Genomic DNA, 131,951 nt, shown 5'->3' on the forward strand with positions numbered 1-131,951 from the left:
CTCGGCTCACTAAAAGGAACTGGCTCTTTCGGGTCCTAAACGGCTCTTCGGGTTGTTTTTGCTTCTTTAATCCCAACATGACCAAATATTATGTAAAATAATGCACAAAATGACTTAAAGGAGGGGGGAATAAAACAAAAAAGAAAAAAATACCAAAATGAAAAAAGTAGTGAAAAGCTGAGAAAAAAAGAAACAAAAGGAAGAGAAAAAAAGAAGGAAAAAAAGAGAATAAAGCCAGAAAAAAAGAAAAGAAAGAAATGTAGGAAAAAAAGTAAATCGAGAACAAAAAGAAAAAAGTAACAGCTCGGAAAAAATAAACACAATGGGAGTTTTTTTTTTTAAAGTAGAAAAAAAACACGGAAAAAAAGAAGAAAAAGTTTGTGTTGCATTCAAATAATTTCCAATGATATCAAGTGAATCCTGTTGCAAACATTGCACTTCCACTAAAAAATGTGATTAAGTACAGTCCTGTATCTTACAACCAACTAAATAAGCCCCCAAAAATGTTAATATTATGCGACAAAATATATCAGGAAAAAAAAGAAATGGATATCTTGTGAAAGAATTGTAAGAAAAAAACGACGTTTGTAGGCCGTACAACCTTTGCAATCGTACATGAGTCAATTCATTCAAAAGAGAAAAATCATTTTCCATTGCCGGAAACTCAGCAAAATGTAACTTGATGTCAAGTTTTGGACATGTTTGATAATGGATTAGTTGCCACACTTGGGATTGCTGTTGCTCACTGTAGTTTCAAGCGTTGCTCACCGACTTTGTGTGAACGCTCAGACCGGTGGAAAATTACAGGGAACATTGGTGGCATGTAGACTAGACTCACATGCTTTAGTTTAGATCGAGGCAAATTCAAATTGTATTTGAGCGTCATAGAACTGAATATTCATGTGGAATGCGTCAACGCCGATCTCGCTTCTCGTGTAAAAAGTAAACAATTTCTTCCGCGCGTCTCGGGTTCCTCCGGTGGGATCCCACTTCCAATTGCTTGAGAGTAGAACATTTGCATAAAGGTTATATGATTGTCGAGAAGAAATGAAGTCATTTCCAGACAGTGTTGGAGTTGAACAGTTTAACCTCGACGATGTGATTGGACACTGGTGACCTTGATAAGACCGCTTTGGTTTGCCTGCTCAAGGTCGTTTAAGTCTGTCAACAAATAAGTATTCACGCATTTTTAAAATATAGTTTACACTCTTATTCAATTACCCGAATTCAGGTGCACCCTGAAGGTTTTCAGACAAGACGATCAAATACCGAAAGGTTGATTTCTTTAGGATCTCCTTGCCTCTGTTCCAAGAGGGATCAGAGGCCCGCTTGCCGTGCCTGCTCAAGGTATTACGAGAGGCCGGTGAAGGTCTCCTGCATCTGGTTTTAATTTCTTGATGAGGGAAGGGGCAGTGATTGACTTTGTTGGGGCTATGAAAGAAGAGAAGCATCAGCAGATAATCAAAAAGATTGGATTGATTCATTTTTATGAATGGATGGATCAGTTAGCTTTATCAATGTATCCTGTTGACAGCAAGTCAACTAGCTAATAGATTCATGGCTATCTGGCTGGTTAGCTATCTGATTAGTGAATGGATGGGTAGATAGAGAGGTGAATGGCATCTCAGGAAGCTTCATTGATGAATAATGGTAATTGCAAAACAGCTAGCAAAAATAAATGGATAGCTGGCTAATTTATCAGCTAATTAAGTAGTGGATAGATGGATAGATGCAGGAATGGCAGTTAAAGTGATGCATGGATGGATGAGCAGATTGGTGGATTGATGAACAAGATAGATGGATCTATAGCCTGATGGACGGGTGGACAGGTGGACAGATGGGTGGATGGATGGATGGATGGATGGATGGACTGATGGATGGACAAACAGAAAGATGGATGGATCAAAGGGTGGATGGAGGGGGCAGGTGGGCGGGTGGACAGGTGGACAGATGGACAGGTGGACGGATGGACAGGTGGACGGATGGATGGATGGACAAACAGATGGATGGATGGATGGACAAACAGATGGATGGATGGATGGTCAAACAGATAGATGGATGGATGGATGGATGGATGGATGGATGGACAAAGAGATGGCTAGAGGAATGGCTGGATGGATGGCTGGATGGATGGCTGGATGGAGGGATGGATGGATGGATGGATGGATGGATGGATGGATGGATGGCTGGCTGACTGGCTGGCTGGACAAACAGAAGGATGGATGGATGGACAGAAGGATGGATGGACAGATGGACTGATGGATGGATGGATGGATAGATCGAATGACTGTCTAAGCCATAGAGGAATGGATTGGCAGATGAATGGATGAAATAATGCGTTGATACATAGGTACACACATGGGTGGATGGATGGATGGATGGATGGATGCGGGGATGGATGGATGGATGGATGGATGGATGGATGGATGGATGGATGGAATAACAGCCAGAGGGATGGAAGCATTCATGTAAAGATGGGCAGAGTGACAGTCTGAAGGATAAAAGGACGCGAATGGAGACAAGCATGGATGGACAGATGAATGACAGAGGACAGATAGGTCACAGAACACACCTTGGATCGCACTCAAAAACTGGACCCAGACCAACCTAAACATGTTTTCGAGTTTTTAGCTGGTATCAGGAAGCAATCCAAGAGGACAGCCTTTACTTGAACTGCAAAGTCGAATTCTAAGACGCGAAAAGGTGTTGTGAGGCCTAGAGGTAAGACTTGGCCTAAAAAAAAAAAAGGGAGCCGTAGCTCGACCAATTAACTTGATTTGAGAGACCAAGCCCGAAAAAAATTCAAATTGTCATAGTTTATTTATGAGGACCTGGCTAGGCTTCTCTCTCGCTTAGTTTCTCTATTTGAAATTATCCACCCGTCATTGTTCCTTGTTTTTTTTTGTGTGTCGCGTGGAGGAGCGTCGAGTGCAGCAAAGCTGCACAAGAGTGGCACTGAATCCCTCGTGCGACACAAAGAAAAAGAAACAAAGAACAATGGTGGGTGAATTTTTGGGGAAAAAGGAAAAGTCAGCGAGCCCGGCCCGAACCCGATCATCGACATTTTAAGCACAACATGACCCAAATATCCGGTCGGGCTTAAGATCTTACTTCTAGTGGGGCCTAGTCCTAAAGCGCATGAGGCTTTGCTAAGATCATACCTTGATTGCAGGCCAGAAGTCGCCACTCAGATCAAATGCAAATTGGGAGTATGGTTAAGTGCTCTCGTTACCATTCGCCATCCATCAAACGCCTTCTCCTCCTCCTTTACCTATAAAGTTTTTTCCGCAGTTCCTCCTCAAAGAGGTTTTCAGTGTCGCTTTTCACATTCTTTTGTTTTTTTCTTCTTTTTGACCGGCAAACAACCTCCTCAGGGATACCGCTTCGGAAGACAGACGAGAGCTAGCTCGGTGGCTCATCCCGCCAATGTTTGCAGACTTTGAGTCTGGATCCTGGGCCCAGGATCCCGGCTTCTGGTAAATTCCGGGGCCTGCCGTTAAAGACCAGACCTTCTCTTAGCGGGTAGAACTTGAGCCCGCCCCAGGGCGTCGCTCAAAGCTCTTAATGCCCCTCCGACCTGCTTCAATTGCGGTTTTCCCAGGATATAGTCTGTCCATCAAAACCATATCACCTTGGTGGTTAAAGGATGAAGCTAACATCTAAACACTGTATATTCTATATTCTATTTGACTTTTAAATAAAGATCAGTTTCACAAAATGTTCTTTTATCTTAACATTTAGATTTTTCTAGATGCCTTGCATGGCTTTCACCATTTTCAGTCCCTGAGTGTGTGTGTGAATAGGTAAGTGTATAGCACATTGTAAAGGACTTTGGAAGATCTTTAGTGACTTCAAAACCGCTATATTGATGAAGACCATTTACAGTTCATTGGGGAATCTTTGTTGTCCTGATCCAACTAATAAAGTTTTTATGATTTTTCATTTTTCACAATTCGTTTTGCCAGTCCTTTCGTGCACCCTTTAATCCATATATTACCAATATGTCGCGGGACCCGACCAGGAGGCAGGAGGCAGGAAAGGTGAACTCATTCGCGTTAACGATCAGTTGCTTTTATTAAGGAAATAAAAGTCGTCCAACACTCGGGGACAAAAACAAAAACAGGCTTACAGGCAAACAGGAACTCAGACTAGGAATACTCACCAAACAGGCTTTTACTCAGAACGGGCAAGTACAGGTTTCCTCAAATCAAACAGAACAGAATAATGCAAAGTAATTCAATGAACCCGCAACCGGCAATCCCCAAAACCCGCCCTTAAGAAGCACACACGCAAATTAGAAAATCTGCTACAGCCGGTGCCAAGGGGGCGGGGCCAGCCGGTCGCCACGGCACCATGCTGGACATGTCACAATAATATGTAACATTATACACCAAATGAATTGATTTTTTTTTATATAAAACATCTACTATACTACTAAATCATAGTAGCTTTTTTTCACTATACCACAAGATGTCGCTGTGTTGTGTAACTCATTTAAACTTTTTTTATAGTACGCAACTTTAATGTCAATTTCAAGAAACTCAGAATCTCAGGAAGACACATGATCTAATGTTCCATGAAAAATGGACTATTTAGTGCAGAAAACAAATGAACGTAATACAAAAATAAACGTTGTTAAGTAAAACACATTAACTGGAAAACGCATGAAAAATAAATTGAAAAATTAACAGATAAACAAAAAATAAATTGAACACAAAATCATTTTAACCTTTTTACAATCAACAAATGTAAGCTAATTGAGCCGGTATCTATCTATCTATCTATCTATCTATCTATCTATCTATCTATCCATGTCATGATTGCTAATTCAGGGCACCTGTGACTGCCCAATTGGCTCCAACAGCCCTGAGTGCTGATTGGTTCAAAGACTCTTTTTAAACCTCTGGTTTCCAAGAGGAAGCTGTCAGATCATTTGCGAACCTGTGCTCCAAGCTAGGCTAACTTCGTACCTTCCCGTCGTGATTGCCTAAGTGAAGTCACCTGGGGCAATCGTTTGGCACGCTGGAGAGCACTTCCTGATTGGCTGACATTCTCCACTTATGCGGTCTGCGTCCAGAGATGGACGTTCGAGTGTACTCTTCGTATTCTTGAGTGTTTCTCCAGACTACAAGGTACCCACGACTTCTCTTGCCTGATTCATGCCTGCCTCCCGTTTTTGACCTGTTTCTGTTCCACGTTTTGCGTCCTACTCTCCCTTCCCGGCCATCGACTTACCCGCTAAGCTGCACCTTTCGTCTATCCGTCACGGAGCTGCCATTCCGCCCGAAGAGGCTGACGACCAACGAGTGCCGACGTCCCAAGCCAGCTCCAACAACTCTTTCAAATAAAAACTCTGAAACTAACGCTATTGGATCCGAGAGTCTGTTCTGGTCCCTGACACCTTCCGACATTTTCCTGCCCTGTTTTCTCCTGCCTGATACCTGTTGCTGACCTGTTTCTGGACCCGTTTCTGCCCTGCTCTTCCATCTCGAACATCGACCTGTTTCCTGCCTGATTCCTGTTGCCGACCTCTTTTCTGGACTCGATACCGCCCTTGCTCTCCCGTCCCGGCTAGCGACCAGTATCCCTGCTGCCTACAAGTATCCTCGCTCGACACAAAAGTGCCACTTTTGCGTTCCTGCCACCTGCTACCCGTGTCCGTCGATCATCGGATCGTGGAAGCAAGCACTGCTCTCTCTCTTTATCAATAAAACTGAGTAAACAAACGCTACTGGGTCCTGTCTCCGTTTCTGGCTTGTGAAAATCTATCTATCTATCTATCTATCTATCTATTTATTTGTATCTATGTATCTTATGTATCTATCTTATCTATCTATCTATCCATCTCTCTGTATCTATTTATTTGTATCTATGTATCTATCTATCTATCTCCCAAAAGGTTTTGTGACTCTTCCTATGTTCTTTTCTCTAGCCGTTATGGACAACATCTTTGGAGCGTTGCTCAGGGGCCCGGGATTCCCTTCTTTCTCCTGACGTCTCCTCTCTCGGGAACCGCTCCGCCTCTGTACGTTTTTCAGCAGCTTTGGAAGCAAAACTCCAGTTCCGAGCAATCTGTAATAACAAAGAAAAAAACATAAATAAGCGCAAAATAATATTGTGTTCTGTCATTTCTAACAGATATTTCGCGCGTCCTCCGCTCGACTGGCCCGATTTCAGTTCAATGGGGTTTTTTTTTTTCGGTCCGGCTCGGCTGCTTCGGACTTGATCAAAGTATGGTTGAGGAGGATGAAGATATTTCACTCAGCTATGCGTCGTGATGCCAACTTCAAAGGCGCCGACTGGAAGATTCATAACCGCCGGCTTTGGACGGCAACTTAGGAAGATGATTAGAGACACGGAGGAGAAATTTGCGGCTATAATGCAAAGGTTGCCTTGTTTTCATAATTTAAGGGGAAAAGGTGTTAAGGTTGCTGGAAAGAAGTTAAAAGTACGTGGAATAAGCAGCATGATGGACAGGGGGCGCTTATAGAAAAGGGATCAATTTAAGTATTTGTTTAACATATAAGTCTTGAAAATATCAGACTTATGTAGTTTTATCCTATTTTTTTTATGTTTCAAAACTATTTTATTCCTGAAGTCAATCATCATGTAACCAGGGTTGGGTAGGGTTACTTTAACTGGATTACTTTCAATTACTTTTGGATTACTCCAATACCAAATATGCTAATGAAAGACAAAAGAAACTAAATATGAATAAAATGATGACTCACAACACGTGGTAAGATTTCTCTCCTGGCTTTGATCTCTTTGATTTCCGGGCAAAACTATTATACTACAGAAACAAAATGAAAATAAATCCAAACAGCTTGCCAACATCATTTTTGCCGTTCCACGTGTTCCGTTACTCCCCAAACCTGCACAAAATTTAGTCATTGTATACATATTTAGTTTCTTTTGTCTTCTCATCTCATCTCATTAGCTACACCGCTTATCCTCAGTAGGGTCGCGGGGGTGCTGGAGCCCATCCCAGCTATCTCCGGGCAGTGGGCAGGGGACACCCTGAACTGGTTGCCAGCCAATCGCAGGGCACACGGGGACAGACAACTCACTCGCTCATTCACACCTAGGGACAATTTGGACCGGCAAATTCACCTGAAATGCATGTTTTTGGAATGTGGGAGGAAACCGGAGTGCCCGGAGGAAACCCACGCAAGCACGGGGAGAACATACAAACTCCGCATAGGAAGTCTGGAGCTGGATTTGAACCCACGCAGGAGGTTCCCAAGATATGAACTGTGCCGCACATGCGCTAACCACTGCGCTGCCGTGCTGCCCTTCTTTTGTCTTTTATTAGCATATTTGGTATTAGAGTAATCCAAAAGTAATTGAAAGTAATCAAGTTAAAGTAACCCTACCCAACCCTGCATGTAACATACAATTGTTTTAGCTACTTTAACTCATTCTCTGACACGGACGGTTATCGACATCAAAGATCCGGTTTACTTAGGTGACATTGACAGCTCTAGGCTTAAAAGATCCGGTTTGGTTCGGCTGCCATTCACAACTATAGATTTGAAATATCCATTTTATGTCACGTACCAGGAACGGAGACGGGACCCAATTGCGTTCGTTATTTCAGTTTATTTAGAAGGAGGCAAGGACCGGGGATCGTCGGTCACGGGTAGCAGATCGCTGGGAACGCGGAAGTGGCAATTCCCTGTCGAGCGCAGGCAATGTCGAGAGCGAGGAAAAACAGGTCGATGCCCGGGACGGAGGAGCAAAAACATAAACGGGCCCAGAAAAAAGGTCGGCAACAGGGAAGTATAGAGTCAGGAGTCACAAAAGTTTGCCTAGCGTGTAGCGTAGGTTCACAAACGATCCGACGAGTGTTATCAGGAAGGCGGGGGTTTAAAAAAGAGGGAGGAACCAATCAGCGTCCGTGGCTGTTGGCACCAACGGAGCAGACTCAGGTGCCCCACATCAGTAATCATGACATTTTAGCTAGCATGCTATAGTTGGCTATAAATATCAAAGATGGTAGTTAGTGATACTGCCTTTAACTGCCATTGAGGTTAGAAATCCATTCTATCTAAGCTGCAATTAATGGCTATGGACCTAAAAGATCTGTGCTATTGATAGCTATAGACATGAAAAGATCAATTTTAGTTGGGCAGCTATAGATGTCTAGAGACATCAAAGATCCATTTTAGTTGAGGCTGCCGTTGACATCTATAGAGGTTAAAAACCCATTCTGTCTAAACTGCCATTGACGGCTATAGACCTGAAAGATCCATTTTAGCTATGCTGCTATAGATAGCTATATACATCAAAGATCAATTTTAGCCAGGATGCTATAGATAGCTATACTGTATACATCAAAAATCTATTTTAGCTAGGCTTCTAAAGACGGTTTTTGAGGTTAAAAATATGTTCTAGCTAGGCTGCCATTAGTGGCTATTGATATGGAAGATTTCATTTATTTTCTATTGCAGAAAAATCCCCCAAATGCTACATTTTGGCATAAAATCGTGAAGTGGTTGGGGATAGAGAGGTTCCGGTTTTGCTGCTTAGGCTGCTACCCCCTCGGCTCGACCCCGGATAAGCTGAAGAAAATGGATGGATCATGTATGCCGACCAAATTATAAAACTACGTATAAATTTCACTCCGTGCACCCTCTAGTGGTGAGAATAAGTAACAACGGTAACATTTGTCTGGAAAAACAGCTTTTTTGGTTTATGTCTTTCAAGGGCCTTATCAGAACTCCTGATGACCCCTGTTGAAATTTATTTTCATCAGTAGGGGTAAAATCCAATGTCATAAACCCCAAATTTGCACTTATTAAGGTCGCCTTTTGATATAGGAATACAAAATACATGTAACGGAAAATAAGCTATACAGTTTGTCGTGATTACCTAACTGGAGCCACCTGAGGTAATCAGCTGGTGTGCTGGAACGCGATTTCCTGATTGGTGGAAGCTTTCTACATAAGCTGTCAGCGTCCAGAGATGGACGTTCGAGTGTACTCCTCGTTTCCCTGAGTGAGCCTCCAACATTTAAGTTTACGATCTACTCTTCCGTCCCGGCCACCGACTTACCTGCTACGTTACTCGTCACGCGTTTTCACCACGGAGTTGCCATATCGTCCAAAGAGGCTTTCTGCTTCCAAGAGCCGACGTCCCAAGCCTGCTCCACCGAACCTTGTCCAAATAAATCCTTTAACTGACGCTATTGGATCCGAGTGCTTGTTCTGGTCCATGACAGAACACTCGAACCAAAAAATGGATCCAGCGTCATTTTTTCCCACCTCCGAGAAATGCGGAAATGCCGAGCAGGAATCCGCGCTACAGCGCCTACTACATACCGAAGGCGCAGTACAACAGATCGCCCATGACGTATCCACACTGGTCCGGCAAGTACAACGTCACCAACAATTTTTTGAGCAACAGTGCGAAGCTTCCCCGGCAACACGACCACAAGATCCGGTTCCGCCTCTTTCTGATCAGGTCGGCAGTGTTGAACCACGAGTAGGTTCGCCAGAGAGATTCAGTGGAGAGCCCGCCCAGATCCGCCCCTTTCTCATAAATTGCCGATTAATTTTTGATCTACAACCGCGAGCGTTTGTGAACGAAAAGACGAAGGTGGCCTATGTAATAAATCATTTGACTGGCAGAGCCCGCCTTTGGGGAACGGCAGAATACGAACGAGGGGCGACAGCATGCACCTCTTTTAGTTTGCTAAGCCAGGAAATGATTAAAGTATTTGATTCTGGTTCCTCATCAGTCGATGCTGCTCGTTCCATCTTGAACATCCGCCAGGGGAGACGCTCCATTGCCGACTATGCCATTGACTTCCGCACTCTAGCAGCCCAGAGTCACTGGAACGAAGAGGCGCTGGTCGACGCCTACCTCCATAGCTTGTCCGGTTATCTCAAAGACGAATTGGTATCCCACGCTCCTCCGGTAACTCTTGACAACGCTATCGAACTGACCGCCCGGATCGACCGTAGGGTCCAGGCAAGACGCCGAGAGAGAGAAGATCCCAGCCAATCCATCACCAGGCAAAGTCAAGACATGAGTAAGATACCGAACCCCCCAACCACTTCAACCGCACTTCATGAGATGATGGAGGTGGACCGCACCTTTCTCTCCGTCGAAGAGCGCCAGCGAAGGCGTTCCGAACGGTTATGTTTTTACTGCGGCGGCCAGGGACATAGGGTGGTCAATTGCCCGTTAAAAGCCAACGCTCGTCGGATATAGGGGACGTCCGATTGAGCTCGGCTTTAGTATCGTCCCCCAAGACTGATAGACCTGTTCTCCGGGCAAATCTCATTATTTCCGGTTCATCTCAGCCCTTCCATGCCCTGATCGATTCTGGCGCCGAAACAAATATCCTGGATTTGTCACTCGCACACAAGATGGGGATACCTGTTAAAACCCTTCCTAACCCGGTATCAGCTCGGGCTTTGGATGGTCACCTATTAGGCACCGTATCCCAAATAACTGAACCCATAGAACTACAGTTGTCTGGAAATCACAGAGAGAAGATCCGATTTCATTTACTCCACTCCCCTAACCAACCCCTTGTTCTGGGTCATCCTTGGTTGGTGCAACACAACCCCCATTTCGACTGGCGCACTGGGTCGATACTTGAATGGGGCATGGACTGTCACCAAACCTGTCTGCGAGCCGCTCCTTACCCAAATCATCCTGTTTCCACGAGGGCCCCACCCAATCTGTCCAAGGTCCCAGCCTGTTACCACCACCTACGGGAGGTCTTCAGTAAAGCTAAGGCCTCTTCCTTGCCCCCTCATAGACCTTATGACTGCGCGATTGATCTCCTGCCAGGGTCCGCTCCTCCTCGGGGCCGCCTCTACTCCCTGTCCATTCCCGAGAGGAAGGCCATGGAGGAGTACATTTCCGATGCCTTGGCGGCTGGTATCATTCGACCCTCCTCTTCTCCTGCAGGGGCGGGGTTCTTTTTTGTGGGAAAGAAGGACGGGTCACTCCGGCCCTGTATAGATTATCGGGGCCTTAATGAGATCACGGTTAAAAATCGCTATCCCTTGCCTCTGCTTGCCTCTGCATTTGAGCTTCTACAGGGGGCCACGATCTTCACTAAACTTGATCTGCGCAACGCCTACCACTTAGTCCGTATCCGGGAGGGTGATGAGTGGAAGACAGCATTCAACACACCCACCGGTCACTACGAGTACCTGGTAATGCCGTTCGGATTAACCAATGCTCCAGCCGTTTTCCAATCCTTGATAAATGACATTTTACGAGATGTGCTTAATCGTTTTGTTTTTGTGTATCTGGACGATATCTTAATTTTCTCAAAGTCCCTCGATGAACACCGAAAACATGTCCAGCTGGTTCTCCGTCGTCTCCTAGAGAACTCTTTATTTGTTAAAGCAGAGAAGTGCGAGTTTCACGCCAAGACAGTCTCGTTCCTGGGCTACATCGTGGCGGAGGGGAACCTTCAGATGGATCCTGCGAAGGTATCAGCAGTCACCTCTTGGCCTGTCCCTGAGTCTCGGAAAAAACTCCAACAATTCCTTGGTTTTGCCAATTTCTACCGGAGGTTCATCAGGAACTACAGTTCGGTGGCAGCTCCTCTCACGCTTCTTACCAGCCCTAAAGAGCCATTTCGGTGGTCTTCCGAGGCTAATGCAGCTTTCAACCGTCTAAAAACTCATTTCTCTACGGCCCCCATACTCCAGGTGCCTGATCCTGCGCGCCAACTGGTGGTGGAGGTGGACGCCTCAGATGTGGGAGTGGGTGCTGTCCTGTCCCAGCGGTCTGACAAGGACCAGAAGATGCACCCGTGCGCCTTCTTTTCCCGGCGGTTGTCCCAGGCCGAACGCAACTACGACGTGGGGGATCGTGAGTTGTTGGCCGTCAAGCTAGCCCTGGAGGAATGGCGACATTGGTTGGAGGGGGTAACGGTGCCGTTCATAGTTTGGACTGACCACAAGAACTTAGAATATATTAGATCGGCCAAGCGGCTCAACCCTCGCCAGTCACGTTGGGCCCTGTTTTTCACCCGCTTTAACTTTACTCTGTCCTACAGACCCGGATCTCGTAATGTGAAGCCCGACGCGCTCTCCCGGCAATTCCCGAATTCCAATGAAACACCTCAGGATCCCGCAACGGTCCTTCCAGCTTCCCGTATGGCAGCAGTTTCCTGGGATATCGAGTCCCGAGTCAGAGAGGCGTTACCCGATCAGGCGGGCCCCAGCTCCTGTCCCGAGGGTCGACTATTCGTCTCCGAACCCTTACGGTCCGAGGTCCTCCAATGGGGGCACAATTCTCACTTTTCTTGCCATCCGGGGTCGGCTCGGACTCACAGTTTCTTGTCCCGACGCTTCTGGTGGCCTACCATGGCCAAGGACGTTAGGGAATATGTCTCCGCCTGTCAAGTGTGCGCCCAGAACAAAGCATCCCACCAACGTCCGGCCGGTCTGTTACATCCACTTCCGGTTCCCCGCCGCCCATGGTCCCACATCTCCTTGGACTTTGTGACGGGGTTGCCAGTATCCGAGGGGATGACGACTGTACTAACTATCGTGGACCGGTTCAGTAAGATGGTCCATTTCGTGGCACTACCAAAGCTCCCCTCCGCCAAGGAAACTGCATTGATAGTCCAGCAACATGTGTTCCGCCTCCATGGCATCCCTCTGGACATTGTTTCTGACCGGGGTCCCCAATTCTCATCCGCGTTTTGGAAGGAGTTCTGTCGTCTGTTGGGTGCCTCAGTCAGCCTCTCATCGGGGTTCCACCCTCAATCCAATGGTCAGTCTGAGCGAGTGAACCAAGATTTGGAAACGGCACTTCGCTGTATGGTCTCTAGTGAACCGTTGTCTTGGGCTCGGCAATTGGCATGGGTGGAGTATGCTCACAATTCCTTGGTTAGCTCCTCCACTGGAATGTCCCCCTTCCAGTGCGTATATGGGTACCAACCCCCTATGTTCCCTAGTCAAGAAGAGGAAGTAAACTGCCCGTCAGCTACGGCGAACGCACGCCGTTGTCGGCGAACTTGGGCTCGTGCTCGGGCCACACTCCTTCGGGCAAGCAAGGCTCATTCCGTCGGGGCTAATCGACGGAGGAGTCCTGCTCCGAATTACCAGGTGGGCCAGAAGGTGTGGCTTGCATCAGCTGATCTTCCACTGAAGGCTGAGTCGAGGAAACTGGCTCCTCGGTATCTTGGTCCGTTTCCTATAGTAAGAATTATCAACTCCTCAGCAGTCCGTCTCCGTCTACCAAGATCTATGAGAGTGCACCCCACGTTTCATGTCTCCCGAATCAAACCCGTCTGCCAGAGCCCGTTGGCACCCATTCCACCTCCTCCCCCGGCTCCACGCTCCTTGGACGGGGAGCCTATCTATACAGTGCGCCGCCTGCTCCGCTCCCGATGCAGGGGTCGGGGCTTCCAGTACTTGGTCGATTGGGAGGGATATGGTCCGGAGGAGAGATCATGGATTCCCAGCAGGCAGATCCTGGACCGATCTCTTGTGGCAGAATTCCATCGACTGCATCCTGACCAACCAGCGCCACGCCGTGGTCGTCGTCGTAAGTCCGGTGCTGCTACCCTTCCACCGGCGGACCCACCCGCTACCGCCCCTTCAGATGCTCACGAAGGGGTGTCTATTCACTCGGAAGAATTCTGAGGTACTGTGCTGTTTGTTCTCAGTTTACCTGTGGATTTTTTTTGTTTGTTTTGTGCACTGCAAACGGATTTATTATCAGTCCCCGGGGATCGCTGGTGTGATGGTGACCTTCTGGGGTTCATCGGACGACCTCTGGGCCCTCCATTTTGGATTATTGGTGATGTATTTTGGGTTTTGGGGGATTATTCGTAACTGGCCTGTGACTTTTGTTCCTTGGATTACCGGTGTTTCCATGTGACGTGTTTGGATTATTTTTTTTTCCCTGGGGGACTTCTGGAGCCGTCCCTTGAGGGGGGGGTTCTGTCGTGATTACCTAACTGGAGCCACCTGAGGTAATCAGCTGGTGTGCTGGAACGCGATTTCCTGATTGGTGGAAGCTTTCTACATAAGCTGTCAGCGTCCAGAGATGGACGTTCGAGTGTACTCCTCGTTTCCCTGAGTGAGCCTCCAACATTTAAGTTTACGATCTACTCTTCCGTCCCGGCCACCGACTTACCTGCTACGTTACTCGTCACGCGTTTTCACCACGGAGTTGCCATATCGTCCAAAGAGGCTTTCTGCTTCCAAGAGCCGACGTCCCAAGCCTGCTCCACCGAACCTTGTCCAAATAAATCCTTTAACTGACGCTATTGGATCCGAGTGCTTGTTCTGGTCCATGACACAGTTATCCCTTGGTTTTTGCGGTTAATGGGGACCAAGACCACCCGCGAAAACTGAAAATCCGCAAAGTAGCGGCGCCCCTTCAAAAATGCTTAAAAAAACGTATACAGGTATACAGTATACCCCCCTGTATACAGTACACCATATAGAATACGGGTAGAGAGAGAGAGAGAGTGAAATTCATGTTATAACCAAAAAAAAAAAAAACTAAAATATGTTGTATGTACACGGAATAGGACTGCAGCGAAACCATTACGAACCATTCAGTATGATTGTATTAACCACTCTCAACCACATGCAGCAATCACAGTTTATTTGGCTTGTTAACACTACCGGTTACATATTGAAAATAAAAACAGTGAAAATCAGATATTTGATGAGTGTTTGTGAAGCGTTTTGGGAAACAACAGTTAAAAAAATGGTCTGTGTTCATCTTAATGAAAGAGAAAGAGCTACCTTCTGCCAATAACAACATACGTTAGCTAGCGGCATCGAACGGCTTTTACAACAAACACACGAAACCACACACAATTAGCCGTGTTTAGGTAGTACAGACAACCACTCGCTTTTGGTATAATAAAGTCAAACTTGAGATGAAATGTGACAGAAGAGAATATACTTACGTCACGTCACCGAGTTCCCTCCTTGATAAACTGAGCGCCACATAAGAAGGGGGTGAGGCGGGAGGAGTTGAAGGAGGGGGGTGAGCAAAGCAGCAATGACTAAGCATTGTGTCAGGGCCTCCCCCTCCCCTTCACATTAAGAGTGTCCACACCGTGTCCTCAGTTGACATAAGCTCGCGCTCAATGGCGTCAAGTCAATAAATGCTTTTATTGAGAAGGTAAGGTATATTATTTAGACCCGCGAAGCTCTGTACCCGCAAAAGTGGAACCGCGAACTAGCGAGGTTCCACTGAATTAAATATTTTAAAATGAAAACTAAATGTATATCAAAACGACACACTAGCCATGTGTTTTTATGGTCTGTTTGGAAGTGTTCTGCGTTGTTATTACTGGAAGCATTGTGTTGACCAAACGTTCCTCTGAATTATCATTTGGTATGAACTGTGAAGTCATAGTTACATTGCTGAAATGTTTTCCCTTTCAGCATCAAAAGCTTGAGACATTTCCAAGACTACGAATAAAAATGTCATCAAAGACGCCGCTTACTGGTTTTTAGGTCAGCCAACCAGCGAAAACAGTAAGGGAAACAGAACGAGAGAGGCGGAGCTAACCTTACGAATGGCTGCTGATTGTCGATTAAGATGACACCGTAGATCAGTGGTGTCAAACAGGCGGCCCGCGGGCCGGATCAGGCCCGCTAAGGGATTGAATCCGGCCCGCGAGACAACGGTGAGGGAAGCGCAAGAGAAAAACAAGCTGGGGGTTGAAATATATCCACTTGATGTTGCCAAAGCCAGGTCCCTGTCACAAATGCTGTACTTGTATTCCTCTCTCTCTCTCTCTCTCTCTCTCTCTCTCTCTCTCTCTCTCTCTCTCTCTCTCTCTCTCTCTCTCTCTCTCTCTCTCTCTCACTTTTCACTCTCTCTCACCTTCTCTCTCTCTCTCACTTTGCACTTTCTCTCGGTCTTTCTCTCTCGCTCGCTTTTTGCTTTCTCTTTCTCTCGCTCTTGTTTTTTTCTCTCGCTCTCATTCCTATCTCCCTCTCTCGTTTTACTCTCTCTTGCTTTCCTCTCTCTCTCTCTCTCCTTCACTTTTCTCTCTCTTGCTTTTCTTTCCCTCTCTTTTTCGCTCTCGTTTTCTCTCTCTCTCGCTTTACTCTCTCTTGCTCTCCTCTCTCTCGCTCTATATTTATCTCTCTCTCTCTCCTTCACTTTTCTCTCTCTTGCTTTTCTCTCCCTCTCTTTCTCGTTCTTGCTTTGCTCTCTCTCGCTCTCACTTTGCGCTCTCTCCCTCTCTCTCTGTTTTGATTTTCACCCTCTCTCTCTCTCTCTCTCTCTCTCTCTCTCTCTCTCTCTCACTTTTCACTCTCTCTCACCTTCTCTCTCTCTCTCACTTTGCACTTTCTCTCGGTCTTTCTCTCTCGCTCGCTTTTTGCTTTCTCTTTCTCTCGCTCTTGTTTTTTTCTCTCGCTCTCATTCCTATCTCCCTCTCTCGTTTTACTCTCTCTTGCTTTCCTCTCTCTCTCTCTCTCCTTCACTTTTCTCTCTCTTGCTTTTCTTTCCCTCTCTTTTTCGCTCTCGTTTTCTCTCTCTCTCGCTTTACTCTCTCTTGCTCTCCTCTCTCTCTCTATATATTTATCTCTCTCTCTCTCCTTCACTTTTCTCTCTCTTGCTTTTTTCTCCCTCTCTTTCTCGTTCTTGCTTTGCTCTCTCTCGCTCTCACTTTGCGCTCTCTCCCTCTCTCTCTGTTTTGATTTTCACCCTCTCTCTCTCTCTCCCTCTCTCTCTCTCTCTCTCTCTCACTTTGCTCTTCTCTCTTTCTCTCTAAACTACTAGTCCGGCCCCTGAGAGAATGTATGTTCTATATTGTGGCCCCCGACTTAAAATGAGTTTGACACCCCTGCCGTAGATGTTTAGCGTTGTGATCCTCAGGATTCTGGATCAACAGAAGAAGGTGGTGGTTTACATCCCGGGAGCGTCGGCTAATTAGAAACAACTGCTTGGAAGTTGACCAGTGGTTACAAGCTTGCTAGACGGGCCGGAACATCTCGAGGCGACGATTTTACGGATGACTGAAATAATGACCACTTCCTAGCAGGTGACTCTAGAGATCCTTAATGGTCTTCAAACAACCAAGCTCGCCAGGTCGAATCTGTTTTCAATCGACAGAGTGCCGACCCAGGCCCGATGACGTGGTTATACCTGGTCCACCGTCGGTGCTTTCATCCCTCGCCCCGTTGGACCTGAGTCAGTTAGCATTAGCAGTGACATCACCTAATGGACCGTGCTCCAGAGAAATACGAGCAGTTTTGTTTTTTGGGGGGATGTTTTTAAGGGTCTGATCCAGATTGCTGTTTCCAATGTGTGAACTTCACTGCAACGTAATTAGAGGGTGGCGGTTTTGGCACACCTAAACAGCTTTTTCCAAATTTTCAAATCAATCTGACATTCCTGAATTCTCAGTCGGGTTATCGTTTACCCCCGGACAAACCCCGACCCGAACCGTCCCGACCAGCTTTGGTATCAATATTTCTCAGAATCGAGACTAAATAATCACAAGGTGGTATAGACCTCGTTCGGATGATGTTACGAGTGCAAAAGAAGCTTCGGGTTCCAACGTGAGCGATTCATTAATAGCGTCTGAAGAAATAAATTCAGCACGAGATTGACGGGAATTGAGATGCGGAGAAATTGCTGCAAACGTGTGCTCGAAAAAGAGCGTATGCAGTACGGTCAAAGGTGCGCATAGCACAGAGAGTCTGTCGACAGGCACGCTAGACGTTCGAGGTTTATTTGAGACGAGTAAGAAAATAAACGAAGCCTCGGATTCAAACAAACTCAATTTCGGGATGGTCGAACCGCGTTGACGGGTATTTGACGTTGGTTTTGAAGACTGCTGTTGTGGGGGAAATTTTGTTCTTAGTGTGCCTTTTATACTATGTTATATTCTCATCTCATCTCATCTCATTAGCCGTACCGCTTATCCTCATTAGGGTCGCGGGGGGGCTGGAGCCCATCCCAGCCATCTGCGGGCAGTGGGCAGGGGACACCCCGAACTGGTTGCCAGCCAATCGCAGGACACACGGGGACAGACAACTCACTCGCTCATTCACACCTAGGGACAATTTGGACCGGCCAATTCACCTGAAATGCATGTTTTTGGAATGTGGGAGGAAACCGGAGTGCCGGAGGAAACCCACGCAAGCACGGGGAAAACATACAAACTCCGCACAGGAAGTCTGGAGCTGGATTTGAACCGACGCAGGAGGTTCCCATGACATGAACTGTGCCGCACAAGCGCTAACCACTGCGCCGCCGTGCAGCTCTTATGTTATATTCTACTCTTCTTATATCTTTATACGTTTATATTTCTATAGTGGGGCAGCACGGCGGCGCAGTGGTTAGCGCGTGTGCGGCACAGTTCAAGTCATGGGAACCTCTTGCGTGGGTTCAAATCCAGCTACCGGACTTCCTGTGCGGAGTTTGTATGTTCTCCCCGTGGTTGCGTGGGTTTCTTCCGGGCACTCCGGTTTCCTCCCACATTCCAAAAACATGCATTTCAGGTGAATTGGCCGGTCCAAATTGTCCCTAGGTGTGACTGAGCGAGTGAGTTGGCTGGCAACCAGTCCAGGGTGTCCCCTGCCCACTGCCCGATGATTGCCGGGATTGGCTCCAGCACCCCCGCGACCCTACTGAGGATAAGCGGTGCAGCTGATGAAATGAGATGATGAGATTTCTATAGTGTACCCAAAACCAGTTACGTTTTCAAGTTGTTTTAAGGGGCAAGTAACTTCATAGTCAAGACAATACATTTCCCAAGCCAAAATAATTTGTCTCATATTAAAAGACACAATTTAGAAGCCACTGGTAGACTCCTATTTGTTATAAAACAGGTGCACGGAACTCCTTTTGCTAACCCATCTACAACTTGAAGGCCACTGGGGCGGCATTAGCTCAGGAGGTAGAGAGCTCGTCTTGGGATCAAGGAATCCCAGTTCGAATCCCGGCTCCGCCGTGTTACATGTCGAAGTGTCCTTGGGTAAGACACTGAACCCCTAATACCCCCAATAAGCACGTTAGCGCCTTACATGGCTGCAAGGCCGCTATTGGGAAATGTGGAGCACATTGTAAAGCGCTTTGGGAAGTCATTGACTTAAAAAGCGCTATATAAATGCAGATCATTTTATTTCATTTCATTTCACTGGCAATTTTCTCAAGACCCCTATCTATTTTCCAAAAATGAAGTGCTGTAATGTATCACATGAATCATTCAAAGCAATTTCTTCAAAAATGACAGAGAGGAAAGCCGCGATTGACGTGGATGGATGGTGTTATGAGTGCACTGCAGGAAGGAGGTCTACATATAATGTAGGCTAGAGCTCTTGTTGGTGATCGGAATGAGTGGAGAGGTGTTGTGAAAGGATAGTGGGATGTTTCGACGTGTTCTAAGGGATGGGCAGGGCACCTGTATGATGCGGCAGGGGTAAACCAGTGAAAGCTGTCGGGCCCTGCTGTTGAACAGAAGAGTATGTTGTGTCACCCTGACCCGAGTGACATGGCCGCTTTCTTGTGTCCCGTTTCATCTGGGGGGACGAAAGCATGAACTTGGGTGCCGAGGTGCTTAACTTGTTTGGGTTGGCCATGCTCGCAAAAAAATTTTGTGTGTGTTTTTTACTACTTTTTCCCTTTTATTATTTTCTTTGTTATGTGTTTGTCTTGCTGAGAGGGTCACCCTCTTGAGGGATATGACCAGGGTGGGTAGGTAGGTGGGTAGGTAGGTGGGTAGGTAGGTGGGTAGGTAGGTAGGTAGGTAGGTAGGTGGGTAGGTAGGTAGGTAGGTAGGTAGGTAGGTAGGTAGGTAGGTAGGTAGGTAGGTGGGTGTGTAGGTAGGTAGGTAGGTGGGTAGGTAGGTAGGTAGGTGGGTAGGTGGGTAGGTAGGTAGGTAGGTAGGCAGGCAGGCAGGCAAGGAGGCAGGCAGGCAGGCAGGCAGGCAGACAGACAGACAGACAGACAGACAGACAGACAGACAGACAGACAGACAGACAGACAGACAGACAGACAGACAGACAGACAGACAGACAGACAGACAGACAGACAGATATGTAGGTAAGTAGATAGGTAGGTAGGTAGGTAGATGACATTTGTCCTCTTATCCTTCCCTCTATTGCTGTTGTTCTTTGTACCTAAGTTCAAAAGGAACGCAAAAGCACAAACCAGAAAAAATATTACTTTGAAAATGACGTACCCCTTCACTCATGGACGGTCCTTATAGAACTGGTGCTAGAGCTAGGCTAACTCGCACCGCCGAGTGCATCTCGGCTCCACTCGTTACACGCCAAATCTCATTCGATTCGACTAATTTCGGCTATTTTGACTCGATTATTTTTGGGGTATGGAAACGAATTCCGTGTCGAGCATCAAAACTTTTTTTGCGTAAATATTTTGGTCGAACACCGATTTGGTTGAGCATTGAAGCAGTTGTGGACCGGGATACCACTGTAGTCTTGGTTTTTATTTTCAAAAGTCTTCTTGGCTCTTCTTGGCTCTTGGGATCACTAGTAGACCAGCACTTTCAGAGCGAAGGCTCCCGACCGGAATATAGGTGGACATTAAATCTGAAAGATATGAGAGACCAAAACCTTGCATGATTTTGTATACTACCAACAGAACCTTAAAATCTCATCTTAAGCTAACAGGGAACCGATGCAGGTTAGCTAAAATCGGGGTAATGTGATCAAACTATCATTATTTTTCTGTCTGTACTTGCAAAATTCTTGGTTTTGTCCCTGCATCCTCTGAAAGCTTGTTTATATTTTAATGATCTCAACCATTCTTTCATTCGCTTGTCTTATTCTTGGGCTTTTTTGCGACCTTCAAAAAGCTTGTTCTTGTCCAACTCTCGACTTTCAAATGGTATGCTATTAATGTCATGGGTTTGTGTTGTTCTCGTCATTATGTGGGATAAAACCTCCAAAATGCTCGGTCTTGTCAAACTACCGACTACCAAATGTTTTATTCTTTGTTAAATCTCGCACATTCTCGGCGCACAAGAAAATCTAGCCAGCGCACAAAAATGAGGGCTCAAAATTACTTATTAAGAAGCGACTTAAGTCAAAGTTACAGTGCATGAAGGTAAAAATGCACGGGTTTCCCTGACGTTGTGTCCTAAATGCGGTATTTTGCAGTCGAACGAAGTTGAGTGAAGTTAGTAGAGTATGTCGAGAACCGGCTTCTTCGGCTCGGCTCACAAAAAAGGGTCCTAAACGGCTCTTCAGGTTGTTTTTGCTTCTTTAATCCCAACATGACCAAATATTAAGTAAAATTATGCACAAAATGACTTAAAGGAAGGGTGGAATAGAACAAAAAAGAAAAAAATACTAAAATGAAAAAGTAGTGAAAAGCTGAGAAAAAAAGAAACAAAAGGAAGAGAAAAAAAAGAAGGAAAAATTTAGGAAAAAGCCAGAAAAAAAGAAGAGAAAGAAATTTAGGAAAAAAGTAAATAGAGAACAAAAAGAAAAAAGTAACAGTTCGGAAAAAATAAACACAATAAGATTTTTTTTTTTTAAAGGAATTTAAAAAAAAAAGTTGAAAAAAAACACCGAAAAAAGAATAAAAAGTTTGTGTTGCATTCAAATGATTTCCAATTATATCAAGTGAATCGTGTTGCCAACATTGTACTTCCACTAAAAAATGTGTTTAAGTACAGTTGTGTATCTTACAACCGACTAAATAAGCCCCCAAAAATGTTGATATTATGCGACAAAATATATCAGGAAATAAAAAGAAATGGATATCTTGTGAAAGAATTGTAAGAACAAACGACGTTTGTAGGCCGTACAACCTTTGCAATAGTACATTCGTCAATTCATTCAAAAGAGAAAAATCATTTTGCATTACCGGAAACTCAGCAAAATGTAACTTGATGTCAAGTTTTGGACATGTTTGATAATGAATTATCTTGCCACACTTGGGATTATGGTTGCTCACTGTTGTTTCAAGCATTGCTCACCGACTTTGTGTGAACGCTCAGACCCGAAGAAAATTAGAGGGAACATTGCCTGCAACAGGTAACTGCTGCTGGTGTGTTGGTTGGGTTTGGGCAAAGGGTGAAGTTTAACACCTCAAACTCACTGCCCAGGACAATTTAAACCGACATCCAGGGTTGTTGTCTCACTTATGCCAGCACACAGCTGTGCAAACAACTTCAATGAGTCCTGAAAGGGGCCAGGTAGAGAAAACGTACTCCAAAACTCATTCCTGACTAGATGGTACAACGTTACATGTTTTGAAGCGACGTATGGAAAATGTTCCCTTTCTAGTCCCTCCTTCGTCTAAGAGAGGGGGATGAAAAACAAGACATTCTCTCCCCATTGCAAGCATTCTGCCCCCGCCTCACCCCCAAGCCCTGGAGAGAGTGCACCAGTGGCTTCCAACAGAAACAGCAAACAGAAATAGAGCTGCTATTTCAGTCTGAAGCCACTGTTATTTTTAGACGTGACTTGCTCGCCGGTAAATGACTGCATCATTAGGTCACCCCTGGTTCCTCGCTCCTCCTCTTTGGCCTACCCGGCCTATGACTCACCGCGAGGTATGCAATGACGCAAAGCGCTGTACTGTCCACCTTCGTGTCCAGATGCTAAATTCGATACTCGTTTACCTGATTCCGTCAAAAGGGATTACGCAGCGCTAGATCAAGATCAGATGATCGTATCGTTTCTTTTCATGGCGGTGAACTCCGGCATCCGACCCTCACGAGATCGGTTGGCGGCGGCGGGACTGAAATGCGAATGCAGGACGGAGTATTACACTTGTAGGAGTGCCAGGCCCTCCAAAAACTTTTAATAAAACAAGCGGACGACACGTGCTTCCAATTTGGTACCACTTTGGGTACGTTTGCCAGCGAGCTCAATCAAAAAGGCAGGTTAAAAGTGAAAACCTGGACGGGACATCACCGCGTATCGAAAATGAAAAGCAGAAACGCTTTGAAAGGTAAATTCGGTTTATACGAGCACGGAATCGTACGAGCAAGAAGCAGAGGGGGGATCGAAATTCGATGAATGGCATACTGATGAATGTGATTGAAAAATAACGTTAGTTCAAAAATACAGTTAGTGTAACATTTAGATCATAAACCAAAGCGCAAAGGCCATTTACGGTCCGGCCCCCTGTCATGGTTGCCACGGCGCCCAATTGGCCCCGCCCACTGACACCAGCTGAAACGCGCTGACAGAATGCTGCCGGACTACTTAAACGCGGTCTTGCGAGTTGCCTGGTGTCAGAGCGTCTGCAAAACTCCTGCTAGACTCCGTGTGATATGCCAAGTCCTGCGAATTTGCCTGTGTTTTGATCCTGTTTTGTTTTCGGCCTGATCTGTTTGATTTTGACCACTCCTTAGTTCTGATCTCGATCTACTTCCGCGACGATTGATCCCCGGATCGAGTGTGCACGCATCCCTCCTCTTCCCAATGAATTGTGAGTAACGTTACGTGATCTCATTCCTGTTTCCTGTCCTGGTTCGTGACACCCCCGTTTTTTGTGATCTGTAGCCCATTATCAATATAACCTTTGATTCAGCATTAATTGGATTTTTCATATTGGTTTTCTTTTGGATATTTTTGATGTGCTAGAGCCAAAAGTCTTATTGGTCTTTCAATCCACTCTGAATTAAAATGTTTTGTGTCACGGATCAAACAGATGAGGACCACAATTGCCTCACGTTAAGAAAGTTTATTTAGGAATGGGGCAAACGGGAAAGAGGGTCTTGGAGTGAAGAGAAATCTTGAAATGGAGATGTGTGACTACCTTTAAGGAAGATGGCTTGAAAGATGAAACGAAGAGGAAACCGAGCAACAAGGTTGATGAGCGCAGACAAACAGGTTCCGGGTGTAGGCTTTGTAGACGAACTGACAAAGGTAGGCTGTAAGGCAGGGTTTTAAATGAATAGCTTGATTGGCAGGGAGTTCAGAACAGCTGGTGGTAAACGAGATCAAACAGGTGGAACAGATCAGGGTGCAGTGACAGAGCAGGGAGGTGATTGGTGCTGGTTACCATAGAGAGAGAGCTCATGACAGTTTTGCGTGTCATGTCCAGGTCGAGCATTTTTTTTGTTCTAATTCAGCATGGCATTTCTGTCCTTCAGGATCTTCTTGTAAATGCCAAAAATCATTATCCTTCAACCACAGCAAGTTGTCCTGGTCCCGAGGCATCAAAGCAGCCCCAGACCATCATACTGCCACCAACATGCTTTACTATTGGCATCATGTTCTATTTGTTAAATGCTGTGCCCTTTCTAGGCCTTATATAACAGTCTGTACCCCTTCCAAAAGTTCAAATTTTTACTTTAAGTCTACAAAATGTTTCTCCAAAAGTCTTGAGGATAATGAAGATGCATTTTGGCAAAATTGAGACGACTTTTTTTGCTTTTGTAATAGGACTGATTTTCGCCTGGGACCTCTTCCACGGATACCATTTTTGGCCTCTGTGTTTTTCATAGGACCTTAACTGAGGCCATCAAGGCCTGCAGTTTCTCAGATGTTTTAGAGCATCTTTTGTAACCCCCTGATTTGTTGTACTCTTGGAGAAATTTCAGTTGATAGACCACTTCTGGGAAGGTTTGGCACTGTTCCCTGTTTTCTCTATTTGTGCATAATGGCTCTGACAGTGGTTCACTGAAGCACTACATCCTTGGAAATGGCTTTGTGACCTTTTCTGGCAGATTTCAATCATTTTTTTGCTACTTCGATCTGGAATTTATTTGTATTAACCTCTGTCAATTGTGTTCTTGAGGTTCTGTAGCCGACTTCACCTTGGCTAACAGATGTAATTTAAGTGCCGTATTTTCCGCACTATAAGGCGCACCTAAAAGCCTTTATTTTTTTCAAAAGCTGACCATGCGCCTTATAATACAGTGCGCCTTATATATGGATCAATATTAAGTCGCATAGTCTTGCAACGAAGGCAAGCAGCCGCCGACTAGATTTTCCCCCGGAGGCAAAGTCGTCCGCGGTGTATGCTGGGATTTATATACCGGCGTTTCATTTCCTGACGTATGTCAATCATCATTCGAATCAGTCACTATTGGCTAAAATTATTCGGAGGTAAAGGGGGCGGATCCTTTTTATCATTTACATGCTCGCATAGGCTAAAGGGGCGAAACAAAGCCTGCAATTGGCCGAAAAAGATGAATGTGAATCACACGTCGTGTTGCACTACGGCATAGAGAAAACATGTTTTACTATTCTGTATTTGTAAATATTTTACTCTCCTGGATTTTCTACACTCACGGTTGTAAGAAGACCATGGTTACGTATCATTATTGAACGTGATGGCTGCAAGAGAACTTAGGTGAGCTATGCGGCTTTATACAGGCATTTTCCCGGTATCTTGTTTTACAACCATCTTGATGTTTCTGTGATGAGTCTATTTTGAAACTAAATTCAATTCAAAGTGTTTATTGTCATATGCACAGTAAAGAACCCCGTTTCACTGCACAATAAAATTCTTACTTTGCTGTCCACACAGTTGCCAGCAAAATATAAAATGGAAACTAAGAAATGTTTGTTTGGTGACATCGTACGGACACCGCATCCGCACGTGTCTACGACACGTATTTGCTTCTTTGCAAGCTTTGCGAATGTTAAGGGGGTAATAAGTTTGACTGAACTATCTGACTGTTTTGTCGACGTTCCCGTTGTAGCGCCTTATAATCCGGTGCGCCTTATGTATGGAAAATATAGGACCAAAAACCATTTTTGGGGGGTGCGCCCTATAACCCGGTGCGCCTTATAGAGCGGAAAATACAGTAATATTTTGATTAAATTTTAGGTATGGCCTGTGGAATTGACAAGGGGGCAATTACCTTTTCATATAGGGCTGGATAGGTTTTTATTTTTATATGCCTAAAAAATGAAATCAATATTTAAAAAGTGCATTTTCTATTTCCTTGGGTTGTCCCTGAGTGATATTAAAATTGGTTTAATGATAAGTGAAAATGTGCAAAAATAGAATTCAAGAAGCGGACCAATACTTTTTTCACGACACTGTGCGTCTTATAATCAGGTGTGCCTTAGAGTCCGGAAAATACGGTACCTTTCATTGCGCAATATTTTGAAAAATAAACCAAGAAGGGAAAGAAAAATTGGATACATTTGAATATCACAATGTATGTATAATCATCCGACACACAGGCAGCATTATTATCTCATCTCATCTCATTAGCCGTACCGCTTATCCTCATTAGGGTCGCGGGGGTGCTGGAGCCCATCCCAGCTATCTTCGGGCAGTGGACAGGGGACACCCTGAACTGGTTGCCTACCAATCACAGGGCACACAGGGACAGACAACTCATTCGCTCATTCACACCTAGGGACAATTTGGACCGGCCAATTAACCTAAAATGCATGTTTTTGGAACGTGGGAGGAAACCGGAGTGCCCGGAGGAAACCCACGCAAGCACGGGGAGAACATACAAACTCCGCACAGGAAGTCTGGAGCTGGATTTGAACCCACGACAGGTTCGCATGACATGAACTGTGCCGCACAAGCGCTAACCACTGCCCCGCCGTGCTGCCCAGCATTATTATAGTTCTACTTAAAATGGGAAAGAGAATATTGGTCTTAAGACAATAGTATCGATCCTGTACAAATACTCACTTAGTATCATTAATATCAATATTTGGATCGATCCGCCCACCCTCAAGTTGTGGCAACTCCGAGCCACCGGAGGGGGCCGTGCTCGCCCTCTCCACTTAAAACAAGATAAGTCTGAAAAACACTGCAAGTGTTTGCTTTCGGTCGTGCGCGAGACTTCTTATCTGTGTATTTATTTACACGCGTGGAATCAATTTATCTATAATGCGACCGGCGGTCGTGTTCTGGATAAGCTTTCCTTTCCAAACATTTGGATTTAATTATCACGGGGATACAATATCCAAACAATCCGCTTTCCTCCATTAATAACAAGATTGTGGCATGGCGTCCTGTCATATATTTTCCGAGATTTGGTAACCGTGTACTCTCTGTTATAGGCACAAGGCAAGTAATACAGGATAAGTCTTTATTACATGTTTACCCTGGAATGCTAAGTGCTATGTCATTGCATACAAAGTTTCACAACCGGTACAAGCAGGGGACCCAAATGCGTAACGTTTCACACAATGCTTTGTTAAGGGATCGGGGAAGTCAGGGCGAGAGGAAAAAGATAGCAATCTGGTGCTCGCTGGGCAGGAGAAGCGGGAAGCCCTTGCAAACGAAGCATGGTGGGAGATCGGAACAAGTCGGGTAGCCGGACGAGCGGGAAGTCAGGGATCGGGGATTGATACAGGAATCAGATACGGGCAGGTACGGGTAGCCGGGTCAGGAGAACAAAGCTTGGATCGGGGATCGATACAGGAAACAGAATCAGGATACGGGTAGCCGGGACAGGAGAACGGAGCTTGAATCGGGGATCGATACAGGAAACAGAATCAGGCAGGATACGGGTAGCCAGGACAGGACAACAGAGCTTGAATCGGGGATCGAAACAGGAATCCGAATTGGGCAGGATACAGGTAGCTGGGACAAGAGAACGGAGCTTGGTTCGGGGAACGATACAGGAAACAGAATCAGGATACGGGTAGCCGAGACAGGAGAACGGAGCTTGGATCGGGGATCGATACAGGAAACAGAATCAGGCAGGATACGGGTAGCCAGGACAGGACAACAGAGCTTGAATCGGGGATCGAAACAGGAATCCGAATTGGGCAGGATACAGGTAGCTGGGACAAGAGAACGGAGCTTGGTTCGGGGAACGATACAGGAAACAGAATCAGGATACGGGTAGCCGAGACAGGAGAACGGAGCTTGGATCGGGGATCGATACAGGAAACAGAATCAGGATGCGGGTAACCAGGACAGGAGAATAAAGCTTGGATCGGGGATCGAGACAGGAAACAGAATCAGGATACGGGTAGTCGGGACAGGAGAACAGAGCTTGAATTGGGGATCGATACAGGAAACGGGATCAGGATACGGGTAGGTGGGACAGGAGAACAAAGCTTGGATCGGGGTTCGATACAGGAAACAAGATCAGGATACAGGTAGCCGGGACAGAAAAAGGAGCTTGAATCGGGGAGCGAAAAAGGAAACAGAATCAGGATACAGGTTGCCGGGACAGGAGAACAGAGCTTGGATCGGGGATCAATACAGGAAACAGGTCGGGATCAAAACGGAAGCCAGAGTCAAAAGTGCTTGCCTTGCATGCGCTGAGGTTTGTAAACGGACTGCAAAAGAGTGAATGAGAACGACGTGTTTAAATATGACAGGAATCAATCAGGAAACGAGCGGCAACTGGGGCTAAACGAGTGAGTGCAGGTGAGAGCAATGGGCAAATCATGACACAACGTTGGTATCGATGACAATAAAGACAATTCAATTCAATTAAAAATACAGTGGAACCTCGGTTTTCGAACGCCTCTCAGAACAAATCGGAGTCCGACCCAAAATTTCGAGGAATTCTTGCTTCGCTGTTCGGTCAAAAAATCGGAGTTCGAATGCCGGTAATGCGTGAGTGCGTACGCTAGGGTGCGATGCTGAGCGGCGTACGGGTGTTTTAGCCCCTTATTATGCCTGCGGAGAAAGTCAGTGCAAGCAGCAAAGTTGCTACAGGTGAAAAAAGAAAAGTAGTGCGTACAACTATTGCATTTAAGAAAGAAATAATAGCAAAATATGAAGGTGTGCGATTGTCTGATCTTGCTAGGGAATACCCCACCGTCCACCTGCGCCTTCTGCTGACCACCACAAAGGTAAGAAATCCTATTCATAATTCTTTTCTTTATTCTTTTTTTTTTATTTTTACACGTTCATGTTAGCGTAATCTTTCGTACGGAAGATTACGATAACGCGAACGTACGATTAGCCTGGGTTAGCTTCATGTTCACGTTAAACATTCCAGGTAAACATTCAGGGTGTTGGAACGGAGCCCAACATTCAAGATGTTGGAACGCAGCCCCCTTTCCAATGAAGTCAAGTCAAGTCAAGTCAAATTTATTTATATAGCCCTTAATCACAAAAATGTCTCAAAGGACTGCACTCGCAAAGTAAAGTTTACGTGCAATGAACAGCTCACCACTTGTTGTGGAGACCCGGGTGCTAAATGACTTGTAAACGACCTGATTTTTTTATTTTTACACGTTCATGTTAGCGTAATCTTTCGTACTGAAGATTACGATAACGCGAACGTACGATTAGCCTGGGTTAGCTTTATGTTTACGTTAAACATTCAAGGTAAACATTCAGGGTGTTGGACCGGATTAAAACGATTTACATTATTTTTAACGGGAGAAACGATTTCGGTGATCGAACAAATCGGTTCTGGAACGGATTATGGTCGAGAACCGAGGTTCCACTGTACTGCAAAAAATAATAAAAGCTCCTCCTGTATTTTCCCTGTAAGTGTGCAAACGCAATAACAATAAGAATGAATAGGTCGATTTTTGTGTAATAACATTGTAATAAGATGATAATTACACAAAAGGAGTCTGCAAACGACATGAGGAAGGGCAAACAACACAAAGGCTTTGCAGCACTGATAACTTTAAAGTGAGGGAAATGAACTCCACGACACTTGAACGCAGCTAAAGAGATAAAAACATGCATGAGCTTCTATTAATAGGACGGTGGATATGATGCAAAATTTGAGTTTTTCTTCCTTGAGGAAAACTGCAAAATTGTTGCATTAGCTAAGCAGGTTTTGAGAAAATACATGCATTCTGCAGTACATTATGAGCGTTTTTATTCATGTTTTTGCCTGAATACACCACTAGCTAACCGTTGAGGCAAGGTAAGCTGGTAGCACACATGTTCCCAGTTTAGCGTCTCTCGTCAGCTGAAGAATTATGAGTCCAACACGTAGCGCCACATGCGTCCAATTAGAGTCCCAGTTAACCTTACTGGAACACCGATTCCAAATTATTGGCGATGCTGAAACCACGCAGACTGCTTGTGATGTCTAATTACGTGGTAAGACATGAGTAATTGTAATAATAACTTTTGTGTTTTTCTGTTGTGAAGAAATCCCGCCAGATGGAAAACATCTGCTTTGGTACTGGTATTATTTTTTTTATTTTATACCAGGCATGCATTCATATTTTCTATGTGAACTAAGCTAGGCTACGACAAATGTTAGCATCGTTAGGGAGTCAATTTCTCAGTATTTTTCCCTGGCGTTGACCTCAAAGTGTGATTTTGATTCTGCAACATAGGCCACCATTTTGAAAAGAATGGGAGGAGCTTCTTCGACAAGTAAATGTAAATGGTCTGCATTTATATAGACGGAGACCTCCCAAAGCACTTTACAATGTGCTTCACACTTACCCATTCACACACTCACACACTGATAGCAGTGTCAATTACCTCGGGGGCATTAGGGATCCCGTGTCATGTCCAGCATGGTCGCCGTGGCGACCGGCTAGCCCCGTCCCCTTGGCACCGGCTGTAGCAGATTTTCTAATTTGCGTGTGTGCTTCTTAAGGGCGGGTTTTGGGGATTGCCGGTTGCGGGTTCATTGCATTACTTTGCATTAATCTGTTCTGTTTGACTTGAGGAAACCTGTACTTGCCCGTTCTGAGTAAAAGCCTGTTTTGTGAGTATTCCTAGTCGGAGTTCCTGTTTGCCTGTAAGCCTGTTTTTGTTTTTGTCCCTGAGTGTTGGACGACTTTTATTTCCTTAATAAAAGTAACTGATCGTTAACGCGAATGAGTTCACCCTTCCTGCCTCCTGCCTCCGAACTGGTCCGGTCTCATGACATTCCGTGTCCTGCCCAAGGACAATTTGTCATATAACAGGAATCGAACCTGCGACCTCTTGATCCCAGGACGACCGCTTTACCTCCCACAGCGGCGCAAATAAGACATAAAGGTGTGAATTCTAAGATATTTTTTACTACAGTGAATCATAGTTACGTTCGAAATCTGTGAAATACAAACCTTTATTTTTATGATACAAATATAAGGAAATTGTGTATTGTTAACACTTTCTAGTGATAAGAAAGGTTTTTATTAATATTGATTTTAAAAATATGCAAAAAAATACATGGGATTGTCACTGTTATGCACTTTTCCTTCCCCTTATCACTGTCTTTCTTGGGAACCATTATCACAGGCAGAACAAGGAAATAAAACCAAGAAAATCACACTAAAACGAGATGTTGTCCCTCTTAAACATACTGACGGACTGAACAGAAGTAACGTTTTTTTTAAGTACTTTTATGTCAATAAATATTTATTTTACACAAGGTTAATGGCCTTGTGTTGACAGGCGTTATACTTGGGCGCGGTTGTTGGGGCATTACTTTGTTGAAAAAACAAGTACGAGTACGAAAGAGCCACACGGCCACATTTAGCTCCAGAGCCGCTTGTACACGAAAGCAGATGTTTATAGATTTTATTGGTATTTTTTTGGGACTGCCTTGACACAAAACCTAGCTCAAGACACTCGCTGAGGCCTCAAGTATAATATGTGTACTTTTTCACGAAAATCTGTTCAGCTCTTTCAGAGCCTATACGCCACATACAAACACACACACACACACACAAATCGGGATTTATAAACTACTTTAGATTTAGAAGATTAAATAACATGAGGCTCACCTAGACAGAGCTGTTATAGTATGAGTGTCTGCCATTGAAGCTGTTAGGGTCTGACATACTTCCTATCACCAGAGGGCCCCATACGGGGTTTGAACTTAGCATGTAGTGATCACGATCTACTGTTAAACTTAACAGTGCTGCTGGAAGGTACGATGAAGGGTTTGTAAATTGTATATTTTTTTTTGTGTGTTTTACCAGATTGGTTGATTGGTTGGTTGGTTGGATCCCTCAACCACTACTGTCGTAGGGGCACCATTTCCTCTGGTGGGTCTTGGGCAAGTACAGCGTGGTGGCACCCATCCCTCTCCAGGCCCACATATACACTGTGCACAGTAAATGATGTGATGATAGGTATACTGCGGGGTGGTTAGTGTGCAGCCCCATGGGGAAGAGGTTCGGGGTTCGAGTTCAGCTACCACAGCCTCCACATGCGGAGTTTGCATGTTCTTCCTGTGCCTGCGTGGATTTCCACCGGGTACTCTGTTTTTTTCTCCCACATTCCAAAAACATGCATGTCAGGTTAATTGTCTAGTCCAAATTGTCCCTAGGTGAGAATGAGCGAGTGACCAAACACTCCAGTTCCAACTGGAGGCAATGGGTACCGATATTCTAAGTCTTAGGCATAACTCGTCTGGAGTTCAAACCGGGGCCGGGCGCCTTACCCCAAGGCCACCAAACTGGTACGTGATTTCGTGTTTTTTTTGTATGTAGTTATTTTAAAGCAGTTTCAGGGGGTTGCTTATATGCAATGTAGGGCTTTATGCCAGTATACACTGTACTTGGTTTTGCTGGTGATTTTCTGTTTTGAAAAAAGGTAAATATGTTTTACTATTTCAACTTTGAAATTCACAATCCTTACATCTGCGAGCTGTAATTTCTTCATTGATTTGGGTCGTAACTAGTCATGAAGGTGGGTCCTGAAGTCGGAGCAGTTGAGAATCAGTGATTCAGATAATGAATAGGATGTCACAAGCTAGGGACGGGGACAAAACCCAATAGTGTCCATTTACTCAGTTTTATTGAAAACGAGAGCTTTGCTTGCTTCCACGATCCGATGATCGCCAGACACGGGTAGCTGATGGCAGGAACGCGGAAGTGGCACTTTCGTGTCGAGCGGAAATAGTCGTGGGTGGCAGGAAAGCTGGTCGGTAGCCGGGGCAGGGGAGCAAGGGCGGTAATCGAGTCCAGAAAAAAGGTCGGCAACAATTATCGGGCAGGAAACAGGGCAAAACAGGTCGATGACTGGGACGGAAGAGCAGGGCAGAAACGGGTTCAGAAACAGGTCGGCAACAGGTCACAGGCTTGAGAAAACAGAGCAGGAGATTGTCAGAGGGTGCTTGCCTAGCAAAAGCATAGGTTTGCAGGACGGTCTGACAGCTTCCTCTTGGAAGCCGGGGGTTTGAAAGGAGTCCATGAACCAATCAGCGCGCAGGGCTGTTGTCGCCAACGGGATATTCGCAGGTGCCCCGAATCAGTAATCAGGACATAGGACAAAATCAGGTTCAATAAACTCAGGTTCAGAATACCAGACGACGAGGTCCTTGCATGCGTGCAATTCTATACATATAGCAATAGCATGGCAACGAAACAAAGCCTTTCTGTCCGATATTACCCGAGGTAGAGATGAGCTGCTGACGATCTTTCCTCATTCCGCTTCCGAAAATTGTCAAGTTTGTTGACTCTGCCTGATTAGACGTTCAGCGGTGCAACGCAACCAAAGAAATGAGCTCATAAAGAAAACCTACGCTACTCCAGTCTTTTTCATCAGAGAAGACGTTAGCGCTAGTGGTTACCTGTTTATTCCACGCAACAAAGTCGTACTTGCTGAGTTTACACACGAGGTTCTTGGCGTGCTAGCATACCGTACACATTTGCGACCACACACCAACAGGCAAACAGAAAACGGGCCAGTAAACAATTATGTATGTGCTTGTCCGCCATGTCAACAGTCGTGGAAGGAAAACAGTTTTTTTTTCGTTTGCGTCTGACTCGGCTCGCCAGGAATGAGCCATGCGAAGCTTCAGACTGTCATTCGTCTAGCTAGCATTTGTATAAGGTGGAAATGTCATCGACTTCATGGAAGCTATTGGGGTTATGTTTCTGGAAAATGTGTTTTATATGTCTGGAAGCTATGCTTGAAATGTTTTTGTTATAATATGAACTAATAGCATACACCGGGAGTCATCTTTTTGAAATTGAGAGACTTTTTATGACTTTTTAGCACGAAGGGCTACCTGTTTGATTTACATTTCTAAAATGTATTATGTTATATGTTATGATCATGTTTTTACAGGATTATCATTAGAAATAGGGTTAAGTAGACTGAATCAACCACTAATCCACCTGCCTTGTATAAGGCAAATGAATGATTTGCATTTATAAAGGTAATGAAAAAAGAACAGAAGAACTTACATTCAATATGAACGATTATTTATTTTTGTATTATTGTCAGAACCAGAACAGGAGGAGGACCCAGATGTTTTCACACAAGCTTTATTTTACGGGAATGTGTGTGAACAAAAATGTCAGTGATTCGGCGATCGCTGGGCGGAAGAAGTAAGACAGAAAACCGGCGTGGAAAAACAGGAAGCCAGAGGCCTTCGAGATCGATACCAGATACACGAGCAGATACCGGACAGACGGGGTCAAAACCGGACAGAAGGGGACAGACAGGATCGATACCAGATACACAAGCAGATACCGGACAGACGGGGCCATACCCGACAGGACGGGCCAGCCAGGATCGATGCCAGATACAAGAGCAGATACCGGACAGACGGGATCGATACCGGACAGGATGGGACAGACAGGATCGATACCAGATACTTGAGACCAGAGTCGGATATCAGACAGGACGAGACAGACAAGATCGATATTGCCGGCACCGGATTTTGGACAGGATGAGACAGGCGGGATTGATACCGGATAGTAGGGACTGGCGCAGGATATCGGACAGGATGAAAGAGGCGGAATCGATACCGGATACCGGAGACTGTAGCAAGATATCCGACAGGACGAGACAGACAGGATCAATACCAGACACTGGAGACTGTCGTCAGATATCAAACAGGACGGGATAGACGAGATCGATACCAGATACTGGGGACTGGAGTCAGATATCAAACAAGACGAGATAGACGGGATCGATACCGGACAGGATTCACAAGAAGGATACCGGACAGAGTCAAAACGCACGTCTTGCGGGTGCAGAGGTTCGTTGACGTACTGACCAGGAGTGAGTGAGAGTACTGAGCTTTAATAGGAGGGAAGCCAATCAGGCAACAAGCAGCAGATGGCACCAAGTGGGCGAGCCAAGTGAGGGCAATGGGCAACCATGACAATTATCGTTTTGTTGTTTTAATAAAGTCATAAGTATTTTGATTATTCAAATATAAAAAATGCATTATCATGTTGTGCATTTATTTTATGAATATTAATTCATTAATAATAAGTGTAAATCCCCTCTTTAAAGTAGTAATTCTTGTTTTATATACATATTGAAGTCTGTTTGAATATCATCTTGACTTTGACATACTACCCCCCCAAAAATCGCTCTGTTTTTGTATTGAAATTGACAAGCTAGTTTAATAAACGTGTAATAGAAGCGTGATAAAAGTAAAATCCGAACGCTGCTTCGGTCCTCGGTGAGCCAGCCGACCTCTGGGATTAAGATTTTGTTTTGGCAACATGAGAGCTGACGGGTAATTGGCCGTGGTGATATTTCCTGCCCGTCGCTACCAAAGTTCTTTTGTGGTCACCTCCGCGGTTGGCCGGTCGCGGCGCGGCTCAAGCTGGTAATTGAGCGCGACTTTTGTCTCACGGGCTGCCAACCGTGCCGGGCTTTTCATTTACAGTACGCAGCAGTATACAAAATGACTTTTTCCTCCAATGATTAGAAAAAATCGAGTGACAAAAGAAACCGGATCTGCTGCAGGAGGGATGGATCATCTGCATCTCCCTAAAAAAATCCACATCTGGAGAATTATATATGTTATTATGAGCATGACTACTATAATGCATTTTTGGGGTCGTAGAGAAGAAGCAGGAGTAGTTGGAGAAGGATATCAAGAACAATAAGAAAAACAAAGGAAGGTAAAAGACAAAAGAGAAGTAGTAGGACTTCAACTTCCAGAAGGAGGAAAATAATTAAGCTGGGGGGGACAAACTGAAGAAAATAGAGAAGAAGAGGAAAAAATTGAGAAAGAGAATGAAAAGGATAAAAGGAGAATGACTATAAGTAAAAAGCAATGAAGGAGGACAAGAAAAACAAGAAGTACAACGGAGTAGGATTACAAGGAGAGAGGGGGGAGAGGCTAAAGATAATAAAGAAGAATGACAAAGTAAAGGACTAAAAATAAGGTATAGATGAAAAACGATAGAAAGACAAAGTAGAAGAAGGAAGACAAAAGAAGCATCGGAAGAAGGATATGTAGAAAATATAGAAAAGGAAGAGACAAAATGGAGATGGACAATGAGAAGAATAAGAAATATGAGTTGGACACAATTAAGAAAAAAGTGTATAACAGGGATAGGGGGCAGAGGATAAAAAGAAGAGAGAGACAGTGAAGAAAATATAGAAAAATAAAGGAAACATAGAACTTAAAAGAGAATGAGAAGAAAAGGGAAAAAGAGGGAAAAGGATGAGTAATCTTTATGAAGGAGGAGGAAAAAGAAAGCAAGGAAAAGGGTGATGAGCATTAAAGGGAGAGAGAGGAGAAGCTAAAGATAATAAAGAAGAATGAGAAAGTAAAGGACAAACAGAATAGGGATAAATGAAGCACGATAGAAAGACAAGATAAAAGAAGTATTGGAAGAAGGATATGTAGAAAATATAGAAAATGAAGGGACAAAATGGAGATGGACAACAAGAAGAATAGGAAATATGAGTTAGAGAAAATTAAGAAGAACGTGGAAAACAGGGACTAGGGGGCGGAGGATAAAAGGAAGAGAGAGACGCTAAAGATAATATAGAAAAATAAAGGAAACATAGAAGGTGAAAGAGACTGAGGAGAAAAGGGAAATAGAAGGAAAAGGATGAGTAGGAGGAAAAAGAAAACAAGAAAAAGGAAGATGCTCATTAAAGGGAGAGAGAGGAAGAAAATCTCAATACATAGAGAAGGGAAAGTACAAAAATGAAAAAGAGAAGAAGAAGGGAAAGAATGAGAAGAAGTATGGGTAAAACAACAAAGAAGGAGAACAAGGAAAACAAGGACAAGGGGGAAAGGATTAAAGAGAGGGAAAGGTAGAAAAGGAAAAAAATATAAAGAAGAATGAGAGGGTAAGAAGACAGAGAGAAGATTAAGACAAAGGGGACAAAGAAAAAGTATTTGTATAGGAAAATGAAGAAGGGAGACCAGGATAACAAAGGACAGGGTAAATGAGTGAAGAGAGGGATACGTTGAGAAAAACAATGAAGAAAGGAAAGGGGGAAGAGAAAGGAGAGGAGATAGAAAGGGAAGAAAAAAAGGATGAAAGGAGAATGAGGAAAACGGGAAGGACAAAGAGCAGAATGGACGGAAGGAAGAAACGGGGCAAATACCGGGGAGAGAAGAGAAGGGAAAGAGAAAAAAAAGAAATACAAAAAAAAAGAAGAAAATCATAAATAAAAGACAAAGGAGAAGGAGGAGGACAAAGAAAATAAGACACTTCTACTTTTGGTCTGCTTCCAACTGCTTCTACATTGATGAAGGAGTCGCCAAAGGTTCACCTGTTTTATAATTCCTCAGTGTCGTAATCTACGTGCGGACGTTAATCAAAAACCGTAAGGTCGGGACGGACTTGAGTCAAAATGTCCAGAAAGGCTAATGTTCTGGATGAATGGATCCCGAGGAGAAGGCCGCAAATTCCTTCGACTGGAGTTTGTTTCCCCCAACAGATGTTGCGCCCTGTCCATCAATCAAAGACAAAAAGACGTGCCGTATTTTTTATTTCTCTTTTAAAAAGGAATCAAAGATCTCATCTCATTAGCTACACCGCTTATCCTCAGTAGGGTCGCGGGGGTGCTGGAGCCCATCCCAGAAATCATCGGGCAACGTGCAGGGGACACCTTGAACTGGTTGCCAGCCAATCGCAGGGCACACGGGGACAGACAACTCACTCGCTCATTCACACCTAGGGACAATTTGGACCAGCCAATTCACCTGAAATGCATGTTTTTGGAACGTGGGAGGAAACGGGAGTGCCCGGAGGAAACCCACGCAAGCACGGGGAGAACATACAAACTCCGCACAGGAAGTCTGGAGCTGGATTTGAACCCACGCAGGAGGTTCCCAAGACATGAACTGTGCCGCACATGCGCTAACCACTGCACCGCCGTGCTGCTCCGGAATCAAAGATGACATGTTATTTTTCGTCTGTTTTATATAGAGAGATCCCTTAGTTATCACGGTTAAAGGGGACCAAAACAACCTTCATAAAGCCCGCCAAGGTCAAACATACCCTGGGATGAAGTGATGACCGACTGAAAGTGTATGATAAAACAACTGAAGGTCTACACATAAAAACAGACTACAGAATTTTAGTTGTCTTTATTGTCATTACACAAAAATGAAATTGGATGCTTTCTCAGAGTAAGAAAGCGATTTAGAGAGCGGCTGGCTAGCATCGGGACTCTTTTAATGGAGCAAGGTCTCTGTGACAATCGAAATAATAAATAGCGGTTTCATGGGTAATGGAACTGGCGTTGCTGAGATACAAGCTAGGCAGGGGTGGCCTATTGAAGGATTTTCTACATTTGACTATAAAGGATTTTATACGATTGAATACAAATTACATTTAATGTAAAAGATATTCACTGGCTGGGCTGTGGTGCGATGTCAGGGCACGTAAGGCTTATAAGATAATCAGCACATCCAGATGCAGAAAGGCCCCGATGACGTAAAAACGCTCGCTGTTGTTTTGAGTATTCCAGACATCGCAACGTTTTCTCCGAGATGGTGAAGCCCAGAGGGCTTCCCTGGCACGCCCATGGGAGGAGCCGGCACGCCATCTTGCGGGGAGACGCGGGCCAATAAGAAGAGAGCTAAAGGACTTCAGAAGAGGGCTTCTCAGAGACTCCAACGTCACTAATTCGGCCGTTTTCGATGGAGTACACTTAGCTAAATTCGCCTTCCACTAAGCACTAACAAGCACGCGAGCCACTCAATCGTGAAGTTGCTTGCAGACCTGCTTTGTTCCCCCTTAGAATAATTTGGCGTGGCCATTTCCTCCACTTTGTAAATTGTTAATGAAATGAAATCTGCCCCCGTGTGAAAATGTCGGCTTTCTTGTTTATCTTTTCCATCAAGGGTGAATGTAGGTTGTGTTTGGTTAATGGAGTCAGATAACTAATTCGAACAATTTGGTAAACGGTACATTTTAATATCTAATTCCCAACACTATGAGGGTTGCTAACCTAGCCGTAGCAGTAGGCCGGACCTGCCGTCTTGTCACGACCTAGAATGGAATCTCGGACTCAATTGTGTTCGTTTTAAAGGAATCTTTATTGGATTGAGCTGAGAGAGCTGGCTTTGGGGGCCGATGGTTGTTGGTCGCTAGCAGCGTTGGACGGAACGGCAGTTCCGTGACAGGTAGGCAGAATCAATATGTCTTAGCCGGCAGGTCGATGGCCAGGGCAGGAGAGTAGATCGTAACGCGGGGCAGAAACAGGTCGGAACCGAAGGCAGGAATCAAAACAGGAGAGTAGTCTTTGGTACTTGGTAATCAGGCGAAACACACAGGAACACAGAAGTACGATCTGACGACCTGGTCTGGACGCTGACCGCTTAAGAAGAGAACGTCAGCCAATCAGAGAGCTGCCTCTGTCGATAAAAATTCACTGATCACCATTACTCTGCGCTCTTCTGGTTTTCCCCAGAGTCTGATTTAATGAATAAGTTTATTTTCGATATAATCGCTAAAAGCTAGCTGATGCCGTTTTTGGGGGGCTGAACCTATTGACCTGTGCGCCTGCCCTACTGTTTCAGTAACTCATACAATAGCCTATCACAGTCATGCACAGAGTCACAACCACACAACAAATACACATACAACCTGCCCCTCGTGATAGCATTTGCTGTGTGCTCTCTGCCTGAACACATTACACGATATCAATGACAATAAACACAACTCAATTCAACATGAGCAAAACAGTGAACCAGCGCTAACCAAAGCACAGAAGTATAGAATCACGAAGGGTGTTGCTGTTGGCCGTCTGTTCCGATGACAGAACTCGCATGACATCATTTAGGCTCGACGGTTTCCTTATCACGTGGGAAAGGATTGAGTGTGAGTGATATGGATTTTTTGTTTTTCATAATAAAATCCCAATCATAACTTTATCACAATTTGTAACAATAGTTTTAGACTAGCTTGTATCTCTAAGACCTTTCACCGCTTCACGGATTTTGATTTGAACAGTCTTTATTGTCATTGATATCAATGTACCGTGCATTGTGTTAAGACATTTTAAAGGTTTATGAGGAAAAAGTGATTAACATACAAACATAATCGAAAAGACGGAGCTGTTTGAGATGAAATAAATCAAATCATGTGTTTAGGACACTAAATCCGATCCCAATGTTGTTTTATTTACCACAGCTGTTTTTTTTTAAGGAGTAGTAATATGATGTTGTGTATTTAATGTCAAGAAGCAGAACAGAACAGAACCCGCTGCTGCTTGTTGCCTGATTGGCTACCTTCCTATTTAAACTCAGTGCTCTCATTCACCCCTTGTCAGTCCGTCAACGTAACTCTGCACTGGTATCCTGCTTGTGTATCCAGTATCCGGTATCGATCCTGCCTGTCTCCTCCTGTCCGGTATCTTGCTCCAGTCTCCAGTATCCGGTATCGATCCCGCCTGTCTCGTCCTGTCCGGTGTCTTGCTCCAGTTTCCAGTATTCGGTAACGATCCCGCCTGTCTCGTCCTGTCTGGTATCCTGCTCCAGTCTCCATTATTCGGTAACGATCCCGCCTGTCTCGTCCTGTCCGGTATCCTGCTCCAGTCTCCAGTATCCGGTATTGATCTTGTCTGTCCCGCCCTGTCCGGTATTTTGCTCCAGTATCCTGTATCAATCCCGCCTGTCTCGTCCTGTCGATTATCTTGCTCCAGTCTCCAGTATTCGGTATTGATCCCGCCTGTCTCGTCCTGTCCAGTATCTTGCTCCAGTCTGCAGTGTTCGGAATCGATCCCGCCTGTCTCGTCCTGTATCCTGCTCCTGTCTCCAAGTATCCGGCATCCATCCTATCTGTCTTGTCCTGTCCGGTATCCTCCTACAGTCTCCAGCATCCGGTATCGATCTCGTCTGTCCTGTCCTGTCTGGTATCTTGCTCCAGTATCCGGTATCAATCCCGTCTGTCCTGTCCGGTATCTTGCTCTAGTCTCCAGTATCTGGTGTTGATCCCGACTGTCTCATCCTGTTTGGTATCTTGCTCCAGTCTCCCATATTCGGTATTGATCCCGTCTGTCTTGTCCTTTCCAGTATCTTGCTCCAGTCTCCAGTATTCGGTATTGATCCCGCCTGTCTCGTCCTGTCCAGTATCTTGCTTCAGTCTGCAGTGTTCGGTATCCATCCCGCCTGTCTCGTCCTGTCCGGTATCCTGCTCCTGTCTCCAAGTATCCGGCATCCATCCTATCTGTCTTGTCCTGTCCGGTATCCTCCTACAGTCTCCAGCATCCGGTATCGATCTCGTCTGTCCTGTCCTGTCTGGTATCTTGCTCCAGTATCCGGTATCAATCCCATCTGTCCTGTCTGGTATCTTGCTCTAGTCTCCAGTATCTGGTATTGATCCCGACTGTCTCATCCTGTTTGGTATCTTGCTCCAGTCTCCAGTATTCGGTATTCATCCGGCCTGTCTCGTCCTGTCCAGTATCTTGCTCCAGTCTGCAGTGTTCGGAATTGATCCCGCCTGTCTCGTCCTGTCCGGTATCCTGCTCCTGTCTCCAAGTATCCGGCATCCATCCTGTCTGTCTTGTCCTGTCCGGTATCTTGCTCTAGTCTCGAGTATCGATCCCGTCTGTCTTGTCCTGTCCGGTATCTTGCTGTTGTATCCAGTATCCATCCTGTCTGTCCCACCCTGTCCGGTATCTGTATCTGGTATCTATCCCGTCCGTCCTGTCCCGTTTCAATCTCTTCTGCCCAGCGATTGCCGAATCGCTGGCGTTTGTGTTCCCGCGCATGACTGCCCCGTTCCCGTAAAATAAAGCTTGTGTGAAAACGTCACGCGTCTGGGTCCACCGTCTGTTTGGACAATTCAACCAAGTAGAACACCATATATTCGATTGTAAATGTAAATTAATTTTGCGCAAAATTGTGGAACCCTTCGTTGTTTCCACCCTATAAAACTCGCCTGCCTGCTAAATCTGATCTATATCAATCGTCAGGAGCCGCTCTGTTTACTCGGAATCCTCGCCGTGTCTAGTGTCTGCATGACGTTTATTACAAAGCTGTCATAGCTTTAGCTAACAGTGTCTTTATCCCGTCACGCTTCTGGAGAGCGCCGCGTATTTTCCAAATAACCTCCGACGTCAAACCCGTGTCACTTAAGCATCCTCGCCATCGCCGTGCTTCAGTTCATCCGGCGTGTTGCTAAGCAAGTGGAATGAGAAGTCATCTGTTGATCCAGATCTTATCTCCAAGAAAGATTTACGTTCTTTCTTCTGAGAGGATCTCATGCCAGGTTTATTTCAAGACCTCGGAAAGGTTAATGCCGTTTTACCGGCGAATGACTTCCTTCGGATCAAAGGTGAACACGGAGGTCGGTTTCTCGGGTCACACAACATGCCGTGCTTTTCGTAATCCCTTGAGGATGGATGGAATGGGATGGTCCTACCGGTATTGGTCGTCTGTTGGGCAATGGATTTTGGGCTAAATTTGGTCGGATTGAATCCTAAATCGGAAGTCAGACTTTGTGGTGTTAGGAATTAAAATATTACAATGTACCGTTTACCAAATTGTTCGAATTAGTTATCTGACTCCTGCGGAGATAAAAAAAAAAAAAAGAGTTCTGTGGTGCTCCTTCCCACCCTAAAACCTGCCTGTTTTTTAGCTAGGATGTTTTTAGCCTGTGTTTTCAGTCTTTTCAGTGGGACCTTTAGCATAACTTATTTGTATCGCCGATGAGACTGACGGCTCTGTAGTTGGAGCATAGGGATCTAGATAGAGATAGATAGATAGATAGATACTTTATTCATTCCCGTAGGGAAATTCACACTTCCAGCAGTCTACCCCGTTGTTTATTAACAGATGAACATGATGCCCTATGGGTGCTTGTAGCGGAGTGGATGACGTCACGCCAGTCCAAAAATTCGACATCCCTGCGGCAGATGGAAAACTTTTCTTTGTGAAAATCCAGGGATACACCACCTCGTGTTAGCAAGTCCGCCTCCTCTCCGATTCCCCCCGGCTTTCGTGACTCTGTTTAGCGGCGTTGAAGCCGGATTGCTCCGGGTAGCTCCGGGTGGCTACACGTTAGCGTCCGGAATGCTAAACGTGAGCCACGTTTCCGCAAAACACAGCAACTGCGCTCCCTGTGCGCTTCGATGTTTTCCACCAGCACTCGATGATCTTATTTGGTCGTGAGTTCGCATTTACCATGATTACGGATGGTACCGAAGACTTATAACGCCGCTAGCCGCTTCGCTAGCTCCGGCTCTTCTTCCACGATAGGCCCCTTCATCACGCCGGCACGAGAATTCTTCAGGGCAAGGAGTTGAAATTCCTTGAATACACGCATTTTTTGTGCGCTAAAACCCATGTCCATAGGATAGAAGTAATCCATAGTGTAGTTGTCAAAACGGGAAGAAAAAACACCGAAGATAGGAGCAGACAATAAAACAATAGGGCAGCTGCTGGAAAAGGCAGCCGCTCGTGGCAGCGCCGCTTTGATCTAATTTGCCTAAGTGCTATATTTTGTATGTTTAAGGCTTGTCTAAATAACCTGTATTGTTTTGTAGTAAAAATAAAATTTCACTAAATAATATGCTCTATAAACATAAATAAAGTTGAGTTAAACTTACTTTTGGAAGATGCTTTTGGAAGAGATCTTCCTTTGTGGTAAAAAGTGGCCGAAATAAAACGTTCCGACCATTTTCTCAAACGCTTCAAGCTTTCTTATTCCACTTTCTTTTAAAAAAAAAAACAGCTCACCTCTTCTTTTCACTTTACACCAACCATATTGAATGGATGCAGGGGATATTAAACAGTAAAAACTTAAAAGTTCTTAGCGCGCTGGAGATAGTATAGACATAGACAGTATAGAATGTTTATACACGAACTAGGAAGAGGAAGCGGATTTCTTCTTCGGGGTGGATGCTGTGTGACCTCTCACAGCGACACCACACGTTAGTAGTGGCGGAAAGAAGCACTACAGTAATATAATAATATAATAATAATAATAATAATAATAATAATTTCCTTGTATTGTCATTCTGTGTAACAATGTACACAGAACGAAATGTCGATTGCACCTGACCCGTTGTAGCGAGCCGATGCAGCCGCAGCCAACAGAGGGCGCCGCCGACCACTTTTTAAGTCTTAGGAATGACTCGGCCGGGGCGCGAACCACCGACCTCCCAGTCTCAATGTCCTGTACTCGGAAAAAGGTGCATACAAAACAAAATTGGATATTTTTCGAAATCGCCCAAAAAATGTTCGTATCAATCGTTTTACATAAGTCGAATGGTTGTAAGTAGGGGAGCTTCTGTTGTTGAAAGTCGCCTTAATTAATCCATAATTACTATTTTGTCCATGCAGATGGCCACTGTTCTATTTGGCACATCTTTCTGCCAATATGTCCATAGTTTGCTCGCCTCCATTTTGTATGAGTTTTAATCGGTTTTGGTTTTTTGGTTTGAACAATTTTATTGACACTTAAAAACATGTTCACAGTTTCGTTATTCACAATTTCGTTATATCTGACAATATGACGTTTTAACAAGTTTTTTAACAGCAATTAAACACACAATTTCATTATATTATATCCCAACAATATGAGTATTTATCGACACTTTTAACAGCAATTAAATACTCCTTGGTTTATTTTTTGGGGGGTTTTAGCAAATAAACAATGTGAGGTTTGAACAATTTTTCTCGACAATCTCAACAGCAATTAAGCATATTCACAATTTCGTGAGGCAGCACGGTGGCGCAGTGGTTAGCGCACAGTTCTGAGGTCGTGGGAACCTCCTGCGTGGGTTCAAATCCAGCTCCCGGCGGAGTTTGTATGTTCTCCCCGTGCTAGCGTGGGTTTGCTCCGGGCACTCCGGTTTCCTCCCACATTCCAAAGACATGCATTTCAGGTGAATTGGCCGGTCCAAATTGTCCCTAGGTGTGACTGAGCGAGTGAGTTGTCTGTCCCCGTGTGCCCCGCGATTGGCTGGCAACCAGTTGGGGGTGTCCCCTGCCCACTGCCCGATGATTGCTGGGATGGGCTCCAGCACCCCCGCGACCCTACTGAGGATAAGCGGTGCAGCTAATGAGATGAGAATGAGATGAGACAATTTCGTGACGTTTTAACATTTTTTTCCGACATTTTTAACAGCAATTCATGGGATGTTGTTGTTTCCTCTTTTCTTCAGCGAAGTGATTCATTAGTTCTGAAAATGACATTAATTATCACAATAAAACTCTTTTTTCTTTTTAATGGCATCTTAAATTAATACACAAAGTGTCACCTCTGGACCTTTAGTATAACTCCACAGATGATAATAAAGAAAGACCTTTTCATCTAGTTCGACTGTTTCGGTATTTAAAGAAACAAGTGGATCCTCGTAATTAAATTGACCTTTTTAGAACAAACGTATTCATCTCAAATATCTGAGGTGATTTTATGATTTTGAAACACGAGTAGATAAAACTGGCCACCCACAAAGGCATGGTTTTTTGTTTTTTTTTCCTCACCCGTGTGTTGTCTTGTTCTCGGATCTCGGAGCTGTCCCCCGTGTAAACAACCTCAGAGTGACGGGAGAAGGAATCCGAGTGTATTCCTCTTCACTGACGACGCCGTTCGAGCGCACAAGAATGCAGATAGCATGTGCTCCATTCGCTTTATCACGACAGAAAAAAATGAAGTCAGAGAGAGGATTGAAGAGAAAAAAATACAGTGGAAAAAAAGTGATGTGGTCAAGTCAAAAACCGGAAAATAGGACGTAGCCTTGAGGATGAAGGAAAAGGTAAGCGTTTGGCGTCTTCTACCTGGATAGTTTGCGTGAAAATCCTCTCTTCTTTTTTTCCCCAGGTGAAATATTTTCACAGTTTCAAGATTCCTTACCCGAGGAACTTGCCAGGCGTTGGTGTTTTCTTTTAATAAACGTTGTGTTTAACGCCAATGTTTTGATTAAATAATGCTACGCGTGTGTGGCTAGCTCGCTAGCTATCATGCCTTTTCGTATACAGTGCAAATCATAGAAGACGGCCTCCTTGTTTTTTAAGATTTTCACTTGGTGGGAAAAGACCGCTTTACTGCATTTTTCCCACTATAAGACATCAACGACACATTAGTTTGCAAGCCAAAAAAACGTATAAAATTCAAACCTTAAGGTGGTTGTGCACATTACTGTCACGGGACCGGACCAGATCAGAGGCAGGAGGCAGGAAGGGTGAACTCATTCGCGATCAGTTACTTTTGTTAGGGAAATAAAAGTCATCCAACACTCAGGGACAAAAACAAAAACAGGCTTACAGGCAAACAGGAACTCCGACTAGGAATACTTACAAAACAGGCTTTTACACAGAACGGGCAAGTACAGGTTTCCTCAAGTCAAACAGAACAGAATAATGTAAAGTAATGCAATGAACCCGCCACCGGCAATCCCCAAAACCCGCCCTTAAGAAGCACACATGCAAATTAGAAAATCTGCTACAGCCGGTGCCAAGGGGGCGGGGCCAGCCGGTCTCCACGGCGACCATGCTGGACATGACAATTACGTTTTTTAAGATGCCTGTCTGCATATAAAATGCTTATCTGCTATTGGTTTACATCATGAAGGTTTAATATTAGTCTGGCCTGCAATAATTTGAAGAGGATGATACTCCTGTGAAAATTAGTTAGCCAAGGCATTAAATTGGGACAAATAACTCAAAAATGCGACCACAGTTATGGATTATGTGGCTGTGTCATGGACCAGAAACGGAGACGGGACCCAATTGCGTTCGTTTACTCAATTTTATTTAGAAGGAGGAAAGGGCTTTGACCCACGATCCTGTGATTGTCGCTCACGGGTAGCAGATTGCTTGGAACGTGGAAGTGTTGAGAGCGGGGAAAAAACAGGTCGATGGCCGGGACGGAGGAGCAAAAATGTTAAATGGGTTCAGAAAAGAGGTCGGCACCGCGAATCGGACAGGAAACAGGGCGGGATAGAGTCAGTAGTCAAAAAGAGCTTGCCGTGCGTGTAGCTAAGGTTTGCAGACAAACTGACACTTGTCAGGAAGGCGGGGGTTTAAAAAAGAGGAAGCAGCCAATCAGCGTCGGCTGTTGACGCCAACGGAGCAGAGTCAAGTGCCCCGCATCAGTAATCATGACAGGCAGACCCCATAGGTTTCTTCCTCAGGGCCATTACCACCCTAAACAAGCCCACGAGATAGTGAAATCATGTATATCTCGGCTGAATTTTGAAATACTGTATGTATTGGTATTGCACTACTTTTTCATTGCACTTTTGTTTAGACGCACACTCAACTTGGGCCATTCTCCGACCACTAACTTATAAATATGTTATAATTATTGCAAACATTCTATTTTGTGTTGTTTTCTTATTTTCTGTCTTTATTATGTTCATCAAGTCAAGTCATGATTATTTGTATAGCCATTATTCACAAGGAGTCTCAAAGGGCTGCACAGACCACAGTCTATTGCAAACTATAGACTATTGTGACACCATCCTCTGATCTTAAGCCTACATGAGGGCAAGGAAAAACTCGAAAACCTCAACATGAGGAAAATAAAAAATCCTTGAGAAGGGACTAAACATAAGGAAATCCCCCTTCCAGGATGACCAGGCTGCAACGGATGTTGCGATGACAAATACACAGACATGGTCAACGTGAAACATAGGTCATTCATAAGCTATAGAATAGAAGTGTGTTTTAAGCCTAGATTTAAACAGTTCCACAGAGGTTGCAGATCGAATCTCAGGGAGCAGAGCATTGCACAACATCAGGGCCTGAATGGAGAATGCTCTCAAACCTGTAGTTCTCTTCTTGGCTCTTGGGATCACTATCCTGGCGTACCTGTCACAAACCAGAAACAAAATAAAGAGGGAGAGTAGGGCTTGCTTCCACGATCCGATGGTTGACGGACAAGGGTAGCAGGTGGCTGGAAACGCGGAAGTGGCACTTTTGTGTCGATCGAGGATGGTCGTAGACTTGCAGGAATACTAGTCGTTAGCTGGGACGGGAGAGCAAGGGCGGTATCGAGTTCTGACACAAGGTCGGCAACAGGTCTCAGGCAGGTAGCGGGGCAAAACAGGTCGGATGTCCGGATGGCAGAACAGGGCAGAATCGGGTCCAGAAACAGGTCGGCAACCGGTATCAGGCAGAGCAAAACAGGGCAGGAAAAATGTCTGAAAGTGAGAGCTTGCCGAGCTGGGAGCATCGGTTCGCAACGATCTGACCGTGTTCTCTTGAAAGCCGGGGGTTTAAAAAGAGTCTCTTAGCCAATCAGCTTTCAGGGCTGTTGGTGCCAATTCGGCAGTCACAGGTGCCTTGAATCGGCAATCATGACAGTACCACACCTGATTTGATTTTAAACAAGATCCACTACATTGTTATCAATGATAAAAAAGACAAATTGAATCCAAATTCTAAAAATATTGGATGCCAATTGTGCTTTAAACACAGTATTTGAAAGTCAGTGTATATGGCAGGGACGGAAATGAGACAGGGATAAGTAATAATCAGGAAATTAATGTACGTCTGCCATGTATAAAGTGAGCTATTTCCTGGTTTGGACAATTTTTACACCACAGACTATAATTCTTTAATAAATTAGCCCAAATGGAACTGCGACATTTCTGCAGGGACCAACGTTACCCGGACCTACCTCTGGTGCCCCCCCCCCCAAGTAAATTGAGTTTGAGACAACTGGTTCAGATATACTCCTTAACTCCTAGTGGCAATAGTGTTTTCAATCCCAGATCTTGTTAAGGTTTTTAAACACTAAATTGTTATGGGACTTGGGGTTGTTGGAGGCCCGTTTTAAAAGTCTTAATTGCCACTAGACTCCATCCAAAATTGCATAGTATATCAAAAAATTCAATAGTATGTGTACGTACCTGGCAGTACCAAGACCGACTGCTGTGCAATTGACTGAACTATAAATTAAGGGATTTTCAAATGGTGGCCCCAGTGGCTTTAGCTCCACTGTTGTCAGATTTTGTGGGAAACACAAAGAATGGCAGTAGCGTAGTATGTGCTGTCCCTACTCCCAAAGATTTCCATGAACCAAAACAAACTTCAGTAGTTTCCACGAGGAAAAAAAACTGCTTTGAGTTTACTAAAAAGAGAAAGGCTCAAAAATGTCTTGAACTGCACCTGTTAACAAACGACTTCCATTCTTTGAAAGTTCAAGCGAAGAAAGGTCTCGAAATAGCTTTCCCATGAGTCTCCGGTCCAAAATAAAACGAGAGGGGGGGACGCGAGCCGTTGCCCACTGCATTAGTGCGACCTTATCATGGGAACCGCACACAACTGTCTTTGGACGTTTGAGCAGAAACGCTTAAAAAAAGCCGTCTCCAAAATCCCCTTTTACATCCCCAAAACTTGAAGGCCTTTATCTTTAGCGTGATACCGACCGGAGGATGCTATCCTGCACGGCAGGCTTATCTTTCATGGATTAAAAATGAAGATTCTATTTGGAGGATTGTCATGCCATTAGAAGATGTTCTCGCTGTAATCGCCTCCTTATTTTATTAATAATCCCAATTATGTCCATGCAATTTAACAATGGTAGTTATTCATGTGCCTTCATTGTATGTGTTGACAATCGCAAGCTTCCATGGTTATCATGTTTCTGCTTCTCCCTTTAGTACAGGGGTGTCAAACTCATTTTAACTCGGGGCCACACAATAGAACAAACATTTTGTCGGGGGCCGGACTAGTAGATTAAAGAGAAAGAAAAAGATTGAGAAATAAGAGAAAGAGGGAGGGAAAAGGAGTGAGGGCAGGACAAAGAAAAAAAGAGAGGGAGAGGGAAAGAGCGTGAGAAACAAAAGAAAGAAAGGGAGAGGAAGAAAGAAATCCAAACAGAAATAGAAAGACAGAAGGAGAGAAAAGAGAAAAGAAAGCGCAAAGGGTATGAAGAGAGAAAGAGAAAAGAGAGGAAAGGAAAAAAGGAAGTTAGAGCAAAATAGGTTAAAAGACACAGAGAGAGAAAGAGACAAAGAGCAACAAAGGAAGAGGAAAAGAGAGACACAGAGAGTGAAAGAGAGAGAGACAGAGTGGGAGAAAAGGGGTGGGGAAAAGAGAGAGAGAGAGAGAGAGAGAGAGAGAGAGAGAGAGGGAAATAGATACAAGTACAGTGTCTTTGTGAGAGGCAAGTTGACATATTTCAACCTGCAGCTCGTTTTTCTCTTGCGCTTCTCTGAGTGTTGTCTCGCGGGCCGGTTTCAATCCCTTAACGGGCCTGATCTGGCCCGCGGGCCGCCTGTTTGACACCCGTGCTTTAGTACCACCGCAAGTCTTGGGAGCCATAGCGAATTAATAGAGTAAGTGTAAATGTAAATGGTCTGCATTTATATAGCGCTTTTCAAGTCAATGAGGACCTCTCAAAGCGCTTTACAATGTGCTTCACACTTACCCATTCACACACACACTCACACACCAATAGCGGCCATGCAGCCATGCAAGGCGCCTACCTGCTTATTGGGGGCATTAGGGATTCAGTGTCTTGCCCAAGGACACTTCGACATATAACACGGAGGAGCCGGGAATCGAACCTGCGATCTCTTGATCCCAAGACGAGCGCTCTACATCCTGAGCTAAAGATAACCAAATACAAAGCTAAAAAAGGTAGCCAGATAGCTAGCCAAAAAAAAAAAAAACATAATTTGCTCATTCTGTCACGGTTGCCATGGCGCCCAATTGGCCCCGCCCGTGTGGCGCCGGCTGCATTTTATTGACAGATTGGCTTCCCACTTTTTAAACCCTGTCCTGTCAATCCCGTTTTGTCAGCCTGGGAACCTTGTTTTTCCAAAAATAACAATACAATACAATAAAATAAATACAATAAAAATAGTACAAAAAATACATAATTGTAAAGCCCGATCACAAAAACACACAAGATTCTGAGCTGGATGAAGAGAAGAAAAGGCATTGTGGGATGGAGTTCAGCCCCGGCGGGCTAAACTAATAGTAATCCTTCATATCAAGGCGGGAGGCTCAAACTATCGTCGCGTGGGCAAATTACGGACCACGGGCTGTCTGTTTCAACTACTTGTTTCAAAGAGCCAGGACAGAGAGAATCTGATTTTGGGAACCTAGCTTACTTGCTAACATAATTAGCATAGTAATTACAGAAATTGACACAATTTTAAATTGAAGACAAGGAACGTAAGGAAAGCGTGCATCAAGGCATCGGGTCATCCCAGCTTCTTCCCGTCCCCGGATTGGTTCAGAGCTACCGGACTGGAATCTGGGCAAGTACCTGATAAGACGACAACCGGTTTCCTGGGCAATTTCTTCCAAACCTGGATCCATTTTCTTTTTAAATACAACACTAAGTCATTGGCAGCACCTTCCTATGACTTCATGTAACTCGGAGAAGCTAAAAACCATTAAAGTGGCATTTTGGCCACGCTCGACTTGCAGTCCTGCCAAGGAGACATGGCATTTTGGCAAAAACTGTGTCCATTAATCTTTTACTCCCTCAGGACTTTCCGAGAACATGAACACATTGTGTTTCCCACATGCGAGTCCGCAAACAAAGAATTTCGAAGCAGTAAAAAGACCCATCGTGTAGCGTCCATACAGACATGCACAGCTCTAAAATTGTGACCACTGTCCCACAATTTACAGGGGGTTTCCCTGTGGTCTGCAGAGCTATTTCCCACTATTGTCACACACACACCCTCACAGCAGCGACCCCTGGGAGTCCGGTATATCTTGCGATCAAACTTTTTTGGCTGTCGTAGAATCCAAAACATAATCGAGCCCAAAGTCTTAAAGGGGCCAAGTCAACAGACGGTGTGAAAAGTTCACATGGAGCCATGTCGCATCATGTTGGATTGAAAAGGCTCAAGCTGGCGGATGTGATGTGTGAGTCCCAAGTCTCTCGCCCTTTCTGACACTGTTAAGTATGTCTTCTCGCGGGAAAAACATGGATTTCCCATACAGATTTGTCCCTGAACTACAGAACACCCCCATGTTACAGCGGCTCTACCCTATGAGATTTTCACGTTTTTTGGCTCCTCGTAATCAGGTTTTCCTGCCTGTATGACATCAACAGAAACTACCGTAAATTCCGGACTATAAGCCGCTACTTTTTTCCCAACGTTCAACCCTGCGGCTTATTCAGTGATCCGGCCAATTTATGTCATTTTTCCAACAGCCGCCAGCGGCACTCGAGTTCAAAAGGTAAGATTTAGACTGGTGGAATATATGCGCAGAGGAAGACTGCAACTTCTTAGCTTGTGCACAAACTAAATTAGCGTAGAAATATCCTCACCATGCAAATTGCATAAAGAAAGGCACATGACGCAGCTTTCAAGCTAATTGCAATTGAGCAGTCCGATAAAGAAGGAAACAGAGCTACTGCACGTAAACTTTACTTTGCGAGCGTGTTATTATTGTGTTTTTGAATAAGGGAGCGTGGGACGACTTTGATGTCATCAGTTATAAGGAGGAAGATGAGGACGGTTAACCGTGATTACTTCAAGTACGGTATGTTTTTTTAATAGAGCCGTTGCGAGCGTGTTGCTAGTAACGTTTTGCTACCCTTCACAGGCACGGTTTGGGATGAAAATTATAATATTATTAAAGCTTTGAAAACTCTCTCGGTGTACCGTCTTTCTTTGTAAATATGTGTAACCGATGTATAATATGTATTTGCACCTGTATATTTTTGTAATGTATTTATTTGAGACACTTATTCTGATATGTTTTGCGAATTAAAAAAGAGGGGCGGAGCAAATGCGGGCTGACGGGAAGTGGGGTAAAGGTGAGTGAGACCTGTTGTCGCGGCGGACAATAGTGGATATATATAGTTTTCCCCACCCTTACCTTTGGAAATATAGACTTTTTTCCTTGGATTAGTTTCAACGGGTACCCGGACTCTGCAGGTCTGCATCAAACCTTAAGTACCGGTATCATTTTCCGTTCATTTTGCCGGCTGTGATTTTTGGACTGTGGACTTTAATGAAGGACATTTAGTTTCAATCGCGGGACTTGAAGTCGGGTTTGGGTTAATTTTGTGTTTGTGTTACATGTTTAAATGTGGGCGCATGCGGCTTATATACAGGTGCGGCTTGTGCATGTACAAAATCGGTTTTCCTCTTAAAATGTGGTGGGTGCGGCCTAAAATCAGGTGCGCTCTATGGTCTGGAATTTACGGTACTCCTCAAGAGACTTGTGCCGTTATTTGCTGGCTTTTCATCACAGCTAACACATTGTTGCACAACTCTTGCTATTATGTCATTACTCTTTGCCAATCAGCGTCCAACCGCAGGCCAGACCGCAACCGCCGCTTCCAGGCGACCTCTCCAAGTCTCACTCATAAGTTTGAGTCGGTAGAAGAGGGTCATTCGGGGGCCCCAGACCGAGACACAAAATGACGCATGAGAAGATTCTCGTCAATACAGTGAAGTGGCGGTATTTTGAGTACGGGCAAACGACATTATTAGACGTCGATCTTATACTCAAGAGGGTCTGGGGATGGGAGAGGAATACGAGAGGTCTCATTTCCCAGGCTAGCGTCCAGCGCAGGGAAACTTCCCTGCATTTTCTTGGTGGTCCAGACAAAACAGAGGGCCTGGCACTGACCCACCTTAAACCCCTTCGGTTTCTCCCACAGACGACTTTGACGAGCTGTTTTGTTCCTCTTTTCGCTAAACCATCACTGACCCCATGACAATCCGAAGAACCAAGAGTTGAATAGCAATATTACGTGAAAAACTGTATTGGCATCAGGATTGGGTAGGGTTACTTTAACCTGATTACTTTGAATTACTTTTGGAGTACTCTAATACCAAATATGCTAATAAAAGACAAAAGAAACTAAATATGAATAAAATGATGACTCACAACATGTGGTAAGCTTTCTCTCCTGGCTTTGATCGCTTTGCGGCAAAACTAACATAAAATGCGACAGAAACAAAATGAAAATAAATCCAAACAGCTTGCCAACATCATTTTTGCTGTTCCATGTATTCCGTTACACCCCATGCCTGCACAAAATTTAGTCATTTTATTCATATTTAGTTTCTTTTGTCTCTCTAAACAAAAGCTAGCATTAGCATGGTCCTTGTCCAGACCAAATCTGTCTGCCTGTCTGTCTGTTGTGCTAAGTTATTGTCAAAAATAGACAGTACAGTACGTGTCACCACAAATGTCTCATTTTCTCGGACTTTTATCATCAGTAGAAGAAGACACTTAGCAGATGATACACCAAAGCACATTCTTCCACCCCAACATTCGAATTTGACGCTCTACAGTGAGTCTTTGCACTTGACAGCACTGAATTTTTAGCAGTCGAATATTAATTTTACTGACACGGAATGGAGTGATTTATACATGAAAAGAAATGGATATTGTTTATGAGAAACGCCCACTCTTCTCTGCTACATTTCAACAGAGTGAGGTGAGCTGCTTTGTTTGACCCGGAGTTGGCCGTCTTCGCTTTTTCCTACGATACTTAATTTTCAGTATTTCAGAAGAAGTATTTATTCATGTATGCCGCACACTCGTGAAAAACAAGCACTCCTGATTCATGATTAAAAACCTGTATATTATTTTGTCTCAAAATACACCTTGCATTGTAGATAGAATTTACAATATTTATTCAAAGTCATTCAAAGTCTGAATCGTCATCAGATACACCAATAATATATTGGTTGTATTTACCGGGTATTCCTTTCAGGACAACTTTCTATTTTCTCCATTCTCAAACATTCGTTTCTGGTACAGTGAATTTTTGGCTAGCTGTTTAATTTTCTGTGAGCATTTTTCTCAACTTTTCCTCTAGCACTGCTAAATGCAATGCACAGGGTTGGGTAGGGTTACTTTAACTTGATTACTCTCAATTACTTTTTGGATTACTCCAATACCAAATATGCTAATAAAAGACAAAAGAAACTAAATATGAATAAAATGACAACTCACAACACGTGGTAAGCTTTCTCTCTTGGCTTTGATCTCCGGCGAGACTAACACAAAATGCGACAGAAACAAAATGAAAATAAATCCAAGCAGCTTGCCAATATCATTTTTGTCGTTCCGTGTGTTCCGTTACTCCCCAAGCCTGCACAAAATCTAGTAATTTTATTCATATTTAGTTTCTTTTGTCTTTTATTAGCATATTTGGTATTGGAGTAATCCAAAAGTAATTGAAAGTAATCAAGTTAAAGTAACCCTACCCAACCCTGGCAATGCACATTGTTTGTACCTCAAAAAAAACCTAGTTTGGCTACTTGTTATATATGAGGTTTTACGGTAGTAAATTAGCGTATTTGTGCAATGATTGATCAGTCGAAAAATATTGCTCACTGCAATTACGAAACATTGGGTGCACCGGGAATCGAACGAGGGTTACGTGGTGAGATGAATTAATCCTAAGCACTAGACTACCAGTGATATAGATGACCTACAAAAAGGCATTAATTTCATCTCATTATCACACTATTTTTAGTCACGTACCAGAGATGAATGTTAGAGACAGGCAAAAACAGGAAGTCATCCTGTTGTTTTCATAACTTTATGTGAAATGGGTAGTCCGTGCAGCCCTTTGATACTTTTTGTGATTAAGGGCGTCACAAATAAACATGACTTGCCTTGACTTGAAAGAGTTGTCATACGCAGAATGTCTCCTCTTCCCAGCCCGAGTACCCATCTTACGGGTACTAATATGTAATTAAAAAAATTTGAAAAATACTGCATATGCAAAATAATAATGCTTAATTCACATTAGGTGAGGACAAGGTGAGGAAAGAAAAGAAGCGCCATTTGAGAATTTGATAATTGTTACTCAAAGAAAATAGACTGAAAGTGTATAGAATAGAATAGAATAGAATATACCTTTATTGTCATTGTTACAAAATGGGTTAACATATTGTGACAACGAAATTGGGCATGACACTCCAGTTTTACACATTCACAGTGAGGTATGAGCCAAGAAGATAAAGGAACAGAGAAGATAAGGTTATAAAACAAGGGGGATAAGGCTATAGTTATCATTGACATGGTATTTACACAAGAAATGTCGGCATGTGGGATGTATTGTAGGCAGGGTTGGGTAGGGTTACTTTAACTTGATTATTTTCAATTACTTTTGGATTACTCCAATACCAAATGTGCTAATAAAAGACAAAAGAAACTAAATATGAATAAAATGATGACTCACAACGTGTGGTAAGCTTTCTCTCCTGGCTTTGATCTTTTTGATCTCCGGCAAAACGAACATAAAATGCGACAGAAACAAAATGAAAATAAAATCCAAACAGCCTGCCAACATCATTTTTGCTGTTCCATGTATTCCGTTACTCCCCAAGCCTGCACAAAATGTAGTGATTTTATTCATATTTAGTTTCTTTTGTCTTTTATTAGCATATTTGGTATTGGAGTAATCCTAAAGTAATTGAAAGTAATCCAGTTAAAGTAACCCTACCCAACCCTGATTGTAGGTCAACAAATGTCCTTGCATTTTATATTTTGCTATTTTGGTCCATCATGTTTTGGACTGACCATTGCTCAAGTACAGTGGTAATTAAACCACGTTTATAAAGTGCAATTTTGAGTTATTTTTTTTCATAAAGTGCGTGAATAAATACAGGTTGACTGAATAATGAATAATGAATTCTATGTTTACCAGAAGATCCTGAAAGAAAACCCCCGGCCATCATTTTGTACCCTCAAATTCAAGTACTTTTGGTTCATGCAGAAGGACATTAGGTAACACATCAGCAAGTCCACCTACGAATAGCTCAAGAAAAAGACATGAAGGTTCTGGAGCGGCAAAGTCAATGTTTGAATTTGAATCCAATTGAGATGCTGTTGTGGTACCTTAAACGGACAGTTCATGATATAAAAACCCACAATATGGCAGATTTGAAACCATTTTGCAAAGAAGAGTGGGCCTAACTTCATCCACAGTGTTGTAAATGTTTGATTTCTGTTATTCCTGCCAAGGGTGGCATGTCCTGCTATTAAGTTCAGGGTGTCAGGACCAGAACGGAAACAGGACCCGAATGCGTGACGTTTACCGCAAGTTTTATTGAAAGAAAGAGGAAGAGCTGCGCCCACAATCCGGTGTTCACTTGACGCGGTAAGCAAGTCATTCTCGGATTCAGACTGGATTCCGAACATGGAAGTGGATCTTCCGTAGTGAGCGATGGCAGTGTAAGGGACGAAAAAGCTTGTTGGTAGACGGGACGGGGAGAGCAAGGCGTGGTCTGGGTCGGAAACGAGTCGTAAGCCCGAACAGGATGTAGACGTAGTAAGGGACAAAAAGAGGTCGCAGCCGGGGACAGACAGGAGAAAAAACGGGACAGGTTGGAGTCAGGGTCGAAAAAGGCTTGCCTAGTATACACTGAGGTTCGCAGACGGACTGACAACAGGGGACAGACAGGACTGGGTTCAAATAGTGACAGGGAGCCAATCAGAACCCGCGGCAGTTTTCGCCAAATGAGCGGGCACAGGTGGATTACATCATTAATCATGACACAGGGGGCAATTAATTTTTCACATTTTCACATTGATTTATTTATTTATTTGCGCCTCAATGAATGGAATCAAAGTATTAAAATTGTATTTTGTATTTCCTTGGGTTGTCTTTGTGTGATAGTAAAGTTGGTTTGATGATGTGAAACCTTTGTGAGTGATAAATATGGCAAAAACATAGAAATTAGGAAAGGGGGAAATCCTTTTTCACTGTACTGTAGGTGTAGAAACGATATTGTGTTTAATCGGATTTTTACGCTGAAATAAAACGCAATTTTATATATATTTCCCTTGAATTATTCACAGTGCATTTCCAAAAGGAGCGAATACAGATCAAGCTCCAATGATGCGTAACCCAAATCAAGTTTGGAGGACTTGCATAGGAAAACAAAAGAGCAGATTTACATCTTCTCGGACAATATTGGGGAGGACCAGACTTTGAGATCAAAAGGATTTCCCTTTCAAACGAGCCGAGACTTACGATCCCAGTACAACACCTAATGACAAATGGCGATGATATTTAGGATATGACAGATATGTGTGTTTTATCGATCAGAACTATATTATCTTGAATTTATACTTGCTCGAGATTCCAAAACAAACAATGATAGGAGAGGAGTGTTATGGGGTAGGGTCACAGGAAAAATAATATTTCTTAAGAATATATAAAGATGTATACAGAAGAATCCGGTAAACAGCGTTTTCACATTAAGGCGCAGGATAGTTTGTTTCGGCCCCTCGTTTAAGCATTCTTCCCAGTATACAGTGAAGAAAATACATATTTGAACACCCTGCTATTTTTCTATTTCTCCCAATTAGAAATCATGGAGGGGTCTGAAATATTCATCGAAGGTGTAGATGTACACTGTGAGAGAGATAAACTAAAAAGAAAAATCCTGAACTCACAATGCATGATTTTTTATCTATTTATTTGTGTGGCATAGCTGCAAATAAGTATTTGAACTCCTGAGAAAATGAATGTTAATATTTAGTACAGTAGCCTCTGTTTGCTACTATTACAGAGGTCAAACTTTTCCTGTAGTGTTTCACTAAGTTTGCACAGACTGCAGGAGGGATCTTGGCCCATTCCGCCACACAGATCTTTCCTAGATCAGTCAGGTTTCTGGGCTGTCGCTGAGAAACATGGAGTTTGAGCTCCCTCCAAAAATTTTCTATTGGAATCAGGGTCAGGATTTTAGATGATACACAGGTGTTCAAATACTTATTTACAGATGTATCACACAACTAAATAGTTGAAGAAAATCATGCAATGGGATTTTTGGATTTTTCTTTTTAGTTTATCTCTCTCACAGTGGACATGCACCTACAATAACAATCTCAGACCCCTCCATGATTTCTAATTGGAAGAAATATCAAAATAGCAGCGTGTTCAAATACTTATTTTCTCCACTGTATATCTTCAAAAACAAAATATTTTGCATGCCCAAAAACTTCATAAAATTCTAACTACGCAGTTTCAACGGCTATGATGACCTACGTCCCAAAGATGCCTGTCTGCGATTGGTAGACGTCATATAAAATGCTGATATGCTATTGGGTGAACTTACAATGCCTTTCTCTTTATCAAGCTCAGAATCTCATGTCAATACAATCTTTTGTGCTGTATTCATTTTCTATGGTTACCAAGGGTTGCAGTGATGCTAAAGGGAGAAGTAAAAACATGATCACCCTTGAAACGAATCTTGTAATTTTTTAGAAATATGAAAAAGGCTCACGATTTGCTACCCTAGCCAAGTTGCAGGGCTGTAACCGATCAACATTTGTAACTATTAATAAACCTAAGGTGAATAAAGCAACGGAATATCCTAAGGTCATGTCAACCCTTGCAAGTAGAGAGTTTCAAATCTAGTCTCCACCACCCCCTTAGCAGCCAATCGCTTTTCCATTACATATATATTTATTTACAATTGTATATAATCATATTGGAGTATATTACACATAAGCAGTACTCACTGCAGACGCTGCCCGACCTACAAACGAGGTACATTCCGTACGATCGTTCGTAAGTTGAATTTGCTCGTAAGTTGCTTCTGTGCTGTATTTTGTGTGTTCAAGGTTTTTATAAGTATGTTTAGGGCTTGTATAAGTAACCTGTATTAATTTGTACCAAAAAATAAACATTTCATAAAATAATATTCTCTATAAAGATAAATAAAGTTTAGTTCCACTTACTTTTGGAAGATGCGCGTCAAGAGGTCCTCAAAAAAAGTGGCCAAAAAAGGCGTTACGACCATTTTCTCAAGCTTTCTTATTCCACTTTAATTTCAATAGAAACATATTGCCTCTTCTTTACACTTAACACCAACCACATTGAATGGATAACGAGATTTTAAACAGTAAAAACGTCAAAGTTCTTAGCGCGCTGGAGATATTATAGACATAGACAGTATAGAAGTTCTTAGCACGCTAGCGATACAGTACACGTGGTTATGATTACAAACAAACAAGGAAGTAGAAGCCGGATTTCTTCTTCGGGGTGGATGCTGGGTGACCTCTCAGAGCGCCACGTGGTGGAAAGAGGCACTACACTACTGATCTCTACTCAGAAAAAGGTGCACACAATACAAAATCTAACTTACAGCAATGTCCGGATATTTTTCGACATGCCGAAAAAAATGTTGAATGGTCATAAGTAGGGGAGCATCTGTAGTATATCAAAGTATGAACAGAGAATGGAAATTACGTTACTCTCAAACCAAACTGTCTAGAACATTAAACAAAACACTATGCTAGGACCAGGGTTGGGTAGGGTTACTTTAACTGGATTACTTTCAATTACTTTTGGATTACTCCAATACCAAATATGCTAATAAAAAACAAAAGAAATTAAATATGAATACAATTACTAGATTTTCTGCAGGCTTGGGGAGTAACGGAATACATGGAACTGCAAAAATGATGTTGGCAAGCTGTTTGGATTTATTTTCATTTTGTTTCTGTCGCATTTTATGTTAGTTTTGACGGAGATCAAAGAGATCAAAGCCAGGAGAGAAAGCTTACCACGTGTTTTGAGTCATAATTTTGTTCATATTTAGTTTCTTTTGTCTTTCATTAGCATATTTGGTATTGGAGTAATCCAAAAGTAATTGAAAGTAATCCAGTTAAAGTGACCCTACCCAACCCTGGCTAGGACACATAACACTAATACACACAAGTGGACAGTAAGACATAAATTGTAAACAAAAAGTTCTGAGTTGTGCAAATGTACATGAGTGTGCAATACAATACATGATATTGTGTTATTTCAATGTTTTTATCTTGTGCACCGCGGTTTCAAAGCTAATTATCATAGCTTTCGATCACTTGATATAAGTCGATTTCATTTTGGGATTAATGTATTGTATCCCAGGGTCAACTGTATAAAATGTATATAGAAAAGAAAGACATATGCTCAAAGCGCTGGCTATACTTAATTCTATTTCGTGCTTATAGAACAAAGCCCCTCATTTAAGGACCTGCTGTGTTTACGGGACCACAATTGGTGATCCACATCGGGCCTGGCATCATCAGCTGAGCGCTTGCACACTTCTCAACAGGAAAACTGAGCTTTAGTGACTCTAATTTGCTGCTAATTGGCTAACGAGTATGACCTACACACTTTGATACATATGTGAACACATAAACATAACATGGACCTTGATTAATTAAAGCTCAGTAATCCCTCGCTGTATCCCGGTCCACTTTATACAATTTTTTTTTTTTTAGTCCTGCAGCAGACAACACACAGAAAATGATATCACCGGGGCAAGTTTCTGAGGGGTATGTGTGTATGTGACTGTACTGTGATAGATTGGTGTATGCTGTAAGTCAAACAGCAGGGGGCGGCGCAAAGGTCAATATGTCCACCAAAACAAACTGCGAAGCACTTCGACAGATAGTTTTTAGCGCCTTGCTACATTGAAAAGAAATCAACCAATTAAACCGGACTTTGGGGAAAGTTGGAACAGCGAAAAGAAATGCTGATCATCAGTAAGTGCTCCGTGGATTGTTATTGGGTCTGGGAAGAGACTGAGGCGGCATCGGGAGAGAAAGAAAAAGCAGTGCTGCAGGCCTTACCGACTGCTACAGCTACCTAACAAGCCACCTTTATCTCACCAACCCCAGATCCATTACCCATGAAACGGATGACTCGGAGATAAATCTTGTGGGAAATTCTACATCTGTGACTCTCGTATGTTCATCATCACGGAGGTCTTGCTCAACCGGAAAATCCTTGATGTTAGATTGCAGCAAACCCGCCCTCTACATCGTTTCCTTACACTGAAAGGAGAAGCCCTCTAATTTTGTTGTAGTTTTGTATAATGACTATAGAGGACATTCATACAACTGCAATTTTGCGTTCTGTTTTTTCATTTGTAGATCTATAGTTGTTGTTTTGTTACAGTCGTATATCTTATTTGTTACTAATATCTAAATAAATAACAAAATATCTCAACTTTCCCGGTTTTGACTATGACAGGACTTTTGGGGAATGGTTAAGGCGGAAGATATTCTGATGTCTCGCCTGTTCTTTTCCTGGACCAGACCAAGTATTCAGACTTTGGAAAAATAGAGTTGGGGAGAAGCATTGCAGCTGAGGACATTTATTGCAAAGTTTTAAATAAAGCTTAATATTAGTTCACTTCAGACCAATCGATGGAGAAGCGTCTCCCAAGAAAGGCATTGAAATGTGTTAACCACAGTTTTTATAGGAAAGGGTGTATGGGTTGGCAAAATGTAACATGAAACTTCAAAAGGCAAGGAAAGGAACTCACATCTTATTCAATAGCCCTTTGTTAATACTGGTTGCAGCGGTATTTTGAAGTTTGTTTGATAAGATAAGGGCCGACTCCTCGGAAGACCATTGCTGGGAAAGTACTGATATGAAAGGATACAATAAGTAAATACTTAATTCAAATATATGGATGAACATAAGTCAATTTATGACAACTAAATAAGTAACGATATTATTGAAGTAATGCTGTGATTATTAAGTAATAAACCTAATATTGTCATGATTACTAACCCAAATCACCTGGAGCAATCATGTGGCGCCTGGGTGGGCGCCTTCTGATTGGCTGGCACTCCTCTCTTAAGCGCCCTGTGCCCAGAGAAAAGTGTCAGAGCGTACATTCTTGTAACTTTGTGTGTTTCTTCCGATATCCTGTTCGTTTAGAACTCTGCTTACCCGATTCTGTCTGCCTCCAATCCGACCTGTTTCCGTCCCACGTTTTGATCTCTTCTCCAGCCCCGACCTGCCTGATTTCCGCACTCCGATGGACCACTCGATCCGAAGTTATACCCCCGGCGCCGCTGTTGACGTCTGACGGCCATCACGTCTCCAGCAAGCCCTGAACGCGTCCTTAATAAAAAGACTAAAACGAATGCTCTGGGGTCCACTGGTCTGTTCTGGTTTCGTGATAAATATAGCTGGAAAACTCATGTTATGGCGACACATACTCACTGATCTAGGTTAATAATCTAACAAAGATACACACGATTACTGTACATCATAAACATACGTGGAGTAAATACATTTTTAAAAATGCATCTTTTGGTTTCCTACTAAACTAGATCTAAAACTCATTAATGTTGACACAGTCTTGGCACCCAATATTTAAACATTTTCTCTGTGTGTGACATCTAAAAGCGCGTTTAATGTCATTCGGAGAATTCTGCCAAGAACCCCCGACGGGTTAGACGGTGAGGAAATATCAAAGGAATTAACGTTCTCTTTCGACACTGCAAAGATGCACTCGGTTGTTTCGTACACTCGGTACAATACCAACGAAATAAACACGGCGCGGATAAACAACGGGATTGTGTTTACTCTCTGATACATTTCAAAGGTTCCGTTGGGGACACGGTGTCTAAACAACTTTATGACTTGAACTTAGCAGACTGGCTCTGTTGCAAGCTACATTTGCAAAGGGCAACTCCGAACGATGGAATGTTGCGTTTGAGGTTTTGGACGTACAATTAACGGTTATTATTTCTATTAAACATTTGTTTGGTGGTCGTAGTCTTATGAAAATTGATTAAAAACTCTGAAAACCCCTGGACAGTCCAAATTTTATTATCTAATACTACTGTTACTGGTAAGCATGGAAACCAGTATTGTATTTTCCGCACTATAAGGCGCACCTAAAAGCCTTTATTTTTTTCAAAAGCTGACCATGCGCCTTATAATACAGTGCGCCTTATTTATGGATCAACATTAAGTTTTCCAACTAACTTGCAGCCGCCGACTAGATTTTCCCCCGAACGCCAAGTAGTCCGCGGTGTATGCTGGGATTTATTTACCGGCATTTCATTGGCTAACCAATGTGTCAATCATCATTTGAATCAGTCACTATTGGCTAAAGTTATTCGGAGGTAAAGGGGGCGGATCCTTTTTATCATTTACAGGCTGGCATTGGCTTAAACGGCGAAACAAAGCCTGCAATTGGCCAAAAAAGATTAATGTGTATAGCACGTGGATGACGGCATAGAGAAATCATTTTTTTCTATTCTGTATTTGTAAATATTTTATTCTCCTGGATTTACTACCCTCACGGATATAAGAGGACATTGGCTGCACATTATTATGAACACAACGACTTTGGTGAGCTACTCCGGGTTTTATATTGTCCCTGTATCTTGTTTCAGACTGAACTCGATGTTTCTGTGATAAGCGGTGCAGATAATGGATGGAATGGAGTGTCTATTTTTAAATTCAACTCAATTCCAAGTGTTTATTGTCATATGCACGGTAAAGTTGCGAGCGAAAAAGAAAATAGAAAGTAAGGAATGGTTGGCATTTCTTGAATCCCAAGACTTTAACCTTCCGAATGATGGAACGATGCATTTGAGTGACATCGTACGGACACCGCATCCGCACATGTTCTCGACACGTATTTGCGTCTTTGCAAGCTTTCGGAATGTTAAGGGGGTAATAAGTTTGAGTGAACTATCTGACTGTTTTGTCGACGTTCCCATTGTAGCACCCTATAACCCGGTGCGCCTTATAGTGCGGAAAATGCGGTACTATGTATTTCACATGGGGGAGCAAACCCCTTTCCAGAAAAGGCTTGGAAAGGAATGGGCACCGCCAGGCTGTTCTTGCCCGAAACACACCACAGCACAAGTTGTGCCCCAATGAGCCTTGCAGTTAAAGGATACCTTACCTGTGAACTCATCAATACGTTCTATGCCAAAGACGGCAATAACTGTCATTGCTCTATTTTGAGGCCGGTATCCTGCTCGTGTATCCAGTATCCGGTATCAATCCCGTCTGTCCCGTCCTGTCCGGTATCTTGCCCGTGCATCCTGTATCCGGTATCGATCTCGTCGGTATCATCCTGTCCGGTATCCTACTCGTGTTTCCTGCATCCGGTATCAATCCCGTCTGTCCTGTCCTTTCCAGTATCCTGCCCGTATATCCTGTATCTGGTATGGATCTCGTCTGCCCCTGGCTTCCTGTTTTCCTGCGCCTGACTTCTCTGCCCCACTTCTTCTGGTCAGCGATCGCTGAATCGCTGGCGTTTGTGTTCCCGCGCATTACTGCCCCATTTCCGTAAAATAAAGCTTGATGTGAAGATATTATGCGTTTGGGTCCACCGTCTTTTCGGGTTCTCACAACTTAAGTAAAACTACATTTTATTTGCATGAATAAAAAGCTATGCAATCCCAGAAAACGTGCGTGTCACTTGTTGTCTACAAAAATATTTTTTGTCAATGTTGTCCAATTTGTATCATGAATGCATTTATAACAGCGTTTCTCAACTGCTGGGATGGGACACAAAGGTGGGTTATGGATCCATTTTCAGGGGCCCTGGGCCTTTGCCTTCGCAATATAATGCTAAGAAGAGGAAAAAAAATTGGGTCGATTGTATTCCTTAACAGTAGATACCCTGCTGTTACCATCTCAATTGTGTTTGAAAGGGACCACATCTCATTATACAGTGATTTTGTTGGTTTTATTTCCTTTTTCTGCCCTCAATAGTCGGTCCTAAGAAAATCCGTGATAAGGAAAATATAACGCGGTAAATAATGGCACAACAATCGAGTCAAAAAGGAAATGATGGGGAAATACGAAAATGGTGAACGAGTGTCACTGCTGGAAGGTACAGTAAATGGTTTAAAAATATTGTACTTTTTGCTTTTACCAGCATATTGTTTGTACAATCTTTGTTTAGGCACAAGTTGTATTAAGACTTTGATTCTCTTTTAGTATGTGGCTATTTTAAAGCAGTTTCAGGGAGTTGCTTATATGCGATGGAGGCTTATATGCAAGTATATAAAGTACTTGGAGTGGGTTTGGTTTTGCTGGTCATTTTGTTTTTTTTTAAAGAAAAGGTGAATATATTGTACAATATCTACAAAACTGCATAATTGTTTCCTTAGTTCGCAGCTTTTCATTAGATGTATAATCAATTTAGGCCTGTATGCAGGCAGTACCTTGTATATATTACATTTCTATGCTAATTTATCCTATTATCTGTATTTTATTACATGTTTATCCTGCAGTGGCCCGTCTAATGACCTTGGAAAAAATGTATACTGTGATGTAATTAATCAAAGTACCGTATTTTCCGCACTATAAGGTGCACCTAAAAGTCTTATTTTTTTTCAAAAGCTGACCATGCACCTTATAATACAGTGCGCCTTATATATGGATCAATATTAAGTCGCAAGGTCTCGCAACTTACGCAACAGCCGCCGACTAGATTTCCCCCCGAACGTGGAGTAGTCCGCGGTGAATGCTAGAATTTATATACCGGCGTTTCATTGGCTAACCAATGTGTCAATCATCATTTGAATCGATCGTTATTGGCTGAAGTTATTCGGAGCCTCGGATAGGCTAGAGGGCTAAAACAAACCCTGCAATTGGCCGAAAAAGATGTGTCAATCATCAGTTAAATCGATCGCTGTTGGCTGAAGTTATTCGGAGCTTCGGATAGGCTAGAGGGCCAAAACAAACCCTCCAATTGGCCGAAAAAGATGACTCTGAATAGCAAGCTTGCTAAAGTACGCCATAAAGAAACATGTTTCATTAGTCTGTATTTGTAAATATTTTACTCTCCTGGATTTACTTCACTCACGGTTGTAAGAAGACCATGGTTGCGTATCATTATTGAACGTGAGAACTTAGGTGAGCTATGCGGCTTTATATTTTCCCAGTGTCTTGTTTTAGAACGATCTTGATGTTGCTGTGATGAGTTGAGTGAATTAAACTCAATTCCAAGTGTTTATTGTCATATGCACAGTAAAGTTGCGAGAGAAAAAGAAAATAGAAACTAAGGAATGGTTGGCATTTCTTGAATCCCAAGACTTTAACCTTCTGAATGATATTTGGAACGATGCATTTGAGTGACATCGTACGGACACCGCATCCGCACGTGTCTACGACACGTATTTGCTTCTTTGCAAGCTATCGGAACGTTAAGGGGGTAATAAGTTGGACTGAACTATCTGACTGTTTTGTCGACGTTCCCATTGTAGCGCCTTATAATCCGGTGCGCCTTATCTATGGAAGATATAGGACCAAAAACTATTTTTTGGGGGTGCGCCCTATAACCCGGTGCACCCTATAGTGCGGAAAATACGGTAAGAATAATTATCTTTTCATGCGCCAAAATGTGGCATTATTGCACACGTATTTAGTGTAAATCTCTCCCTACTATATTAAACATGAATAACTGTTGGGCCCATTTTAAATCTCAAGGTATTTTATGAGTGAGGGTGACATTTCAGATCCTTATCATATTGTTCAGATGCTTTCCTTTGACATAACATAGATTGTTTTGAATCCCAAAACGGGACACGATAGACCCTTATTGAGAGCCATTTGTCCTGAGGTTAGCGTCCCCTGGCACGCCATGACATCTATGTTTTGCCGAAGTGAATCACAGACCGAAGGCTGGGTAATCCCAGATTTCCTTGGGTCGGACTCCAAGCTCAGCAAAGGGCTTGACTAACATCTCTCTTTTCAAATGATTGCTTTGCTACACGACTTCAGAAGGAAGCAGCGGGCATGAAATTCAATTACGGAGCACACGCTCCAGAGCCTCCCCCTTGCTTTAATCCCTCGTTTGCTCCGAAAGATTTTACAGCTTCTTTTCAAGCAGGTCCTCGCTCACTCTTTGCGTTAGCCTTAAACTCGCCCCGAACATCGTGTATTTTCTCCCATGCAATAGCTTTGAACTCAAGAATCCACCCGTCCTTTGGGTTATTCTTTTTGTTTTTCTTGACACATTCTTGCACTTGTACATTTTTTTGCCATTCCTAACCTCTTGATGGTACAGTACATCCCTCTCACCCTCAATGAACTTTGTACTTTGACAATTAGCGACTGCATGAAAACATATTGATTGATCAAATGTGATTTGTTCAGTGTCAAGGATTATACTGGTGAAAATGTCTGCCGGTGACTACCGTTTTTTCCTACAGTTAATTTCCCAATGTGCTTTTTTTGTACCAAAATGGTAACTCGAAGTTTGGTTGCACTCTTTACGGTATTATATCACCGTATTTGTGGAATGATTGATCCATCCATCCATAATCTGCACCGCTCATCCTCAGTAGGGTCGCGGGGGTGCTGGAGCCCATCCCAGCTATCTTCGGCCAGTGGGCAAGGGGACACCCTGAACTGGTTGCCGGCCAGTCGCAGGGCGAAAAGAGACTCACTTGCTCATTCATACCGAGGGACGATTTCTACCGGCCAATAAACCTAAAATGCATGGTTTTTTTTTCGAATATGGGATTAAACCGGAGGGCCTGGAGAAAACCTGCGCAAGCAATGGGAGAACATGCAAACTCCACACAGGAACGTTCGATCTCATGACCTCAGAACTGTGCCGCAAACGCGCTAACCACTGCCTGGCCGTGCTGCCCCAATGATTGATCAGTCGAACTATATCGCTGCCCACAATTGCATTACAATGACTGCAAGGGAAATCGAACCTGGGTCTCAGTGGTGGGAGCGCAGAAAACTAACTACCAGAGCACCTGTGATAAATATCAGTGTCAAGCCAAATCAAGTCATGTTTACTTGTATAGCCCTTAATCACAAGGAGTCTCAAAGGGCTGTACAGACCACAGACTCAAATCACACCATCCCCTGATCTATAACCTATATGAGGGCAAGGAAAAACTCAAAACCTTAGAATGAGGAAAACGAAAAAAGCTTGAGAAAGAAAAACAATATATAGTAGATGTGTTGTAATACCACTCAATAACAGCCTGGTAGCAGAAAACCATTCTATTTATTTATTTATATAATCATCTTGAGGCATTTTTAAAAATTAGGGGTACAGTTTACTGGCAGAAGAAAAGACCCAAAGACCCACACCAAAAATAGAAAAACACAGTTTTCATGGACAAAGAAGCCTAACAAGGTAACCAAGAGATGAGAAGAAAATCAGGTGATGTACTGTACTGTATTATTGCATATTTTATTTTTAAGGGTTAAAGTTGCAGGTCACCACCGACCTGCTAACGCGGTACCAAGAAACTAAGACAAGAACAGGGTTAAAATGTAGCAAAAAAGTAGCGGTTTGTGATCCGGGATTTACGGTAATTTGAGGGGAAACTCAAGGCTGTGTCTTCAGCTTTGTATCGACTCACACACCCACAATGGTTCTCAACTTTTCTGACTTTAGGACCCAAAATTCCACCCTAATGTCAAGCTACGACCTAAATCAAGAAAAAAAATCCCACTTCTCAAATGTATAGAAGGAAATGATTGTGCAGTCTAAAGCAGAGATAGTAGAATATATTGATGTTTTTTTTTTTAAATAAAATAACCAGCAAAACCAACAACTTCAAGCACTGTATAGACTGAAAATCCTGCATTGCGAAAAAGCCACACCCCAAAACTGCTTTAAAACAGACACATATTTCTAATAAATCATTCCCAAAGTACCATTAAAACATGGACATAAATGATGATAGTTTTTTTTAAATTATGTGTATAACAAAGATAAATATACTGGTAAAAGATAAAACTATAAGCCATGCATTTTCCACTAACTTTCTGGGGACCGATTTTAATGGGCAGAAAAAGGAAATAAAGCAAAATAAATCCCAATCAAATGAGATGTGGTCCCTCTCAAACACAATTGGAATGGCGCCAATTGACTGAACAGGAAGAAAAAATCGAGCAAGGCCTTATCTCCATTTACTGTGTAAGTCTGTGTAGTTGAACTACCGTTTTTTCTTCTTGTGAGAAGTATTTGCCAATGTAATGGCCACGACCCACAGAAAACTGGCCTGCGACCCACTTTTGGCTTTCAACCTACCTATTGAGAAACACTGATATAGTTGAGATACAAAAAGACATCCGATTTGAGCTCCTTATCACACTATTTTTGTTCAGAGTACCAGAAAGGAATTTTAGTGAATGGAGAAAACATAAATAAACGTAAAAGAGCAATACACATGTGTGTATTTGACAATGAATCGGGCGTTGAAGGAAACTTAATGAATAAATCGTGCATTTTAATGTTGGTGTTGTGTTCATAGGTTGTCTAGAAATGTTTTTAATCATGGCTGCAAGTATTCAACGTTTGTTAATTACAATGCTTCGTTTGAGCCGAGAAAAAGTGAAAAAAAAAATTCATATCGATTTTAATCAGAAAATATGGGTTTGCCATAGCAAGAGTGCACATAAGTACAGTACTATTGTCATTCTTTCGCCAAATTTTAGGCACTCAATTGTCATGATTACTGATGTGACTCAGCTCTGCCCGCTTTTTTGGCGCCAACTGCCGCGGGTTCTGAATGGCTCCCGATCAGTATGTGAACCCAGTCCTCTCTGTCCGCTTTTGTCAGTCCGTCTGCGAACCTCAGTGAAGACTAGGCAAGCCTTTTTCGACCCTGACTCCCACCTGTCCCGTTTTTGCTCTTGTCTGTCTCCGGCTTCAACCCGTTTTTTGATCCTAACCACTTCTGCTCTCCTTTTCTGGCTTCCGACCCGCTTCCGACCCCGACCACGTTTTTGCCCTCCTGTCCCGGCTACCGACCCGCTTTTTCCGTCCCTGACACCGCCATCGCTCGCCAAGGAAGACCCACTTCCGCGTTCGAAGCACAATACGTGTACCAGCGAACACCGAACCGTGGGCGCAGCGCTTTCTCTTCCTTCCAATAAAAAATTGTGAGAAATGCAACGCAAGTGGGTCCTGTCTCCGTTCTGGTCCTGACACTCAATAAACTCAATCAATATCCAAATGGTACATTTAACTTGATAGACGAACGGAAAAAAAACAATCGAAGTTAAAAGTTCCGGTAATACTCGAGAAGATAGGCAATTAGCATGTGGCTAAAGTAATGCTAACACAAACCAATGCAAAGTCGGCTGCTACATGAGTTTGTAGACTATTTTTTGCACAAAAGTTTATAAAAGTGACACAATCACCCGGATCTGGAACACCTGTGCTCAGGATGTGGCGCCAACAGCCAGGACAGCTGATTGGCGCACCCTGTCCATTTAAATCCACAGCTTCCGAAAACAAGCTGTCTGATTGTACTATGCTACCTGTTGCCATCTGCTCAGAAAGCCCGTACCTCCGACTCTTTGCCTGCCTCCTGTTTTTCTACTTGATCTCCGTTGCCGACCCGTTTCCGAATTAGCTCACGACCTGCCCTGCCCGTCTGATTCCTGATCACATTTCCGAACACGACGACGCGACCAGTCTTCGCCCGCCCGTCAAGCTTCGTCAATCCGTCAAACAACGGATCGAAGAATCACGCCTTGTCATTCCTTCCTTCCAACAAAAACCAAGAAACGTGTGCAAGTGATCTCAGTTTTCCTTCCGTCCTGCCTGACAAAAAGTGCTGATATTGTCTCCTTGATGTTTTCTTCTTTATTACTACTGTAGTTATTAGTAGAAGTAGTGACAGTAGTATTAATTGTATGGGTTAACTTTGCTGACTTACATCTGATTTACAACGTAATCATTGATATCTAAAATGTTCAATTCGTTTTCAATAGGACCAACTTTTAACATTGTGTTTGCTCAGTTTGCCTCTCTTACTACTTCACATACTACATTACATTTATATATAGATAAGGAGTTGCTGGTTCGAATCCCACTTACAACTGTACACTGCAAAAGTATCAATTGGTATTAAAATCACTGCATATTCAGATACACTTGCTTCAACTTCACTCTTTGCTCCTCTTGCACTCTTTGCACTACTGTAAAATACTACACATAGCTATAATTATTTAGTATATTATTAGTACTTCAATACTCCAACTCAATACAACATTTTTTCTGTACATTCAAGGAAACTGTGCGGGTCAGATTTATCGACATTTCGTTCTGTATACACGTGTACTAAAATGACAATAAAGTATATCTGAATCTGAATCTGAATCTGAATCAAACTGAAAAGAAAGCATTAAAGCTTTCGTTAAATAACCAAACGTGTAAATGAACTCAGCTTCACCTTTGGCTTTCAGCTTCAAATCATCCCTTTTTTCACTGCTTGAAGAAGCACGGATAAATCCAGCATTGTGAAACTATAGTTATAGCTCATCGTTATTTTCAGGTTTTACTCCTCACAGTGTGTCCTTTTTTTTTACATAATAAAGTTCTATTTATTAATGTGGTCAACTATCATTCAGCAGTTTTCAGTCTTCCCACACAATTACTACAAAATTCTAGTTTCAGTTTGAACTACTATTTTTTTTCTATTTATTACCATTGCTATGTTGAATATGGTTGTCCTTGATTTTTTTCACATTGTGTAATAGTTTTAATGTTTTTCTGCACCCCAGGATAATGTTACAGCAGTCTGACCGCTAGAATCCGCAATTTCTGTGTTATGTGTTCACTGTTGTGATGCTATTCTATCTACCTTGGTTATATCCAGGGTTGGGTAGGGTTACTTTAACTTGATTACTTTCAATTACTTTTGGATTACTCCGATACCAAATACGCTAATAAAAGACAAAAAAAACTAAATATGAATAAAATGATGACTCACAACACGTGGTAAGCTTTCTCTCCTGGCTTTGATCTCAGGCAAAACTAACATAAAATGCGACAGAAACAAAATGAAAATAAATCCAAACAGCTTGCCAACATCATTTTTGCCGTTCCTGTCATGTCCAGCATGGTCGCCGTGGCGACCGGTTGGCCCCGCCCCCTGGGCACCGGCTGTAGAAGATTTTCTAATTTGCGTGTGTGCTTTTTAAGGGCGGGTTGTGGGTTTTGCCAGTTGCTGGTTCATTGTGTTTTCTGTTCTGCATTAATCTGTTCGGTCTGTCTTGAGGAAACCTGTGTTTGCACGTTCTGAGTAAAAGCCTGTTTTGTGAGTATTCTTAGTCTGAGTTCCTGTTTGCCTGTAAGCCTGTTTTTGTTTTGTTTTGTCCCTGAGTGTTGGACAACTTTTATTTTGCTAAATAAAAGTATCTGATCGTTAACACGAATGAGTTCTCCCTTCCTGCCTCCTGCCTCCGTTCTGGCCCGGTCCCGTGACAGATCCATGTAATCCGTTACTCCCCAAGCCTGCACAAAATTTTGTAATTTTATTCATATTTAGTTTCGTTTGTCTTTTATTAGCATATTTGGTATTGGAGTAATCCAAAAGTAATTGAAAGTAATCAAGTTAAAGTAACCCTACCCCACCCTGGTCATATCCCTCAAGAGGGGTGAGCGACAGCAAGACACACACATACAATAACAAAGAAAAAATAAAAAAGGGAAAAAAATAGCAAAAACACACACAAACATTTTTGGACCCAAAACAAGTTATGATCCCGCTGTGATGCAATACAAATATTTTGATTATGACCTATTGCAATGAATCTACTTTGGCAAGTTCCCATTTTTTTACTCGAGTAAATGTAGCGTATTACTGTGTCCGATTGGGAAAGAGCAAAACCATGTTTCAGCTTCATTGTAGAAACGAACAGAGGTCAGCTATTTTGGAGAAATGTGATCTGAGAGGGAATGTTTGTGGGTAAATGAGATTGACTCGGAGAGGAATTGTGCAGTGAGGTAATGGCTGCGTTGCCATGCCAGCCCTCACATCACAGTCGGGCTTTAACACGGGAAGACCTAAGCAGGCAGCGAACGTGTTCTGCTGCCACTCATAATTACCCTCGGTGCGATTGTGTCGTTTCTTTGGCCGCTTCGCTCTTTTATCCGTTAAACCCATTTCCAACGAATGTGACGCCGCGTTTTTGACCCAAATCGATTAACACAAGCAGAATTCCTAAATGTTACGTTATATATTCGGTAAAAACCTGAGCAGACGTATATTAGAATTAGGACTGTGTTTATCAACAGGGTTGGGTAGGGTTACTTTAACTTGATTACTTTCAATTACTTTTGGATTACTCCAATACCAAATATGCTAATCAAAGACAAAAGAAACTAAATATGAATAAAATGATGACTCACAACACGTGGTAAGCTTTCTCTCCTGGCTTTGATCTCTTTGATCTCCGGCAAAACTAACATCAAATTCGACAGAAACAAAATGAATGTCATGATTACTAACTCTGTTCACCTGGAGCAAACATGTGGGCGCCTTCTGATTGGCTGGCACTTCTCTCTTAAGCGTGCTGCGCCCAGAGTTCAGTGTCAGAGTGTACATTTGGTAACTCTGTATGTTTCTCCTGATATTCCGTTTATTTAAGAACTCTGCTTACCCGTTTTTGCCTGCCTCCGATCCGACCTGTTTCTGTCCCACGCTTCGATCTCCGCTCCAGCCCCGGTAAACACGACCTGCATGACTTCCGCACTTCGATTCCGGACTCGTTCCGAAGTGCTCTCCCTGGTGCCGCTGCTAACGTCTGACGGCCATCACGTCTCCCACAAGCCCTGAACGCTTCCTTAAATAAAGAACTGAAACGAATGCTCTGGGGTTTCCAGGTCTGTTCTGGTTTCCTGATAATGAAAATAAATCCAAACAGCTTGCCAACATCATTTTTGCCGTTCCATGTATTCCGTTACTCCCCAAGCCTGCACAAAATTTTGTAGTTTTATTCATATGTAGTTTCTTTTGTCTTTGATTAGCATATTTGGTATTGGAGTAATCCAAAAGTAATTGAAAGTAATCCAGTTAAAGTAACCCTACCCAACCCTGATTATCAATGAGAACAATGTTGTGAACATTATTTTAAAATAAATTAGGATAAACATGTGATAAAATACTTAAGAGAGAAAAAATAAGATTAAAATAGAATGTTAGGATAAAGAGACAAAAAGATGGAGGAATAACGCCATAGGTGTTGACGGTGTTGAAAGTCCAGGAAGAGCATCCTGACATAGCTCCCCGCTACTCAAGTTTGCTCTTCCTTCATCAAAGTGTTAAGAGTATTGGCAAGTCTGAGCACGATGTGAACAAAAACAAATACTTCCTATAAAAGACATCACAAGTGAGTAAATAAAGACATACCGGTACATATGTTGAAATAACACCTCAAAGGGTGGTCAGTCAGGACAAGGGGTAAAGGGCTAAATTTCATTCCTGAATATGAAAATATGAGCCATTGACATACCTGTCAACCTGTACGTTTTTGCCGTACAAAGTACGTTTATTATGCAATTTAAGACGTGTACGACGTACAAGAAAATCTGTACGAAAAATCTCTCAATTATGGGTACCATCCGATATACACAGACTATCACGAAACGGCAAATCAATCAAGTCAAACGAGTTCGCCGCGGTAGCCTCTTTCTCTGTATCGTTTTTTTCGTTGCAAACGAAGGGAGCTGTTTGATGCTACTGTGCGCATGCGTCTGCCGCCTGGGGATTTCCCATCATGCATCATTCAACATCGGATTTCATGTGGTAGTTGTGTCGTGAAAGGAAGTCCATCTCTTTTTGGAGAACCGCCTTTTTCGGCTCAACTCATTAAAGAGAGCCGGCTCTCAAACGGCTCACTTGCTTTGATGCATTATATTACGAATGATTATGTTGTATAAAGAAGTTAAGAAATAAAGGAAGTATAAAAGGAGGAAATGAAAAAAGTCAGGTTTGTGGTGATCCCTTTAATCAGTATATTACCAACATTAAATGAATGCAGAAAATGAATTAATAATTTGAATAAGAAAATGTAGTATTCTAGTTAATTATATTTGCATGGAATTTTCCTTCTACAGTGAACGCCCAAGCTACTTCATTTTTGAACTTTTTTTTATAATAAACCTGATTTGTGTCGAGCAACTCAGTATCTCACAACAAAATGTTAATTAACAATATATATGATATAATGAAACACATGTACAATATAACATGTTAAACTACATAATTAAACACTTATAAAAAAATATGGTGTAAGATTATTTTGTATTTTGTAAGGGAAAATGCGACAGTTTGTAAGGGCATGGAGCCGTGGAGGTGAATTGTACTTACTGTTTTTTTTTAACATCCTGGTCGATTTATTGTGAATGTGGGCCTTGGTGATAAAATATAATCCCAAGAACAAAAGTATTGTTGCAGATTTGTTCTCACTCTTAGTTTATGTTATTTCTACATCAGGCACACGATTAGACAACTAAAGGTTAATTTGATTGTGTTGTTTTAAATCAAGCGGGTCATTGAACAGCTCACAGGTTCTATTTAATCTGTCATAACTGTTTTATGACCAGTGTGTCACGTTTGCTATGTCGCCCAATTGGTCCAGCCCATGTGGCGCCAGCTGCGGCTCGTTGACAGATTGGCTTCCCTTCTATTTAAGCTCAGTGCTCTCACTCTCGCTTTGTCAGTCCGTCAACGAAACTCTGCCCCGCAAGACGTGGGTTTTGAATCTGTTCGGTTTCCTGCCTGCATTTTCTGTCCGGCATAGTTCCCGTCTATTTTTTCCTGTTTATTATTATCTCTCGTTTTTGTTCCCGTTTAGTTTGTCCTATTTTTATATCAATCCTGTCTGTCCTGTCCGGTATCTACCCTATCTGTCTGATATCCGGTCAGGCAATTGGTATCGATCTCGTCGCCAGACTGCTGCCTAACGTGCATGACTCCCCATTTCCCGTGAAATAAAAGGCTTGTGTGGGAATCATCACGCAATTGGGTCCTGATCCAGTTCCGGTTCATGACACAATGAAGGTTCATGAAGCATTTGATGTTTTGGACAAATGAAGTTTCATGAATGACTCAATATTTTTAACAAATGAAGCTTCATGAAGCAGTTGATATTTTTTGACGAACGGAGTTTCATGCATTATTCATCCTTTTTGGTGATTAAGCTTAAGGATGCATTGATAGTTTTGGACAAATGAACCTTCATGAAGTATTTGATATTTTTTGACGAATGAAGCTTCATTCATTCATTCTAATCCTCTGGTTGGCAGTTATCAAATTTCATTCGGTTCCACCCAGAGTTGGGTAGGGTTACTTTGACTTGATTACTTTCAATTACTTTTGGATTACTCCAAAACCAAATATGCTAATAAAAGACAAAAGAAACTAAATTTGAATAAAATGACAACATTTTGTGCAGGCTTGGGGAGTAACAGAATACATGGAACGGCAAAAATGATGCAAGCTGTTTGGATTTATTTTCATTTTGTTCTGTCGCATTGTATGTTAGCTTTGCCGGAGATCAAAGAGATCAAAGCCAGGAGAGAAAGCTTACCACGTGTTGTGAGTCATCATTTTATTCATATTTAGTTTCTTTTGTCTTTTATTAGCATATTTGGTATTGGAGTAATCCAAAAGTAATTGAAAGTAATCCGGTTAAAGTAACCCTACCCAACCCTGGTTCCACCACATCTTCTTACCCTAGGTCCCCATTTGAAGCAGTTTTTGGTTTTCCCTCATGAGTCCACATAAATCGCCAACTGCAGATTTTGGGACCAAGAATCCCCCCAAAAATTTGTGGAAGGCATGAATGGAAAGTGGCAGAGTGGATTCCGGGGAGGTCCACGGCTGTTTTTGAGGCTGATGGCTATGTTGCGTTCAAACCTGTCACACAAAAGCCCGGCACAAGTACACTCTGTATAAACTTTCCGCGAGCTTTCTAAACACAGAGAGTGCCAGCCTGGTCCAGGAGAGATTAAACAGGGAGGAGGGGGCATAAAAAAATGTCAGTTTTGCGCGCACACACAATGCTGTCGCAAATTATACACTTCCTTTGTATTTATATTACCTTATGTATTTAGATGACACGGTTTCTTTGTATCGGGCCAGTTAAACACACAGAGTGTAACTCTCTCATGTTGCCAGCGAGGACTCCACCAGCAAAGATTTATGGGCCTCACTCGTGTCAGCAAAGTTTTTTTAGAGACAGGTGGAGCACATCTACCGTTCAACTACGTTGACAGCCGGTCAGCATTGCATTGGATGTAAATGGCATACCAGTCTCTTGTTTTTTATTGTAACCGAGTGTTCCCGTAGTACAGTGGTTGGTTAGCCTAATGCAGGGGTCATGAACCTTTTTGACCCAAAGAGCCATAAAAGCAAAAAATGTTTTAAAAAGAAATTGAGAGGGCCACATCATATATTCATCTCATCTCGTTAGCCGTACCGCTTATCCTCATTAGGGTCGCGGGGGGGCTGGAGCCCATCCCAGCCATCACCGGGCAGTGGGCAGGGGACACCCTGAACTGGTTGCCAGCCAATCGCAGAGCACGCTGGGACAGACAACTCATTCGCTCATTCACACCTAGGGACAATTTGGACCGGCCAATTCACCTGAAATACATGTTTTTGGAACGTGGGAGGAAACCGGAGTGCCCGGAGGAAACCCACGCAAGCACGGGGAGAACATACAAACTCCGCACAGGAAGTCTGGAGCTGGATTTAAACCCACGACAGGTTCCCATGACATGAACTGTGCCGCACAAGCGCTAACCACTGCGCCGCCGTGCTGCCCCACATCATATATTTTCAGACAAAATTGAAAAAACTGCCAAACACGTTCTCTAGACAAAAGCTAATTCTTCAGCACTTTTTATTTCACTGTGTGTCATTTGCAATGAGCCGCTACTTTTTTTCCCAAACGTTCAACCCTGCGGCTTATTCCGTGATGCGGCCAATTTATGTAATTTTTTCTAACGGCCGCCAGCGGCGCTCGAGTACAAAAGGTAAGATTTAGACCGGTGGAATATATGCGCCGAGGAAGACTGCAACTTCTTAGCTTGTGCACAGATTAAATTAGCGCAGAAATATCCTCACCATGCAAATTGCATAAAGAAAGACACATGACGCAGCTTTCAAGCTAAATGCAATCGAGCAGTCAGATAAAGAAGGAAACAGAGCTACTGCACGTAAACTTTACTTTGCGAGCATGTTGCTAGTAGCGTTTTGCTACCATTCACAGGCACGGTTTGGGATTAAAGTTATGATATTATTATTAAAGCTTTGAAAACTCTCTCGGTGTACCGTCTTTCTTTGTAAATATGTGTAACCCATGTATAATATGTATTTGCACCTGTATATTTTTTTAATGTATTTATTTGAGACACTTATTCTGATATGTTTTGAGAATTAAAAAAGAGGGGCGGAGCAAACGCGGGCTGACGGAAAGTGGGGTAAAGGTGAGTGGGACCTATTGTCGCGGCGGACAATAGTGGATATACATTTTTCCCACCCTTACCTTTGGAAATATAGACTTTTTCCCTTGGACTCTGCAGGTTTGCATCAAACCTTAACTAACGGTATTATTTTCCGTTCATTTTGCCGGCTGTGATTTTTGGACTGTGTACTTCAAAGAAGGAGATTTGGTTTCAACCGCGCGACTTGAAGTCGGGTCTGGATAAATGTAATGTTTGTTTTACAATTTTTAAACGTGGGCGCATGAGGCTTATATACAGGTGCGGCTTGTGTATGTACGAAATCGGTTTTCCTCTGAAAATGTGGTGGGTGCGGCTTATAATCAGGTGCACTCTATAGTCCGGAATTTACGGTAATCAAATGTATGAAATGATAATCATGCCAAATCCTGTGTCCCAAATCAATGTAAATATGCCATTTACAATTTGTCTTCCACCTTCAGTTAAGAGTGTTGAGGCAATTTTTTTCCATGAAATTTGTCCTTAATAACGGTTTCAAAACAATGTGCATGCAAAGTTATTTTGTAAAAATGGCATAAATTACAGCAAACGATAAGCATATCGCCATATTCACTTTCGGTGAGCGAGAGAGTGAGAAGGAAGTGCCTTGCGCTGTGTGCAGGGATCCGCCCACCTGTACTGCTCACCCAATCAAAGTCGTTTGCCAGCGTTTTCGTTTATCAGTTTAAATGGTTTCTTATCGAACTTCTGCATTAAGTTGCTTCGGCTGTATATGGACCAAAATCGGGATGAAATCACTTGACTTTAGAACGCCACAGAGGGATGTGCAATAGTTACATTTTATTTCGGAGCCATACGTACTCATGAAAAGAGCCATACATGGCTCCTGAGCCATAGGTTCCCTACCGCTGGCCTAATGCGTGAAAGTTCCCTGGTTCGAGAGAAACATATGTCGGCCTGGAGAAGGTCTTGTACTTGCCCAAGGAAATGGTGCCCCTAGGACCTTTGTGGTTAAGGCACCCAACCAACCAACCAGTCTACTTGCATAGTCATGAATTAACCATTAGTTTGTCAAGTGAGCGAGCAATCAAATTGAACTTGATGAGGAGTTCCATCTTTGATGAATAGGGCAAGACTACTTCTGTCTCTCAATTAACTGGAACATGAAGGGGAGGGAAATAAGTACAGAACCGAGAATGAACAAACCAGGCAACCAAGAAGAACGACCGAGCAAACCAGGAAAGAATGAGACCACGAGAAAACCAGGAAGTCAAGAATGACGGAACCATGGGGGCAAAAAAGAACAAAACCAAGAACAAATGGACCAGGAAGCTAAGAAACAAGAAAGAACAAACCACAAGGCCAAGAAATAACAAGACCAAACAAAACAGGAGGCCAAGATAAAATGAACCAAAAAAGATAGAGACTGATAACCAGCAAACTGAGCCGCCAAGAAAGAAAGAACCAGGAGGCTAAGACAGAACAAGACAGAAGATGAACAGACCAGAAGGCCAAGAAAGGAGGAACCAAGTCAGGAAAGAACAAGCCCAGGAGCAAACTAACCAATAAGGAATGAACCGGAGGGCCAAGAAAGAACACGATCAAAAACGAAGCAATCAGGGCGCGATGAGATCTGGAAGCTAAGAAAGAACAATACCAACAATTAATCAACCAGGAGACCAAGTAGGAGCAATACCAAGAATGTACAAACCAGGAGCTTAAGGAAGACAGAAACCAAGAATAAAAGAACCAGGAGGCCAAGGACGAACAACATCTAAAACAAAGGAACCAGGAGGCCAAGAATAATTCAGACCACTTTCGGTACTTGGTATTGGCCTCAACGAATGTTTATAAATTGAGTATTTGCATCAACTAGCAACCTGTCCCAGGTGTTGTAATATCAACGAACAAGCTCAGCACAACCTTTTGAGCTAGCTGATGAGAACATTTTTCATATTTATTTTTCTTGCCTTCTTTATCTTGTCTCAAATCCGAGGCCTGTCTGGATCTTTAACAGCGTCCAGTCCCAAGTCTTAAAAGTTAGTGGACCACCGTGTGTGTTTGGCTTATTTGGGCAAAATCGCAAATGATTTCACACGCACTTTGTACGTGAAAACTGTTCTCCGTGTTCCTCTGAATTGGATACAGGTTAGGGACAGGTCACGGTCGCTTCTACTCCTGCGTTGGTCTTTCCTGAAAATGTTCAGCCTTTCTGTGGGGAAAATATTCCAACTTGGTAGTTTTTTTTAAACTCAATGAGGAAAGACCATCGGTGGATTTGTTAGAATTTTTAAGGGTCTGAAAGTTACTTGGGAGGAACTGATTAGTGAGAACAGCGACCAGGATTTTTCTCTTAACATTTTTGAAATGATATCTCATCTCTCATCTCATTAGCTGCACCGCTTATCCTCAGTAGGGTCATGGGGGTGCTGGAGCCCATCCCAGCAATCATCGGGAAGTGGGCAGGGGACACCCTGAACTGGTTGCCAGACAATCGCAGGGCACACAGGGACAGACAACTCGCTCGCTCATTCACACCTAGGGACAATTTGAACCGGCCAATCCACCTGAAATGCATGTCTTTGAAATGTGGGAGGAAACCGGAGTGCCCGGAGGAAGACAGAAAAAAAAACGGGCAACCAAGAAGAACGAACGAGCAAGCCAGGAAAGAATGAGACCAAGAGAAAACCAGGAAGTCAAGAATGACGGAACCACGGGGACAAAAAAGAACAAAACCAAGAACAAATGGACCGGGAAGCCAAGAAACAAGAAAGAACAAACCACAGGGCCAAAAAATAACAAGACCAAACAAAACAGGAGGCCAAGATAAAATGAACCATAAAAGATCGAGTCTGATAACCAGCAAACCAAGCCGCCAAGAAAGAAAGAACCAGGAGGCTAAGACAGAACAAGACAGAGGATGAACAGACCAGGAGGCCAAGAAAAGAGAAACCAAGTCAGGAAAGAACAAGCCCAGGAGCAAACTAACCAAGCGTGGAGAGAACATACAAACTCCGCACAGTAAGTCCGGTAGCTGGATTTGAACCCACACAGGAGGTTCCCAAGACCTTAGACCGTACTGTCGAACTGTGCAACAGTGGTTGCAAATTATGATTAATGCTAGCATTAGTTTTTTATTATCTATAAGGTATAAGTACCGGGCCAAAAGTTATCGAATCGAGTTTTTAGCCAGTCACATGACGCCACCCTACAATATTAAATCAGCCTATACCACTTGTTAGAACAATTCTAAGCATGTTTGTTTCTCATTCATTGGGATTTTCAATAGAAGCAATAGCACAACTTGGTCATTTATCCTTTAAAACTCTCTATAAGGTGTGTGAAGCACTGGTTGGTTGGTTGGTTGGTTGGTTGGTTGGTTGGTTGGTTGGTTGGTTGGTTGGTTGGTTCAGCCTCTCCTTGGTTTAGAAAGGCTCTGTTTCCGAATCAACTCTATTCTCGGCCATTGTGAGGGTTTAGCATTCGCGTATTCCACAGCAACAGAAACGTCACCCTGCTTTTTTCCATTTAGCCTTCCCTTACATCGTGATAGATAGAAGTCTGACCCTAGGCATTACGCCTCTGTTTCTTGACATCAAAAGCTCACTATTTATGCACTTGTCAGTCTTGTTTTTCAACTGTCCGACGAGCTAACAGCTAACTCTATTGATGCAGAAAGATTTTCGGGAAGTCTTGTGGCAGCAGCTGAAGAGCTGCATTGTGGGATTTTTTGTTTGAGAGTAGTCAGTGTTTCCCAGAGCCGGGCCATTATAGTAGATGTGTATAAAAGGGTTTCACGGGCCGGATATTATTGTACGCCGGGCCAGATGTGGCCCGCGGGTTATGAGTTTGGCACTTATGGTCTAAAGCAAGCTCAATTTAACTCGGGGGCCACACGATAGAACATACATTCTGTCGGGGGCCGGACTAGTAGATTAAAGAGAAAGAAAAAGAGAGATAAAGAAATAAGAGAAAGAGGGAGGGAAAAGGAGAGAAGGTGGGACAAAGAAAGAAAAAGAGAGAGAGGGAGAGAGAGAGCGTGAGAAACAAAAGATAAAAAGTCGTGAGAGAGGAGGAAAAAAAAAGGGAGAGGAAGAAAGAAATCCAAAGAGAAATAGAAAGACAGAAGGAGAGAAAAAAGAAAAGAAAGCGCGAAGCGTAGGAAGAGAGAAAGAGAAAAGAGAGAAAGGGAAAAAAGGAAGTTAGGGCAAAAGAGGTTAAAAGACACAGAGAGAGAAAGAGACAAAGAGCAACAAAGGAAGAGAAAAAGAGAGACAGCGAGTGAAAGAGACAGAGACAGAGTGGGAGAATAGGGGTGGAAAAGAGAGAGAGAGAGAGAGAGAGAGAGAGAGAGAGAGAGAGAGAGAGAGAGAGAGAGAGAGAGAGAGAGAAATAAATACAAGTACAGTGTCATTGTGAGAGGCACCTGGCTTTAGCAACATCAAGTTGACATATTTTAACCTGCAGCTTGTTTATCTCTTGCGCTTCTCTGAGTGTTGTCTCGTGGGCCGGATTCAATCCCTTAGCGGGCCTGATCTTGCCCGCGGGTTGCCTGTTTGACACCTGTGGTCTAAAGCAACACCTAAAGAGAATCTGCAATGAGCGTTCGAAAGGTAGGGTCTAAGCCGCCGGCCAAGTTCTACCCTTCTCCTTTGTTTCCTTTTAGCAAAATGTAAACCACAAGAAGGGCGTCCATAGACCACTCTATATGTTTCTCAAAGGCAGAACAGTTACTATGTGCAGTACCATGTAATTTTAACTATGCATTTCCAATTTAATCCACCATATTTTCCAGTATTTTCCATCAAATTATAAGGCACACATTGAGGTTTCTAGGTGTCCGGAAAATACGGAATATTATTAGGGGGATTCTGCTTTTTTCGGAGCAAGTGTTGAGATGAGATCTGGTAAAAAAGTGATCCAGCACACTCGATGGAACTTGACAGGAGCAGCTTTGGAAGATGACGGCTCCATAACAAGCGCTTTATTATCATAACACTCGGCACACATCTGGTCAACTGTAAAATATGAACGCTTCTGCAGAGGATCTTAATCTCTCTCGGAGTACTGGTCGGGACGCGACGGCGCGTCTTCGTGTTTACGTTGAATGTTGAGGAGACATCGCATTTGTACTATTGGACGTAGCTCGTAGCTCGAATCGTCCCGTGACAGATTTGGAGCCGAGCCATCGAGCTAAACAGGCTCAAGTGTGATCATATAGAGGCCCAGCTGGTCCGTCGCTCTCGAGAGTTGAGAAAACAGAAGTTCAGGATTACAATAGCTTGTGTAGAGAAATTGGAAATCGGTCTACTGTAAAACATACATTCCATTTTTTGGAGAAGGTATAAAAAAATAACAACAGATAATAACAGATACAGACGCCCCTGGGATACAGCGTACCACTCTTACGATGTTTTCACGTTACAATGTAGAATCTTGCTTCAACTTGAGTTAAAACACTATTAATTTAACCAAGCCATGACTGGGTTGTCCATACAATTTGTCAGAAGGTCCATTTATTGAGCAAAGAGCTTAAGATTTACAAATTGATGGAAGGAAAGAATCATAAAATGCTTGTAAAAACTAATTTATTTGGATATATTTGAGGGCACTACATGTATTTTTATAAGGTGTGGTATAAAATTGACACAGTGTCATGTAAAGTGATTTAATGTATAAATATCCATGTCACGAGACCGGACCAGATCGGAGGCAGGAGGCAGGAAGGATGAACTCAATCGCGTAACGACCAGTTACTTTTATTTAGCAAAATAAAAGTTGTCCAACACTCAGGGACAAAACAAAACAAAAACAGGCTTACAGGCAAACAGGAACTCAGACTAGGAATACTCACAAAACAGGCTTTTACTCAGAACGGGCAAACACCGGTTTCCTCACGTCAAACAGAACAGATTAATGCAGAACAGAAAACGCAATGAACCAGCAACCGGCAATCCTCAAAACCCGCCTTTAAGAAGCACACACGCAAATTGGACGATCTGCTACAGCCGGTGCCCAGGGGACGGGGCCAGCCGGTCGCCACGGCGACCATGCTGGACATGACAATCTATCAATATTCTCCTGGCAATGGACTCTGGCGCTTCATCACTGTTGCTGCTGCTGGACATAAGAGTTGCTTTTGACACCGTGGACCATAATATCTTACTATATCAGCTGGAAAAATGCATTGGTCTCTCAGATACTGTCCTCTCATGGTTCAGATCCTGTCTCTCAGATAGGAAGCATTGTATTAGATATGGTGAAATGGCATCTGAGGCCTTTAGTGTTACCTGTGGTGTTCCACAGGCCTCAGTACTGGATCACCTACTTTTCAGCATGTTAATATTTTCTCAAGTATAATATCAGTTTTCATTGCTATGCAGATGACGTGATACCAATGGAAGAATCTTCCCCACTAAGTTGTGGAAATATAGAGACCTGTCTCACTGAGGTAAAAATAGGGATGTCAGTTAACTTCTTGTGCCTTAACCCTGAAAAGACTCAAATGTTTACTATCGGTCCATCTAAATGCTGTGATGTTCTCAAACAGTGCTCTGAACATGGACAAATGTAATATCACCGAGAGTGACTCAGTCAAAAGTCTAGGTGTCACATTTGACCCTGATCTGTCCTTCCAGTTCCACGTTTAGAATTTTGATCTAAAAGCTCTTTTTCATCTTTGCAACATTCTCCAAATGCTGTGCCAGTCTGGTGTTGGCCAAATTCAAATACTTTTTAAGAACTTTCAAAGCCAATTTTTAAACTTCTACACTGCCATTAAAAAAAATCTGGGGTGAATTGTGTATTTTGTTGAGGCACAAATGTATCTTTAATTTACATATGTGTTTTTTATTAATGTTTTTTATATTTTTTAATGCGTGCATCCATCAAGAAATGTGATTTTTAGATATTGAGTAAATCGCAAAGGTATTTGGTTTTGAGACAAATCTCTCCTTATTCGAGTGTTGGATGAAGATCACTAATAATATGAAGCAATATTTAGCTTACAATTAAGTAGCATGAAATTCTTCTCACTACAATTTAACTCTGGGAAACGCTGCCTTAATTTTTTGCTAGGCCCATAATAAATGTGCATTATCGATACATAATCCGGACTCTAATACTCATTTCATAGTACCCTGTTTAGGTGAAGAATAGACCTGTCATCTTGGGCGCAACCTGCAGGGTGCGATGACACTTCATAGGACATGCCCTACAAACTAATTCCACCAGTCGTTAATCCCGGGGAAAGTAAAAAATTGAATGGCAATGCGAAGCCACAGACGTCTTTTTTAGGCTAATATTTTGAGAAACATGGTGACAATTTCAAGGATTTACAAGAACTCCACCCAAAATTCATGCAATTTTCAATCCGTGAGGACTCAACATTAAAATTCAGTCATTTAGAAGGATTTCAAGCACCCAAATGAACCCTGTTGCTTTATTTAAGCATGCCAGCCCGGTTCCTGCTTCCCCACATACTGGGTCCAATTTGTCACGTGACAAAAATCGACCAATCTAATTGCTGATACTACATCATCAAACCGCTCGCTTCGTTTGCAACGAAAAAAACGATACCAAGATGGAGGCTACCGAGGCGATCTGGTTTAACTTGATTGATTTACCGTTTCGTGATAGTCGGTGCATACCGGATGGTACCCATGATTGACAAATTTGCAGATTTTTTTGTACGTCGTACACGTCTTAAAATGCATAATAAACGTACTTTGTAAGGCAAAAACGTACAGGTTGACAGGTATGCAAGTGTAAAGATGGGGCAAAAGTGGAATAAGAAAGCTTGATGCAATTGAGAAAAGGTTGGAACGCTTTTCACCACGGAAGTCGCCTAACTTTTGAAGCGCATCTTCCAAAAGTAAGTTAAACTTCATTTTATTCATCTTTTTAGAGCATATTATTTAATGTAATGTTTATTTTTTCGTACAAAACAATACAGGTTACTTATACAGGTAACTTAAAATTAGTTTTACCTGGTTATATCAGTATCAGAAATTATTTTCCCCCCATTTTATTAACACTCCACTTATTGAAACATAAATATTTTGTTTGTTTGTACATGATTCAATTGTTTGTTTGTTTGTACATGATTCAAATTGAATCGTTTCTTGTACATGATTCAATTGTTTGTTTGTTTGTACATGATTCAAATTGAATCGTTTCTCCGGCGCCGTCACGAATGGCAGCCACTCCAGCAGCTCCCGTGTTATTTTCGATTGTTCTCAGCTCAGGGATGCTGCTGGAAAAGTGAATTTCCCTTCGGGGATGAATAAAGTATCTATCTATCTATCTATCTATCTATCTACATTATTGGGCTGTTTTTCTGCCTGCTATCTTTTTTATCTAAATGTACTGTAGCCCGATGGTGTTTATTTGAAACTTGACCCCACGGCCGCCTTCGCCGCCGCATCTGCCCTAAGTTACAGCAGCTCTGTGTACGCATCGACTGTCACGAGCTGCTTTTAGGGGCCTTCTAGACTAAACCACCTTGGTCATAAAATAGGTAAAAGTACGAGAGAGAAAAAAATGCCGGTCTTGTTTAATGCACTTTGAGATTAAGACGCATCATAATCCTCGTGCTTTAGATTGAACCCGAAAATGAGACAAGACTGAACTGATGGTGAGGCAAAGCCAAGAGATATGACCTTCTACCTTTGGTTGACCCAGCCAAGACGTCGGCAAAGTCGTCCTTTCAGTTTCGAGCCACTATGTCGTGTTTATAAACGCAATGTTGCGTTTATAAGGCCACTGTTTTTGGATAGTTCTTCAAAAGCTGGGGTCTGTGTTTACAGGTTTTAGTAAAGGGTGGGGGCTAGCTTCTAGGATATGGAGCCTGTACTGTTTTACAGCGTTGTCTTGTCTGTCACTTGACAGTTGACTGCTGCTCCACGATCCCCCCAAGCAGACAGCCCTGTTTTATTTTCCGTCCCAGAGGTTACCGACATGTCTGACTGTATTTGTTGAAGGCAAAAAGAGAGGCGACGGGGGATAGATGCACAATCCGTATTTTTACGGCACCTGACACTTGTCAAAAACAAGCAAAATTTCGATTAAAAAAATGGTAGTTGGTTTAATTTCACCGGAGTTGGTCTACAGAGGTCCACAGGTTACTGACTCTCTTTAGCCCACCTGGCCCAACCCACGAGAACCATATTAGCCTCGGGTTGCCTCAACAATCAAGGACTAAAGACGGTGAATTTTGGTGGGTACTGTCAAGGAACCGGACCGGGAGGCAGGAAGTGTGAACTCAATTGCGTAACGATCAGTTACTTTTATTTAGAATATAAAAGTTGTCCAAAAACAAAACAAAAACAGGCTTACAGGCAATCAGAAACTCAGACTAGGTAATACTCTCAAAACAGGCTTAAGGCACTAACTCAGAACAAACGGGCATGACAGGTCTTCCTCGAATCAAACAGAACAGAACAGAGCAAAACAGAACAATGCCGAACAGAATAGACGAATGCAATGATCCAGCAACCGGCAGTCCCCAAAACCCGCCCTTATGAATCACACACGTCATTAAGACAATCTGTGTCAGCCGGTGTCAAGGGGCGGGCCCAGCTGGTTGTCATGGCGACCATGCAAGACATGACAGGTACGGGCAATTTATAATCCGAAAACGGAACATTTGTATTTCTATTAATCGTTTATTTTTTTTCTTTTAAATCATGCTGTAACAAACATCACATCCCAAAATGAACAAAGAGATGACAGATTGAAACCAAAGGCTTATAAAACAGCAGCCCCCTAACTACCTCTGGCCTCTTCATCAATCATACAAACAAATTATAATATGTTACATGATTATAACAATCATTTGTTAATCAATTTAAAAATGATCACGATAAGTAACATTTCTACGATTTTTTTCTTCTTTTGCCATCCTTTTTCTTACTCTCTAACAATATAATGTTAAAAACCTGAGACAAAAAGGCATTTTCTCGTGAAAAATGGAAATGGGATTGTACCAAGAGCTGCAAGGGCCCAACGAGACCAAGTGAGAGTCCGTCCCCAATGCAAGTATACCGGATAGGTTAAGTCATGTAAACGCGTATAATAATCCGATGAAGATCTTTGTATGACTGTGAGTTTCCCAATTGCAACTTATGGGTATGTCCTTCATTTTCCCAATCACCTGTTCATGTATATGCATCAGAATAATACAATTGCAATGTGCAACTTCGGGCATCCAAGATTTTTCCATTCCCCCAAGTACTGTGGGACTTGTAGTACCAAGACAAATGATATAAATAAACTCCAGCTTACTCAATTAAAAAGCCTGTGCACTGTTTGATTTCTCCGGGACATTTTATTTTCTGCCCCTGCGGCGAAAATACCGTGGGTGTGTCCATCTATATATAGGGGATGTCACAGTTGTATCCGTCCATTAAGAATGTAAATCCACTCCACGTGCACAACTTGTAAATAGGATATAGCACACAAGCACTGGACTTAGTTGATTCTGGTGTGTGAAATAGATTGTTTATATCAGGGGTGTCAAACTCAATTTACCTCGGGGGCCACAGGATAGAACAAACATTCTCTCGGGGGCCGGACTAGTAGATTAGAGAGAAAGAAAGAGAGAAAGAAATAAGACAAAGCGAAGGAGAGAAAAAGAGGGTGGGACAAAGAAAGAGAGAAAAAGAGAGAGAGAGAGAAAAAGAGAAAAAAGAGAGAGAGAGAGAGAGAGAACGTGAAACGTGAGAAACAAGAGATAAAGACAAATAATGAGAGAGGGGGAAAGAAAGAGAGAGAAAGAAAAAATATCCGAAGAGAAATAGAGAGGAGAGAAAAAAGGAGAGAAAGAGAGAATGGGAGAAGGAGAGAATGGGAAAGCAAGAGAGAAAGAGAGACAAGAGAGAGAGAGAAGGAAGAGTGGAAGAGAGAGCAAAATAAAGTAAAAAGACAAAGAGAGAGAGAAAGAGACAAAGAGAAACAAAGAAAGAGACAAAGAGAGACACAGAAAGTGAAAGAGAGAGACAGCGAGAGAGAGAAAAAGGGAAGGGGAAAAAAGAGCGAGAGAGAGAGAGAGAGAGAGAGAGAGAGAGAAATACAAGTCCACCGTCTTTTTGAGAGGCACCTGGCTTTGGCAACATCAAGTGGACATATTTCAACCTACAGCTCGTTTTTCTCTTGCGCTTCACTGAGCGTTGTCTCGCGGGCCGGATTCAATCCCTTAGCGGGCCTGATCTGGCCCCCGGGCCGCATGTTTGACACCCCTGGTTTATATAATGCCAGAAGTGAAATGAGGAAAAGTATGTACATTTGCTTTTCCCTTGTATTGAGTAATTGAATGGATGAATTACTTAATTAATTAATTACCCAACGTAAATATCTTCTGCTTTTACATGCCCATACTTTCTTATGTAAATATTTTGTGCTTATATATATATCCAAATTATTTTCATCTTCTTATCTTTTTTTTAATCTTTTATCTTGTACAGTCTATATGTGCCACGTCTAATTTTGTTGTCATAAAATGTTCAACTCATTTTGTAACAATGATAGTAAAGGTATATTCTATTCTATTCTATGCTATTAAGTATAACAAAATTGGAGGGTGTCTCTTTTCAGTGAAAGTAAAACAAATTCAAAAGGTAAAAATGTGCTAAAGGGTTAAAAGAAAAAACGTTAGAAGTACAATATATTAATGAGATTTAATAAATATGTTCATATACACAGTGGCGGAGGTACAGTGCATTGTAAAATACTCAAAAACGTTTTGTATACAGGGTAATTTGTTTCTCTCCAGGCATGCTCACAATTAATTCAGATTGCTCCAGTAATCCAATATTCCGTTGCCAATCGGATCATTACCTACATTTAAACATAGTATTTCCTTATAATATGGTTTGCAATTGATTAATTGTAAACCATTTGGGTCTGAGGTAGGAATCGGTGTCCACATTTCAATTAGGCTCATGTTCCAAGTCTTAAAGTATAAAGAAAATCTAGCAAAACCGTGGTGATTAATGTAGGGGTTAAGAGTCAAGTCACATGTATTTGGAAAACCTCTAATCACAAGAGGTCTCAAAGGACTGCATAGGATTACAATCACACCATCGCCTGATCTTAAACCAACATGCGGGCAAGGAAAAACTCAAAACCTTAGTATGAGGAAAAAAGAAACCTTGAGAATCGGCCTCTCAAGTGGTAGTCCCCCTTCCAGGATGACCAGGGTGCAATAGATTTAGCATTGGGTAACAGCACATAAAACATAATGAACATCAATTAAAAAGAAAACAATAGGTAATTTGTTGAAATTTGTCCAGAAAGTGCATGACAGTGGCGATGCCTCAAGCCTGTAAAATACAGATGCTGCCCTACCTACAAACGAGGTTACGGATGATCGTTCGTAAGTCGAATTTGTTGGTAAGTTGCTTCCGTGCCATATTTTGTGTGTTTAAGGTTTATATAAGTATGTCGAAAGCTTGTATAGGTAACCTGTATTGTTTTGTACTAAAAAATAAACGTTTCATAAAATAATATGATCTATAAAGATAAGGTTGAGTTTAAATTACTTTTGGAAGATACGCTTCAAGAGGTCCTCCTCAGTGGTAAAAAGTGGCCGAAAAAAAGTGTTCCGACTATTTTCTCAACCACATCAAGCATTCTTATTCCACTTTCGTTTCAAGAGAAACGGCTCGCTTCTTCTTTACACTTAACACCAACCATATTGAATGGATGCACGAGATATTAAACAATAAAAATATCAAAGTTCTTAGCGCGCTAGCGATACAGTACACGTTGTTATGATTACATCCCTATCAAACTGTACGTTTTTGCCGTACAAAGTAAGTTTATCATGTATTTTAAGACGTGTACGACGTACTCTTAAAATACAGTAATCTGTATGGAAAAACGCAAATTTGTTTCTGTATACACCGACTATCACGAAATCAATCAAGTCAAACAAGTTTGCCGCGGTAGCCTCTATCTCGGTATTGTTTTTTTTCATTGCAAACGAAACGAGCGGTTTGATGCTACTGTGCGCATGCGTCTGCCGCCTCTGATTTCATGTGGTAGTTGTGGAGTGAAAGGAAGTCCGTCTCTTTTTAGAGAACCGGCTTTTTCGGCTCAACTCATTAAAGAGAGCCGGCTCTTATGTTGTATCAAGAAGTTAAGAAAAAAACAAAGCATAAAAGGAGAAAATGAAAAAAGACAGGTTTGTGGTTATTCCTTTAATCAGTATACTACAAACCATTATTTAATGCAGAAAATGAATTCATAATTTGAATAAGAAATTGTTTTATTCTACTTAATTCTATTTGCATGTAATTTTTCCTTCTACAGTGAACGTCCAAGCTACTTCATTTTTGAGCTTTGTTAATAATAAACCTCGAGCAACTCAGTATCTCACAACGAAATGCTAATTAACAATATATATGATATAACGAAGCACTACCGTACTGTTCTGTACTCGGAGAAAGGCGTACACAATACAAAATCTAACTTACAGCAATGTATGGTTATTTTTCAACATCTTGAAAAAAATGTACGTATCTACCGTTTTACATAAGTCGAATGGTCGTAAGTAGGGGAGTGTCTGTCGTCCGAAAAGTGTCGTGATTGCCTAAGTGAGGTCAACTGGGGCAATCGTTTGGCGCACTGGAGCGCACTTCTTGATTGGCTGACGTTCTCCATTTAAGCGTTCTGCGTCCAGAGATGGACGTCCGGGTATACTCTTTGTATCCCTGAGTGTTTCTCCAGACTACAAGGTACCCACGACTCCTCTTGCCTGATTCATGCCTGCCTTCCGTTTTTGACCTGTTTTCAGTTCCACGTTTTGCGTCCTACTCTCCCGTCCCAGCCATCGACTTACCGCTCAGCTGTACTTTCTGTCCACCCGTCACGGAGCTGCCATTCCGCCCGAAGAGGCTGACGACCGACAAGCGTCGACGTCCCGAGCCAGCTCCAACAACTCTTTCAAATAAAAGCACTTTTGAAACTGACGCTATTGGATCCGAGAGTCCGTTCTGGTTCTTGACAAAAAGTCCATAACAGCAACGACACACTTCCCATCTCTGCTGGCTGGTCGACGCAGGTGTTGACATGCTTCAGGTCCAGACGCTGGTCCGCCGACTCCTCTCAAATCGTCCTTCTCCCGGTATCACCACCAGCCAGGCAGTCTGAAAAAGACAGGACAAGAAAAGTATGAGGTGGGCTGGAGACCCGAACCAGAGTCTAGGTTACGAACGTCACACCGAACCCCTGTTAATTGATCCCGACCTAAATTACAACCAACCCCGGTAATATCCGACTAAACCTGTCATAAATAACAAATTCCAGTCTGGAGATCTGCTCTCACGGTTCCTTATAAAGCGAGAAGCACGAAAAACTCTAGAACAAAAAAAATGCGGCCAGATGTGAGCGCTCAAAAGGAATAATTTGCCGGTGAGAGATGACAAGGATTGATGAAGAGATTCAGTAAACGTTACTGGCTGCACCTTTGGGTGAAGTTATGAAAATAAAGCGCCACAAAACGGTTTTGTTAGTCACTGTGAAAGACATCCAGGCCGTTTTTTCAGGTCCCAGTGAAATAAAGATAACGAACATGTCCAGTAAAATTCTTCACGGATGCGTAAGCATTTTGAGCGTGCAGCTATAATAGGAAATACTAATAAGCCAAAGACCACCTTTGGTGTTGTCCCCACAATTCTTCCATAATGATGTCGGCGTCAAATAAAAACTTGAGATAACCTCTGATTTTTATGTTCTCATAAATAGCCTTTTGTCCCACTTCAGTCTTTATTAAACAGAACATAAAATCTCACAGAATCGCCATGTTGAGCTACTGATTATCATGTGTTGCAGCTCGCTAGCATATTTGAAATTTCTACACGAAAAAACATTTCGGGACAAGATCTGTAAACGCCTTTGATTAACCTTTGTGATAGGTTTTGTATTTGATATTAAACTCTGGGTTAAGGCGTAAAAAATTAAGTGACATCCATCTTTGAATCTCAGTAAGGCACGCCTCCAGATTTCTACAACTTAAATGTCCAGTTTTTTCCAGTGACACATACAGTTGAGTGTCATCTGCATAGCAATGGAAACTAATATTATACTTGCGGATAATGTCACCAAGCGGGATCATATAAATACTAAAAAGAAGGGGGCCAAGTACAGAGCCTTGGGGAACACCACAGGGGACATTAGATTGTTTAAAGGTCAGATTGCCATAGTTAACACATTGCATCCTGTCTGACAGGTAGGACCTAAACAACGAGAGTACAGTTCCTGAGATACCAATGCGTTCTAGACGAACCAATAATATGTTGTGGTCGACAGTATCAAAAGCAGCGCTGAGATCCAGCAGCAGTAACATTGATGAGGCACCGGAAACTCAAAGACTCCGGTTAAACATTTATTTAGATGATTGGCTTAAAAAAAAGGATGAACAGGCAATTTTTTAACTAGTTTTCTAGCTATCTTTTTAACTTTGTAGCTAGTTATCTTCCCAGCTAGGTTTTTACATTGTTTGCAGGCCATCTGGCTGATATTTAATTTAATTTTCGCTACATGTCAAGCAAAATTTTTTCTTTTTTTTCTCACTAGCTATCTGGCTTTTTCTAGCTTTCTATCTGGTTATTTATTTTATATATATATATATATATATATATATATATATATATATATATATATATATATATATATATATATATATATATATATATATATATATATATATATATTTATATATATATATATATATACCACAGCCATATCCCCCTAGTGGGAGGTGGCTAGAGTCATTTCTGACTCTTTTTGGGAGATTGATTCAGAGGAGGGGATTCCCAGCCCCCTCGCTTAACCCAACTAAGGTGTTGGGAGTCATTAGGTGACCAAACCCCCCAATTCCAACCCCTAATGCCGAGCGGCAAGCAGGGAGGCAACGGGTACCAATGTTTAAGTCTTAGGTATGACTTGGCCGAGGCTTGAACCACAACCTCCTAGTCTCGGTGCGGGCGCCATACCCCCAAGGCCACCGAGCTGGTATCTGGTTATTTAGTTGGCTTATATAGCTAGCTATCTAGCTACATTTTAGTTCTTCTCTGTTTACTTTTCTAGCTATCTATTAAGCTTCATTTGTGCTATTTGGCACACCATCTAGCTAAGTTGCTATTTTAAAGTTCCAATAAAATTGGGGGCTCTTTGCGTTAATGAGAAACAAAAAGTAGCTCTCTGCTTTGCGATAGAAAATAAGTGTGTTTCAAGCCTTGATTTGAGCAGTTTCACTGAGGTTACAGATCGAATCTCAGAGGGCAGAGTATTCCAGAGCATCAGGCTCCGAATGGAGAATGGTCTCGAACCTGCGGATCTCTTCTTGGCTCTTGGGATGTCTAGTAGACTATCATTTTCAGAGTGAAGGCTGAAGGCTCCGGACAGGATTATTCATCAATGCAACATCCATTGCCGCCTCGTCATCATGGAAGAAGAATTACGTCATGTGCGGTCCCTTCCCAAGATTTCATAATTTTCCCCAGGCTGAGGTTTTTGAGTTTTTCCTCACTGTCATGTAGGCTTTAGATCAGGGGATGGTGTTATACTAGTCTGTAGTTTGCAATAGTCTGTGGTCTGAGCAGCCATTTGAGACTCCTTTTGATTAAAGGCTAGACGAATTAGACTGACTTGACTTCACTTGACCAAAATGTTTGCGATTAGGGTATTAAGTGCATTTGTTTTAACACAAAAAGTGCCAGTATTCGACTTTTATGAGGATTGTATCATGCTATGTGTTTTTTCGCTCTTATTTTGTCGTCTTGTGTGCAGTATAGACCAATAATATACATATTGTTCTGAATCAGTAACCTTTGAGTAGTACACTCCCTAAATCACTTAAAACTGTGATTTCTGTGCCAGTAATATAGTTCTTCCACTTCACACTGGCACCAGATTGGTTGTTAGCGATGATTGATGAGCTGTTTACTTCAAGAAGTGAGCTGTTCATGTCACGAAGTCGTGTTTCAGTGTTTCAAATGCGTTCTGGCATGCATCGGACCAATCAGCAGGCGTCAGCTTCACTTGAGCTTTCCTCACTAGTTTGTGGCCTCTCTTGCGCTTATGCTTGGCACCAGATTCAGATGTGAGCCTGAACAGAGGTTTTGCCTTCGCAGAACATGCTTCAATGAAGCTTTGGTAATACATCACCATGCCTAGAAAAAATCTGATTTTACTAGGGCACGTGACTTCTATCAAGCTCTACGAACCGAGGACTGTCCTACCTGCCACATCAGCTCACATCACATCACCCGGTTCCTGAAACCATCAAAGGAGAAGGTGTAGAATTTGTCCAGATCAACAAATACCTGGGTGTGCAGCTGGACAACAAACTGGACTGGACTGCCAACACAGAAGCTCTATGTAGGAAAGGTCAAAGCCGACTTTGCTTCCTCCTTCAACATCTGCAAAAAGCTCCTGAAAATATTCTATGCGACAGTTGTGGCAAGCGCCCTCTTCTATGCGGCAGTGTGTTGGGGAGGCAGCGTCACGAAGAAGGATGCCTCTCGTCTCAATAAACTGGTGAGGAAAGCGAGCTCTGTTGTGGGCACAGAGCTGGACAGCCTGACAACAGTAGCTGAGAGACGGGCACTGAAAAAGCTGCGGTCAATCATGAACAATTCATCACATCCACTACACAGCATTATATCCAGACAGAAGATCAGCTTCAGCGACAGACTGCTGTCACTGTCTTGTACCACGGACAGACTGAAGAGATCTTTTCTTCCTCATGCCAAGAGGCTCTTGAACTCCACCCGGCGGAGTAAAGGCCCACCTTAAACCACACCCCCTACATTGCATATTACCGTACTTTTATTGCAGTGTGTATTTTATGTAGCACTATCTAAATACTCTATACAACGCGCTACAGTGGGTATTAGCACGTCACATTGGGTATTTGTATATTGTATTCTTTTGCTTTATTATTGTATTGTTCTCAGCGAAGGGATGCTGCTGGAAATGTGAATTTCCCTGCGGGGATGAATAAAGTATCTATCTATCTATCTATGATCTAGGAAAAGAGTTGTTTTTTGCTAACATCACTGTAACTGATAAGAAAATTACTCAACTTCTATTCAAAACTAGTGTTATATTTCTTTTATTTTTCATTACAATGAGGAATGTGGTTCTAACTTTTGAACACCTGCAAAGAAGAGTGCTTACAATGCCAGGGTTGGGTTATTTCGTCTATTTTTCCGCACTGTTGTTTTCTATTTTGATCATTATCAAGCACATGCAAACTCTTTCAATCATTGTGACTATTTGTTAATCATTTTGCTGTTCTTTGAGTGTTTTATACGCTCTTCTCCTGTTCTCCTTGATGTCTTTTCTCCTTGTTTTGAGTTTCTGTAACCATTAACATTGGGTTAGCTCACCGCATGCTGTCCAAAACCACAAAGTGTCACCGCCCCTTGTAAAACACGCTATCGCTCTAATTTAAAAGAAAGTCTCATCGTCGGATTCCATTACCGATAAATCACAAGAATGATCTCGGACGCCACGACGTTGGGTGTGACATCATGCAAAAAAGTGGCCGCATCTCCAGCGAATAGCCATAAAGATTAACGCGCCGCCATGTTAAAGATACGCCGAAATCGTAAACATGTTGCATCGAGTCGCTTGAGTTAATGTGCGTTCACTCCTTCGCCTGTGAATCATTAGAGAGTACGCCAAATACTGTTCTATGCTAGCACGAGGGAATCGATAAGGAGCTAGCCGCTAAGTGGTGCTCGCTATCGGTTCATCTCCACCTAGGGCAGATACGTGGAATCGTCCCTTTTGGTGTGGCCTCAGATAACATCAGACCGTTTCCTTTTGAAGAAGGCTCGAGCTTCAGCGAAGTCGGGCCTGTCGTAAACAATCCCGCCAAGTCCGACAAACGGGAACAAAACATGACAAGATACACCGGCATCCTTTTATTTCATTTCGCTCGGCTTTCCCCTTTGGAGTATCTTTACCCAATCCGGGAGGGGGTTGGGTATTGTCAACATAAATTGCCAGAGAGGGTCCTATCTGCGGCTGGGTGGGCTTTTAAGCGGGGCCCATCAGTTAAGATTTCATGAAAGCGTTTAGCCCTGACGTAGCGCGGAGGAGTCCTTGTCTCTTTCAGCCTTTTAACCGGTTTTGATTTAATGTTTACTGTTGTCCCTTTTTCGGAGGTAAATGCACGTCGCATTTGAGATTCACCCGTGTTTATTTTGTCCTATGATGTGCGATGTGAAACCTTTTTATTCACTTAAATGCACTCCGTGTAATCTATGTGTCAAGATATGGACTGAGTTTTTTGGGAAATCCCTAGATAAGCCCAGAAAACATGGGGGGTTATATCTTGTGATTACTATATTTCCCTTGCTGTAAGTAACAGTGTACCCTTCATCACGGGGACAAAAACCAGTAGAGTTGGAACTTTGTTTTTTACATTACAATACATATAAATACTTTTGTCAGTGTTTTATGGATATTGTTGGTTTTAGAGAATCTGGGTTGCCCGGAGGAAACCCACGCAAGCACGGGGAGAACATACAAACTCCGCACAGGAAGTCCGGTAGCTGGATTTGAACCCACACAGGAGGTTCCCAAGACCTTAGAACTGTGCCGCACACGCGCTAACCACTGCGCTGCTGTGCTGCCCTTACTGAACACAATGTTCGATGCAAATAAATTAAGTAGCAAAACTATGAAAAGTTAACCGTGTTATTGCAAGACTTCACTTTCTAACTATATTTGAGTATAAAATGTATTTAAAATGTTTTTTGTGAGTTACGTAGTACGAATATTAAGTTTCTCGTTAAATATGTAGTCGGATTAAGTTTAGGCTTATCATATCAGTTCCTGTTAGAACAGATCTGGGCAAACGACTCATATTTGGCACTCTTTTGTTTTTACAAAGCCTTAAGATGGCCCTCCCAGTATAAAAGTAATTCTCAGCCATTGTGACTGTGCACTCGTGAATTATACAGCTATTGTTTTGCAGCTAAATCATGCTCAGAATATTCTGTAATAAAACTTCAAAAAACTGATCATCTCAGTTTATACTTTGACTTCTCACTCTCTTACTATATTTGAGTATACAGTGTATTTTTAGTGAGTTACCTACTACTAATATTAATTGTAGAAGAAGACATTGCTTGTTTTCAGCTTAAAAAGTGACAATGCTAGTTTTCAGAAGAGAAATTTGGTAGTTCCTCACAAAGATCGTTTTTACAGGCCAGAAGAAGATCAAATATTTTTCAGGTTAGTTTTCAGTGTGCTTGAAGCACGAAATGATAATAGATATTTTTAATCGTATACGTGGGAACAGATTGAAGATTTTATAGTCCAACGAATGCCGTAATTTCAGAACTATTCCCTCCTTTTTTATCTTGCGTGTGTTTTCTTTTGGAATTAGTAAGTTAACAAACGTGTTTTCCAGAGTCACAGTAATTTTAAGAAACTTCTGCAATACTGCATGTAAAGCCATGATTGTAAGATGTATAATTTGTTTAATATTTCGGTCATGTACAACGTTTTTCATGTATTTAGTCATAAATAACTTTTTCATTCATTCACTTGCCAATGAAAGGTTTCTCCTTTGTGTCGGTTGTTTTATTTGTAGTCAGATGTAGCTTAGGTTTATCATATCGCTTCCTGTTTCAAACTGATATGGAAAAATATTTTGCACCTGAGCTTACTCTTTTGTTTTCACAAAGCCTTAAGATCACCCTCCTAGTATTAAAGTATTCTATCGGCCATTTTGACTGCGCACTACTGTTCTACAGTTCGATCATGCTCAGAATATTCTGTAATAAAACTTCAAAAAACTGATCATTTCAGCTCATATTTTGTCCATCCCACAACCCGAATATAAAACGAACATGCGGCCGAAGAAAAGCCCTTCCTTCATAATACTCACAAATTGAAAAGCCAGTTCCTACTAAGTGCTTCCTTCTCCTGAAAGAACCTGAACACAACATTTTTAATGTACTGGTCTCATCAATTTGTATTGATAAATTGAACAAAATAACAAGAGAAAGTTCAACAGAGATGAGGTGAAGACCCTGTATTATTTGTAAGAAGGCCTCAAAGAAGACATGGGTTTTAGTGCCATAAAGCAACTGTCTAAAATGTTCCTAAAAAAATCACATGGTCCTAAAACTCTCCGGGACGTTTGAGGTGTCTCGCAGTGTTCCGGGTGAAATAGTTACACGTCTCCCACTGTGATGTACACACTGCTCTCTATGACTCTTTGGAAGGTGACTCGAGGTGACCAGATGATGAGAAACGACCCTTGAGGGCCAGTCAAGTGTGGGGCCCCAATCGTCATTAAGCCCTCCGAGGACCGTCCGGGAGACGGGCAGCGTGTCGGACACCTGCAGGGGGCTGCACAGGGTCATGCAAATACAGCACAGCTGACAGGGGCACCAAGCCAAAAAGTCAAGAAGAGGGAGCACGCCGTATTTTCAGTGAGTCAGGTCAGATCGAATGTTTATGTGACGCTTTGGTCATGGCGGCATGCGATTGCTTCGGAAGAGCTCCAGGAATTGTGTCAAAAAGTCATTTTTTGATTCTGTGTCATTCAAGGGTCCCCTCATGGACCCCCTCATATGCTCTCGTTTTGGATTTTGGATGGGTTAGATGCAAACATTTAGAAAAACAGTACTTACTGTAGGCCATCGTGGGTGTGCACAAAGCTGGTTGGAATTATAGCTAAAGGGTGCGGAATGAAGAAATTGATCTAGTAAAAGATATCCAATTGAACTTACCATCACTACAGTTTTATGAGCTAGACTACCACTTTTCTCCTCTTTAAAATGCCTAATGATTTGGTTTAAAAAATCTACCATTTATTTGTAATTTAAACAACTAAAAAATTTTTGATTTGATACTAGTACTTTAGTCTACTGCTGCTTTATCTTGAAGTCCTTTGTGTGTGGAAAATAAGGCTACAAAGATCCCATTCGATATCTGTTTTGGCAAAAGAAGAATAGAATAGAATAGAATAGAATAGAATAGAATAGAATAGAATAGAATATGCCTTTATTGTCATTGTTACAACATGGGATATACTGTGACAACGAAATTGGACGACTCCAGTTCCACATTTTACAGTGAGGATAAGGAAACAAAGAGATAAAGGAACAAAGAAGATGTTTTAACTGTCTTTGTTGTAAATAGGCTTTGTTTCCTCCGGGGGGGGAGTGTATGAAGGGGTGAGGGACAGACAGAGATGGCCGGATCCAACTAGATGTTTGATCTTACTGTACACACGGTCCAGTGTTTTATTCCCTAATTGCTCAGTCCACGTATTGAATAGATTTGGGAAGTACAGTCCGTAAACATAAACAAAAGTCTGACACTCTTGCTTTTATATTTTAATATTCTGGAGACATATTCTGTTTGGCACGTAAAAATAGTGTGTGCAATAACATGTACCGCATTTAAATGTCAAAGGTTTGACATGTATGTCATAGCTTCTGAAAAACAGTACCCTAATTTATACCTGAAAAACATCTCCAAAAGAGCTATTTATAGCAACAGAAAACTTTTATTTAAAAAGAAGAAATGATTACCCTTGTACCTTCAAGTTGTTTGTGTGTGTGCTGAAGAGGTTACAATTCACCAAAGAACACATCAACTAGTGTCTAAGGAAAAATGGAGTAACATTTTGAGGACTGATAAGAGTAAAATTGTCTTTTTTTGGGCCCAGGGGCCACAGGCCGTGTGTGAGATGACCCCTAAACCTCAGTACACATTGAAGACAGTGAAGCATGGTGGTGCAAGTATCATGGTCCGGGCATGCTTCTCCTACTCTGGTGTTGGGCCCATTTATCGCATACCATGAATCATGGATCAGTTTTTGTATGTCAAGATATTTGAATAGGTTATGTTGCCTTATGCTGAAAAGGACATGTCCTTGAAATGGGTGTTTCAACAAGACAATGACCCCAAACACACCAGTATTATTGGTCCCAAACCAGTAGAATTAATTTTATGGAGTGGCCGGCCAAATACATAGATCTAAATTCAATCGAGAACTTGTGGGGTAATATAAAAAATGCTGTTTGTGACGCCAAAGCAAGAATTGTAAATGAATTGTGGTATGCTGTTTGGCAATCATGGAGTGAATTAAAAACAGAAAGGTTCCACAAGTTGGTTAAATCCATTCCACACAAATGTGAAGAAGTTATAAGAAAAACTGTGGTCATGCACCTAAATATTAGGATTGCTAACTACCACCTGTCTTTGGGAAATACTAAATAGTTTTGAGTTTGTACACTCAACAGCAGACACTGCTATTTTTTAACACACCCTTTGAACTATTAGCCCAATTGCACAGCCTTCGGAGCGTGAAAATTATGAATGCTGGGTCTTGCTTGTTTTCTGAGAATCTACTGCACCTACTGGTAACTTGTTTCAGCAAGTAACAATAAAAAATATACTAAAACCTAAGATATTCTGGTTAGTCACATTGCATGTATATTTATATACAGTGGAACCTCGGTTCTCGACCATAATCCGTTCCAGAACCCTGTTCGAGAACCGATTTGTTCAATCACCGAAATCGATTTTCCCATTAAAAATAATGTAAATCATTTTAATCCGTTCCAACACCCTGAATGTTTACCATGAATGTTTAACGTAAACATGAAGCTAACCCAGGGTAATCGTACATTCGCGTTAGCGTCATCTTCCGTACGAAAGATGCCGCCAACATGAACGTGTAAAAATAAAAAAATCAGGTCGTTTACAAGTCATTTAGCACCACAAGTGGCTAGCGCTTCATTGGAAAGGGGGCTCCGTTCCAACACCCTGAATTTTGGGCTCAGTTCCAACACCCTGAATGTTTACTTCGAATCATAAAGCTAACCCAGGCTAATCGTACGTTCGCGTTGTCGTAATCTTCCGTATGAAAGATTACGCTAACACGAACGTGTAAAAAAAAAAAAAAAAAAGATAAAGAAAAGAATTATGAATAGGATTTGTGGTGGTCAGCAGAAGGCGCATGCTGTATTCCCTTAGCAAGATCGGAAACTCGCACACCTCTTTCATATTTAGCTATTATGTCTTTCTTAAAGGCAATAGTTGTACGAACAACTTTTCTTTTTTCACCTGTCCTGCTTGCATTGACCTTCTTCGGAGGCATAGTTAGGGGCTAAAACACCCGTACGCCGCTCAGCATCGCACCCTAGTGTACCGGCGTTCGAACTCCGATTTTTTGACCGAACAGCGAGGCAAGAATTTCTCGATTTGTTCGAACTGAGAGGCCTTCGAAAAGCGAGGTTCCACTGTAAATATATTCCAATTAAATGTATCTAAATAGATAATTCAATCAGAAACTATCTGATGAAAGAACTCTCAGGGTTATATCCTTATTTTTCAACCGAAACATCCCCAGTGGAGCCTCCGAACAGCGAACACAAAAGTTTTCCATGATGTCAAGCGTAAGCGCAAGACGGATTGTCATCGAGAAGGCGCAAGGACGGCCTTTGGAATTTCCTCAAATTCTAATTTTTCAAATCCGTTTCCAGACGGGAGCCGAGACGCAGGCTGTTTCGCTTTCAGCCAAACACTCGATGACAGATTCCAAACGGGCCTGAGCGATGACGCATACCATTGGAAAAGTGACATTTATCGTACTATTAACGTCTCGTAAAGACGTGTTGCTGTTGTTGAAGTTTTAAAAGCCGGTTTCTGGTTTTGAAAAATTAGATTATGTTAATAAACAAGTGTTTTCAAACACAGCACAGACACATCCTATTAGCGTACATATTAACAAAAGTACCGCAAACTGGATTTAATCATGATTCTCTTATAAGTTTGAGGCAAAATATTAAAAAAATCAGACTGCATATTGCAGTGACATAACTTGAGCTGGTCGGGTGGAGTAGCGGGCGGATGCAGAGTGGGAGAAGACAGCAGGTTAAAACTGTTTTCAAACTTCCACCCGTGAAGTTTGTCATCCCTTCAGAATATGTACTTGCATATAGTCCTGATCGTTGATTGATTGCGGCCATGAAACTTATCAAGGGTAGCGATTCATGTAGTGATGGCAAAATGATGCCCCATAAAGCAGTAAAGCCCTTCAGGGAAATGCTTCAAACACACGTAAGAGCTTTGAGATGACTCATTTCCTCGACTACGCCATCAAGTGGACAGAAAAATGTATTACATGCTAAGTGCATGCATTAAAAGGGTTGGGTGAATACAGTCTTTTGATGTCATGAGCTAAATGATAAATGGTCTGCATTTCAAGTCAATGAAGACCTCCCAAAGCGCTTTACAATGTGTTTCACACTTACCCATTCACACACACACTCACACAATAGGGTGTCAGCCATGCAAGGCGCCTACCTGTTTATTGGGGGCATTAGGGATTCAGTGTCTTGCCCAAGGACACTTAGACATACAACACGGAGGAGCCGGGAATCGAACCAGCGGCCTCTTGATGCCAAGACGAGCGCTATACCTCCTGAGCTAATGCACCTGTCTGTTTTCGTCTACCACAAGCTGTTCTGAATTTCCCTGCCAATCAAGCTCTCTATTCAAAGCCCGGCCTTACAGCCTACCTTAGTCGGATCATCGGTAAAGCCTACACCCGGAACCTGTTTGTCTTTGCTTCTGACTCTGAAACCCGGACCTGTTTAATCCATCTGCTTTCTCTTCTGCCCCGGTCGCCCAGACTCGTGTTTTACCTACCCTAAGACCTGCTACACCAACCTAGTTGCTCGCTTCTCTCTTTTTTCCATCTTTCGAGCCATCTTCCTTAAAGGTAGTCCCAAATCCACTTCAAGATTTCTCTTCACTCCAAGACCCTCCCTCCTGTTTCCCCCATCTCTAAATAAAGGTTCTAAACGTGACACAAATATGGTCCTAGTCTGTCTAAACCGTGACATTCTAATATGAATTGTTTTGTGTTTCTTTGTCTATGTGCTTGTGCTCATGCAAAAAGTGAAAATGTGAAATAAAGGGATAAACTAAAATGCATGTTCATTTTGATTTAAAAATCAACATTTTTCCATAGTTTTTGGACTTCGATTTATTTTTCTTCTGCAGAAAATTTTACCTAATTTTGAAAAAAAATGTTTTATATGGGACTCATGCTGCATATATGTGAGTTAGCAAGTTTGTATAATTTTGGAAGCGTATATTTCTGTTATTCCCCAAATAAAAAGTAACCTATTACCTTTAATTGGCTTAGAAAATGTCCTTACTGTAAGTCCCTGATTTATTACAGCCATAAAATTTAGCATGGGTAATGATTTAGGTGCATTCTTCATAAATCTTGTAAATCGCAAGCTTCGTTTCCATGGTTATTATGTTTCTGCTTCTTCATTAAGCAATTCTTGGGACCCAGAGCTAATAAATACAGTACCAAAAAAAACATAGTGTTTTGTTATAACTTTGCAAAGCACTTAAATTTAGAAAGAGAAAGGCATTGTGGGAAGGAGTTCAGCGAATAGTACACTGGCATTTTGGCGGACCAGTATGTTAAATGACGTCGACAAACCAGTTAGAATTTACTTGTTACTTCATCATTTAGTTTTGGGGCACATTTGACGTTGTATAGGGCTGATAAAACGTCGTACCCTGGAAAATCGTAAGGTAGAGACGCAGTAACCAGGGGTTTTACTGTATACTCAGTCTTCAAAAGCGACAAAGGTGATTTACTCCACGATACACTGAGTCGGCGGCGTGTTCCCGACAATGACATCATCTTTTTTATGAAGTCGGCGGGACAAAAAACAGGAGCAGAACACCCAGGTAGATTCATCAACACTAAAACAAACAACAGTGACTACGATTTGCTCAAAGTCCACGGCAGAGCCTGCGATGACTCCGACTCGCAAACCTCATCTTTGTGTTATTATTATTTAATTTTTCCAGATCGGTGGATGGCATTTAGTAGATAATGGAAAAATACATAGCACCCAGGACCTGGTTGACCAATAGCTCACCCTTGATGGATCATTGTGATTTTCTCAGAAATGTTAGAATATAAACTATGGCAAGGATACATAAAACAACTTGTTCTGCTTCCAATACTATCTCTGCTATAGACTCTCTTTGAATATGTAGATTCCAAAGCATTTTGATCCCCAAAAAGCTAAAATTGTCATGTCCTGCACGGTCGTCATGGCACCCAGCTGGTCCCGCCCCTTGACACCGGCTGAGACAGATTGACTTGATTGCGTGTGGGATACTTAAGCGCTCCTTTTGGGACTGCCCGTTGCCAGACCATTGCTTAACTTGAGGAAAGACCTGTTCATGCCCGTTTGACCTGAGTATACCTAGTTTGTATTGCCTTTAAGCCTGTTTTGTTTTGTCTTTGGTCCCTGCGTGTTGGACAACTTTTATTTTCTAAATTAAAGTGACGGATCGTACACGCAAAATGAGTTCACACTTCCTGTCTCCCGGTCCGTCCGTGACAAAAATATTAAACCTCTGAGATATCAGTGAGGCTTTTAACCAAAACAAGAAAAGTTTGAGCACATTACCCCGGTTTTAGCTAACGTGTAATGGCTCCCTGTTAGCTTAAGATGTGACTTTAAGGTTCTGTTGGTATTATACAAAGTCATGCATAGACTTGCTCCCTCATATCTTTCCGGTTTAATTTCCTCCTATCTTCCAGTCCGGAGCCTTTGCTCTGAAAATACTGGTCGACTAGTGATCCCAAGAGCCAAGAAGAAATCCATAAGTTAGATAGCGTTCCCCATTTAGGCCCCGGTGCTGTGGAATGCTCAGCCTCCTGAGATTAGATCTGCAACCTCAGTGGAACTGTTTAAATCTAGGATTAAATCACACTTATATTCTATAGCTTATGAATGGCCTATATTTCACGTTGACAATATCTGTGTATTGTTTTTTTATGGTCTTCCTGGAGGGGGGGATACCTTATTTGTGGTCCCTTCATAAGGTTTCTTCATTTTCCTCATGTTGAGGTTTTTGAGTTTTTCCTTTCCCTCATGTAGGTTTTAGATCAGGGGATAGTGTAATAATAGTCTGTAGTTTGCAATAGTCTGTTGTCTGTGCAGCCTTTTTAGACCCCTTGTGATTAAGGGCGTCACAAATAAACATGACTTGACTTGATCTTTTTAGCACGACGTTTCACCTACCGCTAGCCACATTAGCGCCTAGCGTCACTCAAGAATTTAGCGTTTGCAGTGTCTGTAAATCAGGAACTGTTTACCCAGAGAACTAAAGGAAGAGTCAAACTGGGTCCTTTTCAAACACAAAGACTTTTTAATCAGATATCAGACATGTGCAATTGAGCTGTTTTCTAATAAAAGTTCTATAAAAGCCCTTATGGGGACAGATGTTGAGAATTGCCGTAAATTCCGGACTATAGAACGCACCTGATTATGTGATTTGTACTACACAAGCCGCACCTGTATATAAGCCGCATGCGCCCACATTAAAAAATGTAACACAAACACAGAATTAACCCAAACCCGACTTCAAGTCCCGCAATTGAAACTGAATATCCTTCATTAAAGTACAGTCCAAAAATCACAGCCGGCAAAATGAACAGAAAATGATACCGGTACTTACGTTTTTTTTTTTCACCCCTTCTTTTTGATTCGCCCGTGCAAAACATGTCAGAATAAGTCTCTAAAATAAATACATTACAAAAATATACAGTTGCAAATACATATTATACATGGTTACACATATTTACAAAGAAAGACGGTACACCGAGAGAGTTTTCAAAGCTTTAATAATAATAATATAACTTTCATGTGAACGAGAAAAAAACAGGCTGATGGCCGGGAGGGAGAAGCTAAAACATCAACAGGTCCAGAAAAGAGGTCGACAACGGGAATCAGATGGAAAACAGGGCAGGACAGAGTCAGGAGTCACAAAAGCTTGCCTAGCGTGTAGCGAAGGTTCGCAGACGATCTGACAAATGTTGACAGGAAGGCGGGGGTTTGAAAAGAGTACAACAGCCAATCAGGGCAGTTAATGCTAGCAACACGCTAGCAACACGCTCGCAACACGCTCGCAACACAGTAAACGGGTCTGTTAAAAAGACATACCGTACTTGTAAAAATCACGGTAAACCGTCCTCATCTTCCTCCTTAGAACTGAAGCCGTCAAAGTCGTCTTCCTCAGTGTCGGAAAGAAACTTTGTCATATAGACTTTGTCCCACGCTCCCGCAGCCTCACTCGCGCTGTCACTGTCGCTGGAACTCTCATCCACCCCTGATTCTGTGCCCTCCTCTCCGTCACGCAGCAGACCGGCTTTTCGGAACCCGTTGGTGATGGTGGATTGTTTTGATGTGCCTTTCTTTTTGCATTTTGCATGATGAGGGTATGTTAACGCTACTTTAATTTGTGCACAAGCCAAGAAGTTGCAGTCTTCCTCGGCGCATATATTCCGCCGGTCTAAATCTTACCTTTTGTACTCGAGCGCCGCTGGCGGGCGTTAGAAAAATGACATAAATTGGCCGCATCACTGAATAAGCCGCAGGGTTGAACGTTTGGGAAAAAAGTAGCGGCTTATAGTCCGGAATTTACGGTATCCATTATCTGCACCGCTTATGCTGCACAGACCACAGTCTATTGCAAACTACAGACTACTATAACACCATCCCCTGATCTAAAACCTACATGAGGGCAAGGAAAAACTCAAAAAATCTCAACTTGAGAAAAATGAAGAAACCTTGAGAAGGGACCGCATATGAGCTAATCACCTTTCCAGGATGACCAGGCCGCCAAAATAAAAAGGATAACCATGTTGCGATAAATGTAGCATTATTAAACAATACACAGATATGGTCAATATGAAATATAGGTCGGTCATAAGCTATGGAATAGAAGTTTGTTCTACTACTGTGTAATATAGAAACCCTCTTGTTTTATGGTCATCATTCTTAGGGTTCATGTCACTGTTTAAGAAGGGATTCCTCCTCTAAACTCAAGTCCATAGTCTCTAAATGGAGGTTCAGAATAATCATGCGTCATTCTATATTTTTCTATCTGACTCACCTTGGAGAGTGTTATCTTTGCGATGATTCTTCCAAAAGGGATTTCGGAGATTTGTAGCTACCGAAGCCGATGTTTTTGGAAACGAGGGAAGCTGGACGCAATTAAATATTGCGTGATTGTCATTAGCATGCCCCGTTGAGCACGGACACATGTAATATTGAGGGAATTATGGGCTCACTCGCCAATCTCCCATTCAAAGAATTCATTATTCGGAAGGGTCAATTAAAGGAAAGAGTGTCACCGCAGATAACTGCCGTGGTTATTTAAAGCCGGGGGGAATCTGTGTGGAGACAGTAACACGCACAAAAACGCGTGGGGGATCGGAAAAATCGGGTTCACGATGAGCCCGATTTCCTTTAAAGTATTTGCGGATAACACGCCACTCCTGGGTCATTGGTATTTGAATTATTATTATGTATTTCCCAAGTGTTAAAATCTTAATTTCTGTAATTATTCCCCTGATTAAGAAGCTTTTGCTAATTTGGTAAACACATTTTATAGCTATTCAATTATAACCATAATAGAACCAATATCAACCTATTGTCACGGACCAGGAACGGAGACAGGACCCGATTGCGTTCGTTTTACTCAGCTTTATTTAGAAGGAGCTAGCTCGATAGATGGACAGCTGGACAGACAGATGGACAGACAGATGGACAGACAGATGGACAGACAGATGATCTATTTTTTTGTTTTCAATATTGTGAAAAGAGTAAGAAAAAAGAGAGTTAGCTAGATGGATGGATATAGAATTACTTACTTACTTAGCTTGCTAGATGATTTGCTGGCTTGATAGCTCGATAGCTAGCTTGATAGGTAGCTCGATAGCTAGCTCGACAGCTAGCTCGATAGCTAGACAGACAGATGGACAGACAGATCCGATGATCGTCGGTCACGGGTAGCAGATGGCTGGGAAGTGGCACTTCCGTGTCGAGCGAAGGCAGTGTCGAGAGCGAGAAAAAAACAGGTCCATGGCCGGGACGGAGGAGCAAAAACATAAACGGGTCCAGGCAAGCGGTTGACAACGGGAATCAGATGAAAAACAGGGCAGGGCAGAGTCAGGTGTCACAAAAGCTTGCCTAGCGTGTAGCGAAGGTTCGCAGACGAACTGACGAATGTTGACAGGAAGGCGGGGGTTTAAAAAGAGTACAACAGCCAATCAGGGTCCGCGGCTGTTGGCGCCAACGGAGCAGACTCACGTACCCTGCATCAGTTATCATGACACCTACTACTACCACAAATAATGCTAATAATATTAACTACACTGCAACAGATAAAATGAATTCTTACTCCTTTGACAGAAAACAATCCTTATTTTAAGTATTTCAATATCTGTTGCTTGTGTTCACGCATGGTCCGTTTAAGAAAGGACGTGTGAGGGAGACGACAAATGCGGGAGCTTTGTGCTTTAAAGTGAGTCTGGTGTGCACGTGAACGGTGTGAGTATGACCAACAGTAGCTCTTGTGTGAATGTTTATATCGCCTGTTATTTTTTTATTAAATTGGCAAAGAGACTTAATCATCGACTGAGTACATTGTTGATCACATCAAGGTGTATTACAGTATTCTTTTTCATTATCTAAAATGTTATCTTGTTTTATTTTTAAATAAACCAGGGGAAAAAGTACAGAAAGGGACGCTAGGTAATAATTGTCCGCTAGATGTATTGTGTCATGCATCCAAAAATAAGTGCTACAAAGCACAATACAAATTAATGAGTGGCCAAACCAAACCATTTTATTTTTTTGCCCAACCTTTCACTAGGTTTTTTGTTTCATAGGGTACCTTTAGCATCAAGATGGCAGACAATCATATCATTTCTCTAGTTGAGCTTTATGTTATGTGAGATGAATATGAAATCCTTGAACTATGAGTATTTACTTATCTTTCAAATTGATATTGGTTTTTTTTTCAGCGATGAAAGATTTTTTACCACTAAGAGGCGCTAAATAATGCACAATGTCCCTTTAAAATAAAATAAATGATCTAGCAGATGTTGAATTATACTTAAATTTCTTTTTTACAAAGATAAGAAAAAATATGTGAAATAAACAGAACACGGCTTAAAAAAATAATTTGTGTTGTTTTAGTTATACTTTTTATTATTTAACCGGTAAACAAAGTAAAGTGTGCTAAAATTAAAAAAGGACACAATTAAAATTGCCTACTTTTTCTGCAAATAAACTTACATTTTATTTTGGCAGTGTACCACTCATTGGCAGATAAATGGGGAAAAAAAGGAAAATTATCTAATCTAGCACACAATTTATTGTTATATTTAGCATTTTTTCTCATAAAATGGACAAAATAATTCACCATCCACCAATTTTAGAAAAGATGTCTAAATATCTGTTAAGTTTCAGGGTAATTGATCCATGTAAGGGAAGCAGGAACTGAAGTAGGGTTGCTCAAAACAATCACGGTATTTATCAACAAAACAGGACCAAAGTAACAAACAAATAATAAAATGCCCAAACAAAAAAACAGAAACAAAAACAAAAAATCAAACCTGACAAAGCCCAAAAAAGAATTAAAGACCGAAAATGGAAATGGAAAATGCTAGGAACAAAGTAACAAACAAACAGACCTGAAATTAGCAAGTATTTCTGCCAATGATTGTAGGATTATTTTTTTTGTAGTATACTAATACTGATAATAAACAGTTAAGGTTGTTTTCTATAATGTACTGGTAGATTTTTGCATAAATTAGTAGCCAAGAAGATAGTCAATGACCTATTCAATCGAACCACAAAGGGACACTGGGGACAAAACAACAAAAGTTCTCCATTTACCATTTACCATTTGTAATACTTTTTTCCCCCAGCAGGCCTGGTTTGTCACGACCAGAACGGAATCAGGACCCAAATGCGTAGCGTTAACCACAAGTTTATTGTTAGAAAAACGAAAGGCAGCCCCCGCGATCCGGTGCACTCTGGACGCGGGAGGCAAACCGCTCATTGCAATCGGATCGTGATCGGAATACGGAAGTGGATCGTTCGGAGTGGGAGATGGCAGTGTCAAGGACGAAAAAACAGGTCGATAGCCGGGACAGGAGAGCAAAAACTTGGTCGGGATCAAAAACGGGTCGTTAGCCGGGACGGGAGAGCAAACGTGGTTGGAATCAACAAACAGGAAACAAACGGGGAGATCAGAAACGAACGGGTGAAAAATCGGGTGCAAAAACGGGTGCAAAAACGGGTGCAAAAACGAGACAGGCAGGAGTCAGGGTCAAAAATGCTTGCCTTGTAACAACAGAGGTTCGCTGACAGACTGACAACCAGAGACTGACAGAACTGGGCTTAAAAATGACAGGGAACAGATCAGGTAGCCCGCAGCGGCTGGCGACAAATGAGCGAGCACAGGTGATTCAAATCAGTAATCATGACAAGGTTAAAAAACCCGTACATAGCCCGCGTGCTGTAGTTTTCCCACCCCTGGTTTTAAACAAACAAGGATCTATGTGAGCGACTCCCATTATTTCTTTATCAGCTCTTACCCCAGAAAGCTTAAAAAAAAATCAAAATAAAAACACAGAGGATTATCTCTCGGAAAGCTCCGGAAAAGATGAGGTCAGAGCACTATATTTAGATAGCTTTAACGACGGCGTATTAAACAAAACGCTTCTAAAAAGTCAATTAAGAAAGCAGTGGGCCACAATGACCCCAAAATAACCCAGAGTTGTTGTAAAGCAAAAGGCCCCTGCCGCCTCACATGTGGTTTGGGAACAGCGGGTCCTTAAAACCGCAGATTGTGAGCGGCTGCCCCAGATTAATGAACGCTTTCTTTTTCCAGGTGTTGTGTTGTGGATACAAGAGATTTCGGTCCTTCTTTTTTCCTTTTTTTTTGTTAACAAAGACAAGAAACCCTCACGCTAGAAAGTAAGACAGCGATACAGCTTGGGATATCTGTCTGTCTGTCCATCTGTCTGTCTGACTGTCTATCTGTCTGTCTTGCTATTGATCTAGCTACCGAGCTAGCTATCGAGCTATTGATCAAGCAAGCTATGAGCTATCAAGCCACAAATTATCTAGCAAGCAACGTAACTATATGTCTATCCATCTAGCTAACTCTCTTTATTCTTATTCTTTTCACAACATTGGAAACTAAAAATCAGGTCATCTGTCTGTCCATCTGTTTGTCTAACTATCGAGCTAGCAATCGAGCTAGCTTTCGAGCTATCAAGCCAGCAAATCATCTAGCAAGCTAAGTAACTTTATTTCCACCCATCTAGCTACCTCTATTTATTTTTACTCTTTTCACAACATTGAAAACTAAAAATGAAATCATTTGTCCGTCCATCTGTCTGTCTAACTATCAAGCTCTCTCTCTTTTATCTCTGTCTCTCTTTTGTCTTGCTGTTTCTCTCTTTCTCCCTTTCTTTCTTTCTTTCTTTGTCCCATCCTCTACTTTTCTCTCCCTTTCTTTCTCTTATTTCTCTCTCTCTTTTTTTCTTTCTCTCTCATCTACTAGTCCGGCCCCCAAGAGAATGTTTGTTCTTTCGTGTGGCCCCCGGGTTAAAATGAGTTTGACACGCCTTCTCTAAGCTAAACCTTCGCTGCTCGCTGTCGCATTTTTATGGAAATTTACCCTCAATATTGGATAACACATTGGCGAGACAACGCCGAAAATTTGAATACTTGCGAAAGTACAAATTAGAAATTCAATACGCGATAAATGGAACATAAGTCTGAACTCGAAAGGAATATAAAACCGGATAAAGAATCCCGGCGAGGCAAAATATGTCAGGTTCTAAAATGGTTACATTAGCGTGGAATTCGTTTCAGATAACACATATCCATTTTGTCATTTGCTTATTCATCTGAATTGTCCCTCAATGGTTTTTAAAGAGTTCTGTGTTTTCATAGTTGGTATTGCTAAGCGACATTTTTTATCTGTGTTGCTCGTAAATAACTTTTCCACCATTGAAGTGAAATATGGTCACATGACAAGGATGGTACATTTGATTGGTTAATCATGGTAGAGTCTGTCGGAAATCTCCGTCATAATAAATGTGCCTTAGCGGAGACAGACGCGTACTTACATCACGGGAATTTATAATTTATAAGTAAAGAAAGTAACCACTTTAATGTTGCCAAATGTAGCTGAGTAAAAGTTCTGTTTTTTTCTTCCCAAATTTACTCAAGTAAAGTGAAAGTATAGGTATTTAAAAATACTCCTAGAAGTACAAAATTTCCCAAAATTTACTCAAGTAAATGTAACAGAGTAAATGTACTACCTACCTCTATGGTGAGGTAAAACGTACTGACATTGTTAAGCTGACAGAATACTGTGGTTTATAAGTCTACAATACAGTATCGATATTCATAGTTAAGTTGTTCTATTATCTCATCTCATCTCATCTCATCAGCCGTACCGCTTATCCTCATTAGGGTCGCGGGGGGGCTGGAGCCCATCCCAGCCATCTCCGGGCAGTAGGCAGGGAACTGGACTGGACTGGTTGCCAGCCAATCGCAGGGCACACAGGGACAGACAACTCATGCGCTTATTCACACCTAGGGACAATTTGGACCGGCCAATTCACCTGAAATGCATGTTTTTGGAACATGGGAGGAAACCGGAGTGCCCGGAGGAAACCCACGCAAGCACGGGGAGAACATACAAACTCCGCACAGGAAGTCTGGAGCTGGATTTGAACCCACGACAGGTTCCCATGACATGAACTGTGCCGCACAAGCGCTAACCACTGCGCCGCCGTGCTGCCGTGTTGTTCTATTATATTAATCATTATTATTATTATTAAGTGTTCTCTAAAATTCTTAAAAATGGGAAAAAAACATTTTTCTGGGTTATTTTACGCAAAACAACCAAAAGTTTGGGTTTTTCTAAAATAAATGCCCAAGATTTATAGGTATAAACGTATTCTTTTTGGGGGGGTGTTATTTTTAACGAAACATTATATTTTTTGCAGAATTCTTTTGTACAAAAAACTCTGAAATGACACGATTGTATCTGCAAAACAACATAAGAAGTTGGGTCAAATCAACCCAAGTATTAGCTTGGTCCATTGTTGTGACCCAGCTGTTTAAGGTAAGACAATCCTTTTACTTGTATAGTGATTTTTCTAGCTTTAATTTTGAAACTCGTTAGGATTGAAACGAATTATTCTTTGCTGCAATCAGTGTTGCTTGTGCTCCACCGTAAATCGTTTTCCTACACTGATGAAATTTAAATTGTTATTACTTGAGTTCTTTTGAGTTCTGATATGAATTCATATCCCAGAAAAATTGAATCGATCAACCAGGCCGATGGAAGTAATCACACAATTTATTAACACAATGAATGAACGATGTGGAAAAAAAATAGAGGGGGGGGGGGTAGGAGCGCCGGAGATTATGGGAGTTTTCGACCGCTGAAAGTTACTAGCACAAAAAGAAAGTTTCCTGCTATAATGCTCGGCGATTTGAGGAGATTCCCTTGTACAAAAAAAAAAAACAGAAAACATGATGCCAAATTTGAAACCGTCCTCTCACTTGTTGCGGAGAGATTCGGTCTCGTGCTCCGGTTGGTTGCAACGTGTGGCCCTTGTGTTGGACACAGGGCAACTGGGCAGGCCTGCATGGCCAGATAAAGCACCTGCCATTCGAGGCAATAGACCCAAGTCAGCAGGAAAAAGAGAGCGAACAATCGATCAGTTCCCCTTTTTATAGGGACCAGGGACACTTGACCAGACCATGCCTCTATGGGTGCGGTCTAAGATATCTGATACTCCCAGGATCAGGTAATGGTTTAGAAGTTGCTAAACTTGTTAGAAAGCCAAACAAGTGAGAAATTTGCTTAATGTCCTGTACTTGAGAATGTCCTTCCAATCGACATAAGAAAGTACAGTGAGAACATTATTTTATCAATAGACAGCTTTGGGTGTTTTAATGACATTCAAAACTTCATGTTATCAGATTTTATTATGGTACATGATCAATTGGTATGTTCGGGAAGTGTCCAAAAGGGGACACAGTCGTTCCATTCATTCCAAAGTTCTTAGTTACTTGATGGGTTTATTTGCTCTACACTTGTTATTGTGCATGCAGAGTTTCCCTTATTCAGGATATTTTTACCAAGAAGTTGTAGTAGACGAATGATGCATGCTCTCCTTGCTGAAAAACCCTTATGTGTATAGTGTATAGGTTTGTTTTCTGCCCCTGCAGTGAAGACTCCACAGTTGTATCCATCCATTTATAGTGTTAATCAATGCTTCTTAACAGACACGATGCAGCAACAGGGCACAATTTTGGAGCAAATGAGCATGATTTTTGTTGATTTCTGTCAATGTTTTTTTTTTGTGTATCATCCTTTGTTTCTTTTTAATGTCATTATAGCGAAAAAGTCTCTTTGTGTAGTGCTTTCGCACTTATAAAATGACGAAAAAAATATGCGATGCAGCAAAGGTCCAACTTCGAAAGGGCGAAAAAACATTGTATTAATGCCCCTCTGTGATCTGAGATCAGGGTTTTATTTCCAAAACGCTTAAGTAGTTCTACAGAAATAAAACAAGGACAAATGTTCTCTCTTTTTTAAGCTAAATCCAATGCAAAACATGACCTCATCCCGACTTTGCCATTTCTAATTTGACGCTAAAGCCGAGCAACGCGTGTCTCGGTATCAACGGACGGTCCGTCCGTCAAACCAAAGCAAACAGCGGATCAAAAGCCAGAATACCTGCCCGGACTCGTCTTCATTTTAATGAAATTTCCGAGGTTTTCTCCAAATGGAGGACGACGAACATAAACAGAAAACGAGCTAGATAGATTGCCGACCCGAGCGCTAATTGAAGAACACGGACACCGGGGCCCGATAGCATCGCCGTTGCGATTGGCCGCCGCCGGATCGCAATATCAAAGTTGATATTTTGTTATTTTTGCAGAAGCGGATTCCCATAGCTTCTGGTATGTCGGCCAAAAACTCTCAAAATATAACCCTGGCTGCCATGTTATACTTGGCCTATGGGATGGACAGCATTTAGTCAGCAGATCTTCGCATGCAACGTTTTGTGGATTCTCTGTTTTGCGTTTTAATCAAGAGCATGTCCTAAAAGAATCCCGAGGTCAGAACTGAAGTAGCGCACGGGTATTTTCACATGGTGAGCGCAATTTATACCAGGGATCAGCCGACCTTTTCAAACTCAGAGTTACTTATGACAACTTATCAGCGAAAACTGGTTAAAAAGACGTATAATAGACGTTCTGTCCACGGGAATGTTTCTTGTGTCATCCGCTTTCTCGTTTTGTTCGGTTAGCTAGTGTCATAACATACCCTGCAGTGTCTTTCCCTCATGTTTTTATTCCTTAAAATCCCCCCAAAAAACGTGTCTACTTTACTGTTTCGTTCAGTCAGAACTACTTCCCATATTGTTTCATGGTCTCACACTCACTTTATTGTTCTTTCTTGTGTTATCTTACTTTCACATTTTGTTCAGTTGGATATTCTGCATTGTTTTGCTTTTACGTTTTGTTCAATCAGAGTTGGTAAAACGACATCTGAAAAGACATCTTTAACAAGGTGTGAAAAGTCCTGTCTTCTAAAAGATGTCTTAAAGATGTCTTTTAGACGTCTAAGAATTTTAAAGGACACGGATATGCTCAAAATGGTGCTTATCTTAAAAGCCTATTATCTTCTGGACTGCCTCGGACTCCCTGTCCCTATTTAAACCCACTCCTTTCTGTCACCTGTTGTCAGTCCGTCTGCGAAGCTCAGTTAACACTAGGCAAGCTTTTCCCAACCCTGACTCCCACCGTTTTTTTGCTCCCGTCTGTCCCCCAGTTTCGACCCGTTTTTGGTCCTGACCACGTCTACTCTCCCGTCCCGGCTTTCGACCTCTTTTTGTCCCCGACCAGGTCTACTCCCCATTTCTTGGCTTACGACTCGCTTCCGACCCCGACCACGTTCTTGCTCTCCTGTCCCGGCTACTGACCCGTTTTCCGTTCCCGACACCACCATCGCTTGCCAAAGAAGATCCACTTCCTCGTTCAGAGCGGCCTGCTTCCCACGTCCAGCAATCACCGGATCGTGGGCGCAACCCTTTCTCTTTCTTCTAATAAAACTTGTGAGAAACACAACGCAAGTGGGTCCTGTCTTCGTTCTGGTCCTGACAATTTTCCCCCCAAATTAAGACCAAATTGGAAAATCTGAACATAGGCGAATAAATCAATTAATTACCGAATAACCCAATCACTCTCCGTTTTGGACTTTGTTTGATCTACATGAGAAGAGTCAAAAACAAAGTCACTATATTTGAAAAACATTTGGACGACTTAAAAACTAAAATGACTATTTGGACTTAACATTGTCTTAATTGGACACTGTCAACATGAACTGAATTTATATGTCCATTTTTGGACTAAATCGAGTTTAAAACTGACCAGACCAGATTAAGTCTGAATTCTGTATTTGAACTAAATTTAGACAGACTATACAGTGGCTTGCGAAACTATTTGGCCCCGTTGAACTTTGTTACCTTTTGCCACATTTCAGACTTCAAACATAGATATATAAAACTGTAATTTCTTGTGAAGAATCAACAATAAGTGGGACACAATCATGAAGTGCAACACACTTTATTGGATATTTTAAACTTTTTTAACAAAGAAAAAAAACGAAAAAGTGGGTGTGCAAAATGATTCAGCCCCTTTATTTTCAGTGCAGCAAACTGTCCAGAAGTTCAGTGAGGATCTCTGAATGATTTAATGTAGATCTAAATGACTAAAGATGATAAATGGAATCCACCTGTGTTTAATCAAGTCTCTGTATAAATGCACCTGCACTGTGATAGTCTCAGAGGTCTGTTTGAAGCGTGGAGCATCATGAAGAACGAGGAACACACCAGGCAGGTCCGAGATACTGTTGTGGAGAAGTTTAAAGCTGGATTTGCATACAAAAAGATTTCCCAAGCTTTAAACATCCCAAGGAGCACTGTGCAAGCAATAATATAGAAATGGAAGGAAAAAACTGATCAGAGATGCAGCCAAGAGGCCCATGATTTGATATGGTTGGTGTAAAGTGTAAAGAAGAGGTGCGCCGTTTCTTAAATGAAATGAAAGTGGAATAAGAAAGCTTGATGCGGTTGAGAAAATGGTTGGATCGCTATTTTTTCGTCCACTTTTTACCACGGAGGAGGAAGTCGCCTCACTCTTCCAAAAGTAAGTTAAACTTAACTGTATTTATCTTTATAGTCAAGTCAAGTCAAGTTTATTTGTATAGCCATGAATCACAAGGAGTCAAAGGGCTTCTCAGACCACAGAATGTCAACGCCTAATGTGTAGCTTTGTTTTTCAGTACTATGCTTTATCATTCAGCCTGCTTTGTAACGTTATAGAGCATATTATTTTATTTAACGTTTATTTTTCAGTTGCGAAACAATACAGGTTACGTATACAAGCCTTAAATATACTTATACAAACCTTAAATATAGAAAATATTGCACTGGAGCAACTTACGGACAGATTCAACTTAGGAACGATCGTTGTTTGTAAGTAGAGCAGTGTCTGTAACTGTAAAATGGAGCTCAGATGGTTGCGTGCAGTGTTCTCAGCGCACAAGAAAATCTAGCCAGCGCACAAAAATGAAGGCTCAAAATTACTAATTAAGAATAATAATAATAATAATAATAATTTCCTTTGTATTGTCATTCTTTGTAACAATGTACACAGAACGAAATGTCGATACACCTGACCCGTTGTAGCGAGTCGATGCAGCCGCAGCCAGAGGAGCGACTTAAGTCAAAGATACAGTGCATGAAGGTAAAAATACACGGGTTCCCCTGACGTTGTGTCCTAAATGCGGTATTTTGAAGTCGAGTCGAAGTAGAACGAAGTTGAGTAAAGTTAGTAGAGTTTGTCGACAACCGGCTTCTTCGGCTCGGCTCACTAAAAGGAACCGGCTCTTTCGGGTCCGAAACGGCTCTTCGGGTTGTTTTTGCTTCTTTAATCCCAACATGACCAAATATTATGTAAAATTATGCGCAAAATGACTTAAAGGAAAGTGGGGAATAGAACAAAAAAGAAAAAAAATACCAAAATGAAAAAGTAGTGAAAAGCTGAGAAAAAAGAAACAAAAGGAAGAGTAAAAAAAGAAGGAAAACTTTAGAAAAAAAGCCAGAAAAAAAGAAAAGAAAGAAATGTCGGAAACAAGTAAATGGAGAACAAAAAGAAAAAAGTAACAGCTCGGAAAAAATAAACACAATGAGATTTTTTTTAAAGGAATTTTTTAAAAAGTGGGAAAAAAAACATGGAAAAAAGAAGAAAAAGTTTGTGTTGCATTCAAATAATTTCCAATGATTTCAAAGGGAATCTTGTTGCCAACATTGTACTTTCACTAAAAAATGTGATTAAGTACAGTTCTGTATCTTACAATCGACTAAATAAGCCCCCAAAAATGTTGATATTACGCGACAAAATATATCGGGAAATAAAAAGAAATGCATATCTTGTTAAAGAACTGTAAGAACAAACGACGTTTGTAGGCCGTACAACCTTCGCAATAGTACATGAGTCAATTCATTCAAAAGAGAAAAATCATTTTGCATTGCCGGAAACTCAGCAAAATGTAACTTGATGTCAAGTTTTGGACATGTTTGATAATTATTTAGTTGCCACACTTGGGATTATGGTTGCTCACTGTTGTTTCAAGCGTTGCTCACTGACTTTGTGTGAAAGCCCAGACCCGTGGAAAATTACAGGGAACATTGGTTGCGTGTAATAAGAAAACACGGGAAAAGAGACAATGGATTACAATAAAATTACGAAGAAATTAGCTAGAAAACACACGCGGTCCATGCGGTACATGCTTGTTGTTCGAAACCTGAGTGTATAAATGTCTGATTTCAGCGTAGCCCTAATCACAACCATGTGTATCCCATTCGCATTTCCATATGGTTCTAGCTTCCCCCCCCTATTTTGACAAATGCAATTGCGAGTAAACTCGTAAAAACGATTGTTTTTTTTTTCGATTCGTTAGTGGAATGTCCGAGAGAACGCAACGGAATGAGTTCACCTGGCATGCAAACTTCCTGGTCGTATGGTGTACGTCGGCGTGGCGCTTACGGGAAACGGGACGTCTTTCGGCCTCTTTCCAATCTCGACATTATTGCGGTTAGATTTGTTGTACGCAGTAAAACCGGAGCAGAAAGGCTTTAATATGATATTTTTATGACCTGTGATTGCGTTTTAACAAAGAATGCACGGGGAAAAAAAACTGCATCGCGGTCCACGTTTTGGGATTTTATCAAACGGAATGGCGAGGTTGGTAGGGTTGAAAATATTTCGGTCAAAAATAACTTAAAATTAGTCGAAAATAGACTAATCCAGGTTTTGGATTGATTTGACACCACTCTCTGGGTAGTTTTATATCAAACCAGCCAATGATTGAACAAAAACCCCCCAAAAAAATCCCATTATTTTTTGAGAATTTTTTATTCTTTTTTATATTCGTAAAAACAACAAGGACTGGTATACGCCAATACAAACCAATTAATATATAAAAAATCGTTTATCAACTGGATAACTAAACAAATAAAACTGAAATTATATGAACTGCATTACACTGAAAAAAATCCAAATGTTGGTTGATAAACCAAAATATGAAAACTAAGATGAGAAATTATGTCATGATTTGCTAAATGCCCTAACCTGCGCTCACTTGTTCAGCCCCAGCTGCCACTCGTTCCCTAAGTAGTCCTCCTCCTATTTAAACACGTCATTCTCGTTTACTCCTGGTCAGTCCGTCTGCGAACCTCATCGCATGCAAGGCAAGCACTTTTGACTCTGGCTCCCGTTTTGATCCCGACCTGTTTCCTGTATCGATCCTCGATCCAAGCTTTGTTCTCCTGTCCCGCTACCCGTATCCTGCCCGATTCTGTTTCCTGTATTGTTCCCTGATCCAAGCTCCGTTCTTCTGTCCCGACTATCTGTATCCTGATTTTGTTTCCTGTATCGATCCCCGATCCAAGCTCTGTTCTCCTGTCCCGGCTACCCGTATCCTGATTCTGTTTCCTGTATCGATCCCCGATCCAAGCTCTGTTCTCCTGTCCCGGCTATCCGTATCCTGATTCTGTTTCCTGTATCGATCCCGATCCAAGCTCTGTTCTCCTGTACCGGCTATCCGTATCCTGATTCTGTTTCCTGTATCGATCCCCGATCCAAGCTCTGTTCTCCTGTCCCGGCTATCCGTATCCTGATTCTGTTTCCTGTATCGATCCCGATCCAAGCTCTGTTCTCCTGTCCCGGCTATCCGTATCCTGATTCTGTTTCCTGTATCGATCCCCGATCCAAGCTCTGTTCTGTACCGGCTACCCGTATCCTGATTCTGTTACCTGTATCGATCCCCGATCCAAGCTCTGTTCTCCTGTCCCGGCTATCCGTATCCTGATTCTGTTTCCTGTATCGATCCCCGATCCAAGCTCTGTTCTCCTGTACCGGCTATCCGTATCCTGATTCTGTTTCCTGTATCGATCCCCGATCCAAGCTCTGTTCTCCTGTACCGGCTATCCGTATCCTGATTCTGTATCGATCCCCGATCCAAGCTCTGTTCTCCTGTCCCGGCTACCCGTATCCTGATTCTGTGTCCTGTATCGATCCCCAATCCAAGCTTTGTTCTCCTGTTCCGGCTCCCCGTATCCTGATTCTGTTTCCTGTATCGATCCCAGATCCAAGCTCTGTTCTGCTGTTCCGGCTACCCTTATCCTTAATCTGTTTCCTGTATCGATCCCGGATCCAAGCTCTGTTCTCCTGTCCCGGCTACCCGTATCCTGATTCTGTGTCCTGTATCGATCCCCAATCCAAGCTCTGTTCTCCTGTCCCGGCTACCCGTATCCTCATTCTGTTTCCTGTATCGATCCCCGATCCAAGCTTTGTTCTCCTGTTCCGGCTCCCCGTATCCTGATTCTGTTTCCTGTATCGATACCAGATCCAAGCTCTGTTCTCCCGTCCCGGCTATCCGTATCCTGATTTTGTTTCCTGTATCGATCCCCGGTCCAAGCTCTGTTCTCCTGTCCCGGCTACCCGTATCCTGATTCTGTTTCCTGTATCGATCCCAGATCCAAGCTTTGTTCTCCTGTTCCGGGTACCCGTATCCTCATTCTGTTTCCTGTATCGATCCCTGACTCAAGCTCGGTTCTCCTTTCCCGGCTACCCGTATCCTGCCCGATCCCCGATCGATCGCTTCCCGCTCGTCCCGGCTGACCGGCTTGTTCCAATCTCTGACCACGCTTCGTTCTCGAGGGCTTCCCACTCCTCCTACCCAGCGAGTACCAGATTGCTATCTTTTCCTCTGGCCCTGACTTCCCCGATCCCTTAATAAAGCATTGTGTGAAACGTCACACATTTGGGTCCCCTGCTTCTATTGGTCGTGACAAATTAGTTTTATCATTGTACTGCATAGATCATTTTTTTCTTATGTCATGTATTAAGAAATGTGGTGTATTGTGTTCCGATGGCCTTAATAAAATTTTCTTTATTTTTAAAGAACATTTCATAAAGATACCATGAATAAATAATAAACGAATAAATTCACACATAGAAAAAAAATAAAAATACAGTAATTCATATTAAAATGCAATTTAAATATTTCACACCACATTAAATTTAATTAAATTTAGGAGATGCCAGAGAAAGGAGTAATAAATGGGGACCTTTTATTTAATTACATTATTTTGGATTTTTTTTTAATACACAATTGTGTTTTGACATGTTTATTGGGTTGTAATCTGTTAGGTTTCAAAATAAAATGACTTTATTATTGTTGTTTTATAAAAAAAAAAACGACCAATGGGAAGTTTTTCTTTAAAAAAAAAAAGAAATTAAAAATGTTGGAGTTATCTTATAAATTAACAAAATAAAATAAACTGTATTTACTTATTTGTCTTTTACCAAAAAAAAATCCCAATTTGTGCAGTTTATTCTAAAAAATAAACAAAATAAAATTCAACATATTTGTCAAAGAAAATGATTAATTTTGGGCTGTTATTCTAAAAAATACAAGATACATGACTGATTTATGGGGGGTATGTGTCATCATTACCGATTGGGACTCTGATTGGCTCCCTGTCACTATTTCAACCCACGTCTTTCTATCATCTGTTGTCAGTCCGCCTGCAGACCTCAGTTTACTCTAAGCAAGCTTTTTTGACCCTGACTCTGTTTTTGCTCCCGTCTGTTCCCCGGCTTGGACCCGTTTTTTTAATCTTGACCACATCTACTCTCCTCTCCTGGCTTTCGACACGTTGCTGATCCCGACCACGTTTTTGCTCTCCTGTCCCGGCTACTGACCCATCTTTTTCCGTTCCCGATACCGTCATCGCTCGCCACGAAACTGCCACTTCCGCGTTCAGAGCGACCTGCTTCCCGCGACCAGATCGTGGGTGCAATCCTTTCCTTTCTTCCCAATAAAACTGAGAGAAACTTACACAAGTGGGTCCTGTCTCCGTTCTGGTCCTGACAGTATGTCTTTATGTATTTCCCCCCCAAAGAAAATGACCCATTTTGGTTCGTCTGTCTTGAACAAAATGACTCAATAGAACCCACGATCTCTCCTCGTGTTCCCTTCACACTGGATTCCTCCCTCCCCTTAGCCGTTCTCCCCCTCGTCCTTTTCCGACGGTGCCGAGCAGATGAGTTGTTTGGCCTGCAACGGTGGCTGTGGTCCACAATCCGGCCCGTCGGTGACATCATCGGCCATTATTTGTTCACCATGTGACACCACTGGTCACTTTGACACACCGTTTCCTCATCCAAAAGTCGTAAAACTGTGTTTTTGGGAACCTGATATAGAATAATTAACATCATCACTTTCATTTTGAATTACTCAATTACTGCCATAGACGGCTATCGACGTCAAAGATCCAGTTAAGCTTTTAAAACGGCTACAGACGTTTTGAGACAATCCAGCTAGGCTGCTATTGATTGTTTTTCTGCGTAAAAAATCCCTTTGAGTTAGCCTGTCATAGACGGCTAAAAACCTCATAATGTCAGGACCAGAACGGAGACAGGACCCACTTGCGTTTCTCACAAGTTTTATTGGAATAGAGAGAAAGGGTTGCACCCACGATCCGGTGATTACTGGACGCAGGAAGCAGGTCGCATTGAACGTGGAAGCGGATCTTCCGTGTCGAGCGACGGCGGTGTCAGGAACAGAAAAACGGGTCAGTAGCCGGGACAGGAGAGCACAAACGTGGTCGGGGTCGGAAGCGAGTCGTAAGCCAGGAAAGGAGCGTAGATGTGGCCGGGGACAAAAAGAAGTCGAAAGCCGGGAAGGGAGAGTAGACGTGGTTAGTATCAAAAACGGGTCGAAACTGGGAGACAGACAGGAGCAAAAAACAGGTGGGAGTAAGGGTTGAAAAAAGCTTGCCTCATGTTAACTGAGGTCCGCAGACGGACTGAGAAAAGGGGACAGATAGGAGTGGGTTTAGATAGGGACAGGGAGCCAATCAGAGTCTGAGGCAGTTGGAGCCAAAGGAGCGGGCACAGGTGCATCACATCGTGTCACAAAATACTTTCTAGCCAGACTACCGGTGACGGCGATAGACGTCAAAAATATTGTGAAGCTCTGCTGGCAGCGATTAAGCTAAAGATCAAATGGTACTAGGAGAAGCTAGCACTTTTGTAGTTGGCCAACTCTTCAATTCTTGACTGCATAAAAAATTACTATTAGGTTCTCCATTTTTGACATTTTGGAGTATGACCTGATTTATTTTAACTAATCAGTAGCTAAAAAGTTAAAAGGTTTGATAACCCTTGTTGAAGATACAAGCAAACCTTTACCCCAAGAGTCTCGGACATGGTGCTGCACCTAAATAGCCTGCAGACCGGTTCTGAAAATAGCTCACGAGTCATTGTGACTTTCTAGGAAATTTTATTTCTAACTGGCATGATGTTTCAGTGGCTGACTTTGCTTATTTTAACCCTACTTCTGATAATAGATAGAAAGATGGATGGATGGATGGATGGCTAGATGGATAGATGAATGGGGAGGTAGGTCGGTAAAACAATGGATGGATAGATAGATAGATGTACTCCATTTGTCATTCTTGTACACATGTACCCAGAACAAAATGGCTATACATCCGACCTGTAAATATATAAATATAAGTATATACAGTGGAACCTCGGTTCTCGACCATAATCCGTTCCAGAACCCTGTTCGAAAACCGATTTGGTCGATCACGGAAAATCGTTTTTCCCATTAAAAGTAATGTAAAATTGTTTTAATCCGTTCCAACACCTTGAATGTTTAACATGAACGTAAACATGAAGCTAACCCAGGCTAATCGTACATTCGCGTTAGCGTAATCTTCCGTACGAAAGATTACGCTAACATGAACTTGTAAAAATAAAAAAAGGATTATGAATAGGATTTCTTACCTTTGTGGTGGACGGTGGGGAGAGAAAAATCGTCAAAAGTTTTTCAACCTCTTCCAAACCTTGCGGCAGTTGCTTGCTTATAGCGCTAACTTCCTTAGCCGCATCACTCGATTTCACAGCCTCCTTATTCTTTACTTTAGATTTAGCCATGCTGTATTCACTAGCAAGATCGGAAATTCGTACACCTCTTTCATATTTAGCTATTATGTCTTTCTTAAAGGCAATAGTTGGACGAACAACTTGTCTTTTTTCACCTGTCCTGCTTGGACCGACCTTCTTCGGAGGCATAATTAGGGGCTAAAACACCCGTACGCCCCTCAGCATCGCACCCTAGCGTACCGGCGTTCGAACTCCGATTTTTTGACCGAACAGCGAAGCAAGAATTTCTCGAAATTTTTAGTCGAACACCGATTTGTCCGAACTGAGAGGCGTTCGAAAACCGAGGTTCCGCTGTAGTAATGAGTTGGAGTATTTTGAAAAAGGATACTGTACAATAGTGCAAAAGACTTGTAGAGCAAAACGAACCAGTAGGAGGAGCAAGAGGAGCATCTCAACATGTTCACTGTACAGTAACAGGTAGTAGAATTAAAATATTAACAATTATTGGAATTTGTGAAAAAATCAAAAAATCAATTAGTTTTTATTAAAACAATTTAAAAACAAATGGTGCGAAAAGCTATATGCTATATGTGGGATTGACCGTTTAACAATCTAATGGCCAATGGTGGTCCTCCACCGCACACTGTAGTACCTCTTCCCAGAGGCTATCAGAGTGAACAGTCCATGATGTGGGTGAGAGGGGTCCTTAATGAGGTTTGTGGCTCGGGATAGGCAGCGCTTCTGGTCAATATCCTGAATAGAGGGGAGGGAAGTCACGATGATTTTCTACACTGTCCTCACCACCCTCTTCTTACTGCTCCAGTCGGCGGCACTTCAATAAAACATGGAAATTACATACTAATAAAATACCAACAACATCCATCCATCCTGCATTATCTGCACCGCTTATCCTCAGTAGGGTCACGAGGATGCTGGAGCCTCATCTGTCCTCGGGCAGTGGGCAGGGGACACCCTGAACTGCTTGTACCAACAACATAGTAAAACTGTAATCCCTTGTTGATCGCGGTTAATGGGGACCAGAACCCCCACGATATGTGGGAATCCGCGAATTTTTCGTTATTCTCTCTCTGCCAAGCCCAGCTCGCAACAATAATCATACCGGGGATAATGGATCACAGAATATTTTTCAACCCGCAACGCACCGAGGCTGCAAAGTACCATGTGTGAAGTAATGAGGGATTATAGTGATATGATAAATGCTATTTTGGAAATGTATATCTGCGTTGGATAATGGTAAAATTCGCTATCCATAATTATTAACAGACGCTACTATGACAAGCCAGAAACGGAGACAGGACCCAGTAGTGTTCGTTTACTCCGTTTTATTGATAAAGAGGAAGAGCAGGATAACCGTAGACTGCAGGGATACTGGTCACTAATTGGGACGGGAGAGGAAGAGCGGTATCGAGTTCAGAAAAGAGGTCGGCAACAGGTATCAGGCAGGAAACAGGGCAAAACAGATCGGTGGTCGGGATGGCAGATCAGGGCAGAAACGGGTCCAGAAACAGGTCGGCAACAGGCATCAGGCAGGAGAAAACAGGGCAGGAAAATGTCGGAGGGAATGAGCTTGCCTAGCTGGGAGCAAAGGTTCGCAACGGTCTGACGGCTTCTTCTTGAAAGCCGGGGGTTTAATAGGAGTCTCTAAACCAATCAGCTCTCAGTTAGTGCCAACGTTGCAGCCGCAGGTGCCCCGAATCAGTAATCATGACATGCTACATTGATCCATTTTGTTGGTGATGAGTGGAGAGGTGTTGTAAAAGGATAGTGGGATGTTTCAACGTGTTCTAAGGCATGGGAAAGGCACCTGTATGATGCCGCAGGGGTAAACCAGCGACAGCTGTCGGGCCTTGCTGTTGAATAGAAGAGTGTGTTGTGTCTGTCACCCTGACCCGAGTGACATGGCCGCTTTCATGTGTCCCGTTTCATCTGGAGGGACGAAAGCATGACCAAACTTAGGTGCTGAGGTGCTTAACTTGTTTGGGTGTTTGGGCATTTGGGTTGGCCATGGTCCCCCCAAAAAATTGTGTGTGTTTTTTGCTACTTTTTCCCTTTTTTTCTTTTCTTTGTTATTGTATGTGTTTGTCTTGCTGTCGGTCACCCCTCTCGAGGGATATGACCAGGGTAGATAGTAGACATTGATCCGTTCTCAGACCGACGCAAACATTTGAAACATTGGATTCTATCACAGACAATATGTTATTTCGCCAAATGCGGAAGTGCCCGTCTTTTGAAACGGCGTGACATTTAACATAATTTGTGATGATACGGCCGTCATTCGTGTTGAAGACAGTGTTCCAAACATTTTGGACACAGTGACCGTACACGGGGTAATCATCCCGGGGAGTATGCGAGCGATACGTGTCGCAAAGCTGTCTTCTCAGCTAAGAAATAAAGGTCAGTGCAAACTTGTTTGCACACTGAGCACGAGCAATTTCTTCGACTATAGACTCGATTTGCTGGTATTCAATCCAATACATCGACTACTGAGTGATAACCAACGGAAATTCCTTTGCTGAAAAAGGTCTTTATCAGTTTCAAACAAGGGAAATCCTCATAAAGAGAAATTCTGATAAAAGAAAACAATCCTGAAGAGATCCATTTAACAATTCTTCTCACCTATCAGTGATGCCTGGATCTTCTCTTTGGCTGAGACCAACCAGTATGATAATATTCCAGGGAATAGAAACATAATAGAATTATTCTCATCTATAATCATGGATTTATAATTATAAGCATACGTATATAATCAAGGGCAGCATGGTTCTAAGGTCATGAGATCAAACCTTCCTGTGTGGAGTTTGCATGTTCTCCCCGTGCTTGAGTGGGTTTACTCCAGGCACACCGGTTTCCTCCCACATTCTGACATGCATGTCAGGTTAATTGGCCGGTCCAAATTGTCCCTAGTTGTGAATGAGCGAGCCAGTTGTCTGTCCCTGTGTGCCCTGCGACTGGCTGGCAACCAGTTCAGGGTGTCCCCTCCCCAATGATTGCTTTTCCTTCCAGCACCCCCGCGACCCTACTGAGGATAAGCGGTGCAGATAATGGATGGATGGATGGATGGATGGATATAATCATGTGTTTCCACAATTGCTTCACAAAAAATTGCAGACAAAAAAGAAAAACATCAAAAATACAGGGTCCAGGGCATTACCGGGGAAATTGATTGAAAAATGGATCATACTTCTCAATAAATTTTTCTAATTTTTACGATGAAAATTTTTCATTGAGGGGAATCGTCATGTGGATAAAACGGCAAAACTTTATTTAAGTTATTTTAAGAGTAATTATTTTGCAAAGATATGCCAACAAAAAAAATTGCCTCCACAAAAAACAGGGTCGATGGCAGCAAAATTATGGAAAAATAAACAATATTTTCTCATAAATTCTTGTAATTATTTTATCATTATGAGTAGTTAATGTCATGAGAAATCTCTAAAATTTGTCTTTGATCATTCATTATCTAAATCACCCACTAATGGTTTGCTAAAGATCCTTAAAGGGAATGTTTTTAGCTTAAAATTGTTAACAAAAAATGGCCTTTAAAAAGACTGGGTCCAGGGTATTACCTTTTAAATTCATTGAAAAAAAATGGCCTTTCTCAATTGATTTGTGTAGTTATGATGAGTATTCTCAGTATTATATACCAGTGAGCAAGGGACACCTTGAACTGGTTGCCAGCCAGTCAGTGATGGACAACCCACTCGCTTAATTACACTTTGGGACAATTTGGACCATCCAATTACCTTGAAATGCATGTTTTTGGAATGTGGGAGGAAACCCACGCAAGCACGGGGAGTACATGCAAACTCTGCACAGGAAGGCTGGTGGCTGGATTTGATCCTATGACCTCAAAACTGTGCCGCAGACGCGCTGACCACTCAGCCGCCATTCTGCCCTTGTTTTTGTTTGTTTGTCATCTAAATCGCCTTCTAATAGTTTATAAAAGTTATATTCAGAGAAAATATTTTGCAAAAATGTGCCCCCAAAAAATGGCCTCTAGGGCATTACCTGGGAAATTGATCTTAAAAATGGAGGATATTTTCAACAGATTTTAATGTAATTATAAGGATGAATATTTTCACTTTTATAAATTGTCGATGGTACGTAAAAACAAACTTATCTCCAAAATTTGTTTGTGTTTATCCTTTATCCTTTTATGTTATTTAAAGAGTAAAGAGTTTACACATTTTGAATGTAAAATGTATTGATGCTTTCTTTTGAAAAAAAAAATTGATCTTTAAAATACATTTAAATACTTATTAACCCTAAACACACTCTCCCTTTAATTTGTTTAGTATTATCTTAGGTTAGGACTGTCAATATTTGCGCATAGGAGAGTCCATCCATCCATTATCTGCACCGCTTATCCTCAGTAGGGTCGCGGGGGTGCTGGAGCCCATCCCAGCTATCTTTGGGCAGTGGGCAGGGGACACCTTGAAATGGTTGCTAGCCAGTCGCAGGGCACACAGGGACAGACAACACTCGCTCATTCACACCTAGGGACAATTTGGACCGGTCAATTAACATGCATGTTTTTGGTAATGTGGGAGGAAACCGGAGTGCCCGGAGGAAACCCACGCAAGCACGGGGAGAACATGCAAACTCTACACAGGAAGGCTGGTAGCTGGATTTGAACCCATGATCTCAGAACTGTGCTGCACACGCGCTAACCACTGCGCCGCCGTGCTGCCCGCATAGGACAGTGTGAAATATAATTCGGATTCCTTTGTAAGTCAAGTACATTTGAAAGAATTGACAAATACAATTGACTTTGACTTTTTAATTCCGTCAACTGAACCAATTGTAGATAACCTTCCATTCAAACCAACTACAGAATATAAACAAACCAAAAAAGAAAATCTTTGCCCGGTTAGCAAGAGCGCAGTGTGATTTTCTGTTTTTACGCCAAGCTTAGCTCTTTGCTTCCAATGCTAACTCGTAAAAAACAAACTAAATTCCTCTTCTAACGAGTGCCAGTTAGCGCTGACGGATAAGCGACACACGTGCATGCATACGCGTGGACTCTGTCCTATAAATAAGTCTTTGGTATTGGCGGGTCAAGTGGAGTCCAGTCCCAGTAGATACCGGGACTGGTACTCGGGAATCAGTCTGTCGCCCTAGGAAACGTCTCTGCCTCTGTTCTCCGTCTGTCAAGCACCTCAGCCTTACCAAAATCGACTCGTGGAGTTAAGTAACTGTGATCGGGTACCGTCAGTAGAAACTCAGTGTTTGAATGTGGTTAGGGGAGGTAATAGCATCAATAACATGGCTCAGTTTTACCTTCTTAGCGCGAAAATATGCGCTGGTTGACAGTCTGTTTCGGCGACAAAACACAGTGAAATATTTTCTCTTTATATTAGCTAAATGGTTAGCTTGCACCATTGAGACTTGGGAGTTCTCACTCCCAATCCAAGCCTTGTAGTTCAACTCTGGACCAGTTTACAAGTCTTTTCAACTATCAAGGGGCGGTTCTGTTGTATTTAGGTGAACGGGAAAACACGTTTTAACTTCACCCTGGGACTTAATAGCTAAGATAAGACCACATTAATCATTTTCAAATGTTTTAGAGTAACACTGGTTAGTTTACTGTGTAAAGGCACGGATGAATCTTGTCTGGAAAGGCAAAATTAGAAAATTACTGTATGTAAA

General features: G+C 42.3%; 1 long non-coding RNA gene across 2 annotated transcripts; it reads right to left on the bottom strand.

Moving 5' to 3' along the window:
* Nucleotides 1-5,872: 5,872 nt before the first annotated feature.
* On the bottom strand, nt 5,873-92,923 carry LOC148347545 (uncharacterized). Of its 2 annotated transcripts, none has more exons than XR_015847980.1 (3): nt 92,672-92,923; nt 45,413-45,557; nt 5,873-6,072 (listed from the first exon to the last, which is right to left on the bottom strand). It is a non-coding gene; the product is annotated as an uncharacterized LOC148347545 (long non-coding RNA). The 2 variants fall into 2 exon arrangements; XR_015847979.1 differs by lacking the exon at nt 92,672-92,923 and adding an exon at nt 59,570-59,599.
* Nucleotides 92,924-131,951: the final 39,028 nt, after the last annotated feature.

The sequence above is a fragment of the Urocampus carinirostris genome, chromosome 19, assembly GCF_059441175.1.
Source record: "Urocampus carinirostris isolate Australia breed hairy pipefish chromosome 19, RoL_Ucar_1.0, whole genome shotgun sequence".
In the NCBI taxonomy this organism is placed as follows: Eukaryota; Metazoa; Chordata; class Actinopteri; order Syngnathiformes; family Syngnathidae; genus Urocampus; species Urocampus carinirostris.